At 47.1% G+C, this 129,374-nt stretch overlaps 1 protein-coding gene and 1 long non-coding RNA gene across 3 annotated transcripts; one reads left to right on the top strand and one right to left on the bottom strand.

The window, feature by feature from the left end:
- Window positions 1-13,726: 13,726 nt before the first annotated feature.
- LOC135387404 (uncharacterized) lies at window positions 13,727-78,733 on the bottom strand. 2 transcript variants are annotated; one of them, XR_010421097.1, is made up of 3 exons: window positions 78,677-78,733; window positions 78,064-78,369; window positions 13,727-13,764 (listed from the first exon to the last, which is right to left on the bottom strand). It is a non-coding gene; the product is annotated as an uncharacterized LOC135387404 (long non-coding RNA). The 2 variants fall into 2 exon arrangements; XR_010421098.1 differs by lacking the exon at window positions 13,727-13,764 and adding an exon at window positions 70,257-70,365.
- Window positions 78,734-119,024: 40,291 nt separating this feature from the next.
- On the top strand, window positions 119,025-122,375 carry LOC135389714 (serine-rich adhesin for platelets-like). The gene has a single exon (XM_064619746.1). The coding sequence runs from the start codon at window positions 119,025-119,027 to the stop codon at window positions 122,373-122,375; it is 3,351 nt and encodes a 1,116-aa protein (XP_064475816.1).
- Window positions 122,376-129,374: the final 6,999 nt, after the last annotated feature.

Here is a 129,374-nt window from a genome sequence, read left to right as displayed (position 1 = left end):
TGTGTTCCTTCTGACATGTACGCTTGTCCTAGCTCGTGTCTTTTTCTTCTTTTTTCGTGGATAGCTAAGGCTACTGAGACTTTTAGCAAAAAAAAAAAAGAACAAAAAACAAAGCAGAGGGGCACTGCTGAAGAGCCATTCACGTTGAGCGGCGTTTAAGTATCACTTCGTTGTGGAAAATCTCAACAACAAATAAAAGCCGAAATGAGTACGTATTTATATAAGTAGGGTCGGTGTCCGTTGACGCTGGCGGATTACCTTGTGAAGTAAAGGTGTCTAGTAATGCACTTATTAACCGATCATTTAATTGCAAAATTATATGTGGTGAAGAGCAGGCAGAACATCGTGGAAATCTATTCCCAATTATTATTTACAGAACATCGAGATAATTGAGAGCGCCGACGATGGAGTTTGACTTGTACACATCTCGTGACGACGCTCTGTCTACTCTTCTACCGTTGTATATGTACTATTTCTTGTATCTGTCTTCTCCGATTAAATACGAGCGGTTCTGCGCCAGTTGATGTGCATGTTTCTGACATCTCACACTTTTTGGTTAGACCCATAGAGTCGTTGCGCCATTCCGTAGCGCTCTATTCACGGAGAAGGGTAAGAAGATCACGCTCCAACATGGTACTTATTTTTATATCAGACAGGACAATACAGCCATCCCACATTAATATGGACACTTTGGTCCCCAACTAAAATCGCCCATAAAGCGAATCGTCCATATTATCTAATACCAGGGAAGTAACAAAAGCAATGCTGAAGGTTTATTGGAAAAAATTCCCTAATTAGTGCCTGGTTGAAGGTATACTTCGTTGCACATTAGCAAAACGTTTGCAATACGTATAGTCTGCTGCTCATTGTCCTCAAATGATTTAAGTGCCGTCCGTAGTGCCGCTTGAGCCATAGTAGACATAACCGTTGGCTTGATGTTGCTGAAGTCATCGACGCCAGAGCCTGACAACTTCCCTTGACAACTGTACTGCCTCTGTTCTCGCAAGCTACCCAGCGACTGCAATATGTTTAACTAAAGGCACAGCTTCTTGCACTAGGATCATTTGCCCGTGGACGTGTTTGGAGCAGTCATGACGTCATACAGGATTTTCCAGGCCTTTCATGAGCGCAAATAACCTCCTTTCCTCTTATAGTTCTTGTGGGTAGTTGCAAAGGGGAGGACTAGCTCCCTATACGCCACGGAACGTCCTACCTTATTAATGTCATAAAATTATCCCGTAGAATGTGGGGAGAGGCTTGCCCTCCACATCGGTACTGTCCATAATAACGAGACAAAAATACATAGACTACGTATGGTTTGTACAGTGCTGGACCGTCTATTGTCCGAAAAGCGAGTTTTCATATTAAAGGAGACAAAAATGCATTGAAAAAGTTTGGTCGTCACAAAAATCGTCCATAATTCGAGTTGTCCATATTAACGGGGTCCATATTAACGAGGCGCGACTGTACTTTGACATGACCGGCCCGACTGGCAACGAATCCATTTTCTAATCCCGGGGTTACGAACCCGGTCTAAGGCGTCAACAACTTGCTGCATGGTGCAAGTTGCTTAGACACACCGTCGTCCGCGAAGAACGTTAAGTACGGGACGCTCTCTGCTGAGACTTTAACATACGTTAGAGCTAGAGCTCAACATGCGTTTATGGTCATTCTTGTGTGGCGACATAGGGCCACAGATTATCGTGACTGCTGCTGGTAGAGTCTCGGCTCATCATTGCCGAACTTGCTCCCTTCCCACCTACAGTGCCGGCTGCGTGGCACAAAATGCACGACAAAACCCCTAGCGATGCCTACAAGAAGTCTGCTACCCCGCAAATATTTCTTTTGAGAGCCCATCGCGCTGTTCTTCTTTGACACTCGAGGAAGTCGCTTGATAGTCTGTGCTGACAACAATGCTTCTCCCTCCTCCCCCTGTCGTTCTCTGCACAACGAGCACGCGGTTTCTTTTCACTGCGCCCACTACCGGGCGAGGAACCGCATCAAAGCAGACACGCATTCAATATCCTTGATTTCGTTCGCAATCGGCCGTGCAGAAGTCCGTGTAGATGACGCTAAAGGTATCTGTGTCGCTTTCCTCAAACGTCTTTATCGATGCCTCGCCATTGATTCGGGAATACCTCTTCCCGAAACACGCGCTCATTCACGCTCTTTCGTGCCTGAAAAGAGGCACGAAAAATGCGTCCTTTCCTGTCCCTATTAGTCATCCTTGCATCTTATCAACTTCCGTATATGCTGGCAGAGCAGGTCGATTGTCTGCCTCTTCCCTTAGAAAAGGAAAAAAAAGAAAAACAAAAAGAAAGAAGATGGAAAAAGGCGCCCTAAAAACGCTGCCACGTGACTGAATTATATTATTTTTTCCTGATATTTCCCCTTTTCTCATCAATGACGAAAAACTGCTTGCTATCTAAGTAGCAGCACGCGTCATCCTAAGGCTATTTCCTCATTGTTTCTAATGAACTTGCTCGAAAAAAAAAATGGGAAGTAGGGGGTGGTCGATGCTTTAAATTGGTTTTGAGTTGAGGTCTTGCGGATTTTGTTCTTCTTATTGTACGTCTTTCAGGAATGAAGTACGCGTGCGATCGAATTATCGTATCGCGTCGTACGTCGCTTGGCGTTAACGTCCGTGATTTTTCTTCTGAAGGCCCCACTATTGTTCTAATCGACGTCGTCCCTGCCTAGGTTTGTGTAGCGTTTATTTGCGCGGCGTCAGGAACATCTGTCGTCTCTTATAGGCCAATGTAAACGCAGACGGAACGTGCATAATCAGCGCGGTGATTAATGGGTGTTGTGTTCTCGGTCTGCTTGGAGGAATGGGCTCGAAGCAATCGGTGGGTGGTCGATTTAGGTGTCGGCGTGCTCATTCTATTTCTTTGATGCGCTGGCGTGTAATTGTGTGATATCGAACATCTCTCGTGGTGCGTGTACTGCTTGGGAAAGTACCATGTTACATGCGAAGCAGGACGTATTTTGGGTGAGTCAGTGGTTGGAGAAATTGATTTTTCGCAGGCGGGCATCAACAGTTAGTGCGCCGAATATAATGCGAAGCACAGAGTCTGAATCAACAAAATTTGAAAAGCCTGTACAAAAAAGAAAAAGAAACTGGCAGATATGATGTACAGTGGTATCAAATCAACGACAGCGACAGAGTTGTTTATGTGCACGTGGTGTCTCCTTACAAGTAACGCCAGACGCGGATCGATAGACCCTCTTCGTCAAGGTCGACGTGCTTTAGGACGGCGGTGGCTCCGTTTACCATCCCGTCGGAGACACCAAGATTGGAGATCAACGAGAAACGAGATAACAACTGTAGCTGTAAATTAGCTCGTTTCTTCGCTTCATCTCGCTGGGTTTTCGGCGACGCGACGAGCAGGACAGGATCTTCACGGAATTGAGCCATTAACAGCTGTCGCTATAAAACAGAAACAGCTTTGTTCCGATTATAATTCTCGATGAACGGGGAATATTCTGTTCTTGTAAACCTTATCTCGTTCCCGCTTTGATAATGCCCTCACTGTGCTGTGACTCTTCTAACGTTCATAAGATCGGATTAGTGCGTTCGTTGCGCGCATCCTTAAACTTGGGAGGACTGCGCCTGTATCGTCGCCCTGCAAAACACTGGCGCGGCAGGGGAACAAGCGGAGGCACCACTGACATTTGGAGAGCGGCCGTACACACAGATTTCGTCTTATAAATCCAGACTCTGCCAAGTGGACCACTTTAAATGTAAAACTCTAAAACAACGCAATGAACAGAAGGTCGCACCCAACGCTACGGGCCGGAGGCTTTTCGAGGCAGCCGTGGTGTCTCATACCGTATTGTAGGGTATTGAGGAACCACCCAGTCTCATTCGTTCATTCCCAGAATTTATTCTCCTCTCCATGGTGCTGTGATGATCATAACTATTCGATATCACAGTGGCCAGCGTTAAAAGTTCGGGATCTATACGACGGGTCATCTATGACTCACTCGACGACCAGGTTGACAAACACTTCACAAAGACACTTGGTGAACACATGCATCCAACTTTCCAGTACCTTGGATGAGCTTCACAAACTTGAACGTTGCAAATATCACAAAGCTAAGACTAGGAAAGGAAAGATAACTCTTCCAGCGACGCTCCCTGCACCATCCGTGGCGGAATGCCGCCAATACCACGCGAGAAACAACTTTGACTTGGCCGCTCGCTGAATACTAGAGGACAACTTAAAATTGCTAGCGTTACTCCCCTGAGCCCTTCGGAAAACTGCACAGGTTCCCAAAACTACTCCAAAGACGTGTCCCATTTCCCCTTGAAGAAAGTATGCCGCCATGTACAGAACGCTTTCCAGATTTAGAGATATCTGTCTTAAAATACGAAAGAAACCCACCTTCTGACCGTGAAACGCCTACTCTGTGTACTAAAATGGACACATTTGCACCACTTGGTTTACTCGGCTATGTACATAGAACATAAAATGCACAGGTAATTGTAACCGCTGAATGCAGGAATGCTTGTCGTACTGTGACATAAAGGGAAAATATCAAAAGTGTATGTGGAGAGTTTTCAGGTCGTGCCTATCTGCAATGTTAACTGTGCCTGCTTTCTGTCGTGAGACCACAATGACCATGAACCCTAAAACCATCTTGCTGGAGTCCCCGACGACATTCGAGCCCCCAACCTCAGTCAGGAGTAGCTGAGGGACACGTCACCTACTTCGCCATTGAGGCTGCTGCCTGGGAAGATGAAATATTTGTATTGAGGTTCACGTATTCAACGTCTATGTCCTGAAGTTCGTTTCACAGGATGAGATGGTCACATCACTATAGATGTGTGAACGTCACCGCTAAGATGTCTTCAAGGAACCGCACATACTTGGGAGTTCAGGGTGATGTGAGGTAAGGTGTAGAGAAAATTATTTAGATGTTTTGCCCCTGCAACCGAGGGGCAGGCTACTCCAAGTCGCTTAGAGGGAACGAATGTGGCCATGATTGTGTGCATATGTGTTTGCGTGTGAAAGAGGGAGAGAAATGCAAAGCTATTAATATATGTAAGAAGCCACGATCTCATTGAGAAATTTCAGCAAGGCTCAGGTCGCTCGCCGCCATAGATCGAGAAGTTACCCGTCAAAAAGAACTCGTTGCGAGTTAGGTTACCATGTGAAAAATGTAACTAAGTTAATAACGAAGTTCTTCAGCCTGAAATGTAACTCACAGTTACGGAGTTACTTAAAAAAAGAACGAGTTACTCCCAAGTTACTTCGGACACAAAATAGCACTACACGGGTGCAGCGCGCGTGAGCAGTTGAGTTCGACCTTGAGTTGCTTGCGTTGAGTTTTCGCTTATGTCCAACAATTCGAACGCTTTGCATCTTGTCCCCTGCGGGCGCACAATGGTTCAGCTTCATTTCAATGGCAGCGGTTCTTACTTCCTGAATAGAATACTGTCATTGATTGAATATAACGTTTTATGGCATAAAATGCCATGAAAGCACCGGAGAGAAAGCAAGGAAATTAGTGGATGTGAGTGAAAAGCGAATTAAAAGTAACTTGGCCTGAAAAAGAAACGAGTTCCTCTGACAGTTACCACGGCGCAAACGTAGCGAGTTAAGTTACAAGTTACCAAAAAATGAACTTAGTTACAGTAATGACTTACTTGTAATAAGTTTCCTCGAACTCTGCTCGCCGCCTTAGCTCAACTGGCCATTCTCCTAACAGCTTGTTCAGATCGGATGGAAGCTGGTCCAGTCGCTGTAATGCAGCTCGAAGGTAACATCGCTAAAGAGTGTAGCGGGAGCTGTGAAGCAGGATATGTGCCCATCTGCGGGTTGAGCGTCTTCCGAAACGAAACATGTCATTACTCTCTTGTAAACGAATCACTATAGACGGGAAACGCCCAAGTTTGGCACTCATTTACGCCGCCAGCGACGGACTCACCAGGGCATGGGCACCCGCCAGGGCATCAAGCAGGACTAAAGAATGAAGGCGCTGAGAATGAGGTGAAAAACGCAGTAGAGTTTGACATGAGAAATTGATGTTCTGAGGCTGGAACACATAGAAAGGACAAATCCATACAAAGATGGAAGTCACTGAAAAGGTTCACCGAAAAGGAAGTCACTGGTAGAGCTCTGGACCGGTAATCGAGAAGATGTGGGTTCGTGTCCTACAGCTGGCTAACCTTTTCAGTGACTTCCATCTTTCAGCAGTAGAGTTTATTGCGTTTGGAAGCGGAAAAAAAAACAGAGACAACAACTACAGCAAAGTGTAAATAACAAACGAAATGCACGTAATGCAGACGTACTTGGCGAAGCACCATTGTATACCGAGAACCAAAACATGTCAGAAAGAATTAGTAGGAAACGCTGTGTATAGTGTCTCGCTTTGAATTTCGCTCGGCGAACGATACATATAATTCACTTGGAAAGTGATTTCCAAATAATAATAAACATTTCTATGTAGCTAATAGCAAGTAAGAGTTTTATTTTGCCACACACACACACGAACACACACACATACATTGGATGGTGTTGGGGTGGGCGATTCACCGCCGCTGAGGCGGAACACTGCCCTATTTCGCGTTGGGAGGGGACGAAGGGATGATGATGGGGGCTTTCAAAGAACCGTCGCCAGACCGGTGGAGTACAAGTACTCCGCCAGAAGACGAAGGCCCTGCGCCTGGTGGGCAGAGTTCGACCACGGACCGAGGATGTTCGCTAAGTTGTACGGCCGCTTGTCAAGGCGTTGCATAGAGAGTTCCATTAGGGTACGCCCGTGGTGGTATTGCCCACAAGCCAGGATGACGTGGCTGAGGTCGCCGTGTGCTCCACAAGTGGGGCAGAGGGAAGACGAGCTGGAGCCGAGACGGCGTTGAAAGGCAGGTGTAAAGGCAACGTTGGGCCTCATGCGGTGGAAGAGAGCAGTTAACGGGCGCGGTAGTCGCGGAGGAAGGACCAGAGAGAGCGTGGGGTCTACATCAGAGAGAAGGGAGTAAGCTATGTGGTGTTCCCATTGAGCCTGCATTTATTTTGCGAAACGGCCACGATCCTAATCGATGTCAAAGAGCTCAACGAGATATGGAGATATACTTGAATTCGAATCGATCATCTGCTCGCATAGAATAGAACGTTTGAAAGCAAAAGCGTTTAATTACAGAAAAGGTGTTACGATTTGCAGCTGCGGCTGTGAGTGACTTTTGCTGACGCCGACAGGGGGGGGGGGGGGACGTTTGTCATTTCTTCTAAACGTGGCAACACTTTAGGTGACGGCCTGCAAATTTGTCAAATGCTTCTGATATGTTTGCAGAAAGGTTAGGCACCTGACAGTTTTCGACACATTTCAAACTGATTTCTGTGTTTCTTCACAGCTGTGCGTGCCATCCTCATTGTAAGAAGGGGGGGGGGGGCAAAGCTATCAAAAAACGGCACAAGAATAATACACGGGCGAATCAACAACACAGCAAAACATCCTACAGAGTGCATCCAAGCAGAGCTAGGTCTGTATCCTACCCTAGACGTTGACATTGCCTTGATTTTGAGTGAAAACACGGGACGAACATAGGACATGACGACGTCTCGCACTGTGTTTTCTCTCAAACCTAAGGCAATGTTAACATCAAGTCAACCCCAGCTAGCTTGCCTGCTCCAGCTATGTTCATCCTACCCTATATTTCCTAGATAGCTCCTACCACCCTATATTTTCCGCAGTAAGGTTGATAGACGGAGCGCCGACACAGTTATCAAAACCCGTGTTGGCCGCGCCGGGTCTTTGCCTGGCTAACCTTTCTTTCTTTTTTTCTTAATAAACATATACCGCCCCCCCCCCACTTGTCGGCAACTTCTAAAATTTCCCTCTTCTGTGCGCTCTTTGTAGCTACGAAGAACAACTGTTCGTTCGAAGATCGGGATGCGCGTGCACCTGTCCACATGGGCTGGCAGATGCCCACTGGGTGTGTTTTTGAGCGAAGTCGCATGCAGTCTCAGCCGGTTGTCCAAACATCTTTCAAGAGCGCACACAGAGAGAAATTTTAGCGCTCCCTCTATCATACTTACTGCGGAAGAGATACGGTATCTACAATGGGTGGTTTGCAACTTCCTGTCAAAATGACGTTTGGGAGGTTGCTATTGACACGTGGATTTACGCTTCCGGTACGACCTTCTGCTGGAGTCGTATAGCGTCGGCGTGTTTTGAACGTAAAAATATAGTAAAAAGAAGTGGATGTTCAGCGTTTAACTTCACTAATTGTGCGGAAAAAAGAAATAAAATGTAACGGATACTGTGCCTTTGGAAAAAATGTTATCAGCGCAAACGCAAATTGAACTAAAAGGTGTAGGCAGTTGTCACCAAATGCCGTGCTGTGTACTTATGTTGAGTTGTGCGTGGCTGTGATAACATTATCAATCCATAATGTGAAAAGATTATCACTAAAGTCACAGCTTCGTCCCAAACTAAAAGGAAACGACTACATGCGTATTATCCTGCGAGTGCAGAAGATTGCTGTGTAAAATACTGCCTGTACATTTTGTTGCGTCATATCTGAAATGTTGATTGTTATCTTTGTTATCTCAAGCGTCAAATTGCACGCGTTGTAACATAACATTTCGCACAGCAAAATATCGCTATTCCAAAGCGCCCGCCAAACGAAACCGAAACGTGCACGATCTGTCACGAAATCTTACTTTGTCATAAGAAAAGTACGTGCGAAGTATTCGTTAAGGTACCTTACTTCTTTCGGGGCTAGACGAAGTCATCTTAGTTCTCGTTTACGCCAGAGTTTATAATGTTTCGCTTTGCTCCAATTGAGCGAAATTTCAGATCGGAAGTTCGAAGACCCAGCGTGCGTAGCGGCACCTCTCAACTTGAAAACCACCCATTAGCAGGATGCAGACCTACCGGTGCTTGAATGTGCCCCACTAGGGGGGGGGGGGGGCACTCTGTAGGTTGTTTACTTTCTTGCCTATCGAAAATGTGTCTAAGAGACCTCTCAAAATTTCCTGAGAGGTCTGCTAGGACCTTTCCAAGAAATCTTGAAACATCTGTCATTTCACCTTTCATTTTCAGACTTTTCAAGAAATCTTGCACGCTGGCGGCATATTGCTCGGGGGGAGGAAGAAGGGAGGGAGGGGAAGGGGAGAACAGTTACGTTAGTTGCTGCTAGGCATCACGTGTTCCTACAGTCGCCCTTGTGGGGAACAGAGCAGAAGAAAATTAACCCAAAACGGAGAATAACGCTAGGTCGAAGCAACGAGACAGGTCTAGCTGCCGGTAGACCACGCTACAATCAAAACAAAGGAGACGAGGAAGGAGCAGACAAAGAGCAGAAAACGTCCGGAAAAGGCAGGAAGGAGGGCAAACAATCGAAGACTAAGGCGGGAACAGCGAACAAAACGAGCGAGACACAAGTCAGAGCGAACGGAGCATATAATCAACGGGGGCGAGAAATCGAAGGCGACATTCATTCACCGACTCCCGTTGTATCGGAGAGTCGTTAAGCCCTCCTTTCCCTTTTACTCCCTTTCGCTTCCTTAACCCTTCGCCGTTTTCAGCCGCTTCTCAAACATTCTTGGAGTTCCGGACTCTCTTCTGGGCTCTTCTACTCTTTGTAATTTCTTTGTGCTTTCTGTTTCTTTTAGTATGAAGAGATCAAACGGCATACACCACACCGTCTACAGAGCTCTTTTGAAATTATGTTACAGTTCTGTGCACCAGCGGCATGGCCGAGTGGGTTAAGGCTCGTTGGTGGTAGCTAGGGTCGTGCTGAAGACTGGGAGGTGCTGGGTTTGAATCCTACCACCCGGCTGTGTTGTCTGAGGTTTTCCCTGGGTTTTCCGAAGACTTTCCAGACGAATGTCGACACAGTACGTCCTGAAGCCGGCCCAGGACGCATAGTAACCCACCTATCCCCCACTCCTGCCTGCTGTCCTCTCTCCATCAGTCCAGGTCCGTACGCCGCTCATAGGCACAGTAGCTTCGGGGCGCTAACACAGAAAGATAAGAAAACAGGTTTGTGTGATAGCAAAGCTGATCTGTGAAATCTTTGGTAGACAAGATAGAAAGTGATTGTGCTGAGACTGGAACATACAAAGGTACTACCACCGCAGCACAAACCTCAAGGTGCATGAGGACATGAATAGTCGAAATATGGCGGTCGTCGAAAAAGCCTGACAGCGCAGGGTTTGAGCCACGCATCTCTCGATTACTGGCCGCACGCCTTGACCAATTCCACTACGCTGGCAACCGCATTCCGGCGACCTGCATGGGGGCCTTATTTTACTAGAGGGACACGCATTCCCTCTCTCGTCCTACAGTTCTCTTCCATTCGCACATACATTCGTACGACACAAGTACGAGGAGCGTCAAATTAATGCAGATATCTAATTAATTTTTAATTCGCTTTTAATTAGGAGACGTTTAGTTCATTTCTTATTCTGTGGGTAGATAACAGCTGAATAATACTGCCCTATTCCATCAAATTCTCGCAGGACACTGTTTACGTGCACGTTTGCATTCAGGGGACGTTTACGAAGTGTCGGCGCGATTTGTAGTGCCGGGGGAGTAATTATCATTGTCAGAAGACTAAAATGGGGAGTAATTGTAGTCTAGGGGACTACACGCTGTAATTGCTCCCTAATTTACTCATTTTCTTTTTAGTGATTTGAGTGTACTAACAGCAAGTACCAGAGCCTAGATAGCAGAACGTGGATATTTCATGTATACTGCGCAAGTTTGCATCTCATCATCGTCTCTTTATGTGTGTGTGTGTGTGTTTCTTCCGTGTTAGCGCCGCGAAGCAACTGTGGCTATGAGCTGCGTACACATGTGGACAGAGGACAGCAGAAAGAGATGGGGGACAGGGGGGATTGGTGTGCGTCCTGGGCCGACTTCAGGGGGAACTGTGCCGACATGCGCCTGCAAAGTCTTCAGAAAACCCAGGGAAAACCTCAGACAGCACAGCCGATGGTAGGATTCGAACCCATCGCCTCCCAGTCTGCAGCAAGACTTTATTGGCTACCACCAATGATCGGGACGCTTGTGACCCGCCAGGCCATGCCGCTGGTGTGCCTGTGTGTTGCATCCCGTTGTCACTGCATTCATCTGTTGACAGCCACTAGGCTGGGAATAGATACGCTAGTGTTGATAGCATTTCAGATCCAATGCGGTAACAAGTTAGGACATTTTAACCGAGATGAACGGTCGGTTAACTTGAATTTAACGCTTATCTGTGCTTCACTATACGGAGTTATTGTTACTGAAACATTCATGACGTCACCAACTAACGTTTTCAAAAGAGAATTGAGTGTTAACTTCAAGTTTTAGCAACGCTTGGTCTCGGTTCCAAGTTAACCAGCGTTTGTGAAACCGGGCCTTATGCACTTACTTTCTTGCTTCGCCTCGTTTTATGTCCGCTTCCGTTCTTATTGCTGCCTGCGTATCGTCTGATATCGTAGATGCGACTGCACTACAACACCCCTAGGAGAAAATGCTGCCCGTTTACTAACTGAAGTGACACATGTTTATTTATTGATTATTTAATAAATTTGTTAGATTATTGTTATATATTATTTATTTATATTATATTATTATTTATTTACTACATAGAATGATGCCATGGAAGAAGGTGCGCGCCTTTTACGTAACATGCGCGTAAAAAACACCAGAGTGACAGTACTAGTGATAGCGATAATAGAAGGAGGCCGTATTGTGTACAGAAGGTTCATTATTTCACCAGAAGTCGACCTCAACCGAAAGGCCCTAGGGCAGATATTACAGTTGCGGTATTTTTGAATCCAATTCCACAATTTTTATTTTCTTTGTCATGTCGTGCTAAATCACCAAACTTTGTAGACAATTTCCTTTTTTGGTAAGAGCAATCGCAGGACGTGATTTCATGATTACATTTCACGCAATTACGGGGACGATAAAAACATACAGTAGTCCCTCGCGCTACAGGACATGTCACAATGAATTGGGAGAGGCCGGTATACGGACACTAGTTCGTTTACGTGCGTTTACAGTAATAAGAAAATGCGCACCATCCCATGTGATTCGTACATGCTTTAAATATCTGGCGCTTGTAGCATTTCATGTTCAGCTCATTTCATTTATTTTGATTCATTAAACCTGAAAAGCCTGAAAGACTCTTGCGCAGGAAATGAGCCCTCGTGCCTGAATTCCCGTTGGAGGAGGAGTCCTCCCGATTCGCCTACTCAGTTTTAGGGGACTACCCAGACACATGTTTGCACATGTACTAACTTCTTCAGAATATTTTATTAACATAATTATCTAATTACACAGGTAACTACCTAGATTACACTTTCCTTTTAACTAACACAATACTAACTGATGAACTAGCGAACTAAATACTAACTAATAATCTACTAACTTTGCCTGTACTGAGCTCCGTTTTGCCCATTGATACCAGAAGTGCACGGGGTGAAGAGGCAAGTATTTATTTGGCTCAGTGGAGTCACTGGGTTTTGTGACTTTCTTGGCACACTCACCACATTTACCAAACGTTCATGGGGTGTTTAAGGGACCGTTAGAGATACAAAGCAGGAATAAACATGTCAATGAAAAAGGAAAAATAGAAAAATAGAAAGATAGAAATATCGTGCGAATAGTAGCAATCATAAAGCAACAGCCAAATGAACAAGACATCATAAGAGAAGGTATACCGGTAAAGACACCATCGGTGCGGTGTTAATCGGAAGTGATATAGGCTATATCAACATACATTTATTCCTGCGCGCCTATCTACATGCGCATATGCCGTGTCCCTTCCATGAGAGAAAGAAAGATGGTATGGGAGGTCCCAACGGCAGAATAAGTTTGTAGGAGAAAAACCTTTGGTGGTGGGGTGTCTATTTCTTCTTTTGTGTCTGCATTTATGTTGGCTACTTGCGAACTACGGTAACCTTAACTTCCCAAATCATCCGCATTGAGGCCTGAAATAGAAGTTAGGTAAAACTCTAGATTAACTCTACCGCACCCGGTTGCGCAATAAAAAGGGGATTAACGCTGGGCGCACATTTTCTGTGGTATTGTGACGTACGCGCTCGAACTCGAAAACGTCACCCCTACACTCCAAACCCAGTGACAGATAGGTGCCGTCTGATCAACTGCACATTTTTTAAAAAATGTGCCAGATGACTTCAAGAGGCCCGCAGTGCCTGCGAAAGCTGCAGGTGCTCTGTGCCACTTGAAACAACTGGTACGACATCCCTGCTGACGCCAGGAGCCACAGCGTACCGGACGTATTGAAGGGTTATTGTACCCACTAATACGCAAGTACGCGAAACATATTGTGCCTCTCGAGTTCCCTAACAGAAAAATGACCTCAACGCTTCGCGAAAAAAGAAAACAGAGAAAGAAAGGAAGAAAATGCACCAAGGACATCGAACTTGAAACACCAAATTTTATTGGCGTGCACATACCTTTAAAAGTGTATCCAGTACATCATCTTTTGCGGAATGGAAAACATACACGGTTCACTAGTCCCAACACACACATATGGGCCACACGTTGCGCAGCCACACAACCCATCCGATGCATCAGGCAGTCCTCCAAACATCGAATACACAATCATCGAAACTTCGACCAGGCTGGCACTGCAAAGCCCAATCAAGGTCATCCTTAGTGACGAACACGACAGTTCCTCAAACGAAATGGCCGGCGAACAATTGTCCAAGCAAGTGGCACCAGACACGCTTCGATGTGAGGAGCAGTTGCAATTTTGCACATGTATATGTGACCGTTGAGACAGGAAGCAACCTGCAAAGAAACCGAAGTGAATATCACGCTGGTATTGTTCCAACGTGAATGCTGGAATAGTACACTATTTTGTAACTCATGTCCTTGTAATTTTTACAGTCCCACGGTCACCTATAACGAAAGAATACAATTAGCCTCGCTTGTAATGTACATGATCGCTTCACCGATGTAGCCGATCCTCTCCTGCCGCCATTTGCAATGCGTCCACCATCTGCAACAGAATGTACTTCGGTGGTTAAACACAAGTAAAACGCAGGCGTCGTACGATGCGTCACAGCTAGGTTGGCTTACTTTAAGCAAACATTAAACTTGTACTTAAAAAGCACGGTTGTCATCCTTCTCAAAGGCGAGGTTGCAGCGCAGACAACGGGCAAGAAAGCTCGGAGGAATGCACTGCGGAAGAATACGCGGTGCCATGTCACTCCTCAGCGGCGGAGCGCGGTAGTACGCTCCAACGAAGGCACACATATTCAGCCGGCACGCGCATTATTCAACAAGCACACGAGTATACGGCTCAGGAGGCACAACAACATATATATTGTGATGATGAAGTGGGGAGGTTCTCCACTCTAGGAGTGGAACGCTACCCCATAGCTAGGGGTCTAATATGAGTGGTGACAATGATCAGTGATGACGATGAAAGATGACGGGAATGATCGAAGTGGCGATGACGATGCTGGACGTGATCGTGGTGGTGGGAGTGTCCGAGGGCGCTGCTGGGGTCATAGTGAGTCATTTAGGCCTGTCGCCTCAAAGAAGTCAACCACGTGACGTAAGGCCGCCCTGGAGTCGGCCGCGGTGTCCCAAGGGCCGAGGATGGTCGACAAGTTGAAGGGGCGGCAGCCAAGGGTGGCAAGCTGCGACTGCAGTGTACGCCTCTCGTTGACATAGGTCCGGCAGCGGAGGAGTATGTGCTCAACGTTGGCAAGTACGCCACACTCGTTGCACATAGGGCTAGCCTCACAGCCTAGCTGGTATCGATAGGACGGAGTGAAGGCCACATTCAGACGTAGCCTGTGGATGAGTGACTTCAGAGGACGAGGAAGCTTTGCAGGCAGTCGGTATGACAGCGTTGGGTCTACATTTCCCAAAGAGGACATAGTTGGAATGTCGTGTTGCCACTGTAGGGTAGACCAGGAATCGGACAAATGCCTGAGGAGGGATCTTCTGTCTCCTCTCGAGAGTATAATGGGCATAGAAGGTCGTTGTTGGTGTGCAGCGGCAGCGGCAGCGTCGGCCTCGTGGTTCCCAGTTATTCCGCAATGCCCTGGAACCCACTGAAAGGCAAAGGAGGCACACATATTATTCAGCGGGCACAAAGCCGTTTCATACCGACATGACGGCTTTGTACCTGCTGAAATTTGGCGATAGGGATCGCTGTGGGGCTTGCTATTTGATAACTGTTACGGCTGTTTCCACACGGTTACGGCTATGTACCGGCTGTATTTTCTGAGGGAGCTTTTTAACCGGCACGTGTCCGTCACAGGATTTAGAGTGTACGAAAACATGAAAAAGTGCTTCGCATTTTGGAAATCAGAGATCACCTGGGCGCTACGCAGATGCACTACGATAGTATTCTTTGTCTGAGAACGGCATGTAGTGATCGACCCCACCATCATGCAGGCAGAGCGCCCGAACCCCTACGTAACCCCCCCCCCCCCCCCACACACACACACACACACTCCACCACCACTACAGTAACAAAAGGTTTCCTTAAAATCTTATATACCTGTCACACGGCAAATTAATATATTTAGTACCCCTGCCACACGTGCACGGGAAATGACATGAAGTGCGTAATGAGTTAAGTCTTAATGGCATTCGTGCCGTGCTGTACGGACATATTTAATGACATTCGTCTCATTGACAGTTTCTACGTAATGAGATCGCCACAACTCATCCGCAAACGAAATGCGTACCCCTCTCTCCCATTGCCTGAGCAGAAGAGCAATTTAAAACTTCCATAAAGACACTCTGTACTGCACACCGCCCTATTGTGTTATAAATTACACGAAAACGAGCAGTTTTTTTTTTTTTTTTTTGCAAAATGCCGGGTGTTGTTAACGATTGCTTTGTTGCATGTTTACTTTTGGCGTAGTCTGCCACCTGATAGGCAAGATGGAAACACTTTTCCGACATAGTGCACATAATCGATTATGATATAAAGCAAATTTTATCATTTTATGGGATATTATGGGTATGTTTAATCTCTTTGAACACGTCTACGCTCGTTAATTATTGCATCACTTACGCGTCTAGTGTTAGACCGGTCATCATCGTGTTTAATGACATTCCAATCTGATGTGTAGTACGACTATAGTAAGAAATGGCATTCGGGACCAGACTGACATTACACGCTAATGCCTTTTTTTTCCGCGCGAGGCACTTTGGCATGACATTCCCAGCGAATGACATTCGTACAGAACGGCATTCGTTCAGTGCCACACGGTGACACCAAAAGGGCATTTCATGGAACTGACAGTCGCTCAGCGAATGAGTTTGGGGAGCTCATTTGCTTTTCCCTCTCGCACAAAATGGGTAACCTCGACGGCAGAGAGATAGCGAAAAGCAGCAACGTTAAGCAGCAAAAAGAAAACAAACGGGACTGCAAAGTTATTGTCCGATAGGTTTTTCCGAGTTTCTTTATTTCTGAAAAGGAGTACTTGCGCAATTTTCGAAAACGACTTTTGCTCCCAGTGAGCTCGTTCACTACAAAGCTGATTCGTGCTTCCTTCGTGATTCGTGATTCCTAAGCACCATACAACCGTACTAACCGCCATCTTGCCCGTCTATTGGGATTCGGTTACGTACTTCCACGACCGTCAAAGCGAAGCAAACAGTTTAGTTGAGCAAACGACGTCCATAAGTTTAGTTTTTAAAGTAGACAATAAATTTATAAAAAAAAAATGCCCACCAATATTCACACATAACACGGTCAAACTATTTCATGGATCGTCATCGTATGTCTAACACGGAATGAATAAATAAATAAATAAATAAATCGTCTTTCTTTGCCGTGTAGCTCCGTCTCGCTCGAGCAAATGACATTGAACGTGACTGTCATTCATTGGGAGTGACATTCATCACACAGGTGACAGGGGTGCTGGTCCGTTAAGGTTTTGCAACTGGGGCTTTTCCCAAATATCGCAATGATTTTAGCTATTTTTACAAAACAAACAATTTTTTACAAATATACAAATATTTTACAAATATTTTTACAAAGAAACCAATACCGTTATCGGTCTGGACGCGAGCAATATCAGTTTTACAGACACAGTGCAAGCGAAAAAGAGGAAATTTTTTGCTTATATCCCAACCATTACCACTCTAAGAAAGAGAAGGAGTAAATTTGGGAGTAGTTGCAGCTTTCAGTCACCATTCACTCCCCATTCTAGTCCCCTCACCGTAAAATTTACTCCCTAGCTCTATAGGAACAGTCTTTAAACTCAGCATAACCTTCCGTGCATCTTGTCCCGAAAGGGAGTATTAGTCGTGGCAATATATCTATGGTCCCCAAAGAGACTAAAATTACTATTTTTTTATTTATTTTTTTGAGCGTACAACTCACGATTAAAGTTGCTCGACGGACGTAAACACCTATTTATATCTTACACGGCAAAAGTTGTCGAAACAGCTCGATACAAATGGCCAACGGTACATAGAATGGGAAGAAAAATGCGAATCGAAAAACCGTTTTCTATACACGACATCCGCGCGCGGACCGTATCAAAACATCGAAGCATTGGCCCACGAATTCTGAAATTATACCACGGTTCTGACGCAACACTGGAGTGACAATAACTTCGACGCAAAAATGTACACGCAGGAATTGAACAGACAGAGCGAACACATATTCCACTAAGACAAACAGAAAGCAAAATCTCCAAAAGCCGGGTTCGGCCAATATGAGATCCCACTTTCTCCACCATACGCTGCAAATGCAATAAACACCTCTCTCCCCCTCCCCTCCGCTCGCTTTTGACTCTTCCTTCTTTTGTTTACCACCTTCAATTTTGGCGTCCTGTCTCGGTAAAGATACAGCGGGCAAACGTTGTCGCGCGAGCCCCACGCTTATGTCGATGCCTCCCCCCAAAACCTTTTCGTTGGAAACGAAAGTGAAAGCCGAAAAAAAGGACAAAACGTCGAAAAAGACGCCGGAGTGGATAAAATTTTCAATTTCCAGCGGCAAACGATGTCGCGTTTGTGCACGCTGGCTGCGGCAGAACACGACAGAGACAATGGCTGGGTAACAAAAGCGGATGCTTGGCGAAAATTGCGAAAAAGGGTTTTTATTGCTCAGTTCTCCTGGTCGTCGTTTATGTGAACAGCGCCTCTTTTTTTTTGGTGGGGGGGGGGGGGGCGAGGGAACAGTGGATTGGGACCTAGTTACACTTGGGGGAGCTTTTGAGTCGGTATGGAACGAAGAGAGAGTAGACTGTTTTAAATTCTGCGCTAAACGTTTTAATATCAATTTCTTTAGCGTGAGGGATCAATGCGAACTGAAAATAAGCACCGCAATATTTATTATTCTTTATTCATTTCGTGGTTTGAGTTTGTTGGCGGAGTTGGGAGATCTGTCTAGCGGTCTTGTTTTAAAGGGTGCGGCTTTCTGTTCGTCGATTATTTTTAGTCGCTTTAATATTACGTTGTTGAGTTACTCAATAGTGCACTTCTCACCCCTTCCTATGTTACGCAATGTTTCTTTGGTAGGATCCTTTCTCACAGACTGCTTCCTGCACGTGTTTGTACATCGCTTAAAGCGTGGAGTGACGTTGCTTGGTAACACGAGACAACAAAGAACATACAGGATAAAAAAAAAAAAAAACAACATTCGGCGAGTATTCAATTCTGTTGGTTTCGAATTGATTGCGCACTGTTCGCTTTCGTCGATCGCATTCGTCAGGCAGCTAGTAATGTCACCCTTGCGTAAAATGGGCGACGGAAACGAATTAAACAAGTATTCTGCTGTGTTGGTTGCCTTTTCTTGCCGAGCGCTCGGCTTTCCTGATTTGGCGGCATGTTGCTCGAATCAGTCGTGCGCCCTGGACCAACTTCATAGGAAACTGTGCCGACACTGCATCACAGGAAAATCCAGGGAAAAGAACCAGACAGCACAGCTTCTGCCTGGGTTCTGGTTACTTCTGCTGCTGTCCGTGACCTTCGTGCCTCGCTTCCTGTGATTGTCGACTTGCCGGAGAAGTCAGGAATGACGCTAGGGGAGACCTCTTAATATCATGTATGTACTTCTTTCATGTTGCTGCTGCCTGACATCGTAAGGCTTGGACAATTTTGTTACCTTTTACTTGTACACAAGGCACGTCTCCGGTGCAACGTGGAAGTAGTTCGTCGAAGGTTCCTTACATGGCATTGGGACATGGCACTTCTGTCAGAGTCTGCAGAAGGTAGCTTTGTAAGGTGCAAGTCAACTTACGCCAGTCAGAAAGTCCAGGTGTAGGTGTTGCTAAGGTGCTAGTCTAACGTCAAGGGATATTTTGGAGGTCTTCTAACGGAAGGTCGAGTTCTGTGGTAACAGAGGGAAACACACAAAGACAAGGCGTGGCGTTTCAACAAGTACGTCGGAGGAAATACAAGATTTGCGCGAAAAGAAAGAAAAGTGAGGTGACGGTTCTGAAAAACTCTGAGAGTTCTCAAAACTGTACTCGCTACTCCAAAAACCCTGAAAGTACAACGGAAGACACAAGAGAAAATAGACAAACCAGTGAAACGACATACCAGAGGCACACATCAGAACACGTTCATTATAGTTTTCCCAGATCCTGGAGTGCTATGGCCCTTGGGCCTCAAGTTCCTCTTGAAAGCATTAACAACAACAAATACACGAAGTGACGATGAATCAGGAAATTTACCAGTTCATTTGTGGGTCACTACCCCAGGACGCACCGCTCAGTATTGGATATGAAATAGTGAGGTGATGGGTGATTAATTATTGACGTCCTTCGGGTGAGAAAGTTTCTCCCTCTCAAAGCGTTATGTAAGAAATAAGTCTAAAACAACAGAGCTGTTTCATGGCTATGGCGTATATACTGGTTGATTTAGCGTTCGCAGATTTAGTCTTCTTCTCGGCTCTTTCGGTACGTCAGTCCCGCTAGTAATTCTAAACTTTAAACTCTGCACATTGCCGTATACGGGACAAAGCTGCGAAACATTCCCTCACGAAAAACTGCCTCACTTGCACAATACGCGCATTGACGAGAAAGTACACGCTCATTACCGTTCAAATTAACTTTCATCCACACGTGTTCCACTCGTATGGGCTCTACGAGGCGAGAGCGCTTCCAGCCTGAGGAACAAATTTGTCCTGAACGAAACTTTGGTCAAACCATGCGAAAACAGGAGCGCTTTTTGCTAGATCTTTTTTCGTGCGCCGGCTCCGCGCAACTCGAATGTGTGTCTGCGGTAAATGGCGTGGAAGTAAGGATTTGCCAGTGGAGAAAACGCTAGCGTAGTGTATAGGATCTCGAAAGTCGAGCGCATTCTCGCGGATTAGCGAAGTTGCAATGATTTTGCGAGAACCGCGCCGCCCGCTCTGTTAAGGGGAGTTTGGAAACAGATGTACACTGGCCACTATTTAAAAGTCTGGTCTCTTGCTAATGCTAGATGGCTTTCCTTGTTCAGTGGGGAACTGCGCTTAAATAAAAGGGTGCTCTGTCGACACGGCTGTGACCGTTTAAAGGAAGTAGGTGCTGCGTTGTGTTCTGGTGTTCGACGAGTCGAATGAGTCTGTTACACTGCGTACTGTTTGCCTAAATGTGGAATTGTACAACATCATTTTGACGAGTAAATTGCGCGTATTTTCGCAGTTCCTGTTTCTCTCTCTTTCTTTTTTTTGTGTTTCCCTTTTTTTATTGTCTTTTTCTCTAGCTCTCTGTGGCAACTTGCCGCCCGTCTCGGCTGGCAGACCGCCCTCTCTTTCTTATTTTTCTTTCTTTCTTTCCATAAACAATACCCCCCCCCCCCCCGGGCAAGTTTGGTACCCTTGCACTTGAAATCTTGCATCACATTGTCACACATGTAGCTGCTGCGCTTAGCTGCGGCGTGCTACTTACTGTGGAAGTGCAACTTTACTACACAGTCTACTAGTTCCCGAACTTGAGATGAGATGATAAAGCATGACAACGTGCGCATGCCATTTCTCTACTCGTAATTTCTTTAAAGTTCCGTTACTGCAAGGCAAAGAAACAATCGCAGAAAGTTGGTGCGACATTTGTGAACATGTGCATGCTGAAGCTTAAAGGGGTGGTCTTTCCAGTCGACTTCGAAACGTGTCATTTTATTCATCGTAGACCACTGACCACGCTGTCGAAAGTCCCGTAGTAGTGTTTGTTTGTTTATTTGTAAGGGAGAAAAAGAGAGGAAGAACTGAACTCGTCTCCCGACGTGTTCTGCTACCAGTTGTGTAGTTTGACTGTTACTCGATGGAATACATGAGAAGAGCAAACGCCGGATGTCGAGCCTATGCCAATGAAGGAAGGAACGAGGAGACAACCTTCATTGGCAAAGATCAGAAGAGAACTGATTCACGTTTATTCGCGCCAGCTCGCGGCTGGCGCCAGCAGTGTGGCGATGGCACTAGGGCCGCCACAGTAGCCCCCCTCTATATGGCGGGCTAGAATACCTCTAGAATACCGCCATACCTCTAGCGAGCAGGCGAAGCGATGGAGCGGATGGTTTCGAGGACTGGTGCCCAGCGGACTTGACGGCGCAGCTTGGCAGGATCAGAGTCCGGAGAGGGAATCGACAATGGAAAGTAGGTTGTAGCGGGAAGTGTGGACGACTCCATATAGGCGGGCTTCAGCCGATCGATGGAAATCTGGTCGCGTTTGCCGTTGATGAGGAGGGTGTAAAATTTTGGTGTGCGCCTCACGACGGGGTAAGGGCCGTTGTAGGGTGGTTGGAGTGGCTTGCGTACGCTATCGACACGTACGAACACGTGTATGCAGGTACGGAGGCCGTGATGGACGAACGGCTTGGCCGAACAGCCGTGGCGGTGAGGCACGGCCACTATGGTGTCGAGGTAGGTCCAAAGACGGCTGACATAGTCTCCAGCGTCCGGCACACCCGAGGCCTTGCTGGGGGATATAAAGTCGCCGGGAAGCCGGAGCGTAGTTCCGTACACGAGTTCGGATGACGTGCACCCCAGGTCAGGCTTGCTAGCGGAGCGAAGGCCAAGAAAGACGACTGGGAGGGCCTCCGTCCAAGAGGCCGGGTCAGGTTACGCCTTGAGGGCAGTCTTCAGCTGGCGGTGGAACCTCTCCACCAAGCCATTTGCCGCCGGGTGGTATGCAGTCGTGCGGATGCGGTGCGTACCCAGTAGAGTGGTCAGGGCAGCAAAAAGCGCTGACTCAAACTGCCGTCCTCGGTCAGTGGTCACGGTGGATGGAATTCCAAAACGGGCAATCCACGTGCTCATGAAGGCAGCGGAAACGGTGGTCGCGTTTATGCCTGGGATGGGCGTTGCCTCGGGCCATCGGGTGAAACGAATGATGACCGAGAGGATGTATCGCTGGCCCTGCGAAGGTGGCAGAGGGCCAACGATGTCGAGATGGACTTTGTCGAACGGCTTACAGGCGCTGAGGTGTGACGCTGTATTTTAGCTCGCTGGCAGGGCTGGCAGCAACGCGTCCAGTGCTTGATCTGGGCTTGCATGTGTGGCCAGTCGTAGCGATCGGAGATCAGCTTCTGGGATGCCCGGACTCCAGGATGGGATAAGGCGTGAAGGTCTTCGAACACTTTGCGGCGCAGGGGCGCCGGGACAAAAGGTCGGGGGTTTCCCAACGAAATGTGCAAATGACGGGACCTGTTGCCCCTGGCAGTTGCAGGTCCTCGGAACGAAGACTCGAAGACTTCGTGTTGGAACGGAGTGTCTTAAGTTCTTTGTCGGAGCGCTGGAACTCGGCCAAGGCCTCCCAGGAGAAAAACGCGACTGGGTGTTGTGGTGATTCTGCTGAAACTGCGCTGATGCGACTGAGTGCGTCAGCGGCGATGTTGTTGAGGCCGCTGACGTGCCGGATGTCGGTGGAGAATTCCGAAATGAACGAGAGATGGCGAATCTCACGGGGCGCGTAGTTAGACCCAGAAGAAATTAAAGTACAGCAGGGGCTTGTGGTCAGTGTACATGGAGAACTTGCGGACTTCCAGGAAGTACTTCACCGCAAGATACATTGCCAGCAACTCGCGGAAGAAGGTGCTGTAGCGAGTTTCTCTGTCCTTGAGCTTCCTGGAGAAGAAGGATAGCGGCCGCCACGAGTTCGAAACCCACTGCTGCAGCACAGCTCCGACGGCAGTTGATGATTCATCTACCATGATGCTGGTGAGGGCATCGTGCTGAGGGTGGGCATGCAGCGTGGCAGCGGACATAGCGTGCTTTGCCTTCTTGAACGCGTCGAGGGCTACGGGGGACCAGGGGAGCGATGATGCACGGCTCTTCGTTGTTGCGAGTAGCGCCTCTAACGGCTTCAAAATGGAAGCGCAGCCAGGTACAAATCTTCTGTAAAAGTTGACTAATCCGAGGTACTCTGGCAGTTTGCGCGAAGATGTCGGCTGCGGAAAGTCTTGGATGGTCTGCACGCGAGCAGGTAGAGGCGTGATGCCAGAGCTTGTAATGTGGTGGCCAAGAAAATCCAGCTCCTCGACGCCGAACTCGCTCTTTGCGGCGTTGATGACGATGCCAAATTCGCTGAGCCGGGTGAAGAGCGCTCGAAGATGGTCAGTATGCTCCTGTGGCGAGGAGCTGGCAATGAGAAGGTCGTCGATGTACGCGAAGACGAACGGAAGACCTCTGATGACCGAGTCGATAAAGCGTTGGAAAGTTTGCGCCGCGTTCCGCAGGCCGAACGGCATCCGCAGGAACTCAAACAATCCAAATGGAATTGTGATGGCGGTCTTCGCGATGTCATCGGGTGCCATAGGTATCTGATGGTATGCGCGCACGAGATCAACCTTGGAAAATGTCGTAGCATCGTGAAGATGACCCGTAAAGTTCTGAATGTGGGGAATGGGGTAGCGATCCGGGACGGTGGCCGCGTTCAAAGCCCTATAATCTCCACAAGGACGCCAGTCCCCAGTCTTTTTGGGCACCATGTGCAGAGCTGATGACCAGGTGCTCGAAAAAGGCCGAATGATGCCGAGGTCTAGCATATGGGCGAATTCATCTCGAGCCACTTTCAACCTCTCTGGCGCTAAACGACGCGGGCGAGCATATGTGGGTGATCCCGTGGTTACAATATGGTGGGCTACGTCATGCTGCACAGGGCGCTTCCAATCAGGAGGCTGAGTAAGCGCTGGGAACTCGCGCAGGATGGCCTCATAGCTTGACGTCGGCTGGAGAGTGCGGAACATCGGTCCAAGAATGGGTGTTGCGGTCTGCACGCCGCGGATCACGAGGCCGGTGGTGGCGTCTACTAATCGTCTCCGGCGCATGTCGACCAGAAGCCCGAAATGAGCCAGAAAATTTACTCCAATGATAGCGTGGGGCACATTGGCGATGGTGAATAGCCACCTGGACTCGCGGCGGAGCCCCAAGCTCAGGGTCAAGAGCTTCTCGCCGAAGGTGGAAATAGGCGTGCCGTTGACTGCCTGTAGAGAGCTGGTTGGCTGGCGGCGCCCTTGGTCTTCGCGGGACGCGGGGACGATAGACATCTGCGCGCCGCTGACTATCAGAAACCGCACGCAGGAGTACCGGTCAGAGATGTAGAAAAGGCGGGGACGGTGGGAAACCTCGTCAGGTATGGCCAGTCCCCATCAGTTGCTGACGCTGACGTTTCCCTGGCGGGAGCACGGAGGCAGGCACTTGCGGGCACGGTCGCCAAAGGTCTGGTGATACCAGCAGACGTCGGGGTTAGCTGACTGGGAACGGGGAGACTGGCTGCGACGCCGACTGTAGCGGCGAAGAGAGCGGCGCCTTGGGCTAGGCGATCGGCTGAACCGGAGATTGGAAATCACCAAGTCCGAAAGGCGGGCCACTTCGTCTCGCAAAACCTGTAGCTCGGACGACGAAGGCGATGGCACAGGCGGAGGCGAGACTGCTAAAATAGCAGGCGGAGCGATATCCATCATCTCGTCAGCCATCTCCGCCAAGGCTTCAAGAGAGATGCTGCTGGAGGTGGTAAGGATGCGCACAGTGTTCAGAAGACGCGGAAGGAAGGGTATTCCCTCTCTGAAAAAAAAAAAAAAAAAAGAAAAACCGCGAAGACGTCATTCTCTGCACCACCAATCAGGGCACGGCCGTGAGAGAAGGGATGCCGCGGTCGTGCGGGAGTCTGGAGGCAACACCACCTAGACACACAAGGCCCCTCCACAGCTCCGTGACGTCACCCCATGGCGTCCGCTTGCTGTAGTTGGGTTCGGCAGAGATGCTATTCCGAAGACGAATTCACTCGTTTTCTCGGTGTGAAACAGCGAACAAGCGTGTACTTTCGAAGAATGGGATTCTACTGCAGTGTTTGTGCTCATAACTTACGGAATAATTGCGTAGACAGCGGCAAGCCGAGCCACTTACAGCTTCCTTCGTTACGAGTATACGAAATCACGACCGAGGATGAGTTGGACAGCTTTACTACTCGGTTGCACTCGTGCGGCTTTTAATACCTCGTCCAGAACAGTTGTAGAACGGACTGTCTGCAACATACTTGGAAATACGTGCAAAAGCTGTACTTTGAGCCGTATAATTACTGGTACATATGTTTTTTGACGCAACATTGACGACGTTATGAATGGCACCCGTAGAACGCCGAGATCAAGTGGCACGATTAGTATTCGCCTTCTGCAGTTTTATCTTTTGTTTCTGAGGTGTTGCTTGCTGCTTTTCCCTGTGCCGCTGATCTTCCGCAGATTGGTATTGTGTTCAACGGCATGTAGAACGTGTTGAAACAAAAGTTTCCGAATATGTCCAGAGTTGAACACCTAGTGCTCTATTCGTCCTCCGGAATGTATTGAGCAATGACGCTGAATGTCCCTTTTTGATTATTCTGGGAGAGCGCTCTCTGATTGTTCTTTTTTGCTTATGCGGAACTTCTCGAATAACGATGCATAGATAACAGTATTGACAACAAACGCATGTGATTCGGATACAAAGGGGCTGGAAATCTTAACCGCAGGCTTCACATTCTGTTGCTCAATGTTTGCTAGTTGAGAGCCTTGAATGTCCGTTCAACAGCATGCTTTTTTAGATTGTTTCACTCGAGCGCGTAGTAATTATACAGTGCACTAAATGATGCTCCTTTAACATCGATTTCCTTGTCAATGGCATTGAAGGTTGGTTAGAAGAAACACCTTACAGTGTTCTCGAGGTTGAGCCAGTTGTTGTAAGTGCATTTTAGAGGGGATGGAATGGGTCAAAAACGTAAGAGAAAAATGAGTTGGATTTCCATTTTGCCTGATAGATTTTAGAAGGTTCTAATATCATTGCCTGGATTGACTTTCTTGCATTTGCTTCAGTGCTCGCTTTATTTTTGTATATCTTCATAGGTGCCACTTGTAACGTGCTTGCGGCAGACAAATGACTGGTGCAGGCGATGAACAGATACAGAGCACACCATCAAGAGTCAGCCGTGTGACCTTCAGTGGGACTACGACTTCCTTCCCTGTCTTGCGGTCAACACAGCCTGATGTTTTTTGTGATTGGTTCTGCCTTAACATGAAGCTCGCAAACCTATGTGGAAATGTTGAATTTTCACAACTAGTGCTTTGTATGCAGTGCTGTACTTCATACATGTGAGCATCTCCTTCTTCTTCTGTATTCATTGGCAAGGTCAAATGATAGTTAAACAAAAAAGAAAATCTTAGGGACACAGTTGACAGCCTTTGTGAATACGTTGTTCAGGACGATTAAAATTCACCCGTTTTGGACACGTGTCATAATCGTTCTGGCGCCCGGGCTTGTCGATCAAGCACACTACAACGTTAAGAAGCTCGTTCACTGCAACAGCGGTATCAGTGTGCATGCATTAAAGTGTTGAAAGTAGCGCTCTGTGTGTGTGTTGTCCTGTTTCTAGTGAAATTGAAGCTCATTCATAAGCTCATTCAAGCTCATTCAAGCTCATAATCACGCACGCAGTGGTGGTGGTGATGAAAGGGCTTACCGTTGTCGGCTTCACAGAGGTGGGCAACGTCACGACTGACGCCCGGGGAGAATGTACGTTATGGGCCGACTTCTAAGGGAACTGTGTCGACATGTGTCTGAAAGCATATGAGGAAAACCCAGGAGAAACCCCAGACAGCACAGCCGGCCCCGGGATTCGAACCCGGTTGCCTCCCAGTCTCGACGTGATGTGGCCAGCACGCTAACCACTGAGCAATGCGAGCTGGTGAAACGCACGCAGTGGGACGCGGGCACCGTAGAACGCGGCCACGGGGGCAATGTAGAATCTCGCGGCGGCAAACGATGCAGCCGGACGGGATTGCGTGACGTCACGGCAAGGGAGAGGGAAGCATAGAGGCCTTGTCTATCCATAGGTGGCATTGGAGGGCGCCTTTCTCTTTGAGCGCCGCCCTCTCACTCCTTCTGTTCGGGAGTGACGTCACCCTGATGCCGCTGCTGCCGGAGCCTCCACAGCTGCGGAGTCACCGCTGAACTTTAAAATTCGTTTGATCAGTATCTAAGCACTTTTCGAAAGGACAGCTAAATAGATCTTCGGCCGATGCCGAACATAGTGGTATCCGTTTCATAGGTAGTTTCCGGGTGTGACCGTCCCTTTAAATGAACTGTGACGTCCGATCCAGACGATTTCGGAACTATGGTGACATTATATGCCTCGTGAACGACTGCCCACGGTATCCAATACCTGAATACACGGTCGACGCGAATTAGTGGCGTAGTTTGACTGTTATTCGACGGGATACATGACAAGAGCAAATGCGGGATGTCGAGAGTATTCCGGAATTCTCGGTGTATAAAAACGAGAAAACGTCACTCCCTAATAGCGAATTCGGGTGACCATTTCATGGGAACACGGTCTAGCGCTCGGAAATTGCTAGGTCGGATCACGTGACCGGTGCCGCCCGAACATGGGTGCGAGGAATATAGCGGTTTTAGTCACTTGGATCACGCTTGGGGCGTTGCGGTCGCCCGTCTTCGCGTTCCGTCGTCTGCTAAACCGCGTGAACTTCGACGTACAGGCCAGTGAGGGCACTCGCCACCGTGCGCAGTGCGGATGTGGCGACACCGGCTATAGTTGGGCAATCCGCTGCTCAGTCGTTTCGAGCCAGGCGAAAACAAGTGCGAGCTGGCAAATGCCGGGCGCTCGGAAAGCGCCACGCGAACATGCGAGACTGCTTCCCTTTGACCAAGCGAACTTGACTGTTCGTGATCTGGCAAAAAAAAAAAAGAGAGAGAAAAAGAAAATTAGGATAGGAGAAAAGAGAGAGAGAGAGAATGAATGCCGCGGACGTGCGGGTGTCTTATGGGGTGACGGGGCGTCTGGACAGCGCCTTTCCCCTCTGAGCGCCGCCTCCTCACTCTTCCGCTTAGAGAGTGACGTCACGCCGCCGGGGCCTCTGCGGCCGCGGAAGCAGCGCTGACCTTTAACGTCAGTTTATATAATATCTAAGCACGTTTCCGACGAAAAAATTAGCCAAATATAGAATGTCGGTTGCTGCCGAATATAGTGGTATCCGTTTCATAGATGGGTTTCTGGATGCGACCGTCCCTTCAAGGGTCGGCGCATTATAAACTTTCTGCGTACATAAAAATGTAAAAATAAAAAAAAACATGCATGATGCACACAGTGAATAATTATCTTTAGTATGTCGAACAGGTTGACTTACGCATTTTCGTAAGTTAAAGAATGGCCAGATTTCTTTCCACGTGCACAAGAGATGTATAGATCTTCAGGTTTGAAATTTGTTTTCCGTCAGAGGAGTCGTGACAAGTACATAGGTATTGAGTATGTTTATGTGAAGTAAAGAAATCTCTCTCTTCTTTTTTACTAAGAAAAAGAAAAGTTGCATCAAGTGAGTGAGACTCATACAAGAGAATACGAAAATCATGTAGAAGACTGCTTTACAAGGAACAGTTCCAGACATCCTATCAGGCAACCGTACATACACGAAAGCGAGAGTTACCCGCAGGTCTAGACCTTATGGTGAGACTAGCGCCCCCATTATCTACCAGCTGGTGATGGTGTCGGTGGTGATGTTGGTGAAAGGGCTCGCCGTTGTCGGCTTCACAGAGGTGTGCAACGTCACGACTGACGCCCTGGGGGAATGTACGTGCTGGGCCGACTTCTAGGGGAACTGTTCCGACATGTGTCTGAAAGCGTCTGAGGAAAACCCAGGAAGAACCTCAGATAACACAGACGGCGCCGGGATTCGAACCCGGGCACCTCTTACCGGGTACCCAGTTCTGACGCACCTGCAGGTTCTGACGCACCTGCTTGTACACCTGGAAATGGAAAACGAGAACTATACCAAGCAGATTCCCCCCCCCCCACCAACTCCGCAAACGTCCAGAACAGGAAGCACGGAATGGAAGACGTCGACGTAGGTAGCCCGCGCCACTTGTTCGCATCATTCAACAGGTCGCATTGTCTTGTCTTTCATTGAGCCTCACCTCACTTGATCGAAGTCTCTCATAAAAAATGATCGATAGCAACGTGGGGCTCTTTTTCCCTGCCCTCGCGTACATATGCATACAAGGTCTGCGTGCTGGGCTGCGCTTGCGAATGCATAAGTAATCAGGTCGCTCGACAAACAATGTGGATAGAGATGGTACACAGATATCGACGGCGGCGCTCTTCTGGGCTATGGCGTAATGGTAGGCGGAAAAGAGGCGCAGTACTACGACGCGTGAGCATTATCATGTTAGAATAGGCCTCACACTATAGGTCGAGGGCTTTTACGGGAACCTTTTAAATTTATGTATTTGTTGTTATGATACCTTCATCGTTGCAGCGGGTTTATAAATTTGGAAGAGAAATCGAAAATGACGTAGACCGAATTGGAATTGAAAAAAGAAAAAAAAGGGAAAGGAAAAGACTTGGTAGGAAAATCACATTTTACAAACGCACGACATAAGTAACACTCATAAGCGTGCACGTGTGAAAAAGGACTTGAAACTTTGCAACTGTGGTGTCAAATGATTTGTCTTGACGAACTGTAACCGTACGTGTACATAACACAAGAAAATTATTTCGCATTCGAAAATTATGCAGGAAATAGTGCGCCGAAATGTGCATTTTCTAACAATGTCGGCTTATATGACGAAAATACGATCAAAATCGAAAGTAAGCTTGTCCGGCAGGAAAGAGCACAGTGTAAGGAACGTGCTCGTTGATGTTGATGCTGATGAAGAAAAAATACTATAGGGAGAGGGAACGTGCTCGTCAAAAAGGCGTCACTCACTGTTGCACCAGTTCAAGCCTTAATGTGTTGTGTTTGAGAAAAGTTGAATATAACGTGGTATTAACACAAGTTAATAGGGAGGGGTGATGTTTTTCTCTTTTTAGCTTTTTATTTTTCTTTTCCTTTGAACGGGGTTCATCCATTTAGGAGTTCTTTATGGGAGAAGCAGAATTTCTTCCTCTTTTTGTTACATTCAAACTCAAACTCAACACCGTAATAGACAGCGAAGAAAAAGGAGTCAGCTAGCGCTAGCCGTGATATTGCATCACCAAGGCCATGGACGTTACAGCCACAAAACAAGCCAAAATGACTTTAACCATCGCGAATAGCATGTCCGTAGTTCTAGGTCGAATCCAAACTGCTATAACCCCGAGCACAACACAATTTTACAAACGAATGAATGAGTGTACACACAAAAGAAAAAAGGAAAAAAAAAGCGTACCTAATTGCCGATCGCGCAAAAGAAAGTTCTTTGAGTTTTTTTTATGCTTAAGGTCAGGAAGGATCAGGCAGCAACGTCTATTCTGAAACAACTGGTGATGGACATGATGCAAAGCAACTACTTTACGCACATAGCGGTGTTTACGAGTGAATGTACATGTCTGAACGCTGGATGGTATCCATTGTTATTCATGCGGATTCAGTGTCTCGCGTATACCCGTTGTCGCACATTATCCTCATAATGTCATCTCGTATACCAACCGATTTTCCCGGATATATACGTATAGTGAGCCGGAAAATAAGCGGAAAATTTTCGCACTCATCGTCACTACATGTATTTGTTGTTGATTTTGTTGAGTTTTCGGGTCTGTATTCTAAGCATGTCTAACTGACAACCGCAAAGTACGACTGGCTTGCCCATTGCGGATTTTATGTGGACGTCCCATTTTGGATCCCAGTGTTTCTTTAGCTATATCACGGTCCCTTGATAGCTTTCTGGTCATGCAGCTCCGTCAAAAAGTTGGCCTAGGGACAACGGGAGCCGCGTGGTGGCGCCGCGATCGGAACGCGGTAGAATAGCCCGCTCGGGCCAATCATGGGAACGGCAGATGCAGTGTTGTTTTTGCGCTTTTCCAGACATTATAGGAGAAAATTATTTGATGGTTTCCTGCTACGTTCCAGCAACTATAATCGAATAATCGTTTTCTGTTCGGCATTATTTTATGCGGAAAGCTGCTGTCGACCACTTCGAGTGGCACGGATGTATTGTCGCGAGTCTCCTATCTTCAAACCATCAACCGGATATTCTAGCGCAGTTTATGTGCATAGGGCACGGTGGTAAGGTGATCTGTACTTTACTTAGCGCGTACAGTACCTTTTACAGTTAACTGCGGACAGTTGCTACGCCCATGACGGCGTACTAATTGACGCAATTGGCCGATCGCAATCACACCAGACCTTTCACGAGGTACCAGATGAGTTACTCTCAATTGTTGCCACGAAGCTGATGAAGACAAAAGTATAGCGTCTAAAAAGATCCCGACTGACAGACATGTCACGAAATTTAACCGCTGTGTCCTTGTCCTTCATCTCTTGTTTTAGTCATCTATCGTCTGGACCTCATTTCTTTTACGAGACTCAAAGGAACCGCCATGTATCCGACATGCTTCCGTGAATCAATCTCGAGCGGCCTTTTTATCCTGCCATGCTAAACAACTTTAATAATGCGTACTTTATTTAGCGTGTAAAGGACTTTCTACCGTTAATCGCAGACAGTTACATGACCGTTTAGAGGCCGCGTTCACATGTAGCAACTCGGTAGCTCCACCCACACGCAACCTTACGGCGACCAGAGAGTGTGGGTTCAAATCCAACAGGTTGAGTCTTTTCCTTATCAACCGTTTGTCAAATTATAGTCTTTTTTGCGCGAATAGATCATTATTACCTTCTAGAATGGCAATTGACATATTTTCGTGACGTTCGTAAAAAAAGGAAACAAGTTATTTCTGAGCTGCACGTGCAGGATTTGAACCCGTGAATCCACGCCCTCGGGAGCCACGTGACAGTACTCCTCTCGCTGATTGGCCAGTGCGTGAGCAACTTTTCAAGTTTTCGTTCGAGGAGCGATTACGAGCAACTTGAGTCGCTGGAGGTTGCCGGTGTCGGCCGACTGTCAATAACTCCAAAGTTGCTCATAGTTGCCGGAAAAAGCTGCCCCGTGTGAACGCTGCCTTAGCATTTGACGCGATCGCTCGATCGCGATTACACGGTTATTACAAACGTTGACATCCCTGGGAACCAAATCAGCTCAAGTGCCCCAGTTGCATGAGCAATTTTCTTACAGATTCTATCCATAAAAGCACTGAGTTCATTGTTGGTGTCTACGGCAGACGCTTTCTTTTTACGGGGTCTGTTTCCCGGGCATCGTTGTCTGACGGAACGGCTTCGCAGTTTCGGCGAGCTCTGATATGACGGCAGCCGTCGAATATGCGCGGCGCTGCATCTTCTCGAAGCTTTGACTTTCCACGTTTGTGCAGCACTTTATCACCGTTGATGACGAGTTCATCGTGTCATACGACATCGCTGTGGTCAAAGTGCTTCTCGCAGACACTTGTGTGTGGAGAGTCAAAACTGAACTGCCCACCATCAATGCGATGGATGGCACCTTTCCACTTCTCACGCTTGTCAGAATACGCAGGAAAAGCGAACACGTACACCCCCTTGGCACCCCAGAATACCCAGAGCGACATTTGGTAACACAGCATGTCCCTGGCATGCGGCTAGCACACGGTTATAACGCGACAACAGCCGATAAACGTGTACTGCCAATGGGAGACGCAGGCGTCTGTCTCCCGCGTTCCGATGGCAGCGCCACCACGCGGGCACTCCGGTCCCTGGGCAAAGCTTCCCCATAGAGTTACGGAGAGGCTGCGTGGCCAGGAAGCTATCAAGGGACCGTGGCTATATTGTGCTTCTGTACGAGGAATGTGGCATCGATGGAAAGTAAATGTTCTGAGGCTGAAACGTACAAAGGGAAAACACTGTCTGGGGCCGCGCCTCATACTTGAGTCGTTTGAATGCCTATGTGAAAGGAGAACTGTAGCAGAGAATGTGAGAGTGTGTCAGTCAAACTGAGGCCCCCAGGCAAGTTGTCGGAAAGCGGATGCCAGCGTGGTCGAATTGGTAAAGGCGCTCGGCCGGTAATCGAGATATGCGTTGTCCATATCCCGCCGCTATCTGGCTCGTGTGCTCATTACTCTGCTGTCTCTGCCGAGTGGAACCCGGAGGTTGCGTGTCACAAACTGGGGGCAGTTCGCAGCCATGGCGGAGTCTCAAACTTCTACTTAAGACGTTGCTAATCTGGATGACTTCACTTCGATTATAAGAGGGTACCAAGACTTGACAACAACTACGATTCCAGTGCCTACCAGACGATCTGTCATCGATGCGGAGTATCAACGGCTGCGAGCAATTTGCCGCAAGGCCGAACCCTGTCTCTCGAGGACTGGCCATCTCAGAGATTACAAAGAAGCTTGTCGTACCAGGGATCTTGTCCGGCGTCATTTAAATCGGTTGGCTCGTATAGAGCATGAAGATCGTTCTGTTCATCGCTGTCACCCAACACTCCGATGACCCGAATATGGCAAGTTGTGAAATCCTTGAGCTCCCCAGTGATGCAAACGTCCCCCTTTAAAGCCATATAGAGATGCACCTCAATGTAGACGAGCCTCTTCTTTGCAACGATTTCTGCAGAGTGATCCTAAGGCCGTCAACAGCTTCATCGTTTCTTCAGCATATGATCTCTCATGAGAGAGTTAATCGGGACAGTCACCAGGACTTTGGTCGAAGAAGGAACAAATAACTTAAAAAAAAGAATAATAATTCTCGGCTGGACGTGGACTTCACGGTGTTGGAGCTACGAGCGGCGTTGCGCGGCTTCTCGTCTGAGTACTTCTCCTGGCCCCGACGGAATATCGAATCGAGCGATTTCAAACCTGCGTCCTACAGCCTTACATGAACTGCGTTTACATGGACTGATAAATCGATTGAAAGCCCCAGTCGACTAATCGTCAAGGTCGGATGGCGAGGGTGTACATGTCAATCGGCTGGGACTCCCAAGGTCGCACAGCGCTCGACTGAAGCTTAGGGGATCCTACTGGATAAGTTGCATGACCGGTTTCAGTCGACAGCTGTCGTCTGAACCACCCCATCGTAGCGACTTCCTTCCTCTGTGTCGACTTCCCTTTTAAGTCGATGTACGCCGGTTTATATGCAGAGGGGCAATCGACTTGCCTCGTCCAGTCGACTTTTACCGCCTTCATGTAAACGCGCCTATGGACTCCCAGGGTTTATGAACGAGACTTGGAGGGAGGGCAGAATCCCGGACTGCTGGAAGGTGTCGCAAGTAGTGCCTGTGCTGAAGCCAGGAAGTCGACCTTTGCTCTTGACTCTTTTCGACCCGCCAGCCTGAAAAGCTGCCTGTGTAAGCTCATGGAGCGTATGATCCTCAACCGTGTAGAGTGGCACCGAGAGGCAAACGCAGTTCTGCCTCAGGCTATGGCCACTTTTAGGAGATCCGGCTGCACGATGGATTGCGTCCTTGGCCTGGTATCGAGCATTGAGCACGAGCGTGGATGTGGCTGGTTAACTGCCGCTGTCTTTCTGGACAAAAAGAGAGCTTATGACACTATTAACCACGCCCATGTGTTGCATGCATTGTACACCTTGAGTGTTGTCGGACGGCCTCTTCGGTGGATTGCTTCGTACCTGGAGTGGCGGACGATCTTTCTGCACACCGACAGTGGAGTGAGCCACCACCACCTGCATCAGGCGATCCGCAAGGGGGAGTTCTGAGCCCCATGCTCTTCAACGTAGTACTGCCTTCACTCCCGAGCTTGCTTCCCCGTCGCGTGAATATCAGCATGTGCGCAGACGACATCTGCTTGAGACCGCCAGGCACGCGATGGCCTTTGATACAGTGTCAGCTTCGGGAATCTTTAGAGATAGTGGCCAACTTTTTGTCTCAGTGTGGGATGGATGCGTCTCAGGACAAAACAGTCGCTCTGACATTTAGTAGAAAGAAGCTTGCAGGCCTCCAACTGACTATGGGTGGGAACCCAGTGCGCAGAGTGACTTCACATCGGTTTCTGGGTGTTGTGCTGGACAGATGCCTCTCCGGTTCAGCAGAGGTCTCAAGCCTTCGTGAAAAGGCTGCTTCACGCATTAACGTCCTGAGGTTTTTGGCAAGCCAACGGTGGTGATCATCTTGTGCTTCGATTCGTGGGCTCCATTCTGCCTCGATTCACCAGATGCTAGGATATTACTTGCCGGAACTCCATGGCTTGTGTCCGACATCTGAGCAAGTTTTGCACGGCATATTGGCTAGAAGCGTGAAGGTCTGCCTTGGTCTTCCACGTGCAACTCTGAACGACGGAGCCATAGCGGAGGCTTGGGAGCCCTCCTTGCATGCGCTACGAGCAATAGATTCTTTTCAGCACTACGTTCTTCTCTCTAGGCGTCTTTTCAAGCATCCGTTAATTTCCGCCATTCATAGACGGCGTTTTTCAAGCATTTATAACGCACTAATGCCATATAAGGATCTCATCCCAGCGCACAAGCCACCGTCCCAACAGCGTAGTCAACTATGAACTGAACAAGCAACTGTTGTTAGCACGGTGGTCCCCGGACTTTCTGACAAGAACGCTGTGTCAAGCCGTCAGTACAGCCTGCACCTTATGGCCCTGTACAGCGACCGAATGGCTGACTTCATAGAGGCTTTTAGCACGGCAACGGGGTCTGCTTGTCCTTACGTGATCCCGGAGCTCCCCGTTCAAGGGTCTCTTAAGTTATCGCACCGTATGTCCTCGACTGCTGCGGAGCTCTCTGCAATGGCTCTGGCAGTCAACTACATCGAGTCTTACTCCAGTGCCAATTTATAGATTATTTATAGCGACTCAAAGAGTGGTCTACAAGCGTTGCAGAATGTGTTTGTGTCTGACTCCATTTCTGCCGCCCTAGAGGAGATAATCGCGTCTTACAACTCCTGCGCTTCGGCTGGCCACGACGCGATATTGCAGTGGGTACCTGATCACTGTGGAAGCAGGCACTGTGATAGCATTAACCGAGAGCCGGAGCAAGTGAAGCACAGCGGACGCGGCACTGGTATATGCAGGTGGCGCTGCGGCATCCGCTGCTTCGCTCCCGGGTATGCCGGAATGACCCGGGATTCATTGCAGGATAATGTCACGACCATGCTCAGCACAGGAATGGTAAATTCTAATAGCATCATCTATCAGAAGGGCGAGACCTGCGGAACCCTCCTCTGCGTGCAATGCCCTTAGCCCACTCACTGTATAGGGTAACTGAGTTACACCAAGTTACATTTCATTGAAAACATAATTTTGATGCCCAACTTCATTCTTCTTCCCCGAGGAATACAGTACAAACTTTGAAATATTTATTAGAAGGACAAATGGAATGACTAGTGGGGTACGAAGGCTAGAAATACGTGCTGAGTAGAGACATAACAACATGCATAAACTGAAGCTGCAAATACGTCAGAGTAATTTGGTGAATGACTCAAACATGCTCCAGTAAAACGATGAAAAGCGGTCCCAGTATCCCGATCCTAAGTAATCACAAAATATATCAATGTGCACTACAAATTGCTTGCAAAAGTTATGAAGTTACGTACATCACTTACAATTATATATTATCGACAGTAACCCCTCAGGTAATCAAATACTGGGAATGTAATTAACCAAAGTAATTGGGTTAATTATTTCCCATCATGTAATTGGGTTACTTCTAATTAATTGCTTGACATAAGTGGATGGCTATTTTGCGCAGGAGACATTTGAAAGGCCGGTTTTCAAATAAACCCACCCATCACGACGTTTGCTTCCACCTGAACCAATATTATTCGCGTCTGACGTGACACGCGATTTACTATTTCCGTTTTGCATCTGCTGGTCTGCCGGCAGTGCTCGACCGATGAAACACTAAAATTCATTATACTGTGCGTGTTTCATTTTAATGTTCACGCAATAAGGCCCGTTATTTTGGAGCGATGCGTCATCGATTTTTGCTTGTGCTTGCATCGAATCTACGTTTGCATTCCATTCGAAATCGTTATTCCTAGTGTTTGCTTATTTCCGCGAGCGTCAGGTGCGATCTTCCTTTTCGTTTGTTTACAGCACTGAAGTGTTTGCTGTGAGAAGCTTTTTCAAATACCCAACGTTTTCTCTCTTTGCAGACAGTGCGTCCGTGTTCCAATCCATCTCACAGAACTCCAGTATGTTTCTCGCGTTCACTCTTTTCCCGTTGATTTTCCTTCAGAGCTGCTCACACATGTCAAAGGAGAGGTTCGCGTGTTGGAAGGAATACAATGAATTACAAATGTATGGTACAGTCCACTGCAGCAAGGAAACGGTATGCGCTCCCGAATAGGCTACTAGAAATCCGCGCGACATCCTTGTTTGCGGATAGAAATATAGTGGTGTGTAACCGCGCCTCTGTGCTGCGCGAGGATATCCGCATTTGATCCACAAGACAAACATTACTGTGTCTGCCGACGTCCCACAGGGGAAGCGATAATGGACGATTTCCTGAAGTCCCTGAATTGGGAAAAGTACCGCCATACCTTCATATTGCCGCCTCGACCTTGGACCATTCATGGCGGTCGTACCACGCAAACCTATGCTGCGCCCGCCATGAAAGGTCCAAGGTCACGGCGCAATTTTCCCAATTCATGGACTTTACCATTTCCATAGTCACGTCGCCCCTTGACGGCGGAATGCCGAACGTCGTATCTAGAGTCTGTACATAAGCCTCGCTTCAGAGTATCGACACTGATGTCCAAGGGAGAGCAGGAGCGCCATCTTGTTTCCGCACCACAACGGTACCATCCCGAATTGAGGATCAAAGAAGGCTAACATAATGCTCGCTGCGGGGTAGAGAATCGTGTTTGATTGTTGTGCGATAATCCAAGTATTGTCAACCAGAGCGTCCCGAGGATGTCAAGGTGAGCCAAGGCCGTCAACTGCTGCTTGTAAACGAAAGGAACCTTTCCCCCGCGCACGATAGATGGCATCGTGCACTCATGTGCGCAGTGCGCGTGCGTAGCGCAGCGCGGAAACAAGATGGCGCATGCTCGCTTGGAACTCAGTGTCGATACTCTGAAGCGAAGCTTATTTAGTGACTCTAGTCGTATATCCCCCCCCCCCAACAAACATGGGGACGCTTTTCGCTGGTGGTACTGGTAAAAGGGCTCGCCGTTGTCGGCCTCACAGAGGGGCGCTTTTCGGACTGACATATTGCGTGGGAAAGTAGCAAGAGAAGATTGTAAGAAGAATGCGGAAAAAGGAGAAAGCGTATTGTACTGATTACGAGTACAAAGCGTCGTCGAATCTCGGCCTCCGCGTAACCTTGAAACCGGTTATCTCCCCCCCTCCCAATGAACATGGCAGTCGACCCCGGGTGGCTGCGCATGCGCATACGCTTACCCGGAAAAGGTCCATTGAGAGAACGCAGTGAAATTCAAAATTGTATCGTAGTGTGCCATCACTTGCGTTCAACCGCATCAATAGACGAGGTTAGAAAATCCAGTGCTCTTTGCGCACGCATTGCATCCCGGGTGCTTGCTGAGCGGGGGAACGAAGAATAATCCTTCACATTTTGCTTTCGCTGACCTTGACGCGTCGTGGACAATGGACCGGTAGGGGAGAATCCGGAACAGTTTGGAGGCCACCCGTTCCTTTGGTATTAGTAAACTCCCACAGTTCAAAGCGGCGCTAAGCACTCTGGGATTTTCTGAACTCGTCTATTGCACCAACTGCTGCTTCATTTGCTTATTAACTGCTGTGCCTTTAACTATCGAACACCTGTGGAAGACATAACGTCCCAGAGAAGGTTACGCCCGTTTGTATTCATTTACGCGTCAAACATAAACCTTAAACCCACCATAAACCCTATGGTCCATACTCGGGGGTCGGCATGGTGTACAACAAAGGAGGCTAGTTCCAGTGCATAATGTAAAATCTCGAGACTACGGAACACGAAGGGCCAGACACAACACGACGTCTCAAAAGACTTTGAGACTTCGTGTTGTGTCTGTCCATTCGTGTTCCCTAGTCTTAGGGTTTTACATTATGCATCATCTTCACCAGCTCGCTTGCTTCCTAGCCACTTTTTCATTTTTCATTGTCTAGCTCTAGTGTTCTACCAAGATCATCACCATCATCTTCTACCAAGATCGGCCTGTGCCCTTGTTGCGTGTATTTCATGAATCGAGAGGGCAGTGGCCTTCAAGAAGACACGAATCACTGTCTCCACTTTCGTTCAAGCTGCTTGGGGGATGACGGCAGGAATGTAAGTCTACTCGAATCTGGACGCGCCCCCGTTACGCCTTGTTCGTGCATTGACAGGGTGGTGCCGGTACTGTCGGCCCTTCGTCAAAACCGGCGTATGGAGGAAATACAAGGGAAAAACTGTCATGAGATAAGCAGCAGAGCGCACGTGAGAAAAAAAAAATCGCCATAAGCCGCGGCTAATACGTGTGAAATTACGGCGATACTTACTGCAACTTCGCTGTTTTCTATTTACACAGGAGGGGATAAAGTTTTACCCCCCAGGCAGAGCGCTAGCGCCTGACCATCACGCCTGACCACCGGAGATTCAGTGCACGCCCAACCATTGCACAGGATGGTACAGTGCTGGACAAAAGTTTATAAAAACTTAACAAAGCTGGACAAAACTTTTGTCCAGCACTGTCCATGTCATTATCACTCATGACTTGCGGAAAGCGCGGGGCGTACGCCTTTTTGTGGGCGCCAAGCCTGCCTATTCGTTCCCTCATCTTCTTGTCATCGTCCTCTCATCATCACCTTCAGCTACAGTCGTAACGATGCCCACAGCTATCAGGCCAACAACGGCAAGCTGCTACCATCATCACCAACACCACCCTGTGGACGCCGTCTGTGCTGTCTGGGCGACTTCCTTGGGGTTTCCTCAGACGGCTGTATGACAAATGTCGGCGCTATTCCCCGTGAAGTCGGCCCAGGACGTGCGAACCCCGCTACTGTAGTGGTGACGTTGCCCACCTGAGCGAGGCCGACTACGGAGAGCAGTTCCATCACTGTCGAGACCACCGCGACCAACCTTGTTTTGAGAGTGCGGGGACAAGATAAGGATCTCAGCTCGGAACTCGTCTTCACATATTGTCCACAAAAACTGAAATCAAAACCAAAGGAACGGGAACAACAAAATGCGTACAAGGCGAGCAAAAGGAATCTTATTCTCGCATAATTTACTGAAAATTCCTTCAGAGCACGTGAATATCGGAACTCTCTTCAAAATGCAGTTCATCGTTTGCATTGTTCGGTTCGATGCGCTGTGCGCGACGCGTGCCTTGAATGGATAGCGATTGGACAGCAGTGAAAAAAAGTTCTGGAAATCCATCACCATGCAAGGAACGTACGTTCGAAGATTGCGCACGTAAATTTTCCTAGTCAGCCCCTTTTTGTCTTTATGGCTAGGTCATTTTGCATTGCCCCCCCCCCCCATGGATTCTTTTCAGTATTTATTCACCTACTTCTTGTTTGTAACTGCTCTTTAGAAGAGTTTTTAACTGCTTTTTCAAGAAGTTTTGAAAATTCGTCCCAAGTAATGCCGATGTAAATGTAGAAGACAGCTACTTGGATTGACGTCAGACTTCGACGCCGAAGGGTTTGTATGTGGCCGACTATCACGGCATATATAAATGATTGCCTTTTCCAAATACTCTCAATGAATGCATGATGTATTGAACTACGTATACATACAGGGTGTTTATTTTTATCCTTTACAGATTTTTTAATAAGAAATCTACGAGAACAGCATAGATGTCGTGTTTGCAGTTATGCTATATCCTGGCGAAGCAAGAATCCAACTACAAGATGACTAATTACGTATACTCTTTAAGTAGGAAATTTCGGGCAAAAGCGAGATAGCAGAACGAGAGGCTATCCTCGTTGAAAGGAATTCTACGTTTTAAAAAATCCTGAAACTCGCACGCGGGTCAAAATATAAATACCCAAATTTTGTCATGCAAATGAGCCGAAACCGACAAAGCGCGCTTCAGGAGCACTGAGGACTGTGCTCCCTAGCGTTCCCGGTTTCGGTTTAGCCTCATTTGTACGAGGGGTGTTCAAGTCAAACCGGGACTTTTCATGTTTCGCACGAGTAAAATGAACTTACAGGCGAAAAATTAGTTTTATTTTTCAACGTAATTTCCAGCTGCACTAATGCACTTGTCCCAGCGTTTCACCAGGGGTTGGATGCCAGCAGCGTAGAAATCCTTACCGGCAGCCATGATCAGACCGCATTCTTGACCTCGTCATCGCAGCTGAAGTGGCGGCTCCCAAGGAAAGCCTTCAGTGGCCCGAAGAGATGGAAATCGCTGGGGGCGATGTATGGACTGTAAGGCGGATATGGCAGCAATTCTCAGCCAAGTTCCTGTAAGGTGCGTGTCGTGAGATGCGCGGAATGTGAGCGTGCATTGTCCCATAGGAGGAGGACTCCTTTGGCGATGAGGCCCAGCCGCTTTTGCTTCAGCGCCTTATTCACATCCCTGAGAACCTGGCAGTAATATGCGCTATTGATGGTGGTACCACTGGGCAGAAAATCAAGATGAACAATGCCAGCCTTGTGCCAGAAAACCGTGGCGCTCCACAAGTTGGATGTTCTTAGGAACTCTGACTCTGACTGGGCTCTGAGCCGCCCCGGCCGGGATCGTCCTGCACTGATGTACGGCCGTCTCGGAACCGTTTGCACCACTCAAACGCTTTGGAGCGGCAAAGTGTATCGTGACCATACTGAGTCTGAAGTCTTCTGTGAATTTCAGATGACTTTACGCCTTCATTCACGAGAAACTTCATGACAATTCGCTGTTCGATGTGCGCGCTCACCTCGTTGTCGGCCATCTTGTCCAGCACGTGTCTTCTGTTTTGCACAAACTTTGGACAGCCACGTGGTGAACGCGGAGGCCTGTCGCGTGTGAAAACGACGAAAAAGGAGTAGCGCAAGCCAGTTGTACACTCAGGAGAGAGAAAGACCCGGTTTGACTTGAACACCCCTCGTATATCGAAGTTCGGGATAGGTATTTTAACGCACGTGCATGTTTCAGGATTTTTAAAATGTGGAATAGCTTTCGACGAGGATAGTCTCGCATTCTACTATCTCACATTCGCACGAAATCTCATAATTGAAAGAGTTAATTAATCAATTTTTCGTAATTAATCGGTTTTTAGTTGCGTACTTTCTTCGGGAGGATATCTGCCTGGCCGTATAACTCAACTGCAAAAACGACATCTATGATGTTCTCGTAGCTTTTTATAAAAAAAATTGTAAAGGATTAAAATAAACGGCCTTAATCAACCACCATACATGTATACCAAACATGTAATAGAACCGTGCATGCATGCCCAAGAGTCATAACCCCTTTGAGGAAGGAATTAATCTAATAAAATTCTGGTTGTTGACGCTGCTTTTGTATTGGAGAGATATGTACGAAGAAGCGATAATTCACAAGAATAAGAGACGGCGGTGAAGTATGGTCCTTACTTTATAGGCGTCCCTAGACGTTCACAAAGAGGGCCGTGTAATTCACGACTTAGCGGAGCAATACATGACAATCATGGCGGCTGAGGACGTCCAGGCTAAGTCCTTCGATGTGCGTGTCACTATTGGGAACGTGTTTCCGGTAACGGATGCTACCCTAACACCACAACAGTGGTACGGACACGCACACCACACACCCCCTGAGTTACATTTGGAGGGCCTCAAGTACAAGGTGGACGGACAACCAGCCAGCCACGCTATTCGCATTCTCTCTTACATCTTTATCACTCACATACTCATTCGCACACCAGGCAGGGCGACACCTTGTAAGAGACAACGCGATGAGCGTGGCTGGATGTCCGTCCCTCTTGTACTTGAGGCACTCCAAAAGTAACTCAGAGAGGAGTCCCCAGTCAGACTCAGGAGTCCTCCGGGAGTGGGTCAGGGAGGAGCCAGGATCGATTACTGGCGTCAGTAACTTTATCCTGAGTTATTTGATTTCAAAGAAAACATGTTACGTGCGCTGCAGCGCAGTTCGTGAACGCGGTACCACATGGAAGCAGAAAACACAAGACGAGTACCCTCAATCGGTTGAAGTTGACCGACAATCGAAAATTAAGCAAGTACATTATATCTGTCGGCAATCGGTATTTTCTTCTAGCATAACGTACGCTGTCTTTTGCTTTACGCTGACTCCTTTGCGTACGATACACTAAAACTCACTACTATCTTGTACGTACGTAAGACCGTTGTCGACGTCCCCCGACGGCCCTCGCACTCTCCCTTCCTCCTAACCACTTCATCTTGTTGAGGGACCAGCCCTCCAGACCCGTTCTTTTCCTCCTTCCGACGATTACACCACCAATTATCATTCCCATCAACCTCTGCAGTCCTCATCTCGACTCCCCCCTCTTTCCTTCGCATCATCTTTCCCCATTTTATCTCTTTCTCTATACTCTACCTCCTATTGTTTCTTGCGCGCCGCTTGATCTATAGACGGACATATAAGAGAGCTGACCCTATACCCAGAAATACAGACAGACGCCACGATCGAGGGCTGCAATTTGTCTGGAGGACCAAAAATCATTTTCTGGGAGGGGGGGGGGGGGGGGGGGTTCTTCACGACAACCCGTTGAGTGATTGTTCGCGACGAGTCGTTTGCTTCCAAGCCTGTTATTTGAAGGAAGCGTTCCGAACCCGTGGCTTGCAACCCCAAATTCCGGTTCGAGCACCATCGACGGGGCACATAGTGTTGCCGTTCCTGATCGGACTTTGCCGTCACTATACATTCTTCTGTTCCAGAGGTTGACCTGGATGTCATTTGTTTCTATTGGAGACCGAAAGGCAGTAAGGGGTGTTAGCGGTCCGCGTTCCCCTCTGCCAGACGTGAAATGATTAGATGTCGATTTTTCGAACGGCAGTAATTTTGATAAGTGCGCTGGAAGAAGTACCTCAAATGAAATAAGAGGATCAGGTTTCTGGGGATGGTTTTGAATGTTATCGAAGGGTATGGGCGATTCTTTCAAAACGACAAAAGGGAGTTTTATTCGATTTCCTAAGAAGGCTGTTACTGAACCGAAAGTTGTTAGGCTGCAACGTGTGCATATTTTTAAAAAATAAACCCACACGCACATTTAGGAATCCGTCAATTTTTATGTATCAATTACGTTTGAGTTTTTGGAATACTAGTACTTTCAACAGGCTCGTGTTTTTTCTATTGATGAATGTGTGCTGTTTACTATACATGTTCGCAACAGGGTATGCTATACAGTTTAACAATGAACAACTACGGACACAGATTATATTTGCTTAATTTAATGTTACCTATAAATCAACTTCGTTCATACACTCTTAAAACGGGCACTTCTAGTACAGGTAAAAAATGTATATGCGTTTTTACCACTAAAAGTAAAATGTACACTCTTATAATGCTCACTTCTCACGTTAACTCTGAAAACGGATAACTCCTGCTGTAGAGGACACATAATTGGTAGCAAGCTTAGACGAAACTCTATGGTGGTCAGGGGTTACAGGCAGCGTCATGATCACCTGCAGGAATTACACAATCACAATGCGCTCGATGTAACCCGTAAAAAAACTGTTACTCGTAAACAGGTAAAGCTTATGACGGTTCTGTGTGCAGTGTGTCAGCGGAATACTTTCACGTTTCTGCCGCGAGACAAGTCGACAGGCGGTCATCCTTGCTTCATCAGATTGACCCGGAGCTGAAACCTGTCATTTCCCAAGGAAGTAGACGACGGGATTCCAAGAACCAGTCCACACGATTCAGCGTACGTCTCTCCATGATGTTGCACAGGAAACTCGTGAGGCTGATGGGCCAAAATGATGCAAGCTCTCGAGGCGGTTTCTCTGGTTTCAGTACTGGTACAACCTGTGACGTCTTCCATGACTCAGGGACAACGCCGTTTCTCCAAGGATCGTTGATAAGACAAGGAGTACAGAGCGCGACGAGGAACCTAAAGACGCTATAGCCTTGTATGAGACCCCGTCAGGCCCAGGAGCTGATTGTTTCGCGGAAACGCGGATGACAGTTTCCAGCTCTTGAACACTGAAATCTTTGTCCATGTGTGGGTCTTCGTCTCCACTATCAAAGACTATTGCGCCATACATGTGATCTGCTGAAGATCTGTTGGTGACAGTGGAGGACGCCTTCGAGGGCTTGCATAGGAGCCTGCAAAAGTCTTCCCCAAGCAATACCTCCGATGTGGCTTGATGAACTCGGAGAGCTCGGAAGGTCTAAACTGTATAGCATGCCCTGTTGAGAAACGCAGTTTCCACTGGGGGACTTAAGAACATGCCATATATGTCCTGTTGGCGTGTACGGCGATAATGATGAACAGAACGACCTCCATTTCGGTGTCTCCGGATTAGCGATTGTACCCTGCAGACTTCGTCATAGTCCCTAAGACACCCAGACATCCGAAATCTTCTCTCTTCCCGACGCCGTATAGCCCGTAACCTTTCAAGCTCTGCATCCAGATTACTGTACTTGACAGAGCACGAGACCCTTTCACTCGCTACAGGCATGCCCGCTGACAGCGCGTTGTTAAAATCTTGTAATTTTGTGGCATTTTGTACAGCACCGTTCCGAAATGGCTTCCTATCCGTATGGCAGCGTACGTTTACTACAGCTCACTTAAATATACCGGGCTCACTTTGCCCGATTCTTCAGAAGAGTGTCGTCGATAGTAGGTTTGCCAGTGCTATACGAAAGAGCGTCGAGGACAGTAGCGTCTGCTCGAAGCACTGCTTCTGAGGACAGGCAGGCCCTGATCCATAGAGCCCTACCAGTGGACTTTTGATATGGGTATAGCACTCCGGATAAGGAAATACACATTCACCGGTGCTCCAAAGTTCGCTCTCAAACCCCTTTGGAGTTGAGCAGGCCGAATCGGGAACTTAATCTCTTACAACCACGTGACCCTACGTCGTAAAGCGATCCGAAAACACCTTTTATTGGTCATCCCCAACAGCGGGATCTCGCCCAGCCGATCGCTGAGACCGATTACAAATGTACCGGGAAAAAATCCTTCCTCGATGCACTACTGAAGTTACTGGCTGAAAAGAAGTAGGGAAAGAAGAACAAAATGTCAGAAAAAAGACCGAAATAGAAGATAGCAGAGGACGAAAATCACTTGGCTCTTTCTTGCGGATATAGAACTGTATGCGGAATACAGTTGTCTCGTCTTTTTACGATGTGCCTCGTAAAACGAAATACTCGGGTTGCCTCTTTCGTTTTACGATATCTAATTTCTAAGAACTTGTCGCAGAAAATAAAGCCTAAAACAGAGAGAGAGCACGCGCTGATAAAACGTACAGAAGTCTCCCGACTTGCCCATCTCTACTCTGATCTCTCCCGCTTCTGCTCGCATCCGCTTTATTCACTTTTTTACGAGGGGTATTAGCGTGGTTATTGGTGTTTGTCAGTTCGTCTCAAAGGGAGCCCCGGAACAGCGAGAAGCATAAGCCCTCGCGAAAGTGCACAAACTGGAACGGTAATCGTCACCGAATGTTGAAAAACTGTTGAACCGCTGTGTCCGCCGTTGCTTTCAAGAGTGTGCACAAGCGAAGATGTCACGAAAGGCTGTCGGCGACGAATGTTTCTCACTGCAAGTTTGCACCGGTCGTCGTGGTCCGGTTGTATATGTAGTTTCAATAAGCGCAATTAGTCTTATAGGGCAAGTCTACTAAGGAGGGTTTGTAGACGCGAAGAAGTGGTGACATTAGAGCTGTATTGCTTTCATGTGATGTTTTATTTATGCGCTTGCCGTACATGTTTCTCAGAATTATCTACCCTATATAATGTACCACACGAGCGGGCTTTACGCTTCTGTTCCTGCAACAGATGAAAACAAAATCAGTCTCTACTAAAGGAGCTTGACTTCAGGAGCTTCAGGTAATTTATTTCCAAGTGCCCATGAGCAACTTGAGCCTGGGTAATGATGCATAGACACACACAAAAGACAGAGAGAGAGAGAGGGGGGGGGGAGAGAGATGGGAAAAGCAACTGCAACCAGCTACACATTCGAGACAGCAGATTCCAAGTACTTGAAAGTACTTCGCAGTGCAGTGGATCCCAAACTCTGCGGCCCACAAGGGGCTCACAAATTTAAAAGAAACGCCACGCCGTGCCCACTATTCTGCATTACGAGGATACTCGTGGTAGCGGAACCGGAGGTTTCTCATAAATGCGCTTGCATGCGGGGTACGCGACGCTTTCGACGCATCATACAGCCTTGCTTTCACGCCTGATTTTACTTGTGTGCGAGGATCACAATCTATATCGTGAGAACAACACTCACTCCCACTAAAGGCCACAGCGTCGGCGTGTATCGCGGCATACACGAACGTCCTGCCCTCACGGCGCACCGCGCAGTCGTGACGCATGGTGCAGAGTCGTGTGACGCAGCTGAAGTCCTCGGTTATATTAAACGACATATCTCGGCTCGCAAGCTTCAGTTTGAGAAGTACTTCCCGCAGAGCCAGTTCAAGAGACATGACTGGATCAGGGATCCATTTGGCACGATTTCTGTTTCCGAGGGCTATAGTACAGCAGACGAAGAGCAGTTCATGGACCTAGCTCAGAATGAAGCTTGAGGTTGCGGTTTGCACGATAACCACTTCCGGAATTTTGGACAGGTTTTGCCACGGAATACCCGCCACTGACGAGAAAGGACACGAAAATATTGCTTCCGTTTGCGACAACGTACTTATGTTAGCTTCGCTTCTCCGGTGTGTCGACGCTCAAAACGGAGTACAGCAGGTCACAGTTGAAGATCGAGCCTGGCTGCGGTGTCAAACACCGTCCTCGTTTCGAGAAACTATGCCAAACAAGAAAAAAGCAGTCTCACTCCAACCACTAGCTAGAGAAAAGTAGCCATGCTTTCATAGCCGTGCGCTCCTGCCGTTGTGCAACACTTTTTAACCCAGAGAACTCGCTCTCAATGTAGCTCCAATAAAAGTGTGTGTGTGTGTAGGAAAGGGGGGGGGGGTCGCGACAAAGTCGTCTGTACTTTTATAACTGTATATATATCTTTGTCTATCTCTACACCCTCTACCTACTTTCCTTTTTTCTCTTACATCTATTTTTTATCTCTCTTTCCACTGGAATACCTTTGGTGGCACAGGGTATAAGAGAGTTTCATCTTTTCTCCTACACTTTACTATCATTCATTTTATTTCATTCAAATGTCGTTTTATGGGCCCCGGGGTGGCGAAGTTTGGTAACCACAGTCGTAGTACATTTGCTGGCACTATAATTTCGTGGGCTCCTTCGCAAACTGCACTATGTTTGCCTCACCTACAAATGTTCGTGTGCTTCCCTGGGTTTTAGTCGGAAACTTTGGGCAAATGTCGACACAGTTCCCAGTGAACTCGGCATGACCCCTGGCTCGGCCCTGGACGCATGATTCGCACCAAGCAAACTCGCCACCACACCGGCAGGCCGTGGTGGTGGTGGTGGCGGTGACGAAAAACCGGGTTGCCGTTTTTGGCCTCATTTATGTGGCCAGCGTCACGACTGTCACAGGGCAAGTTGCTTCTTGTTCGTCGTTGTCTTCTCTAAAACTGGGGGGGGGGGGGATATGTTTATTAAGAAAAAGAAAGGAAAGGTCAGCCAGACGAAGGTCGGCTTGCTATTCCAAACAAAAAAAGGCAAGGGGAAGGAAAGAAAAGAGAACGAAAAGAAAAATAAGAAAAGAAAAGGGGTAGAAAGAAGGAGAAAAGGGGAAGAAAAGAAAAATAAGAAAAGAAAAGGGAAGAAAAGGAGAAGAAGAAAGCAAATGAAAAGGAAAGGAGAAGAAATGAAAAGAAAAGGAAAAGAAGAAAGAAAAAGAAGAGAAGACAAGGAAAAGAAGAAAGAAAAAGAAGAAAAGGAAAAGAAAAACTAAACTAAAACACAAAACTAAAACTGAAAAGTCACACAATCACAAGGCGTTGACAAGGTTCGAAGGAGGAGCGCTGTGGTGACTGCCCACTGGGCCGAGAGAGAAACACAGGGCTCACAGGGAGCCCAGGAGACCCGTGTTACGCAGAAAGCGGAGCACCGCTTTTGTGACTCTCCACTGGTTAGCTCGCTGCACAGGGCCAAGGAGTGTTGCGAGAGAAACGTCTGTCCGTCCGTCCGTGCACCCAACTCTGAGAGATGTTGCCAGAGCACGGCCCGATGATGGTGGTGACGCTGACAGTGGAGAAGCTGATGAGAAACATCGTCTTCTACACCGCAGCAGGGGCAAGTGGGAGATGAGACGCGGCCCATTTTGAACAGGAGTGAACGGGTGAGGGCAACGTTCAGCCGGAGACGATGTAGAAGGGTCTCCTCCTTGCGGGTACAGCGGCAGCCGATGACAAACTCCAGTGAGGGGTCGATGGACTGCAGGAACGCATTAGGTCGGATAGCGTCTACAAGAAACTGGCTCGGGTGCCGTCGCCGCAGAGACGCCGTATAAGCAGGCGGCACGCAGACACCGGGAGCGGTAGTAGGGGCACCGGCGTGGCCGCATCAAGCGCGGCGCGTCTCGCAGCCGCGTCAGCACATGTGTTTCCGTGTAGCCCTGTATGCCCGGGTACCCCACTGAAGGCAGATACGGTGGCCGACCGAGGAGAGTTGGGCGTACTCCTGAAGTACCATTGTACGCAGATCGCTCACGACACTCGGGTGGTATGTGGACAGGAGCGCCAAAGACGCCTTGCTGTCTGTGAGGACGACCCACGCATCAGGCACAGATTCAGCGATATACCGCTAAAACTGGGGAATTTTCATCACCTCCACATTATTACCAGATCGCTTGCATCCTGCTTTTATGTTCAACTGGAAAGGTATCACAACTGTTTACGTTGCTGCAACGGTGCTGGTAAGAAACAGGGAAAGGTAAAAACAAGGGCACAAACTTCACAGCGACATCGCTCCTCGCACTTTCGGAAAGTGGAAGGACAAAAAAATGAGACTGAAATGCTCTGAATTTCCAGAAGAAAAAAAAAAGTATCCGAAAGCACCCAATCCCAAAATTCGCGGTCACCCCCCCGCCGGCGCACTCCGTCACTATACTCAGCCGCTATGCGGGAAGCGGCCTTACAGGATGTGAATTCAATGGGAGACAGCGTTTATGCCAATTAACAGCAAAACAGAATAAAATGTTTAAGATGTCATCGTCTAATAGAGAAGAACACCATGTAAAGAACCCCTGGAGACATGAAAGGCGCCAGCAGAATATAAGCCTAGTGCACCTTGGCCAAATGAATTTTCATGCATTGCGCCTATGGGGATTCCGTCGATTTTTGCACATCGCCCATGTTTAGACTACAATTTTTCGACAAAGGCAGTCAAATTCTGGAAATGTCATCGCCTATTTTCGTTCAGCACGTCCTCCAGGCCACATACCAACCACGGCACGATGTGTGAGTGTTAATCCTGATGCACCCAGGGCCTTCAAAGTTGCGACTCAGACAGGGTTCCCCTCCTAGGCGCTCGACGGACTAAGTCCCAGTATTATCGTAATACGGATGCGCTGAGACTGTACGGCCGGTCTCAAGGAGTTCGAAACGAGAACGGTCATTTTTTCCAGAACTCGAAGGGACTGACAGAACAGACAACTTTATTTTGAGTGAGTAATATACAAATGATGCCGTTTTGTATTTTATATCGCTTTTATATTAAACTATACAACTTGATAAAACTGTCCATTTCGAGTGCCGTTTTGGAAGCGATTTTGTCAAACGCGACCTCTCAGGGTGCAACAGGGGAACAAGGTACGGGGTTCAAACCCCGTGATGTTACTTTCACATATACATATTACAAAATTAGCTTATGACATCTTTAATATTATTTTTATATCAAATGATATTAAGCTCCAAAGTTGACGAAATTGGCCACTTGGCCATTTCGAGTGCCGTTTTGGAAGCGATTTTGTCAAACGCGACCTCTCAGGGTGCAACAGGGGAACAAGGTACGGGGTTCAAACCCCGTGATCTTACTTTCACATATACATATTACAAAATTAGCTTAGGACATCTTTAATATTATTTTTATATCAAATGATATTAAGCCCCGACGTTGATGAAATTGGCAATTTGGCCATTTCGAGTGCTGGTTTGGAAGCCATTTTTTTCAAACGCGACCTCTCAGGGTGCAAGAGGGGAACAAGATACGGGGTTCAAACCCCGTGATCTTACTTTCACATATACATACTACAAAATCAGCTTAGGACATCTTTAATATTATTTTTATATCAAATGATATTAAGCCTCGAAGTTGACGAAATTGGCCACTTGGCCATTTCGAGTGCCGCTTTGGAAACGATTTTGTCAAATGCGACCTCTCAGGGTGCAACAGGGGAACAACGTACGGGGTTTAAACACCGTGATCTTACTTTCACATATACATATTAGAAAATTAGTTTAGGACATCTCTAATATTATTTTTCTATCAAATGATATTAAGCCCCGAAGTTGACGAAATGGGCCATTTTGCCAGTTCGAGTGCCGGTTTGGAAGCCATTTTGTCAAACCCGACCTCTCAGGGTGCATCAGGGGAACAAGATACGGGGTTCAAACCCCGTGATCTTACTTTCACATATACATACTACAAAATCAGCTTAGGACATCTTTAATATTATTTTTATATCAAATGATATTAAGCCCCAAAGTTGACGAAATTGGCCACTTGGCCATTTCGAGTGCCGTTTTGGAAGCGATTTTGTCAAACGCGACCTCTCAGGGTGCAACAGGGGAACAAGGTACAGGGTTCAAACCCCGTGATCTTACTTTCACATATACATATTACAAAATTAGCTTAGGACATCTTTAATATTATTTTTATATCAAATGATATTAAGCCCCGAAGTTGATGAAATTGGCAATTTGGCCATTTCGAGTGCTGGTTTGGAAGCCATTTTGTCAAACGCGACCTCTCAGGGTGCAAGAGGGGAACAAGATACGGGGTTCAAACCCCGTGATCTTACTTTCACATATACATACTACAAAATCAGCTTAGGACATCTTTAATATTATTTTTATATCAAATGATATTAAGCCCCGAAGTTGACGAAATTGGCCACTTGGCCATTTCGAGTGCCGCTTTGGAAACGATTTTGTCAAATGCGACCTCTCAGGGTGCAACAGGGGAACAACGTACGGGGTTTAAACACCGTGATCTTACTTTCACATATACATATTAGAAAATTAGTTTAGGACATCTCTAATATTATTTTTCTATCAAATGATATAAAGCCCCGAAGTTGACGAAATGGGCCATTTGGCCATTTCGAGTGCCGGTTTGGAAGCCATTTTGTCAAACCCGACCTTTCAGGGTGCATCAGGGGAACAAGATACGGGGTTCAAACCCCGTGATCTTACTTTCACATATACATACTACAAAATTAGCTTAGGACATCTTTAATATTATTTTTATATCAAATGATATTAAGCCCCAAAGTTGACGAAATTGGCCACTTGGCCATTTCGAGTGCCGTTTTGGAAGCGATTTTGTCAAACGCGACCTCTCAGGGTGCAACAGGGGAACAAGGTACAGGGTTCAAACCCCGTGATCTTACTTTCACATATACATATTACAAAATTAGCTTAGGACATCTTTAATATTATTTTTATATCAAATGATATTAAGCCCTGAAGTTGACGAAATTCGCCACTTGGCCATTTCGAGTGCCGTTTTGGAAGCGATTTTGTCAAACGCGACCTCTCAGGGTGCAACAGGGGAACAAGGTACGGGGTTCAAATCCCGTGATCTTACTTTCACAAATACATACTACAAAATCAGCTTAGGACATCTTTAATATTATTGTTATATCAAATGATATTAAGTCCCGAATTTGATGAAATTGGCCATGTGGCCATTTCGAGTGCCGTTGTGGAAGCGATTTTGTCAAACTCGACCTGTCATAGATCAACAGGGGAACAATGTACGGGGTTCAAACCCCATGATCTTAGTTTCAGATATACACATTAGAAAATCAGCTTTGGACGCTTTTTGCTTAGCGAGTGTCGTTTTGGAAGCAGTTTCTTCCAACGCGACCTTTCCATGTACGCCCTGGCACCAGGATTAAAGGGGCTTCGCACGTTTTAAAGGGCTCGATCTGCTGCCGAACGTTGCGGTAGCCTCTGTTACAATCCCAGTACAAGCCGTTCATAGTATCTTTTTGGCACCATGATACATATCATTTGAGTCATTGTAAAGGGCCCTGCTGCCGCCTTTTCCAAATTTTGCGGTGGTTTCCGATGCAATCACAGGAGAGGGGCATAACATAAGCCGTCGCGTCTTTATATGTGTGTAAAATGTCTGCCACCGTGATTAAAGGGGTTTTTGTCCGTTTTGAAGGGCTCTGCTGTAGCCTTTTATGGAGTTTGCGGCCGCATCCGTTATAATTCCAGTAGAATGGCAATAGCATAAGCCGTTGCGTATACTTATATGACTTTGGAACTATGATACAAGGGGTATCGACCGTTTTAAAGGGCTCTGCTGCCGCATTTTCCGTATTTTGCGGTTGTCTCTGTTACAATCCCAGTAGAAGGGCATAGCACAAGCCATTGATGACATGTCATCGGCAGCATGATACAAGCGGTCTCGCCCGTTCTGAAGGGCTATGCTGCATCCTTTTCCGATATTAGCGGTCGCCTGTGTTATGATCTCGGTAGAATGACATAGTATAAGTTGTTGATAATATGTCTTTGGCAGCATGACACAAGGGGTTTTGCTCGTTTAAGAGGGCTCTGCTTCCACGTTTTCCGAATTTGGCGATCGCCTGTGTTATAACTCCAGCAGAATAGCATTGCACAAGCCACTGATAACTTTCTTTCTTTCGCTCCATGATACAGGGAGTATCGCCCGTTTTAAAAGGCCTTGCTGCCGCCGTATCCAAATTTTGCGGTCCCCTCTTGCGCAATTCCGGTAGAAAGGCATAGCATAAGCCGTCATGAATATGCCTTTTGGTACCATGATACAAGGGGTTTCGTACGTTTTAAAGGACTCTGCTGCTGCCTTTTCCGAATTTTGTGGTCGCTTCTGTTGCGATCCCTGTAGAAGAGCATCATAAGCCTTTAATAATATCTCTTTGGAACCATGATTAAAGAGGTTTCGCCCGTTCTAAAGGGGCTCTGCTGCGGTCTTTTACGGATTTTGCGGTCGCCTCCGTTACAATCCCAGTGGGAAGGGCAATAGCATAAGCCGTCTCGAATATGCATTTGGCAGCATGATACAAATGGTTTTGCCCGTTTTAGAGGGCTCTGCCGGCGCCTTTTCCAAATTTTGCGGTCACCACTGTTAAAATCCCAGTACAAGGGCCTAGTATAAGTCGTTGATAATGGCTTCGCTATGCAGAATACACCAGTGACTCTTTGTGGTGTATTCCTTGGTTGCCCCTGCCATCATCGGGGTTGCAGAAAGGTTACTTTATACTTTTCTCAAAGATGTTGGCAAGTGATGCAATGTTTCAGAAGGAGACTATGGGTCATTTCTTGCAGGTAGACGTGTAAGCGAATCATGGACTTCTTTATGCGTGCTGCACTTCGAGAAAAATTGGTTGATTACCATGAACAGTGAAATTCAAACGGCTTCGTAACGGATATGTATTTTCATCTATGATGTCTTTTCCTCAGACTTTAGCACCAGTGCTCGTAGGTGTCTGTTGCCGTGTAAATGTTCGGACTGCCGGCGATTTGCCGTGCAAGTTCACTTTTGAGCCCCGTATCTTGGCAAGTTTTTTTCCTTGCCATATCGTCGCGGCTCTCTCATGCTGAATTCAAACGGAAGGTATCAGCTTTTAGTCCGTTGCGCAACTCGTATCAGCAGCGAAGAGGAACGACAATTTCTTCTTTGTCATTGTTGTTGCGGCTGGCACTATCATCAATGCGCATAGAAGCCAAGATGCGGTACCCGGCGTGATAAGATGTCTGCGTGATTTCGAGTGGAGCGAACCATAGGGTGGTATATCTATATGGATACATATCTATGGGTATATGCATTGGTGGCCAAGCTGTATCGGGAAATCTCATGAATTACAGGGGAGTGGTTGGAAAAATTCAGGGGGAGTGTACACCTCCCTGGGGGGTGGGGGTAATGACCCTGGAAAGGACCGCAATTATAGCAAAGTACCTTAGCGTAAACAGCTGAGCGGTATAGTTATTAGGCATTCGCATATACAATTCGTCAATGAAAAACTTCACTTGACACACCAACAGAAATAAATGAGCTTCTTTTCCAAATGAGACATTGAAAATTTGAAAGGCGTTGCAAGTTCTTCGTACATAGTTCTTCACGAACGATTATCCCAACGTTCAGGAGCACTGAAATTGTCGGTTTACACACTGTATTGTTGATTTTGCTTGCATTTTCAACGTGAAAAAGAAAACAAAATCAGGGAAAGAGAAATATTTAAAAATTTTCACACAATGACCCTCGTACATAACTACCGTATTTTCACGCGTATTAGCCGCGGCTTATGCGCGATTTTTTTTTCTCACGGGCGCCCTGCGGCTTATCCACCGGTGCGGATTATCTGATGACTATTTTTTCCTGGTATTTTCCCCATACGCCGATTTTAACGAAAGGGCCGACAGTGCCTCTGAAACAGCACTGCCCTGCAGATGCACGAACCGTGCGTAACAGGGACGGGTCCACATTCGAGTAGATTGATCTTCCTGGTGCATTCCCCCAAGCAGCTTTAAGGAAAGTGGTGACAGTGATTCAGGTCTTCTGGAAGATCGGAACGAAAAACTCCCCACAAGGGCACAATTCGATCTTGGTAGAACTCCAGAACTGTCCTCCTCTGTTGTACACTGTGCCGATCCCGGAGTATGGACCACAGGGTTTATGGCCTTCTCTATGGTCTCCTTTGTCGCACAAATCAGTCGCCTGGTATTGCCCGCGGCTTATCTGCGGGTGCGGCTTATCTGCCAGAAAATTTTCAAAACGTCCCAAAAAACGCGTCCTGCGGCTTATCTGCGGTGCGGCTTATACGCGTGAAATTACGGTACTCCATCTATTTTTTTTCTTTTTTTTTCTCTGCGCCTCTCTGTGCTCCGTATATAGTTTTTCGCGCATGATATCCGGAGAGGCTGCTGCTATGCTGTAAGCCCATAAACTTAGTGTAATAATTAAGATGATGTCATTCTCTGCACTTGTCTCCACTATTACTTCTCAATTATCATATTACTTTCAGTGTAGTTTATCAAAATGCACGTTCAGACCAGATCGCTATAACTACTTGTTGAGGTTCATGAGTCACAAGAACTGCTCGAATGTGAATGTACTTCCTAACGTCGACAGGAGCAGCACTACATCGAGCAAGGGTAAAAACAATGCTGGAAAACCTGGTTTCATTCCGAATTCTTCATTTTTGGTGTGTGCGTGTGTGTGTGTGGGGGTAGGCAGCTTTATTCTATTTATTGGTCAAGAGCCCTCGGGACACAGAATAGCTGACTGCAAGGCATGCACATGCCGCCCGCGTGTGTGAGAGCCCTGATTGCCCTGATCTAAGCATTGCTTCATCTTAAGCGAGAAATAAATAATGTACTTGAGGGCGCGTAGCACTTGTTTAGCGTTATCTCCAAATCTGGTATGTAGTTCTACTCCAAAATCTCTGGTCCAAAGAAGTCGCGTTTGATCAAATCATTGCCACTCGCAGACGCCACCACTCGCATCGCCAAATTGTCCATATCTTCCATTTCATTTAGTAATAACTCTGGATATAAACGTGATATCGAAGATGTCATCACTTAATTACGTAGTCTGTATATCCATGCTATCCATAGCTATGAGTCCGCGGCCCATACCTGTTTCCCTTGCTAGAGCCTGCGAAGTAGCGTTTGGTCAAATCATTCATTTTCAAGCGACCAAAGAACAAACAGGAGACAAGATCACACACAAGTCGCTCTGTTGTTGTTTCGTGTTTGTTCTTTGGTCGCTTGTGGATTTACACCAACCAGCCCAATCTATATACTTCAAACATTTTGCTAAATCGTCGCCCAAGTGGCACTCACTGGCGCCAATTTGTCAGTTTCCTCTATTTTAGCTCGTAATAACTCTTGATACCAATTTGATACTGACGGTATCATCATAAAATTACGTAGTCTGTGTATCGTCTGCGGACCGTAGCTGCTGTCCTTGCTGCACTCTTAGAACTCGCATTTAGTCAATTTGTCGTCCAGAAGGCTATCACAGGCGCCAACCTGCCAATTTCATCCGGCAATCTCCCGATATCTGGAAAGTCTCATGCTCGTTCCCACAGTTATACATCACGTCTTATTCTTTATCTTACGCGAATGCTCCCGGGCGTGTTATCGGTGTTGTTATCAGGTCGGGGCGCGAAAAGGGAATTGTTCGCCTCAGATATGTCCTGCTCTCCCTGCCCAGATCTGTTCCTCCTCACGTACTCACGCACCACCCTGTAAACTTAGCTTCCTTGCGTAGTCCTCTGCTATCAGGTCAAGCCGGGTTTCAGAGGGGGTGTCCCTGAATGCTGCTCTTGACCGGCATATGCAAAAAAAAAAAATCTAAAATAAGAAAGCTCGGAACCCGACACCTTTGTCAAGCTCGCTTATATTTATGACTAAAAATACTGCTTTACAGTATCAAACAACCACATTTCACGCACTTCCGATCCGACGAGAATACACCGCGATCCCCTCCGAGCAGCTGAGAAAGAATGTAACCAAACCGCCTTGTAGCATACGGAATAATTCTAGAAATATCACCCAATATCAGTGGTGGAAGCAGAACAACAACTTCCCCGTTGTTTGTCATTTCCTCTCGCTTCTACTGCGACATACCACGCCGTACTTTCCCGACACGTTCCGAAAGGAAAACGAATGTTAACCCCTTCTTGCCCTCTACATCCTTCCTCGTCCCTTCACCTCACCCCCAATCAATAAGCACACAGACCGCATTCCACATAGCACGAATACCGAAGGGCCAACACGTCTTCGCCTTCCCTCCTCCCTTCCATACCTACTATTTCTGGTACGCTGGTCAGCAGCTACTGTATTAAGTTGACTTGTTTCGACAGCGCTCGGAATGGAAGGCCACTGATTTGGTTCCTCAGGGCGATAATTGGCGAGCATTCCACATCTATGGGTGTTCCTGCTTTTGTTATGATTCTTTATGGTTCCTTCCTGGTGCCTTATTTTTTTTCTGTCTCTCTTTTCCCCGTTTCCTTGATTTCTGAGGAAATTCGGGGAGGTCTCCCCCCATCTCCGTATATACTCCGTGTTGCTCGGAATGTTGTCGTGGCTGCCTTTCTGAGCACTTCGGAATCCAATTGCTGACGGAACGTGCGGGTTGACGTGAAGTTTTTGTTGAGCTACATATTTATTTTTTTCTTTTACAGCGCGGGTAAATGTCGGTCGGGTAGGCAGGGCTGGGATGCTGGTTCCGGAACAGTATTTTCGTTGTCTTGAGGGTGTTACTTTGATCAACGTCGCTTTCTCTCTCTCTCTCTCTTGAGAATAAGAAAGTGTGAATGCAGCTCTGGCTAAGAAACCTGCTATCTGTGCGACAGTCAGCCTTCTCCATGTCTCTCCCTTTTGTGTGAGTTGCTGCTTTGCGTCTTCAGAGTTAAAGGAGCAATAAACAGGGATACGAGGCGCACTCCTTATAATGCATTGTGATACGTTGCCGATGACGAACGTTTTCAAAAAACTGTTGTCGCAAAAAAGTAAATAATGGCTCCTAACCGACTGAATATTCACTGAACTTTTTCGTCCTCATGCGCCGCCCAGCGATGTCTTGGCAACGATAGCGACACGTCATTTTGACGTCGCGCGTCATCAGCCATTTAGAATGCGGGACGCTTATGCACTAATTTTGTTGTAATATCGAGAAGTGAGGTCTGTTCTAAACATATTCCGACTTGTCCAATCGAAGATAGCCAGTTCAAACCGTACAAAAAACCCTCAATATTCTATTTCACGTGCGCACTATGATTTCAGTGCTGTATTGCTACACGAGGTCACCGCGATGTTCCTGCAACGGGTTCCCTCGCGAGCTGCAGCTTCTCTCACTAGGGTGTGTCATTGGCTAGGAGAGCGAAATCTCCCCCACCTCCAGCGCCTAGAATTCGGTGTTTCTATACGCTGGAACATCGTGACGTGACCCGGTTCCAAGGATTCGCGCAGATTACGCTCTTTGAATGGCATTGTTTCGTGTTAAAGACCCTTGCTAGAACAAATTCATCTTTGGATGTCGTGAGCTACGTTCTTTCATTGGGCATAATAATTGGAGAAGCTTCTTCCACCTGTTTTGTGCCCCTTTAACATGTTAACAAGTACAAAGATGGAAGAATGACAAAATACTCTCGGTGCAAGAGACCGTGAATATAGACATTGTACTCCACATGAGCATAGTAATCCGCGACCAGCTACATGGCAGCTATTTTACTTATTTTCGTTTCCTCCTTTATTGCCCTTTTGTTATTTCATTACGTGTGGGACACCTTTTTTTTTTAAGTTGCAGTGTTGGGACCTTCAATGTAGCAGTAAGTGTACTGGGGTAGTTAATTCGACCTCGTCGAAACTCACATCCCCATTTTTGTGCTTTATCGCATCACATCACAAGTGCATGAAGTCACGGACGAAGAAAACCCACTCGCCTCCTTCATTGTTTTCTATAGTCGACATCTAGCGTATGGACGTAAATATATCGAGGCAGAAATGTCTCTGTGAAGGCGTTTATGAAGAGATTCCCAAAAAATCTGAGTTCTCTGTGAGGACGGCTCGCAAGGAGGTCTATTATCTGATGTATATCCTATTTTTGCCATATCGCATTCAACGCGGGCGCGGGCGCGGTTCATACGCAAGAAAAAGCGTCCAGTGGTCGCCCGACACATCCCCTGCAAGCGGTCTGTACGTCACTTACATCCTTTGCTCACTCCAAGGTTGCACCAAGCTGGTCCGCCAGCGGCCATGGTCGCCTGCTTTTGACGTCACAGCCATTTTCTCCGTCGTGCCGGCAGCGGTGGCGTTGAAGCAGTCACATTTTTGCCCGTGGCTTTTAGTTTATATCTCCATTATTCTAACCAATGTTGGGTCATAGTGCACACGCTGAATGGATTAGCGGCAAGGAATGCGATACATTTGCTTGCAGAGGTTTTGGGGACCTCTTCATGGTTCTTTTAAAATTAAAAAACAAATGAAAAAGGAACAAAGAAGATTACTGTCATAAGAACAACTACAATAATTATATTGTGACGATGAAGTGGGGAGGTTTTCCACTCTAGCTGTGGAATGTTACCCCATAGCTAGACGGGGGGGGGGGGGGGTATCGCTTATTGAAAAAAAAGAAAGAGAGGGCGGTCTGCCTGCGCGGCGACGGGCGGCAAGTTGCCACAGAGAGATAGAGAAAAACAAACGACAAGAAAAAAAACAAAAAAATGGTCTAATACAAGTGATGACGGTGATGAGTGATGACGATGATGAGAGATGACAGTGATGATCGGAGTGGCGATGGCGATCCTGATCGTGATGGTGGGAATGTCCCAGGGAACTGTCGCGGTCACAATGAGTCTTTTAGGCCAGTCGCCTAAAAAAAAACTACATGACGTAAGCCCGCCCTGGAGCAGGATAGCATAAAGCTAAGCGGATGTCGATGAGGTGCGGTGAGACAGACGCCATCCACGTGTAACGGACTCTGACGGAATGGCAAAGGCTGAAGATGAAGTGTACCTGGACGACGATCCATCAGTGTGTACAGCGGTACCGTTGCAGTATTGAGCCTCGATGAAGTCAAGGGTAAGTTGTCTAACGAGAACATCAGGTTGGCTCCTTTTGTTGCTCCTGCGGGGTGTCATAAGAAACAGACAGTTGTGCCAACCCAACAGCTACATTCTAAAAAAAATATATGTGTGTGTGTGTGGGGGGGGGGGTAATCTGTAATCTTTATTGTGGTTTGTGCTTACCCACAGTTCGAGCCTTAGACAGTGGTATACAGGTACAGTTTGCACAAATACCCCTACACAGCCAAATTATATAACGTTTCGTCCCTGAACCACCTCACGCAAATATGAACAAGCGCTCTGAACTATTAAAAGTAGTCATAATAAAATTATACCGCATACATTGCCACAACCACTTAGTTGCCTTTCGAGATTAAATGCACGGCGACTATTTACACTGCTGAGGAGTAAATTTCTTATTTTTTTTCTTCTTCTTACAGTGTAGATGTATCAACTCAATATGCTTTAATGAAAGAAGCAAGAGGCAAGCCAGCTAATGGACGTGTAGGTAACATTCCCTGGAGCAGTCATGGAACAGTTGCCGTCTAAAAGTAACTATGCTACAGTTACAGTTCTTTTTCGATAAAAGTAAGTTGGTTGCAGCCGAGGTTACTTGTTTCAGAAAGTAACTAGCTACAGCTAAGGTTAAGTAACTCGGTTACGATACAGTTACTTTGCGTACAAGTCAGGAAGGACAACCGTATGCGCACATGCAAACGGTACTTTATTTTCAAACACGCACGACATCCTTAACTGTCATCTGAACGAGTTGCCTTTGAGCAACAACTGTTTTTCGAAGTTTTTATCACTAATCTTCCGAATGTCTTTGCCAACGCTGCAGAGCGTTTTGACCGGTGCACTTGATGCAATTCTGGTGTTGAACAACACGAAGAGCATCGGCCTTAAAGCATCCAGACACAACAAGGGGCTGCGGTTGATTTCACAAGATGTCGAAAGATTTCGCACTCTCACGTAGTAACTGAATTACAGTAACTATTTACCGAACAGTGGTAACGAGTTGCAGTTAAGTGTTACATTTTCAAGAAAAGTAACAGTAGGGACAGTAAAAGTGACAGTACCTAGTTACCGAACCTAGTAACTAGTTACTTGTAACTGAGTAACTCCCCACGACAGCCCGGGAGTGTGAGGAAAGGACACGAAGGCATGATCCCCTGACCCCCACTCTCTCCTGCTGTCCTCTCTGCATCTGTCCACGTCTGTACACCGCTCATAGCCACAGTTGCTTCGTGGCGCTAACACGGAATTAAAAAAAAAACGAAGACAAGAGAACCGTTAGTGTTTCTTATCGTGTCTCCCCCTCGTACACAGGGAAATGTTACCTACAAAACCAATATCCGTGCTACTGACAGTTTCTACTCATAAGGGGAAATACTGTTTGCTTTGCGAGAAATCAGTTCAAATAATTTGCAAGTAATTTGTGTCAGCATCCCTTCACTCGTTTTGTGGACTACCGTTCCGTGATTTCCAGGTTTCGGCACTTTCAAAATAAATAGTATTTTTCTTTCGTTCTTTTTCTTTTTTTCGCGTGCTAGCAACGTAGCTGCGAAGGGCTGTATTAGGCAGATACCTAATTCCCTCCACTACGTTCCCCGTTCTCAATCCCGAACGCGGGTGCCCCTTCCCTCCTTTCCCTGATGCGAAGTTGGCTGTGTCGCCAGCTATCCTCCCACCACGCGCAGCTGCTTCTCTATTTCTCGCCGAGACCACTGAAGCGAATCGAGCACGAGTTCGGGGAAGCAAAAGAGAGATGGGGGGAGGGGGGGGGAGAAGAAAGCTACCCCACCCTCAATCTGTTACTTTCGTATAGCAATTTCCTCCCGATGCAGTTCCGAATGCTTTCTGCTAGAGAGACACCGCGATGAAGACGTGGTATCTATACTATACGAATCCAAGACATATACGTATATATACATATACGTGATGGCATCGTAATCATTTCTTTCGTAATTTTTCTTTTAAAATCAATCAATCGTAATCATTGGTATAAAGCGTGCATGATAGTTTTGACTCGCGCTTTGCAGAACGAACCTTAGGAGTGAATTTTGTGCAATAACAGAGTCGTTAAAATATGTCTTCCTCGTCTTTGCAGCCCTGGTGCTTTTGCCATGAGGCAAACCATCTACGGGGTCAGCCAAGATACTCCATAATGTACAAGCCTGAGCTCGGCCACACAGAGGGACGACACGAACACGCGACTTTTGAGTCGTGTCCTGACGTGCTCCAGCTCCACTCACCAGACTTGTGGCCGTTACAAAAAAGAAAAAAGGAACTCAATACCATTACTTCAGGAAAAAGTAACTAAATACGTTACTCGTTACCAACATACAAAGTAACGAGTTCTCGTTACTCACAGGTAACGAGTTATTTTTACGTTACCGCCGCATAGTTAAAGGATCCAACAAACATGCCGTCACTTGCTTTCAAGTCTTTATTAATGAGGAATTGCTCGTCAGAAGAAGCTGATCGCCACACGTGGCAACGTGATTAGTGATCCTTCGTTTTGTTTTGTTCCCCCTCTGCGTCGCGCCTTGGGTATATAGTCTGAGTCATTGTAATAAACATTTTGCTGAGTCTGAGAATTTGTCGTCCGTGTTTCGTGTTCCGTGTTTCTCGGCCCCTTATCATGAGTCTATATCAGCTTGCTCGGACCTTCTCCCTTCTTTCCGAAGTGGGGGTGATCGGAGATTATTAAAACACAAGTAAAGACACCCGTTTCGTGCCACCGATCACCAACGGTTGCCAAAAACAGACGAGGGGCTGCGTCATAATTTAGGGCGCTCAGAAGCTTAGCAAAGACAAGAAAAGGCTAGAAGTCGAAACGCGTTTTCTGTAGCCATGGTACAATTGGTGCCCATTCTTGGGAAGGAGTGATGGTCGGAGACTACGAAAACAAGAGAAAAGACAAGGGCATTCGTTTAAGACAATTCAGCACGTCAACAACACATCCAGCGAGGGACTGCAATAATACTTTGAGTCACACGTGGTGGGTCATGGGTCACGCAGGTCAAATCTGCACTCATTGCGCCACATGGAGTGCCAAAATGTGCTCCCCCGCGCTGAACAGAAGGAACCAGTAACGCCAGTAACGAGTTACCAATTTTTGTAACTGATTCCGTTACTATTACCATTTTTTAAAAAGTAACTGAATCGTTACTTCGTTACCAAAAAAAGTAACTGTTGCCAAGTAACGAGTTACTTGTAACGAGTTAGGCACAACTCTGCCACTGACCTGCATATACGCCATCTTGTCAGCCTGCCAAGATACACTCCTAAAAAAAAAGGTGTACTTTAACTCCTTTTCCTTGCCACATATATCATTCCCTTTTGGAGAAGGCTTACTCTCGAAAAGGAGCTTCCTCATTCCCCGAAGGAGGTGAGGAGAGCCTTTAACTCCTTACTGGAGAATAATAGTACACCCCAAAGGGAGTGATATATGTGGCAAGGGTGTACTCCCCAAAAGGGGGTTACCATGCACTCTTTTTTTTAAGAGAGTAGAGTAGGATATTTCTTTCGCTCCGTGACAAATATCACTGGCACGGCAAGCGTCGAAGCTTTCTTCAAGCATATATAGTCGTGTAAACGTGTCGTGTGAAGGACATGCAGCCTCCAGATTTCTTTACGTAAATTACATTAATTAAAGACCGCGGTAAGATAGATGTGATGTGATGTGATAAAGAAAAAAAAGATGGGGATATTAGTTGTCGAAGTTAGTTAGTTAGCTAGTCGAACTGGCTACCCCAGTACACTTACACATAGAAAGTACAAACAGATGATGAGATGATGAAAAAACAAAAAGATGGTGCACAGAGAAGAACAGAGATGATAATGGAGTTCAACATGTAGTTCAAAAGTTTGGACCAAGTGAGAGTAAAATGTCGGAATCGCTGGGGGCACACACAGCACACATTCAGCGAGTCATAGAATGTCCATAAGCCCTGCTGTATACAGAAAGCCTTCAAGTGCCCTTAGCGTCTTGTCGGACGACGGAGGACCTAACAGTTTCGCGATGTCGAAGGCTCGGGAGTCCACATGAGAGAGGCTCGTCTCCTTCGAGCATCAACCTATTTCTGACACGTGAAAAGGATGTGTTCCACATCCTCTACAACGAAAGAAAGAGAGGACTCCGACTTAACGTAACAAATAACAACTTTAAGCAGACGTTTCGCCTGTCATACGACGGGCATCATCAGTGCAAGACTGAGCGGGAGAGCCAACAACCAGTCGCTACTTAAGGAGATGACAGTATTGTTCGGGAAGGGGGCCACGGTTTTTGTTACAATGCAAGGGATCAGCGCGTATGTGCCACGTTTCCAGGAGCTTCCTCGGTCCCCATCTTTGCTCGCGTACCAAGGTCACCGCGTTATCGTATCCTCTACAACATCACACTCACTACAGTTCGGAGAGTCTCGCTTTCCAAGAAGAGGAGACGTGCGCTGTACGGTACATTCAGGCGTAGCCTATGTAGGAGCGGTAAGATAGAGTTCGTCGTGGGCGCGTAGAGGGAACAAATAAAAAGGGGGATATATCTTCGACTTGATTTTGTCTCCGTTCCTTTCGTGATAGGGGACACAGCACGCGATGGACTGGTTGGGTGTTTTCGTCGAAGATGATCCGATGCCTCGCAATATGTGCGGGTTTTACGCTTTTTAGACGAAGCAAAACTTCGGTTTAAATAAAGTCAGTCTTATGTCGATATCGGGGGTGTAGCCTTCTGCCACGCTCGGGCTTGTGTGTTTAGGAGGCAGACACACCTCTGTGACAAGTCGCATATTCCGGTGCAACTCAGTAATGGGTATCTCTACATTCTCTTGTCTCGCAGCTGCAAAAGTTGTTTCGATGCCGATACAACGACCAAGTAGAATTTCAAGGCCCCCTTCGGCTTGCAAGCATCCATCCGAGAGAGTGTTACACGTGGTTGTCATTAATGCCGAGGACAACGCGGGCAGGTCGATACGTTGCCAGAACGGACGCCACAGGCGTTTCCGGATTGTGAGACGAAGACGAAGATTTGCAAACAACTTTCCTTTTCAGGTGCCTAGGAAGAGATTAGGCCGTTTGTGAACTACACAACGTGTCTCATATAAAACTAGCGTCCTTGCTGATCGATTCAGTTCCAGACGAATGAGGCTAGTAGGTCGCATTTCATCTCAAATTTAGAATATCTATTGACCATATCTATATATAGTTGTAGCCAGAAGTCGGACGCCCCAGCATCAACCCCACTCAAAGTTCCGTCGATCTTATTTATAAGATTTAACTTAGTAGTCAGTACTATCCATCTTGTGTGTGTTAGAGAAGTGAAGTGAAGTGCCCATCTGTGTTCAACGATCAAGACTTCGTCCACAAGCATCACCACTCACCCGAAGGAACCTCCGAAGACGACCACTGCACATCACCTAACAGACAAGACTTTGATTTGTTGTCCGCCGCTCGCAACTTTGGACATTTCATTAGAATCGTTTCATTAGTCACCCTGTTGTTATTGATTGCTTATCGATACTGGGAACCTATGTGCAGAGTAAACTTGTTATTGTTACCGACACCTCGACTCTCCTCGTAGTTACTGTGGTGTCGCTCCCGAGCGCGTGTCTTTTGACCCCGGGGACAGTCCGCCCACTTCTACTGTGTTTGCCGAAACGGTGATACATCGGACCCTGACTGCATTTAGCTTTTGCCAGTAGAAGTAAGCCTAGCCCTCCCGATCTAGCGACGGAGGTGAAAGCCCACTTGGTGCGATCGCGAAGCAGACCCAGTGAGATTGTGAGGTCATTATACGGCACACCTGGTTGCCGTGACAATAGTTCATGCGTACAACGACCTCTCAACCCACATGCCACCAACAACTGACATGTACACATATTCCACTAAGGTAGTGTGAGACTGCTTCAGCTGCGTGACGACGTTCAATAAACCATAGCTCTAGGCAGCGGAACGCAAGAGAGGGTTGAACAGGTTCAGCAACAAATGCGCAACAACAACAACAACAATTAAATTATGAATGATGCCACGTGGGTTATGAGGTGAGAAAAATTACGCAACAGCAGGAAAAGGTGCCTCGCAGTTTCACGGGCTTCAGAAATCTGCGCCCCCCACTTGCGAGGGCGACCCTTCAAGTTAGTCGCAAACCCTCATTCGCTCTGTTCGCAAGCTGATATGGAAATGTTATGACCCCTTGGGATCATCAGCGCGTTCGAGCTTTCGACTGCTGGATGAATGCATGGATAGTTGGATGGACGAAAACTACAAATGGTAATTTCAACTGCAGGAGTCTGACATCACATCATATACAACACTACACCCACTATCATCAGGGGAGAGTTATTGAGAATTCTGTCTTGTCAAGAGGGCGCGCTGAAATTGCAGTCATAGTCAAGCTGATGATTCCTTACAGCAAGCTGATATAGATGACAATGACACAAATGTGGGCGGACTCGCCTTAAGTGTAAATCTACTCCCAGTTATTATTATGACGATGAAACACGTGCTACGTGCATCAACTGCTGTCCGTTAGTTAGACTTCGCATAGAGTCGAATAAACACTTTCCGTTGACCTCTTGGCTCACATTTACAGTACGCTCACCGAGTGGTCACCGCCTAGGTCTTTCAACGTCTTGCCGGTTGTGCTGTAAGGGTGTGCTCCCTAGGTTTACCACAGACACCTTAAGACAAATGTCGGCACAATTACCCGCGAAGTCGGCCCAGGACGTACAATCTCCGCCCTCTCACCTGCGATAGGCGTGACGTTGCCGAGTTCACACGCGCCAACTTTCTCCACCAACTATGATCAACTTTGGAGTTGGTCGGAGACTGCCCACACCGCCAACCAACTCGAGTTGCTTCGGATCGGTGGCCGATCAAAATAAAAAAAGATAAGAGGAAGTTGGTGGTGTTCGAGCCAATCAACGTGAGGAGCACTGCCACGTGACACCCGAGGGCGTGAAGTATGAAGCGATTTCGTTAGTGCCGATCGTACAACCTGACATGGGTTCAAATCTTGCAGATGTAGCTGAGAAATATTTTATTTTACTAACGCCACACAAACATATGCATAGGCATTTTTTTTAGATACTGATGACCTTCCGGCGAAATAAACTGACTTAGGTTTGAATAGTGGCAGTTGGAGAAAAAAAAAAGCACGAGCAGTTGAATTTCAACCCATGCACTCCGATTGTCGTAAGATTTTTTAAATACTGATTTTGATACAGATTTGTAAAAGAAAAATGGAGATGTTAGTCCCAAGCCACTCGGGATTGGCTACTCTAGGACGCGTTATTCAGAAAAGAAGAAAGGAAAACTACACAAAACTATACACTTTAAAATGGAATAGATGAAAACATCACCACAAAACTTGGCAGCAAAGGCGAGAGTGTAGGAGAGATCACGTGTGAAAATCTCAATGCACAAAAAACAAAGAGCGTCAGAGAGTGTCAAAGACGTCCATCGAGACGAGGAATTGCACAAGGGCGCGTATGGCAGGTAGAGCCCTGCACGGGCCGACTTTTCCGGGCCCGACCCGGCCCGGGCGCATCGAAAAATGGCCCGGCCCGACCCGGGCCCGGAACTTCATATTTTTATGCGGCCCGGCCCGGCCCGGCCCGGCCCGGTGACCCGGCGAGTAGATCCCGGCCTAGTATTTCCAGCCGCGACGTACGCGTTTCTGGCGATTATCAAACACATTTATAAGTAAATTTATAAGGAGAGAAGACAAACATACAAGTGATGGCGGTTTAACACCGTAACCGCACGAGACCAAATTAAATCAAGAATGCACGCGGGCATGGGCGTTATCGTTACACTGTCAAGATTTTGCGGAGGTAGAGCATGCTGTCGACAAACTGCTTCTCCCAGTCCCTACCCCTCTCACCAAGCTTTGCCAAAGTGATTGTGAAATACGTGAGGAGTGAGGAGCAATATAAAGTGCTTTGAGAATGTTCTAGAGAGTAGAATCATATGCATAATTCAGTATCCTTTGCTTGTCTTTGCAAAATATGCACAGGAATGACGCAAGCGCATGATGATATGAACTAATGCATCTCCATTGTGTGGAATTAGCTGCGTGGCCCGGCCGGGCCTGACTCTCGGGAACATATTTGTCGGCCCGGGCCCGGCCCGGCCCGGCCCGCGGTGGTGGCGTATTTTAACGGCCCGGGCAGGGCCCGGCCCGCGGTGCTGGCGTATTTTGTCGGCACGGGCTCGGCCCGGTCCGAAGCACACAGCCAATAACAAGCCCGGCCCGGCCAGCGGGCCGGGTCGGGCCCGTGCCCGTGCAGGGCTCTAATGGCAGGTATGAGCTGATTTCCGGGCCAGCACCAAAGAACCTTTCTGGTGGAGTATGGGCGATTATCCAGGCGGGCCAGCGATGACACAAGGGTACAAAGGAGTACCTCGTGCAGTCTTGGAGTATATGGTCCACGTCTTCAACTACATCACACAGACCGCAGTCGGGGGATGAAACCTTGCGGAGCCACTGTATTGTATCTTGAGGCGGGGCCTGTAGATGAGCGACGTGATGGGCCAAGGGAGCGCCGACGGCATATAAAAACGGAGATCTGGGTTCACCTTGCGCAGGAATGACGTAGAAGGGACACTTCTTCACCAGTGCTCACTGCACAGACGTCTCGTAAGGGTACCAATTGCTTGCTTCGCGTCCGCTTGGGTAAAATACGTAGGGTGCGTCGGTACACCATGTGCCACATGAGCCCGTCCCGCAAGTAGGTCGGCAGCTTCATTCCCAGGGACGCCACAGTGACCTGGGATCCACTGCAAGGTGTTATTGTGTCCCTGTGTGGCAGCAGACGAATACTCCCTGAGGATGTCACAAGAGCGAGGGAGCTCCAGCCCATGGTGGAGTGCAGAGCTTGGAGGGCGGTTTTGGAGCCACTGTATATGGTCCAGTGAATCGGTGGTTGACGGGACACACTGAAGGAAAGCGCGATAAGAATGGAATGCAGCTCGGTCACAGCAGCCGACGTCGGGTGCGACAGCGTTGCACTTCTTTCAATCGACAGCTCAGGAATTACGAATGCACAGGCACAGCACGTCTGTGTCGATGAGCCGTCAGTAAAGATTTTAATTCTGCTTCATCGCAATAAAGCATGCTCAGACTGAGTTGGCGAAGAACAATTGCTGTAGCTGATGTTTTTGAAGGCAAGCCAGGGACATTGACATGCAGAGGTGGTGCCTGAAGGGCCCATGGTGGGACTGCGGGTAGAGTCAGTCTTTTATGCTCGGGAATGAGGATGCGGTGAGCTAAACCAGCTTGACAGTAGTTGGATGCTGGTCGCAGAAGAATGTCGCGCACTAATATGTGGTGGTAATGGCGAGTGGAGAGCCACCAGTTCTCCAGGAGTCATTAAGAAAGCACAGCAGTTTTTCACGCGACGCAGCCCCTAAGCAGGCTATGGGCTGATACGCAATGCCGTTGGCCCCAGGTGAGGATCCTTTCCTAGAGTGGGAGATTGCTGAACTGATTTTAATGAGCCAATGGTATATACAAGATGTTGTGTAGAATATATATGTACAGTATGTAAATTAGTTTGCAGTGACACTCCACGAACACGACGCATCTAACATACGACAACACCCAAAAGGGCGTGAGGGATGGAACAGTACAAAGGGAGAGACAACACAAAGAAAATTGGTTGAGGCAGACCACACTTACGGACGAAACATCGATTCGCTTTCCGCATGCCTCGACATACCTCTCGTCAAGATGCAGCATTAGTTCACCGAATGCACCTCGATGTGGCTTTTACAGCGCAGTGGCGTTACCGCTTGAGACAAGTTGCAGTGCAGTCACTGTGCAGTCACTGCGGTGCTGTAGAAGATCTAGAGCACGTTCTTCTCCATTACCCACACTACCAACCTTCCCGAACCGTACACTGCGGATCCCTTAACGAGCTATGCTCTCGCCCCCCCCTCTCTCACAAAATTACTTGATCCCCGGCTACATCCAGCCCACGAACGCTCTGCCCTCAAAGCTCTCTTCACGTTTCTGGATACCATAGGACTTCGATCCTTATTGTGAAGGGGCTCATTATTTCATTCCCCGCATCACCACCGACCACGGCAAGCAGATGTCCCAGTTATCGCGGCCCGGAGACTGCCGGAAGAAGCGCTCCGCGAAGGTGGCGTGATACGACGTTGGGCATCACGTGAGGTGTGGTGATGCAGGTGGCGGGAGTTGAAAGCACAAGACGCGAGGCCTTTCGCCAGGATGGCTCCGCCGAGGAAGATTCTTTGTCAAGGTTCTTGTCCTGTGTACTTGCAATACGAACTCGTTCAATTGTGAAGGTTCCTAAACATCCGAACAGGATTCGAGTTGCAATGCATTTGTTTGAGATAATTTCAAAATTTTGACATAATATATGTTCAGAACTCTGAAACACACAGAAAGAATCGTGTGACAATCTGCCCACAATGCGTAGCGACACGGCGCTCGCTTTTTTTTTCTTGTATCTTGGACATCTTGTGTTGCACTAGTTTTTCTTTGTCGCCAAATCCAGACCATCAACGCTCTGCCCTCAATGCTCTTTTGACCTTTTTGCACACCATAGCACTTCGATCCTTCTTGTGAAGGGGCTAATTATTTCATTCCCCACCTCACCACCAGCAATGGGGTAGAGTATCGACCCTGACGATGAATCTCCCCATTCATCATCATAAAATAGGGTTATTGTTTGTTCTTTGTGACTGGGGTTTTTGCGCTATTCTATTTTCTCTTCTATTGTCTGTACAAAAGTAGCCTGTCCCCACTTTGTCGGGGCTCATATCTTAGATTAAAAAAAAAAAAATCCGTGTTTGCGCCCTGGAGCAACTTTGGCTATGAGCGGCGTACAGATGTGGACAGATGGAGAGAGGACAGGAGGGAGTGAGGGACAGGGGGTTAGTGTGCGTCCTGGGCCGACTTCAGGGGGAACTGTGCCGATATTCGTCTGGAAAGTCTACCGGAAAGCCGGTGGTGGGATTCGATCCCACTATATCGCAGTCTTCAGCAGGACGTTGGCTACGGCCAACGAGGGGATGCTATTACCCATTCGGCCATGCCGCTGGTCATACCTTAGTGTTTTTTTTTTGTTTTGTTTAATTATATCAGTCAACGTGTTCTCCAAGGAACCGCCGTGGCAGTAGAGCCATTTTAGGCGCAAAACTTCCCTGCGGGACATTTATTGGTAGAAAAAAAAGGAAAAGGAAAAACAAAAGGGGAGGGGTCAGCCATGCAGCACACCGGCTTGCTATTCCCTAAACAAAACAAAAAGAAATGAAACATAAAAAGACATAAATACATAAATAAAAAAACAAGAAAAATAAAATGAAAAAGAAACCCGGCTCACAGGGAGCAAAGGAGGCCTGTATCACGCAGAAAGCGGAGCACCGCTTTTGTGACACTCCACTGGCTAGCTCGCTGCACGGGGCCAAGGAGTGTCGCAAGGGAAACGTCCGTCCGTCCGTCCGTCCGTCCGTCCGTCCGTGCACCCAAGCCCTGGGAGGTGTTGCCAGAGCACGGCCCGATGTGCTCTAGGGCGTGGCCCTATAGGGTGTGCTCAATGGCCTGACGACAGTGCTTCCAATTTGCGTCGTCCACAGAGGCGGTTTTGTGGAGTAGAGAGAGTTGGTTAACGCTGAACCCGGCTTGCAACATGTTAATATTGGAATGTAACAAACTTATCCCACCGCTACTGAACAGTCTCCACGGTAAACTGCATTGCCATTGTACGCGTTTCAAAAAGCACGCTTGTTTTATTCAGACACACGCGTTATCGTGCCGCTCTTTTCCTCCACTCACAGTGGGGGTAAAACGGTTTTTGTCACCTTCATAAAAATGTTCTTCACTATTCCTTTCGTCTTCAAAAAGCTTTTTCCCGGGATAACTCAAGCACCTCTCGTGCACGAAATATTCAAAACGATTTAAGCGCCGCGACAGCGTATAAAAACGCATCTTTATACGCTCGAGCATGAATATCTCTCGCTGAATATGCTACAAAGCAGGCCGTATTCATTCGTAATCCGAGGGGAGGGAAAATTGCGCGAAATGTTATACAGGCATCCGGACAAAAAAAGCTCTGAATGCGAGGTGTGAAAAGAGAAGGGAGCGGCAAAAAATAAAAAAATAAAAAAGGAACCAGCGGTGGACTGTGCCATGTAGTGTCCCTCTAGTTTTCTTTCTCGCTTTCTTGTTCTTTCTATTTTAATTTTTATTTTTCGAGCAGGGTTCCTAATGAACGGTCTGAGCCGGTGAAACATTACAGGAAGCGTGTAGCAAGGTGTTGCCAGGTATCGTCGTTAGCATTGCAGATAGCCAGAATGGAGCGCGAATAATGTATGCATGAGAATACGAGTGCGTGACCAAGTGTATGACAAAAGAAAGGCGCTGAAGTGAAATAGCGTAAAAGAGACCGGAGGTTTTGAGAGGAGGAAAGAGAAAGAGCAACGGTGCAAAATGGCCGCATCGCGTGCAGTGCCTTACTCTGTGAGACAGCTGTTGATTTTCTCAGCGTTTGCTTGCTTCGTGTCCCCACTACCGCGTTGCCTGTGTTCATGTATTCTCTTCAAAACGTTTTTTTTTTTAGTTACGGGAATATCGCGTAGATTACAGGAAAAAAGAAGAAGAAAAGAACAAGAAACAACGACTGTATACTAGGGAGGAACCGTTGGAGATTCCAGGATAGTTGGAATGCGCTCGTCCCTTTTCTTTACCTGATACGATACTTCAGACTGCTGGTAGAGATGCTCAACTTTGGCTGCGCCGCGGAGACTGGCTCATGTTCGTCTTGTACATGTTGGGGGCGCTCATGCTGTTCATGGTGTTCATGTTGGTGGCGTGATTCAAGTGTTTATTGCTTGTGAACCCGGCGCTTACACGTGACAGGTCACTCTTAATGTTTTTAATTTTTTTCTAGCAGTATTGCGGCAACCATACAGCAAAAGGGCCTGAGGCGATGTCCGGTGGGAAATAATCCTCAATTCGTCAAGCAACAATGGCCTACGCTCCCAAGAATGATCTGCTGCTCCTGACGAGCCGACTACGTATAGGGACTGTGCGACAAACTGGTGGCGCCGCGATGCGGCCTCCGGAGAAAGTACCTTGCGTGATAGCCGCCGCGTAGCCAGCTTTGTTTGCATGTGAAGTGCGGGCATCTTTTTTTGCCACAGTATCGCTAACTGTGCCAGTACCTAAAAGAACTCCTCATTAGGGACCAGATGCTTCATTTCTCATGGTTTTTACGCTTCCAATACCACCGAGGTCACTAGACTGGCAGCGAATAGCGTTTGTGACGCGCGTTCGGCCGTCGCATGATGTGTGCACAACATGAGCGAATGTATTCTATTTCTTTTGTTCTAGTTTCAATGAAACTGAATGAGGACCTGCAAAATGATCAATGATTTACAGTTGCCACTTTCGTGACGGTGAAACGCCGCTGGATACTGTATCACCGTCAAATACACCGACCAAACGGCAACCTATTTCGAGATAATGATTGAGGTGTTTCATCGCCAGTGCCCAGAGCCGATATTGCTCCCGGTATGACGAGTCTCACAGTGAGAACAGAAGTTCTACGTTGTCCAAAAGGTTTAGTATTTACGCACCGACCATTTCACAGCTGTCGTGGCGCAAGCCTACGGCGGTAGCCGAGGTAAAAACTCATATACTTTCTTCTTTGAGGATCTCTGTAGCGTTATTGTATCTGAAGATACTGGAAAAACTGCAGTACAAGTTCAGGCAATAAGTTGTGACCCCACGTGTTTATTTGTATGGATAAAACGGACGCACGATGTAAATTTCAGTGACGAAGCTAAGTGTGTGCAAAGACGACGAAATGAATACAAGACTCAGTCAAAAACATGATATTGCAAATGGCTGGAGTCAGAGGAATACACGTATATAGCCTTCGCTAGCAAGCCAGGATTTTATGAGGGGTCAAATAACCATCCTCTCGACGTATCACTTACAGGTGTTTTGACCGGACAGACGCGAGTGGCCGTTCTCCTTCCGTACTGTTAGATGCATTATAAATACGGTGGTTGCTTCTGTGCAGTTTGTCTCTATTCTCTTCGTTCGCGCCCCAGAAAGGTTCCACATTATTTGCACTTCGAAAATTAGCCCTTCTAATTACGGTGGTCGCCACGCAAGCTACGGTTCCACTTGAGAATGCATAGAACGGGCGGCGTGGTATCACGTCGGATACGTCCAAGACCGCCACTGGCGGCGCTGTCGCGACGGAGCAGCGCGCCCCCTTTAGGTGTCGCACGGTCCCTATAGTCGACACGTAGCCGACTTTTTTCGTTTTACGACCCAGTGTAATGCGCATGCAATGTAGTTTTGCCGCCGTACTTGACGAGCAGTGCGAAGTTCCTGAGAAGTTCGACATACAGTGTTGCCCATAGTTTTCAGTTTGCCCATAGTTTTCATCTAAAAAACTACGAGTGTAATTGGGAAGAAAATTGTGACGTAAGAGCACAGGGGGCGTCAAAGGCGTCAAGAGCACAGGGGTCGTTGCTATCAACGTCGATAAATTTTCTTATATTGTATGTCTCATGCTTCATGATATGACGTCCCCTGCTTCTCCTGCACCACAAGTGCATTTCAACGACTTTATTTTATGATTATTAAGGTAAAGGGGGGCTACTTGAAGACGGGGGCAAGTTGAGGACAGTTTAGGTTTTTCGCGTGGTATTTTCTTAGCAATATTTTTTTTCTCGTCTGTGACACCAGGGTGAGCACAATCGTTGTCTGGGCTTTGGAGTAACGTGTTGACGTTCAGCACGTGACTTTTTAGAAAGACGTGAGACGCTGTTTTGCAGATGTGGTCGAGGTAAGGGGAGCCCTTTTTTGTCCCATCTGTAACTTTCGCTCATTTCAATTTGCTCATTTCTGCTCATCGGCTAATAAAATATGACCTAACCGTTATGATGCTGTGTCATTGCCCTCTGTTTCCATGTGCACTTACTCGTGGCTGACCGTTTCGGCTGGCCCAAACAAAAGACAAAATTTAAACCCGGCAGTAATTTTTTGATGTCGGGAGTTACATGCATTTCAAATTCTATTAGGTGCAATTCCTTATTGCATTGCCTTATTGTGAAGGGGCTCAGTGCTTCATTCCCCACATCACCACCGGCACGCCAGCAACGAGGTAGAGTATCGCCCCTGGCGATGAAACTCCCCATTCATCAGCTCACAATAAAGTTGTTGTTGTTTCAAAGTACATTAGAGGGTATGTTTACTTCGTAGTGAACGTTATAACTCAGAATTTTCATTCAGTTACGAAGTTACAATCGAAATCGTGCGGAACTTTTCGCAGCGAATCGAACGAATCGCACCGCAGGCGACCGTGGCTTCACTTCCCGCATTGGGAAGTCGCGCTGTCGGATGTCCATACCCCACTGCGGAGTGGATTCACTTTAATAAAATAGCGCTACCTATGAAGCGATATTGTGTCGGTCACCGACAGCTGCTGGAGAGATTTACGAAGAATTTGCTGCATCGGAGCATTTCTAATTAATGTTACAGATGACAAATAAGTCAGTCATCTTGAAACGCCCTGTGATGGCCATGATGCGGCGTACGTAAGGAAGACCAGAAACGGACTAAGTTTGAAACGCACGGTTATCAAACCGGCTCGGGAGCGCAAGTTCTGTTGCCCGATTGACTGCCGTCATTTCTTGAGGAGTCAACTGGCCGCTTGAGGAGTCAATGAGGAGGGCGCTTGAGGAGTCAATTGGCCGCCGCCAATATGGCGTTTTTCGTGGCTTTTTCGATAACGGTTTCCTGATAAACGGTAGCGCTGAGTTAAATAATAGAGAGTGTTAATAGATCGTTGATGACGTGGCTTCAGGCGTGCTGTGTCTTCCGCACCCAATCAACGAATAAGATTCTGCGCCATCCCCGCTGCCGTTGGTTCCGGTAAGTGAACGATGATACGCGAAGTCTGAAAGAAACCAGCTCGGGTGGCCTACTGGTTAGCGTGCTGACCATGTCACGTCGAGACTGGGAGGTACCAGGGTTCGAATCCTGCTGGCGGCTGTGCTGTCTAGCGTTTTTCCTTGATTTTCTTTAGACGCTGTCACACATGTGTCGGCACGGTTCCCTTAGAAGTTGTCCCAAGACGCAAATTCCCCCGGTGCGTTAGTAGTGACGTTGGCCACCTCTATGAGGCCGACAACGGCGAGCTCTTCTATAAGCGCCAAAACCATATCTTTTAGGAATACATGTTTGGCGCATAAGCAAGCGCACACGCCCGCATGTGTAGACATCCAAGCAAAACATTCTAGCGGTATTCCACGCTTTGAGTTCCATGCCTGTGTTCGCCAAACCGACGTGAAAGGGGCGAATCGCGTAACGGTACAAGACGTCGGCAAAATCAACCTCGTTCACAAATAATTTGCTTGTGTTTGTGAGGATTTACTAATGAGAGACAGAGTGCACATATTTTATGTTATCACGGAGGTGTACATGTGAGACTTAATGCGTTTAGAATTTGGGGGAACTGCCTGTCCTGTATACGCCAATGAAAATGTAAGGCGGCGGAGCAGTCGAGGGGAGAAAGTGGAAGCAGGAGTAAAATGGCCGCGTTACCACTTCTCCGGGAGGTTCGTGCACACCCTATACGCGTTCCTCTCAAATAAATGGGAAAAGGACCATCTTTTCTCCTTTCGTGAGGAGTAAATCTAACGTGAAACGAGTATAAGTGGAAAAATCTACCTTTTTCACCCTTGTAAAACATGTGTTCGGCTAACAGTATGGTGCGGACACCCAGTCTACATGTGTAGACCTGATACACTCAGGTCTTGGAGGCCTTGTCCAGTGGAACGCGAGGTTGGGGTGAGTGTCCCATGTCTGCACATGTAGCTTGGGTGTCCGTAAGAAGAAGGACGCCAACATGGTCCACAACAAGTCCTGGTGAAGCTTACCAGTATGTTCTCAAGGCATGGGATACCGTTAGAACTATCTACCGACAGTGTTTCACAGTTTGTTTCGCTAGATTTCCGTCGCTTCGGCATGCGTTACGATTTCACCAACACTTCATCCAATCCACGGTTCCCTAGCTCGAATGGCTGGGCTGAGAAAGGGGCTCAAGTCGTCAAGAGAATTTTGAAGGAAACATGCACAAACGGGGATGAATTCTGGCTGGGGCTTCTCACTTACCGCTCATCACACATCGAAGGTGGACGATCCCCCAGTTAGCTCCCCATGGGCCGTAGGCTGCGTTCACGGGTACAGGACGTCTCGCAGGTCATGTCACCGGCAGTGTGGAAGCGCCAAGAGAAAGACAAAGCATGTCGGCAGCTACAGTGTCTTGACGATTGTGGTTCGAGTGAGGCACGCCTGAGGTTGGTCCCAGAAAGGCAGAGTTCAGGTCAAGATGGCTCCTCCATCGTACAGAATGCTGTCTGTGGACCATCAGGTACTTCGGCGAACCGCAGGCACTCGCTTAAAACGCAAGAACCTTATCTGCCCAGGGAGAGGAGAGAGATGGGGAGTGGTTACTGAGTCGTCAGGTGAAGATGAAGAAACTTCGCACTCAACTACGGCATCCCAGTACAAGCCCAGCTACAAGCCTTGCTGTCAGGTCTCCCAGTTCATCCCTCCCGAGACATCGACCAGTACGCCACAGGCGGCCGCCAGTAAGACTGTCTTCTGACGCGAACTATAATCAGTGTTCCTAGTTGGTTGTGTTGTATTTGTTTTCCCTTCAGTGAGAAAGTTGTAACAGTCTTGTCATGACGGGCGACTATAGCGCAAGGACTGGTGTGCTTACCGGCCTATCCAATGCATGGGAACGCTTGGTCGCGGAAATGGCACCCGGTGACGTAAGATTGTTTACATGGACGCGCTCACGCTCGCTGCGCGCCTTGCGGAACGATTTTTGTGGGGCTCCGAGAAGCTCTTCTGCTTCGAGTCACGTGCCTTCCCGTGAAACGCAGAACCTTGCACCGTGCCGACTAAGAAACCAAACAGCGTCGGTGGATGGCCCATCGCGGCATCACGAGTCGCGAGCTCTCGCGCAGTTTAACTTCGTTTTCGTTTGCTTTCGCTGTTTCGTGCTCTTTGCATGATGTTTCTAACGTAACATTATGAATACAAAGGCATCATGACAGCTTCCAATGCCTAGTGAAACTCTCCATTCCTAATCTTAAAATTAAAGTTGTTGGTGTATGGATGCGTTTCATTGCGTGATTCAGAGTAGTGGTGCAGGCAGCGATGCTGCCACACGCCAAAGCTACACTTGCAATAATAACCCCTCTAGAGGTGGGTAGGAAACAAAAGGTGCGAGTGTCACAAAACGTTTGGCGGCTGTAAAGGGGGGGCTCGATCCTTATTGTATGGTACGGGTACTTGGAGGAATCATTTGTTTCAAGCTCGCTTCGTTGTCAGCAGTTTATTTATTTATTTCAAGTATCCTGCAATTCCACGTGAGTGGCACTACGTAGGGGAGAGGAGAACATAACAGTGCATACAAATGAACATCATTTCAAGTTACAAGACTACAATAACGTTTAACGCAACAGAAATTCGTGCACTCTTTTCAAGAACATGTCCCTGGAGGCAGAATGAATTAAGTCACGAGGGAGGCTGTTCCAATCGGGGATCGTTCTAACAAAAAAGAAAAAAAGAGTTTTGAAAAATTGTTGATCTAAAACGGTAAGGCTCAATCTTGTGTACGTGATCTAGGCGTCTAGAAATAAAATGAGAAGGGAACAAGTAGTTACGAGAAGGAATACCAGAAAGATCGAAATAAATATCACGGAGAAGAAACGATGAAAGATGAAAGTCACTGAAAAGGAATCATCTTTCATCGTTGATTTCTTAGGCAATTTGGAGGCTTTGTTTGTATCTGTCCCTTCTATGTTGTTCCAGCCTCAGAACATCAGTTTATCTCTGGATCACGGAGAAATTTCAACCGAGCTTGCGTTCTCCGAGACTCCAAAGACACCCATCCCAGTATGGATTTTAAATGCGCAGATCGTACGTGAGGTGACTATGAAATGCCGTTTTTCGACAGGGTTACAGTTGGCATGGGCTCCGCAATGTGTACGTTCTACTCAGGGTGTGAAGCTACACCAGGGGAGCGAAACACAGCCTGAAAATAGTTGCTTGAGGTGCAAGCTTTAGCGAGACCGTTATCAATAAGACCGTGAGGCGTTTTAATTCAAGGAATGCCCATGGGCGCCTTGTTCATAGATTTTATGTACTTCCACAATAGCTTTGAACTGCCCACCAAGTTCAACTTAAGTCTTGTAAAATATGACCGTCTTTCTTTGGAATTGCGTTACGAATACATTTAGATAACGTTTTTATCTGATATCATCCGAGATAAAAGATGTTTGATCGCACAAATTTCTCAAACATTCTTCGCCTGCGCTTGGCGGACGGTAAAAAGAACACAATGCAATAGATTTCCCTTTCGACAAGAGACGACACCATACAGACTCACAGTTGTCAAAATTAATCTGAATTTCTTCAGCGTGCATAGAACTGCGTACACAAATGAATACTCCACCATCATGGCTATTTCTATCCTCTCGAAATGCCGTATAGTTCGGGGGAAACACTTCGGAATCAATCACGTAATCATCAAGCCACGATTCACATCCCATAATTATATCAGGATTTATCGTAGACAAAAGCGCACAGAAATCATCAACTTTATTTTTTACGCTTCTGGCATTCAGACACAAAAACGACAAATCACACGTCTTTCCAGTGACATTCTGATAAAGCTATGTTGAGGGCTTATTAAGCTTAAGTTTATCAGTTTATCAAGTTTACGATGTGTGCTCAGCGTGATGCACCAGCACGCGCACATCTTTCTTTTCCTCGAATTTGCGGCGTACTGCTTCAATTTCGCCTGTCGCAGGTACTCCCGGGTTCTCCGCGGTGCTCTTTGCACATGAGGCCACGTGACCACGAGGGCGTGCGCCGCGACAGCGAGCCGAGCCCTTCGTAGCCACCTGTCGGCAGGCCCGTCGGCGCGACCCGTTTGCAACCGCCGTTCAACACACCAGTCCTTCTAGCTCACCATACCAAGGTTGTTGTTAAAAGGGACGTGCTCGTGCTAATCTTCTCTTCTTCGCTTGGCATTCTAATACAGCTTAAGGATAGTGAAGAAATGGGTACTTCGATCACCAAGGGCGATTACTGCTCTGTTGCGATGGGGGTCAGTGTTGGGGGTGATTATGAATTGAACAGATGATTACACTGCGCTAAGGGTCCTACAAGAGACCAGCTCGTATACGGAAGTCTAGCACTGACAGGTGAAAACTCCGAAACAGGTTTACGGGTCTCAACAACGAGTGATGATTTTTCCAATGCGAATACACGCTGATTAATAGGTTGCGTCCTATTCTGAAGAACACACGATTACTTGCAACGACTGTCAGGAAGTGGTGTAAGTTCTGCATTGCAAAGCGCAGTTTACTACACTGATGTCAGCACTTTAGGCTAGAGTAATATCCTCCAGGTATCCCACGTTGAAGATATACTGTATCGTAAGAAGGTAATGCCCTTTAATTGAATTGGAATAATGATTCAACACACTGCGTCGTTCCGGTGGTGGTGGTGGAGGATGGACTCGTTGTCGGCCTCACAGAGGTGTGCAACGTCACGACTGACGCCCTAGGGGATTTTGCGTCCTGGGGGCTTAATCGCTTCATCGTCGTTACGGTCGTTACAAGCTAACGAGTGGCGGCAAATTCAAAAAGGCGGGCGGGAAATTTAAAAAGGTGGACACGTGATAAAAGACGTGCACGGCGCTCTTCGCGCGATACGTGAAGGCCGTGGTATACGTCACGCGCAATGTGTCACGTGCCCACCTTTTTGAATTTCCCGCCACTCGTTAGCTTGTAACGACCGTAACGACGATGAAGCGATTAAGCCCCCTGGACCGACTTCTAAGGGAACCGTGCCGACATATGTCTGAAAGCGTCTGAGGAAAACCCATGAAAAACCCTTCCGTCGTTCCATTACCTTATGCGCTATGCAAGTAGGTCAGTCCTTCGAGCAGCCCCGCAGCTTGTTCCAAGACGCCGTCAGGACGAACTCTTTTCTGCGCTCGGTTGGCCCGACGACGGCCCACACTCTGGAAGGCAGCTACCCCAGGGAGGAATAGTCCTTGTGCCACAGGCTTCGACTGAACGTGGTGCGGACTCCACTGCTCCTCTTTAAGATGGGCCGCCTTTCATCGCCCACCTGCCCCACCTGTCATGCTGAAGGAGACATTCCGCGCCTGCTGCTCCACTGCACCCTTTACCGCCAACACCATCTTCTCCTGCGGTCGCGCATCGCTCGCCTCAGGATTTCGGACTTTTCCATAGCTACGCTGCTAGGCCCTACACAGCATGGTGAGGTGGCCGAGACACTTCTTCAGTTCCTGTGGGTCTGTGGCCTTCTGGGTGAACTGTGAACTGTGACCAATTCCGTGTTTCTTTCTTGTTTCTTCTTTGTTTCTTTTCATTCCTTTTTCTCTATGCTGGGAATAGCAAGCCGCCGTAGCGCATGCTAACCTTTCCCTCCTTTTATTTTCATAATATATATATATATTTCCCCTCTCCCCTCGTGAACGTAGTATGGTCTCATTGGATCGCTGACAAATAAGCACGTGAGGACCACGTTGCTTCATCTTTTTCAGCATGTTATTGTGGTCCGTCTACGAATGCCCCCTTATTGTAGCTTTCTGAGTGGACAGACGCTTTGTCACGTGCTTTCGCTAACCTTTTCTGTCTCTCATGCGCAGAGACGCATCTGTCGTATCGTATAGAGGTGTGATTCGTGGGAGCGATCGTTGAGCAGCAGCTGAGCTACTTAGGCTCTCTTTCACCTATGCCAGTTCGCTTTGACCGAGATTAGATTTCCCTAAACTTGGTGTTAGTTGTCAACCCTGTGCCACCAAACCAGCGGCTTTATGTTACCCTCTTTAACAGGAAATCTCGCTATCACGCGTTTGCGAAATAGCAATGACAATTAACACCAAGTTTAGCGAAGTCTGATCTCGGCTCAAGCGTTAACTCGTGTTGATGAAGCAGTACTTAAAAGAGCCTTGGTCGCACACCGGACCAAGCTGGTTACTTTTCCGAACGTACAAAACCGCCCACTGAGCTTCTAACGCACGTTTCTTCTTCCTTCCTTTCTTTAACGCTAACCGGAACACGTTACCAGGACACGTGATCTGCCGTCGCTTCATCCTTTTACAGCTTCCGCTTTCATCCTGCGTATACTTATGCGTGTCTCATACAGAGGAACCACAGCGCCCCCTGGAAGTTTAACGCGTATCCTCTTTCTTTCAAAGCAAGAGGCTAAGAGGTCGCGGCTCGTAAAAGCTAGACCCTTCCTAAGAGGTCTAGCCATACACCGGCGAGCTCCTTCTATCTTACGGTATGGTGTTGCCATCCGTGCTCTTACTTTTACTTTGCTTAGTAGACCATAGCCACCCTTTCATACGTTTTATTTCCCCTATCACCTTTTCTGGCTTCTTTTAGCTTCTGGATTGGCTTCTTTTTCCTGGTGCCAGACGTGACTCCGTGAACTTGCGTTTTCACTTTTTTTTTTTTTTGCAAAATCTACAAATATCATCACATCAATAAAAAGCTGGCCACATCTTTTGTGGAACGTATATAAATGCAGTAGCTCTGCGGCGAGATCTTTCCAATTCTGATTGTTCTTCCTTCGACTCTTGTTTCCGCTCTTCTTCTTCTTCTCTCTCGGCATCTGTTACGGACGGACATAGTATAGACGCGAACCTAGTTCGTTTTCTGTACACACACGAGGGTACGCCGTCTTTCTTCTTATTCTGCTTCTTTGTCTAAGTCCGCAAACCACGACAACTCTTCAAACTTCTTTTTGCCGTGAGTTCCCTGCAAAGGATTCTGTTTTCGTTTCCGTCTTTCCTTTACGACCGCAATGTGGCGTTCCATCTCTGTTGGCGTCTATTTCTGTTTTACCCAGCGTCCGCTCTGAGCGTCTTAATCTGCTGGGTATATGGCCTAAGCCGATCTTTTCGCTCAACGCACTGACACGTATCTGAGCACCGACACAAGGAACAACATGCCGCGAAATCTCGGAGCTAGCAGCTTAAGAGGCGGCCGTTTCGCTATTAAATGAATCATTTCTTCTTGTACATGGTATTCTTTCTGTCCTTCTATGCTGCTATTTTTTTTTTCTTTTTGAGGCTTGTCCGTGTTTACATGGCTACAGATTTGAAGGCTTCTCTCTATCTCCAATGTCGCTTTTGTGAGCCTGCCGCAAAGAAAAGGAAGTGCTGCTAATCCTCCTAACCGCACGTCTCTTTTATGAACGGCGGCTATCTGTCTGCCTGCAGGCACTTGGAATAAGACATTGCGGGGATTGCTGCAGTTCCCATTTCTTCGTACGAAGGCAAAATGCATAATGTTCAACTTAGATAGGCGGCTTTCTATTAGGTGGTATTAGATGGCAGCTGGCATTAGATGCGTGGTACATGTACCCTGTAGCTGATTCGTAACACATCCGATTTATGGTGTACAGCTAACAGAAACATTGCAGGCGGGAAGCTGAATTAGCCCTATTGATAGGAGTAAGTAACCGCGAGTAGCTAAAGGAGTAGCCGCTGGCGTGATCCTTTTCGCAGCAGGAAAAAGGGGCTATCGGTGTCTCGCAGACACTCATGGCTATGCCACGTGGAAAAATGACAATGAGCAAGCAAGCATAAGAAGAGCTTGTTTGCATTGGTTTCACACAGAGGCTTAATGCGATGTTCTGTCGTAATACATCCACAAAACGTCGCGCGAGTTCTGGCGAAAGGAGATAATTTATTCTTATTCTTAGCCTGACTTTGGATTTATTCCTCCGTACGCGCAATGTAAGGTAGAGCTCTGCACCGTCCGCGGGTGGAAGCGGTTATCCGCAAGCTACTTGCGGATTCGGATGAAACTTTAGTACTTTCTGCGGTGTGCATATCGGATGCGGATGGTGCGAGATCGGATGCGGTCCACGCGTTCCAGAAGCCTCTCCATATCGCGTTTGTTGAAAGGTTTACCTCTGCTTGTCGTCGTTACTCCTTCCGTGACAGCATGGAGGCATCCGAAATATGGACCATTTCGATATTCTCGTCGCCCCTAGCGGCGGATAGCCAAAGTACCCGTGGTTTTCATCCAAAAATGGCGACGTTCATCCCGTGTGGTGAAGGAGAACAAGCAGGCACGCGGGCAGACCGAAGGCGCATGCGCGATGTTCGAAAGTTGGCGGAGGACAGCCTCCTCCTTTCCTGTTTTTCTCCGGGCATTCCACGTGCGTCGTTGAGAGTTCTGAAGAAAACCTTCTTTTTTTAAAGTTTTTATCGCGTGTGGCAATCTACGTTCGTTTCGTCGGATGTCTGCAAGCTGCGGCGGCTTTAGGGATGTTTTAAAGTCCAATGGATGGTCGAAAGACTTGCATGGTGTTGCTATATTTGATGCTGCAATGGTTTCGGAATACTTCGAAACGGCCCAGATTTTTTATAGACAGCTGGCACGGGGCTGGAACTTTAAAGAGGAAAAATACGTGAGGCAAGTCGAATACCTGAAAGGTGAAGAAGCGACATGTTTCCTGAGAAGCAGTTGTGTTCCGTCAATGAAAAGCGGAATATACAGGCAGCTCGTGATGTTGGACACGGCCAACAAGGAGATTCTTCACGCATATTGTGAATGTACAGCAGGGTGAGTTGTGTAAACTAAGTCTGTCAGCATATCATTGAAAGCATTCACCTTTGCTACTGTTTTCAGTTGCACCATCCCTGGTGGAAAAATCTGCAATCCCAGGTGGTTTATTAAACCATTTCCACTTTAAGCCACTTACGTACAAAGTGGTTCAAAGTGGTATCAACTGGAAATGGTTTCATAAACCACAAGGGATCGCAGACCTTTTCCACCTGAGAAACGTTGTCTAAACCATAGGTCCTGTCACCATGTGAATCTAAGTGCCATAAAAACTCAACGTGCAAATTAGAGTGCTTGCCTCCCTCTTCAAACTAGCAGTTCGTTTGTGCACTTCCTCGTCCGTGTCCCTGGCTGCGTTCCGTTTATCATTATGTACAGTTACCAACTACCCCGCATTTCTACGCTCGTTCTTCAAACTAGATTGATTTAGGCCAGAAACGTAGATGTATGAGGTAGAAAACACTTAAAACGAGACATGAACGTAGCCGTAAAACCTGTCCCAGGTGAAAAATGTCTGCAATCCCAAGTGGTTTATGAAAGGATATCTACTTGAGACCACTTACGTACAAAGTGATTTCAAGTGGCAACCCTTTCATAAACCACTTGAGATTGCACACATTTTTAACTGGGGTAGCTACATCAAAAAAGGAAAGGATAAAATGAATAATGGGACGCACCTAATAGAATATCAAGTCGTGTTATTTCATTTAGACATCTCGTCACAAATACTTGTCTTTAATATGTACGTTCAGCAACAACATGGCCACTAAGTACGACTACTCACTGCCTTTTCTATTTAAAGCCTGAGTGAAACCTGTCAGCATGTTGCTGCACTTTTACGTGCCATGGTGGACCTGTCAAAGCCATCCTGTACTGACACTCCCTGCAAATGAGTGGTGCCATACCAAGGTAAGTTATAAGCTTTAGTACAGTCAACAGAGCTGTCCCACACAACCACTGCCAGTGAAGTTGCAGAAGCAATGATGTTTCCGAAAAGGATAGTAAAATGGGTCATTGACATGACTGTTCAATTTACAGGACGTCAGAGGGCTCCACCAAAACCCCTCAGTGAGATTCACTTCTGGAAGGTGCAGAACGGATGAAATGTCCCTTCATCGCCCAAGAAACGAAAGAGTACAGCAATGTACAATATGACCCACCAACAACTGAGGATGTCGGGAATTCGCGGACAGCACAGTCATAAAGAAGCAGGTGCTGAACCTGCTGGTACTTGCAAGGACTTACGGGACTCAGACTTTCTCAAGCAGTGCAGTGACTACATGTCTTCATTAAAGCCCCTTAGTCCTGAGGCCAGAGAGGGGATAAGACTGCGTACAATTGGCCAGGCCGAAAACAAGGAGTGGTTTAATGCAAGAGCTGGGCGCCTCACAGCTTCCAGGTTCAAGGCAATAGTCCATTGCCGAAAACCTGATGGCTACGTGCGAAGCACCTTGTATGGTGTGGAGGCAAGACACATGGAAGAGAATGACCCAAGAATTTACGGCCATGTCATGGAGCGTATTGCTCTGTCACAGTATGTTGAACTGATGGCCCTGTATGACAGAGACATCAAAGTTGCGAGCAGTGGCCTGCACGTCCATACAACGTACCCCTTCATCGCGGGGTCACCTGATGGAATTGTGGTAGTTGGGGATGAGACTGGAATTATTGAAATAAAGTGTCCTGCATCAAAACAGGGAATGACCGCAAAGGAAGCTTGCACAGACAAGAAATTTTGCTGCACAATTGAAGGTGCTGAAGTGACTTTGAAGAAAACGCATGAGTACTACTACCAAGTACAGGTACTGCTAGCTGTAACAGGTGCAGCGTGGTGCGATTTTTTGGTGTTCACAAACAATGGTGATCCTGTGCGCAGTGTAGCTATTTAAAGGATTTATTTCAATGCTACATTTTGGAACGAGTATGTGCTCCCAGGACTTCTGTACTTCTACAAGACTGCCGTGGTGCCAGAGATTCTCACTCGAAGTGTTCGCAGTGGTAACCCACTCTACGACTGTAGCCCAGGCTACATACCCTATTTACAGTATAGGGATGGTTATTACACATGTCAGCTACAATGTGGGCCATCCTTCAAAGCTACAGTTGAAGAAAGTGCATGTCAAATTATAATGCATATATAATCATAGGTCGGCGCGATCATGATCGCGGCAGCGTTGCCAGTGCTTCGTGATCGCACTCATGATCGCGATCATCAAGGCATTGCGATCATGATTGCGCCGACCTATGCATATAATGCACGAATTATGCATTTCATCACTATGTACAGTGTATTTTAAGAACAATCTTTTTGTTTGTATGTCCTGTGTTAGCAACTTACGTTAGTTTGTCTCAGTGTTTAGTAGTTCGTATGTTTGTGTTAGCTCTGAAGCAGCTGCAACTATGAGCAGTGTAGAGATGGAGAGAGGACAGCAGAAAGAAGAGAGGGACAGGGGGTTTAGTATGCATCCTGGGATGACTTTATGAGGGAACTATGCCGACATTCGTCCAGAAAGTCTTTGGTAAACCCAGGGAAACCTTAGACAGCACAACCGGTAGTAGGATTCGAACCCCCCCCCCAATCTCCCAGCTAGTCTTCAGCATGACCTTGGCTACCACCAACAAGCGGAACGCCTTAAATCGTTTGGTCATGCTGCTAGTCACACGAATATTGCATATATATACCGGCCTCGGTGGCTCAGTCGGTAGCGTGTTCGCCTTCTGATCCTGAGATCGCGGGTTCGAACCCGGCCGAGGACGCCAGCAACTGCAGGGTGCAACTGGTGGCAGGGTACAGGTTGCTTAGACACGCCGTCATCCGCGAGTGTGATGAGCTTTCATCGCACGATAAAGAACCCTCATGTGGGCAAAAGCAATCCACAGACCGACCGCTGTGGCGTCGCTCATGATCTCAGTTGTCTCGCGACGTAAACACCTAATTATTAATATTGCATATAGTATGAAATGCTTATGAAATGTTCATTTGTGTGGCACTAATTTCGTTAGTTGTGCAGACACTTTTCTTGTAAGACACGGAGAGAAATTTGACCATCACACTGTAGTCCTCAAGTCACTGCCAACAGAGGCAAATACAGTGCAATGAAGGTGTGGCCCATGGTTTAAGAAACATTTCACATCAGTGGTGCGAAACCATAGAAAATGTCCGACTTTGTAGTAAAAGCACGAAGAATAATCACAAGATCAAGGTTATTGCAAATTAAAATCATAATGTATGTGCACGAAATCTACAGGGTTGTCAAAGATAAAATACTATACATGACACAAGTCGCTAACTAGGCTCAAGAAACAGTAGGCTACGTGCAGCTGATTACGAAAAAGGAGAATACATTTAACTTGACACACTTCATAAATTCGTACAGATGACCTAAAAATGGGTCCAAGTGTTTTAAGATACCCCTGTAAAACCCAAAAAACTAACTTGGTAAAGTGCAAACCCGGCCATGGATATCGGAAATAGAGCATGCTATATTCTGCATCTTACATTCGCACAAAATGTGATAAGTGCACTATTTTTTTTTTTCACACAAGACTGCCAGATTTCACTGTTTTATACTTCCCTGGCCTATAAAAAACGTAAAACCCGAACTCAGGGCTGTTATAGAGGTGATAACAAAACTAAAGTACACCACCAGATGCATAACATAGTTCACAAATGCCCACACCGTATAATCACAGTAGGTGCCTGAAGTTGCTGAGGTAATCATATGTTTCTACGACAGAGTCTGCCGCATCAGCCATATTTACTTTGTATCCATTGTCCAATATATGAAACTCCTTAATACGGCGAATTACCCGCTCAATGTTCACCCTCGCACTTGCTATTTTTCTAGTATCCGCGATATTATTTTTGGACATCTGGTACATGTTAGCACCCTTAAAAGGAGGAATGTGGACTGTAACACCTGCTGGAATAATTTCGTCTATTTTAAACCCTTTATCGACCATGACTGCGTCACCCGGTACGAGGTGCTCCAATATTCCGCTCTCGGCCAACATCTGTCTATCACTTGCTGCTCCACTCCAAGATGCTGAAATATGGGTTACATAACGGTCTGGCGTGGCACATATCAAAACTTTGAGAGTGTTGCCATATTTATAACTTGAAAATGTATGTCTGTGCATCATGTGATGATGGCCTCTGCATGCGAATCTCAGTTGCGTCAATAACAACACGGGTGTTTGGAAAGTGTATGAAATGATGAGGCATTCGCCTTTGGATCTGCCGGAGGGTAGGAAATTTAGTTAAGTCCTTGAGGACACTATGCAGAAAAACAATCCATTTTGAAAAACTACGGCTGCATGACGAAATGGAAATTCCGAAATTCCTAGACATTTCTTTCACTGGCATTCCAGTGCGTAGTCGTACAAGAACCATAAAAAATGCATCTTCATGCGACATGGCCGAGAAACGGCCCTTGCATGTTTTGTTCGTCTGACTTTCAATATGTCGCATTAAACGGTCAAAGACTGCCCGGGAGGGCAGCCCAGTGTATTGCTGAAAATCATATCCGCCTACAGTGTCCAGGCGCAACAAACAACTCCTCAGTCTGACGCACTCAGAATTCCAGTATTCGATCTGCCTCCTGAGCTCCACCTCTAGTTCTTTTGCTGCAGACGGCTTCTCCTTGGGGTTTGACAGTTGGTCATCAGTGCTATGAATGGATACCCCTACAGGAAGCAGGAAATTTAGCTGCACAGCATGTTTGTACAAGGCGCAATACGTCGTCTTTTAATGCCTCAAAATGAGCACTCACAGAATGCAATACTCACTTAACCTGGATGTATCAAGTGCGAAGACAAGACAAGGACGTGGCAGTAGGATACAAGTACGGCACTCACTACCAACATTTTATCTGGAAATGAAACCACCTCACTAATACAAAAAATCCCTCCACAGTCCCCCAAGGTGCGCCTGCAGAACCGATCCCACAGAGGTTATCACCTGACGACATCCTTCAGTAGCTCCAACTCTTTCGTACGAGGAAGATTGAATGACATTTTTGTTGTTGTTCAAGAACAACTGGAATCGAACAGATGTTTTTCTATTTATCAGACAAGATCATGTGCAGCTGCCACTTCGTGAAATATTTCAGGCGGAATGCTTGCTTGAAACAGCCAATCCTGTGCTAACTGTAACTGTAAAGTTAAGTGTCAGTATAAATGTAACTGTAACTATGTTGCTTAGGTGACAAAAAGATGGCAACGTAAGTTGCAATCTGTGCTCAGTCAATGGACGAAAAATTAGGTTCACCGAACGGGGTCGTACTAAGTCAGACCATGACTCTGCTACAGTCCACATCCCTCCTTTTAAGGGCAGTAGCGTGTCCCAGATGCCCAAAAAACATCATGGATCCTAGGTGACTCAGTGAGGCCGACAACGGTGAGCCTTTCACCACCACCGCAACTATCTTGAACTGGCTCAAGTGCTAACTATTTCGGCTCTGAGGCCGAACAAAAACGCACCTAAAAAAATAACGAGAAGCCAGAAATAGGATAAAATAACTGCTCCAGCGTTCGCTAAATACAGGCAGTGCTACAAAAACATCATCTGTTCCACAGGGGTGTCCGCTCCAAATGACACGATTGTCATCGAGTGGGAAGTATGGTCCCTTAGCGATCGATAAAACACCATACACGCAGACAAGCTCCGATATGGTCTTGTCCTGTCGCTTTCAGTATTTGGCAGATGCTCAGGCCTTTTTACTAAGAAGATTGTACGTCAGTGACCTTGTCTATTCGGTTGGAGTGGAGTTTCCTAATCAGAAAGAGTATTGAGTGACCATGGTATTTGCACTGAATGTTAGTAGTGAATGCCGTGTGACCATCTGCTGTGTCCTTGCCTTGCCTTCACACTTGATCCGTCCAAAATGTCATACCAACAAGCCGAAAAGTTTGAATTACACATATTATGGCTAGAGGTGCACAATGAAAGGTACAAAGTAAAGAACTTTGGCATTTAGTATGTATCACTTTAACTTGATCACATACATCCTCCCGCGACAACATCAATGACGCAAAAATGGAACGCTTGGAAAGCAGCCCAGATGGGGTATGTGGAGTGGATGTGACCATATCTGGAATATGCTTATATAGTGAACAAGAATATGTATTCATCAGAAACATTTATTAGAAGACATGAACTGTGGGAAAAAAATGGGTAATCGATATGTACGACACACTTTACCTTGATCGCATACGTCTTCCTTCGACAACGCTGAAGACTCAAAAATGGAACGCGTGGAAAGCAGCCCAGATGAGGTATGTGGAGTGGATGTGACCATATCTGGAATATGTGTATGCAGTGAACAAGAATATGTATTCATCAGAAACGACTTCGTCATTTACGACACGATTTTCGAAGTCGCAGGACGATGTTTGGGGAACTCCGAACACATTTGGGACGTAGTCAGGGTCGGACGGTACAGCCGATGGTTCGCCTGAAGCATGTCGAAGTAGCTTTTAAAGCCAGCACATGGCTCACCTTTACGCATATGCCTACCTTTCTGAAAGTGTTCTCTGCACACGCGAGAGCTTTTCGTCGGTTCCCAGACCGTGCCGTTCTTCTTCGTGCGCCCAATAGCGGCAATCCACAAATCGCGCTTCTTTCGGTGAAACTTTTCCAGGGGGAAGCAAAAAAATCGTACACCAACACTTGTTCCTTTCATGTTTCGGCACTGGATGACACAACACTTCTCAGGCATCGTGTGTCACACGTATGCCATCAAGAAGCACGCAAGCGCCGGCAGTAAACAATACCGATGTTTTCCACTCAAAGATGGCGGACGTAAGGCTGAGCATGCGCATTCACGTTGTTGGAAATGGTCCATTATACCAACACGCTTCCGACGGCCTTTACGCGTTCTTCGAAACGTGCGGATTTTGCGGATCGGATGCAGGTGGTGCGTTTTGCTCAGCGGATCGGATGCGGTAACGTGTGCGCGGATGCGGGTCGGTGGCCAAAAATCGCATCCGCGCAGTGCTCTAACTGTCAGCGCAATCCACCCGTTGTGTGGACAACTATGATTGTGACGTCATTCATGGCATCTGGTGACGTCACGCAGTTGTGACGCCAGTTCACGTACTTCCGTTTGCCCTCAGATGCACCAAGGAGCGGTAAAAGCAAGATATGCATTAGCATTAACCGCTTTTTCCGGTCCCTACTTGACTTCTGGGTATCCACTTCCGATTTAAACCCAACTTCCGGTTTTCCACTTCCAGTCTAAACCCGACTTCCGGTTGTCCACATCCCGTGTATACTTGAGTTCCGGTATGCATTTCAGGTCCAACTCGACATCAGGTTCTCCACTTCCGGTCTAACCTGACTTCCGGCTGTCTACCTCCAGTCAACGCTTGATTTCCGGATTCACACTTTCAGTTACTACGAGGGGTGTTCAAGTCAAACCGGGAGTTTCTGTCTCCTGAGTGTACAAATGACTCGCGCTACTTCTTTTTCGTCATTTTCACACACGACAGGCCTCCGCGTTCAGCACGAGGTGGTCCAAAGTTTATGCATAACAGAAGGTACGTGCTGGACAAGATGGCCGAAAACAAGGTGAGTGCGCACATCGAACAGCGAATTGTCATGAAGTTTCTCGTGAATGAAGGCGTAAAGTCATCTGAAATCCACAGAAGACTTCAGGCTTGGTATGGCTACGATACACTTAGCCGCAGCAAAGCGTTTGAGTGGTGGAAACGGTTCCGAGACGGCCGTACATCAGTGCAGGACAATCCGGGTCGAGGCGGCTCAGAGCCCAGTGTCAGGGTTTCTGAGAACATCCAACTTGTGGAGCGCCTGATCCTCAAGGACCGACGGATAACATGTCTCGAACTGGCTCGAAAGACGAATCTTTCTGTGGGAACGTTGAACCCTATCATTCATGAACATCTCCAGTTTCGGAAAGTTAGTGCCCGTTAGTCCCGAGGCAGCTCTCCGTGTTTCACCGGCAGAGAAGACTGGAAATCTCCCAAGAGCTAAGGTGCCGTTTCGACAATGAAGGACAGCCGTTCCTTGATCGGATCATCACGTGCGATGAAATGTGTGTGCACCATTTCACTCCTGAGTCTAAACGCGCATCAAAACAGTGGAAGCATCCGGGCTCGCCAGCTCCCAAGAAGTTCCGAAGCACCCCGTCTGCGGGTAAGGTCATGACCACGGTTTTCTGGGACAAGGCTGCCGTTGTTCATATTGATTTTCTGTCCAGTGCCACCACCGATAGTGCATATTACTGCCAGGTTCTCAGGGATGTGCATAAGGCGCTGAAGCAAAAGCCGCCGGGGCTCATCACCGAAGGAGTCCTCCTACAGAACAATGCACGCCCGCATACCGCGCATTTCACGACACGCACCTTACAGGAAGTTGGCTGGGGTTGCTGCCACATCCCCCTTACAGTCGAGACCACGCTCACAGCAATTTCCATCTCTTCGTGCCACTGAAGGCGTTCCTTGGGGGCCGCCACTTCAGCTGCGACGACGAGGTCAAGAATGCGATCCGATCATGGCTGCTGCGCGCCGGTAAGGATTTCTACGCTGCTGGAGTCCAAGCCCTTGTGAAAAGCTGGGACAAGTGCATTAGTGCCAGCTGGAGATTACGTTGAAAAATTAAACTAATTTCTCGGCTGTAAGTTCACTTTACTTTTGCGAAAAATGAAAAGTCTCGGTTTGACTTGAACACCCCTCGTATGTGTATGCTCATTTCATTAACCTTTAATTAGCCTCAATTGCTTTCAATTACCCTGTACCTACCCCTTAATTACCTTTAATTACGTTTACTTGCCTGAATTAATCTCAATTACCGTTTAATTGACGTTAAAGGGACCATGAAAGGATATTTGACAAGCCCACAATCCTTTTTAATCTGTTCCCCTGTACTAAAGCATTCACTCTGTGAAATATGAAGTTGAAAATCGTTCAAATAGCGAAGATATTCTATATTAACCACGGGCGTGAACGGCAGCTGCTACGGCCTGCCTCCGAGACGAACTGGCCGTGACATCATACACAGAACATGTTGCCGATTCGTGGACGGGCTTTTGCGAGCAAACTGCAAAATTTGCAAACAAGCTTGCATACTTCGCCATGAAATATGTTTTAATTTGACCTGGATACAGGATTGTATCTAACCGTTCACACAGAATCCTACGAAAAATGTAATATAGGCGTTGACTGTCAGCACGGTTATCGGAGCACGCTTTCCTCTTTGAACTTCTTCTTCGCTAGAACATACCTCCGTCGGTGACATTTTAGGAGCTGCTGAGTACTCAACGATCCATAGACGCTGTGTGTGTCGCATATTCTCTTCCTCCATTGCTGACAATTTGCCTTTCGCCATATTTCAAGTGATTTCGACGGTAGATATACGACGTCCTTGTTCTCCAAACCGAATCCATGCACCCACATGGTCCCGCGGGGTGTGTCCTCCTCGTCGTTCACAGTTGGCTGAGAGAATTGGATGACAATGACGTAAGCCCGCTTAGAAGGCATATATCCAGCGGTCACGCCCCGCTATTTTTGTCTGATAACTGCGCCCCCGTTGTGCTGAATACGGTTAAAAGTCGATGTGTGTACGATAGTGATGGATCATGAGAACGATTTCCTGAAGAGCACTCGGAATTCGCGAAAATCATTTCATGGTCCCTTTAATTAACTTGAATTGCATTAAATTACCGGCGGTATAACCTGCAGTCACCTTCGGTATTCCTTAATGTCATTTAATATTTCGCTTAATTACATGTATCATACATTCATTACCTTTAAACTAAACTTTCTTGTTTTAATTGCCTTCAATTACTCTAAACTCTTACTCTTGATGGTGGTTGTGGATGGTGGAAGGTGAAAGGACTCGCCGTTGTCGGCCTCACAGAGGCGGGCAACGTCAGGACTGACGCCCTGGGGGAATGTGCGTCCTTTGCCGACTTCTAAGGAAACTGTGCCGACCTGATTGCAGGTGCGATTAGTGCCATCGTTGTGCCCAATCGCCTCTGGCCTACGTTTTGCTTCCATTTACATTTACCCTCTTTTATCCCCTGTTGCATATCCACTTATACCGCTGTCTTGGTGAGGCTTCACCATCTCACACAGGGACTCAAACACACACACACACACACGCACACGCACACGCACACACACACACACACACACACACACACACACACACACACACACACACACACACACACACACAAATACATACAACTTTTTCCATTTTGACACTCCTAATGCTAACGCATTAAAAATGGATACCGTCGTTTCCGAAACCAAGAAAAAATGAGGACACCGGCCATAAATGCTATACAGCAACACCACAACTACAACAACAAGAAATAAATAATGACTATGACCTGGGGTGATTCACCACTGGAGAGCAGTACACTACCCCATTACAAGCGAAATATTAGATGTGAGATATGAGAATGGAAGTTAAAGTTATGTGCAAGTACATCAACTGAGCTCTCCTCCATTGCCTGTGCTGCGCTACGTCACTAAAAAAAAAGGGAGGTGAAGAAAAAAAAACGTGAAAGAGACACCAACGGTCATTGAGATACAGAGTAGGACTCTACAGCGCCTGGAGCAAACCGGTAGACAAGAGGAACTTCAAGAACATCAGAAGACATCGACCCTGTTGCTCGTGGCTCTGACATAGGCCAAGAACTGCAGCCAGGTTGAACGTCTGTCGGCTAGCTGTATTCAACTGAGCACAGAGTTGCCGCCTCTCCGTTTCGTAGAGCTCACATTCTGTTAGGACGTGCTCAATTTTCGCTACGACGCCACATTTGGAGCATAGGCTGCTGTCACAGTGTCCGATCCGGGACTTGAATTGGGGAGTGAAGGCTACATTGAGACGAAGTCTGTGCAGGAGGGACGTAAAATAGCGTGCTAAACGGTCTGAAACTCAGAAAGATCCACCGAATACAATAGAGACCTGTCAGTGATGTCCCGAATCCACTGCTGGAGAGCTAGTGGCTGGATGAGCTCAATCAGAAGTGATCTTCTGTCTCCTCTTGACAACACTATTGGTACAAACACACGAGACTGTTGGGCAGCCGATGCCGCTTTGTCAGCCTCTTCGTTTCCACTCAAACCACAGTGACCCGGGACCCACTGCAGGGATGTATGGCGACCGTGATCGCTTAGACGCTGAACCTGATGGGGTATATCAGTGACCACTGGGGTGAGCGATCCACGTATCCCAGTGTTGGCTATACATTGAAGAGCAGCCTTTGAATCTGAGTAAATGACCCAGGTCCGCCGATCGTCACATGATCTGTTACGCAGAAACAATAGGACAGCCTGTAGCTCAGCCAACGTTGATGATGTGCGGTGTGAGAGACGGTATCCATGCGACACATCATCCGTTGGGATAACAAACGCAGACGATGAACATTCATGACTGGTGGATCCGTTAGTGAAAACTGCAGTGTGGTCAGTATATCGACTATGCATCATATCCGCTGCTAGCTGTTTGAGAACTGGTGTAGGCACTTCGTTTCTTTTGCCGTTAAGACCAGGAATGGACAGTGAGATCGATGGTGTGGAAGCAATCACGGAGGCGCCGTGAACACCGCTGATTTTGCAGAAAACGGGGGGACCATAGGTTTCACTTCCATGAAATAATTCTATACATTACTTTGCTTCCGGGGACAGACTTTTGCTATCAGTGGATTGCGGCGGTGGTGGGCTCTGAGGCGCAAGTAATGGCCAATGGTCTCCCTGTTCCGTAAGACTTCAATGTGTATTTCGCGGGCCTCTGCTTCTGCTAACACTACATCATGCTGTGTAATAGCTGTTCATGTTCACACATGTCAACCATGGAATTTACGATGAACATAGCAGGGTTTATATATGTTTATATTTTTATATATTGTACTGTTTCTGTTACCAATATTTTTACTTTTTATCGTCCTTTTTGCAATCTGTACTGCTTTGGAATATATTTCCATTCTTTGCAAGCAGACACGTTCCCTTGTGCAGTTATCGATGCTACCAGCGACCGTCAAGAGGTTCGTATTACGCGCCTCATATTCACCTACGTTGAGACGCCGGAGTGTACTCTCTCTTTTTACCCTGTCCCCCTTGCACATTTGTGTATTAAAGCTTCATTGCTGGTTCGTGAGTCTATCTGTTCATCTCGTCCTCTGTTCGTCCTGTGTTTTTCCCCTCAAACTCAAGGCAATGTTAATATCAATGGAATTTACATTGCATGCACCATACCATGCTACATGGTATGGCGCATGCAGGATGTCACTGCGGCTGATTGCAGTGGTGACAGTGCCCTCCAGCACCGGAGGTGGAAGTTGAGACGCGGAGGACAAATTTTCCGGCAGTGCTAGGATGTCTGCAGAATCATTCAACAAATAAGGTACAGTGCTGGACAAAAGTTCACGGAACACGCTGTGGCGCATTCCTTCCTTAGAGTGGCACGCTATCAACGAAAGGAACAATACCATAGGAGAGAACGACATAGAAAGAACCACAGAAGGAACCATACGACATCCAGACATGTGTCTAGGTAACCCAGTCACCTGTTTGCGGGTCCGTACGGTACCATTCGCTGCTAGCGTGTCACTATATGAGGACGGAATGCGCTGGAGGATGTTCCGTAAACTTTTGCCCAACACTGTACATTCCAAATCAGTACTGAAACAAAAAAAAAAAAAAAACATGAAAAAATACCCGTTGGGGTAAAAAGTGACTTTCTTCCCGCAACAGAGGCATATCAGCTTCACTTCACTGTAACGATTCAACAAATGGGTGACCACTACTTCGTTAATCGATATGAGACTATAAGATGAAACGGTAACTGACATATTTCTTCTTTTCTTTCAACGTGATGGCATTTGCACGGCACGACTGCTATGTTATACTTCTTGATACTACTACTTGATATACAGCTGCTCATGGAAAAGTTCTGGAGAAGTGGCCTGGGGGGGGGGGGGGGAGGTGATGTGGGACGAGCGGTCTGCCTGCCTAGGTTGGCGGCACGTTGTTCCCGGAAGGGATGAAAGGGGGTAGGGGAAGGGGAAGGCTCACACGTCTGGTTCTACAGTTTCCTGCACTACAACCGACCGTGAGGGTCCACTGTCTACAGAAAGTTCAGCAGGGCTCTCTGTACGGTTTTGCGGCGCTGGAGGTTGCCGCGCGGATGAACGATCTCCTCAATCTGTACCTCTGATGTTCCAGGGTGCTGCACTGCTTTCTGGAGTTCCCGTCTGGCGTCGGTTGTAGCCGGACACCCCATTATAATGTGTTCCTCCGTCTCTGGCCGATTTGGTCCAGTGTCATGGCCTGCCAGGTCTCCTGACTTAACGCCGATGGACTTTTACCTTTGGGGTCGCATCAAAGACGAAGTATACAAAAGCGAACCACGATCGCCGGCTGACCAGCAGGGGAAAATCACTGTTCTCAACTCGTCGCTTTCCAGATCCGAAATAAAAAGGGTGGCTAAAGGTACAATTCGGAGAGCCCACCTGTGCATTGCAGCAGATGGCGAACACTACAAACAGTTTTACCCATACCTGGTGCATGGTGATGTTTTGTTTTCACGCCTTTCGTTTTGCTTTCAACTTTCGTTTTTTTTTTCTTTCTTAAGTTCGTTTGTCTTCTGTTGTTCAGGGAAACGTATCCTGTTCTGCATTGAAAGTGTCGCTAATGATAACCAAGTAAAAGTACGCAGGAAGTGTGTTGAATGTGAAGAAATTCGTAGCATGGTTGAAACAAATGAATTGAAAGAAGAGAGCTGACAGGCATTCGTGCATACAACTCTCTCTCTCTCTCTCTCTCACACACACACACAGGTCCATGACAATAAGGTGGTGCAGAAAATCTGCGAGACCGCTATCAGCGATCATAGTGAAAACTGCGGCGTACGCACCCAAAAGCAAACAAACACATTGAGCAAAACACGAATAAAGGAAAAAGAGCGCGAAGCCCTGTCTTCGCTTTCAGTTCCCTTTCTAGGTAGCACCCACCCTGCTCTGGAGTTTCCCGATAAGCCGGACAACGACCCACGGATGATGACATCACTCCTCGGAGAAAACTCCTGATGCTGACGACCGCCACGTGGCGCACCTCTGCCAACCGTAAACTACTTAACCTCCAAGAACCTACTTAAGCCTTGTGCTACATTCCTAACATTTTAGTCTTGACGAAAACTGTCGAAACGTCGCCTATTTTGTTAAAATACCATGTTGCAGTTTTCGTGTTAAATTCTCCACCAAATAAACTTGTTTTTGTTAACTTTTCTGCAATCAGTTGCCTACGTCTTATTTTTTTACTTATTTATATAATTTTGTATATGTACCTCGATCTATTCGTGTGTCTCGGTAAATGTACTTGCTGGCTTGCACTGCGACCTCCACAGGTGACGCCGTCACAGTATAGCACACTGATGTCTCACCGAGACACACTGTTAGCGCCGACCCAAGATCGTGTCACTTCCCTGCACCGGGCTGACGAGCTCCAAGTAGAGCGAAACGGCTGTCCTCGGCTGGGAGTGCACGATCAAATTATAAACACATGCTCAACGTGCAGCCACAGAGCTCCAGCTATTTTTCCTTTGTATATGTACTTGCTGGCTTGCACTGCGACCTCCATAGGTGGCGCCGTCACTGTGGAACACTGACATCTCGCCGGGACATACTGTTAGCGCCAACCCAAGATCGTGTCACTTTCCTGCGCCGGACTGACAAGCTCCAAGTAGAGCGAAACAGCTGTGCTCAGCTGGGAGTGCACGATAAAATTATAAATCAATATACCTGGAAGAAAAGTGGCCGATGCTCTTTGGCTGCACGCCAGAGCAAGTTCGCGCGGCCATGTGCGTGCAGTCAAAGAGCTTAGCCTGCTTTTCTTCCCTTATGCACGTATATGTATACATATAAATAAATAGATAATCATGGAACGATGCGACAGCACCAGAGGACACGTGTTTCGCCGGTTTGCCACCCCTGGTTTGCCTGTGCAAACCATTTTCCTAAGATGTGGCGCCCTCTCGAATGTCGTCTGCTACTGGCTGAAAACAAATGCACCTGAGGAGCGCTGCGGTTTCTGTGTCTTTCGTTCCAGCATACTTCGTGCATTCACTTTTTGACTATCCATCTTAGGCTTCGAGGCCTATTCCTGCTGCTTCTCCCTGTACAAAGTGTAAGTGTCCGTTTAATGTATGCAACATGACCCTGGAGCAAACCGTGTCCGTGTCATTCTATGCCAGACCAATAAACTGTGCACAACTGTTTTGAAGAAGAGGAAGAAGAGAATTGTTGCGCTTGTTGAGTGCAGTGCAGTCATCCAGCACTAAGCTATTCGTTATCGTTCCTGGGTCCTTTCATACATTTCCGGTACCGAGAAGCGTAGCCTCGCTCACTGACGGAAGCAATCCATGAACGGGAAATGGTGTATAGCAGCGTTAACGTAGCAATGGCTACGGCTGTTTTCAGCAGTGGTTTCAGCTATGGTTCCATTGTTTTCAACCAGAAGAGCAGATCACGCATGAAGATGCGCGACGCATGAAGATGCGCATGCGCATCCCGCGTCGTCTGCGCAGCTACCGATGCGCAGCTACCCAGAGCTGACGAGCCGCAAACTCGGCGAAACACGTGTCCTCTGGTGCTGTCGCGTCGTTCCATGAGTATCTGTTTCTCTGCGTGCAGCCATAGAAGCCATCTTAATCTGTAATTTTCAATTTCAAACACGTCTAATGTAATTTACTTCTTTCTTTAATGGCTTTTTCCCTCATATAAATAAATATATATATATAAAAGTAAGACGTGGACGACAGATTACAGGAAAGTTAACAAGAACTAGTTGATTTAGAGTATAATCTAACACAAAGATTATGATATACTATGAAACGTTTAAAAGAACGGTCGACGTTTCGACATACGTATAACGTGGGTTTCTAAGTGCTCAAACGTCGCCATGCCGGTACTGAACAGCTGTCCAATACTGTACCAGTACCAGTATCTTTGAGCACTTAGAAACATATGTTATACGTGTAGCCAAAGAGCGAAGAGCGCCAGCTAATTTTCTTCTTGTACATATTCTCTAAAGGTGTCCATGTACTTCCAAAGCGCTAGATTAGGGGTACATTGAAAAAATGGTGTCATTATGTAACCTGCTTGTTTAGTAGATTGCGAGAAATAAAATATTTAGGGTTTTCACCTTACCGACCTTCGTAAAATAATACATATAGAAATATAAGGCCTTAGACACATAACTGTGGTGTACGCGGTGGTATACAATTGGTGTTGTAAAGTGTCCCAGACGCTGTAAAACAGGAGGCTCCAGTGGTGCTGCCAATTTATTAACGCAACAATTAGAATAGTAGAATAGAATCGTATACGTTATGAGTATGTCACACTCTTCACCGTGCACGGCCTCAGCTCTCGGAAGCTTATGGTTACTCACACATTTTTACAGCCTAACCTGCCGACAGATTTTTAAACTGCAGCTACGAAGAGCGTCTTTCCTTCACAACCTACTCCGGACTCGCTCATCACGGAAGCAATATTTCCTCTCGAGTGCTTCGCGACACCCGAGCTAAATCGGCGGAAAAGAATCTTTTTTTTCTTTCTTTTCTTCTTCCGTTTCTATTTTACTCCACTCTCGTTTTCGCCCCCACTCTTTTTCGGACATTGCGGATTTAAAGAGCGAGCGAAAATAGGAAGAGAGAGAGAGAAAAAAAAATATATTGCCGCTGAACCGGCGCGAGAAACTGCGAGATCGGTAGCGACGGAAAAATCTCGATGAGATCTTTGGAGCAGAACCGGCGGAAAATTATCTTCCACCCAGTTCTGCGCCGGGCCGCGTTTGCGAGATAGCACAGGAGCCGAGCGTAATCTCCCTTCTTGCTCCGCTGTTTTCTCGCTTTTGCGTTTAGTGGGAGAAAGCTCGAATAAGAGAAACAAACGGTGTTAGATACAAGATAAGAAAAGAAAAAATAATAACACGGAACTAATACCAAAAATATTACCTCGCGAGAAATAGCGTTAGTTAGAATTCAAAGAAATAAAAGAGAGCGGAAGACTGCATTGACACGGCGAAGAAGATGGTTATGGAAGTATAGACGAAGAAGAAGAAAAAGTACAGAAGGAAAGAAAATTCTACTGGACAGTAATTAGAAGCGTTACAGTTCCAAGAAATTTCGACAAACCAGAGAGGTGGATTATGTGTGCAGACTGCGCGGTAATGCGCAGGCCGTGCCGTCAAAGCGAAGCAGATGGCTTACTCGAGTGGAAGTTCTGTCTGTTTAAGCCGCTTAGACGTGCTTAGCACGCGTCCAACTGCTCTGCCCCTGTGGCCTTGCGGTTCCTCTGAATACGGTGGGTGAGAGCTGTGGTCGGGGTGACCTGTGGGGTTAGATCTTTGACCGGTGAACTAGACGAGAGAAAAGTGGGAGTCCTCATGTTGCACGGACCTGTCTTGCGCGCGCTGTGCAGGTAGCTCAGCTATCTGCGCAGCTCTCCAGTTTCCCTCTCTCTCCAAAAGCCCGTGGAGCGATCTCATTTGTCCCTCTCCCAAATAAGGGGGTAACATTTCAAGGTGAGGCGCATGTGGTTTCTTCTGTGCACTCATGCCGGTCATCGGATGCCCCCTTATTGGCGCCTTATGAGTGGGCGGGCCCTTTATCGCTCGGTTTCTCCATGCTTTCGCAGTTCCACGGCAAGCAGTTTCTTGTTTTTTCTATCTGTAACATACATTGTACACAACTTAGTAAGGTTGGTACGACGAAGTGGAAAAAAGTTGTATTAAGACAGCTTGACAAGTCCCTTCCCGAGTACCCCCCCCCCCCCCCCAACCAGGGAATCCAACGACATTCACTGAATCAAAACAATAAAAAACCAAAGGATGGTTATTGAGCACCTCAAAACAGTACTCACGATTTATCAACAGTTACCGTAACTTTTATGTGTTGTTTGCATGTATGAACATACATCGCGCAACTTTTTTTTTTCGAGAGAAGCTGTATATGCTGCTCAGTTCTTTGAAACTTATTTAATGTATGCGCTAATGTGCTTTGCAGCATCTGGAGCCCGTAATTTGTTCGGTGTCTAGGAAGGGCCCAGTTTCCAACCTGCCTTGTAGGACGATGTGAAATGTTCTGGTGCAGTCTCGCAAACTTGCTCAACGTTACCTTGTTCTGTGAATTTCGGATTTAACGTGAAATAGAAGGGTATACTCGTACAGCGAAGAAAAATTTATAATGCGGTTGTGTAATGCAAGTTTCATCACAACCACCACCCCAACCATGCTTTAGCAGCTGCCCCTGCAGAGAGACTAAATGTAGTAGCGATGTACAAGAGCCAACCACAGGCACTAATAGAAATTGAAAGTATACATGGCAAGCAAGACGGTTTTGGAAGGTTGTATCCCACTACATCGTCATCACTTATTTGTTGTTGTTGTTCCAGGGTTGTGCGACGTGACGTCACCCGATCCGACGTCCGTCATTCGACGACGGGCTGTCGTCACGATAATGCCAAATACTATATGACGGGAAAATCGTCACCGCAATCGTCATAGCCTTTCAAGGCCGTGCAGCGGAAAACTATCAATGGATGCAGGCGTCCGCCATGGTGGTGTTTCCCCGCGGGTGATGAAGTGAACGGAAGTCATGTGACTGACCGAACAAGTGTGCAACTCGGCAAGCAACTGGTCGTTATTTGGGTACGTTATTTTGTAAACTAAGACCCCTGTTGTCGCCGATGCTGAGAAAATACTGGAACGCACATGTACCACCTCAAGCATGTCTCTTAACCTTATTTAAAGCCCAAATAGGTGTAATCAAATAAATCAAATGAAGATGTTGTTGTTGTTGTTGTTGTATCCTTATTTGAAGCCCAACCAATGGGGGCGCGACCTTCACAAACTGAGATAGGAGGAAGCTCGATGGATGCCTAGGCTATGAAGCATTTCTGCGCGTCCATCGAGCTTGGCCACTATTGCTTGGTGACAGGGAATGATAACGGACGTGTTTTCGTTACCGTTTCCATTTTCGTTACTGCTATATTTTCGTTTCCGTTATCCGTTTCAGGTACCTGCCTTTCAATTTCGTTTCCGTTTCGTTTCCGTTAATGTTTCCGGTAATGGAACAGCTGTTAGAGAGCTGAGGGAAGACAGCCCGTCCAGCTCTGCCAGCACCCCGTTTTGTCCAAGCGCTGCTACGGCGTCACGCGTACACACGACACACGTAATTTTACGTCGTTGGGATGCGCACAGCTTGCAAGATAAAAAAAAAAGTAAGAACATGTCTTCACTCTTCATTCACTCCGAGTCCAGCACAACCAACAGCCAACACGCACAGTCCAACACAAGATGGTTGCGACCTTCATCCAATGTCTCATTCATAGGCGGATGCTCTCGGTGGTAAATAATACTCCTACAACCACGGTGAAATGAACAAAAACTAAAAAGTGAATAAATAAAAATTGCACGCTTTCATTCTCGTGCTATGGCGGAGTAGAGTGCGTGTAGTACATGTTTTATAAGTCTCACGTGTTGAGGACTGGGAGGAGTAGGAAAGCGAGGGACGCACCTCGAGATCCAATATTGCGCTTTGCTTCCACGCTCTCGTGTAGTTAGAGCATTATAAGGAATAGAGTCATCAAAATGCAAAAAATAAAATGAAAAGTCACTCAAATGTCATCTCACAACAGGAATAGCCATTAGCCAAATTCAATACCGTACGATAATATTCGTTTCCGTTTCTGTTTCCGGTAATGAAGGACCGTGGTATGCGTTTCCGTTATGGTTACCATCTCCAATTTCGGTAATACGTATACCGTTTCTGTTTCCGTTACCATTACCTTTACCCTCTCCTGCATGGTGATGTGGCGTCCGATTGTCGATTCCTTATGTATCTCCCGTACTGTATTCAGACATTATGGCAGCGAGAAACCTCTCTGTTATTCATACTTTGTTATTATCTGAAAGAGGTGAGTGTCAGCGAATGTGAGAACGACGTCGGGGTTGTTGCAAGGTGGCACTTCCAAAGATCGAGAATTCTACGGTCATAGGCATACCTCTTTTGGACTCATATCTTATTAAAATTCATTGTATGTGATAACAACTATATCAGTGACAAACAAAGAACAAATTACAATGTTGACAGATGGCCATGTTCCTAATATAGCCATCGGGTGCTTAAGAACACAAAGAATATGATATTGCGTGCCAGCATTTTGTGGAGGTAGCAGTTTGAGCCCAGCTTATACTGTAAGTAGAAACGTCGCGAAAATAGATATAATGCACGACATCACAACCAACTTTTGAATTAGTAAATACAGCCGGAGTCAAATTTCACGGCAGACCGCGTCCGTCACAATCACCACAAATCAAGGCAAATCGAAGCTCGTCGGGCCGTCGTCGCCCTCCCATTCATTCTTTTCATCGAAATTCTGAAGGCGAAACAATAGCGTCCAGCCGCAATTGCCGAGATCCCACATTTGTCAAAGTTGAGGAAGCGTTTATCTGCTTTGTTCCCCCAATGTCTTCTCGACTACGAGAAAGTGAAAACAACGAGAGAGAGAGAGACAAAAGGAAGTCAAAGAAAAATAACGGAAAGCCACGGGCGAAGCGAAAAAAAAAAAAAAAAAAAGAAGTGGCCGCGCGAAACGGTCAGAGGAATTCCCCGGGCAGCGCACTTCGGTGATCTGTTTCGCGTCGCGAAGAAAAGAGAGTTCATTTATATCCATATGTGCCGAATCATTCTGCGGCCACTCACACACTTCTTGTAATGCTTTGTTGAGGAAGTGTCTGTCTTCTCGCTGTCAGTGGTTTGGCGTTGTTTGCTTTTTCGGGCCTGCACTGGGCAAACATTCAGTCGTGGTGGCTGCGGTGGGGATTGGCGTGAAACAGTATGATGTTTGTTTTAGCGAGTTTGAAGGGAGCGTTTAGTATAGAGCTATTACTCACGCAGTTTCAGGAGACCGAAAAATCAGCTTGCTTCCTGGTGGACTCTTGAGAAAGTGTCCCGAAACACGTTTGAGAAGTTGAGAAAAATCATGAAAATGAGAGGTTTTTGGGAAAAAATCTTCCCGGAAACACAGGTTTGTGATGTTTCAGTGTAAATGTTTTCTGCTGCTTTTTCATTAAAAAAAGAAAGAGGTTGATGAGCTTCAGATGCTGCGAGTTCGCTGCCCTACCACCTTAGAAATATATACAGGGTGTTTGCTCTAACGTGTCCAGAAATTATAGCGATAAAAGAAAAGCAAGTAGCACTTTTCTGCTACTTGAGTAAGAAGCATGTACTGCTTCACTAATAGCACCTGTGTTAGTGTCAAGTAGCTGAAAAGTAGTGCTCGTTTCTCTTTTATTGCTCGCTTTAAATACAATTTCTGGACACGTTAGAGCAAACACCCTGTATATATTGGCACGAAGCGAAATGGGTCGGCGAGTCGTCGAATAAACAGCGAACGGTTTATTAGACTACTTGGTAGCAAAACACAAGAGTGATAGCTCTCTCAACACAACTGAGTCCAAAGAATGAATGCTCCAGCTTGGAGCGCACAAGCATTTAAGCGTCGCGCCGAAAAGTCTAGAAACAGCACGTGCGTTTGCCAGAGAGCAGGCGATGTGTCTGGAAGCTTCTTGCTTCTTCTTCAGCTTGCGCCGGGATGAGATGTACCGTTTCGTGCCTGCCCTGCAAGTTTCGCGGTGATGATTCGTGGCAATATAAGAACAAAAAATTGCTGGAGCAGAACAACGAATTTACGTTATACGTGCAGCCAAAGAGCGCTCTTCGGCTGCACGTATAACGTAATTTCATTGTTTTGCTTCGATATACAAGACTCCCTTTCCTACTTCTGTCGCGTACAACACAAAAGACGCGGTCACCGCGTTTGCCTTGTAGTTCAAGAGAGGAAGACAAAAGTTTTGAATTTAATATTTTCCAAACTTGTGTCCCTTACTTTGCTGTAAGCTTCCTCTACTTGCAAACTGTCTATACGGGGTAGGCTTTATGAAAAGTTGTAATTGACTGCCACACTCCCCATTCCGTTTTTCCTTCCACCAAATCAAGCAAGAGTTGTAATATGACCAGAGCCAATAGACGGATGTTTGCTTTTAGAAGACCGAAGACGACATAAAACGAAGTTTTCTTTTGGCTGTGCGAAGTGGTCGTTTCTACGGAAGAGATGCGACTGACACATGCCTCCGGAACGCGCACAAGTTTCGTGTGAAGGCGCGTGAAGTGAGCTTTCCTTCGGCGTAGGGGGGAACGTCACAAGTCACGTGTGCGTACGTCAGGATACGACGAAGTAGGTGAGAACAATAGAAAGCGCGCGCTCGGACAACCCACGTCATTAGTTGAGAGCAAGGCAGAACCGTTTATAGAGAGAGCTTGGTCATTAGGAGTAGCCTAACTCATACTGCGTCATGCGATGTCACTGCTGGACGACCTCCCTCGACACGCTCTATTGTTGTCCAGTCGTCAACCGGTCGCCGACGCCATGTTGATGCAAGGGGGAAGACACTTGCGTATCGCGTCCTTCGAGAACCCTTCGTCCTTGAATCCTTTCAGTTTGGTAACAAAGCATCCCTTACCGCAGGCGCCTGTGGGTCATAAGCCGGCGATAATGGTAGATTACATTGAGTGCGACAAAAGCACCTGTCGACTAGCCGGTGGACCGCATCAAAAAGGCGCCTAGTTGCTGGCTGATAAGCGGATTTCGCTTGGATTCAGGCTTTCTTTGGCGGTGCAACTGCGACTCTGACGTCAAAACAGGCTCCTCCCGCGAAGCTGCAAGAGATCAAAAGATGGCCAAACTCTCTCTATATGCGGCTCTGGAGCAAGGTAACCTGCGACACCATCTAGAAAGAAAGCCTGCTCACTTAAAGGTGTTGGGATACTCTCCTAGATGTGGTTCGTTACATCATGGACGCAATGTAGTGCACGGCAGACTACCTAGGAAAAAAGAATGATTCCTCTAAGTGTCCTATACTTAGCGAGATACATGCCCTCGAACACACTCCCGAGCAAACCGCAGACGTCAAAGAGCTCAGAGTTGCGTCCATTCCCATTGGCAGCCGTAAGCACGTGACTTCTCGTGCGCTGCCTCACTGGCGGCGGCGAGGGCTGTGATGTCAGAGTCACATGAGTTTCGGTATTCGCGGTGCCCGTTTTCTCCGCTTCTACTACCCTCTCCGCTGTGAAACTTTCAATGCGGGTTCACATCGATGCAAAGAACCATCTTTTACGCTTATCTGGGATAACCTGAGATGACTTGTCGCAACCCCTTTAAACGATGTGACGTAACAACTTAGGTTCCGCCAATCACGAACACGCTTTTGGCGGCGGCTGTTGCTATGGAGACGAGCCGCCACGAACCGTGTGGGCAGCCACTTGTAGCCACAGAAATCACGTGTTTCTTTTTTTCTTTTTGAACTCTTTTCAGATCTATTCCCTTGATAATGAATCGTTCCAAAGGTTTGTGGACACGTGCTCGCCAGGGCACAGATTGATGGGGGAATCCGGTGAAAGAAAGTGATTCAAAGGACGGCGACGCGACACTTTCAGCGGTGGATTCTGGTACAGGCTCCAATTCTTCATCTGACGATTGCGTTACCGCAAAGTACGGCTGCTTTGCAAGTCGAACGAAGCAATCCTCCCTTTGATCTAGCATGGGCGCATATCACAAAGACCATTTTGTGCTTTCTCCGACTGCGGTTGGATACTTTTCTATGCACCAGACATGAAGCGAACGGTCTGCCCATTCATCTACACACATTTATGCGTGTACTTCTTCTTGTTGTCCGCCTCATCAGGTCTCAGCGCACGTGCGTGAGGTTCGCGCCGGTACACACAAAGGAACGACGACAAACTTCAAGATGAATGAAACCGTGTAATCACACGCGCAGTGCTAACCGTAAGGAATATCCTGCGGCGCAGCCACAAGATATTCCGTAGCAGACGGCAGGAAAGACGCAGATGCAGATGTCGTCTGCAAAGTGCACTGTGCGCCACTGCTGATCCTCCCGATATTCCAGCACCGCAGCGTGCGAATGCTCAACATAATACGCGTCGTAACTTCTGGTCCGAGAGCTGTCGTCCTTCTTTCTTCCAGTAGAATATTACGGGAGGATGTCGCCTGTGTGAATACATGTATACTGCAGTTTCCCCTCTGCCGTTTCACTTAGGCCTGGGAAACTTGACACCTTCATTAAAAATGAGTCTGGCTCCTGGCAGATAGCTCGACAAAAGTGGTGGTGGTGCTGATGAAAGAATTCGCCGTGGGCGGCCTCACAGATGTGAGCAACGTCACGACTAACGCTCTGGGGGAATGTGCGTCTTGGGCCGACTTCTAAGTCAACTGTGCCGACATATACGTGATAGCGTCTGAGGAAAACTCAGGAAAAACCCCAGACAGCACACCCGGCACCGGGATCCGAACCCAGGTAACTCCCAGTCTCGACCTGATATGTCCGGCGCGCTAACCACTGAGCGCTCGACAGAAGTACACCGCAGCCAATCAAGCAATCATCCAATCCGCGTATTTGCGCGCCATTGGCGTCATTCGGTTATTGAGAACCCGATGTGTCTTTACGTAAACCGGAACATAAAAAATCGGGGAACTGGTTTAAATCATAAAAAGATAGAGGTGACCTTAATCACGATTAAAATCGCTGGTCTAAATCAGAGTGGTTTAAATCGCGCAATCCTGATTTAGACAAACGCGTACAGTGACAACTAGAAATCTGAAATTTTAATGGTTATTGGAGGAATGTATAGCGCGTCATCTGTCGTTCATGACTGTTCCTTTTGTTGTGACCTCCGGTACGCCACAGAGCGTGTGGATTCTACATAAAGCTTTTTCTATTCCGTGCTAGCGCCGCGAAACAACTGTGGCTTTGAGCGGCGTACAGATGGGACAACAGGAAGTATAGTTGGAGAGAGATGGTTTGAGTGCGTCCGGGGCCGACTCCAGGAGGAACTGCGCCGATATCAGATTGGAAAGTCTGCTGGAAGACCAAGCGAGAACCTGACGTAGCACAGCCCGTGGCTAGGAGTGTATACACCTGACCCTGCCGCCTGCCTGCCTTCAACATGACTTTAGGGCTACCGCCAACGAGCGCCCCGTCTTTCTCACATTGTCCTTGCGCTGCACTCGTCCCACGTTATTCCCTGTCAGCTTTTTCACGATGCTATACCTGCGTATTTATTCATGGATTGTCATCGTACTTAATTGTTATGAGGGAGAGGGTCAAATACGTGAGGGTTATTTAAATACAAAAATCGATTTAAATCAGAGAAACCTGATTTTTTTAATATTGCCATTTTTTTTACAACCCTGGTCGCACTACAAGAATACTCGCTGAAAGATGCTTTTAGGGATGCTTTGAGGATTCCGTTGGGGAGTCCTCATTGAGCAATTTTGCTAGTCAACCTGGTATTTAGTCTTACTGACAAGTCCCGATTAGCGCTGTGGTAACGACGGTATCCTTGTTGTTGTCATCGGTCTGCTTGCGATCGACGTCATTTGTCTTACAGCGCCTAAAAGGACCTATAGGTACTTAAAGTGCCTAGAGCTGTTTCCACAGTTGTTCCCGGAAGACGAACCGGGGACAAGTATCTGTAGTCAAGTAGCTGGTGTTATTGCGACGATGCAGCGATCTCTTTCCCTCTTTCTCCCTCTCTTGTCTCTTTCGGTTTCATGTATTTGTACCTGATCTACGAAGTCTCCTTGCTGGTTTTGAGTTCGTCTCGTCCCCCGTTTCTTCATTGAAATTGCCCTTGCCCCGAACTATACTCAAACTCAAGGAGGTACTACCGTCGAAACCATATCATTTACGTTCCAACGCCAAAACAATGCGGCAACCGACACCAATATAGGGACCGTGCAGTAAAGTTTCGGAGCGGAGAAAGAAGGCGTTAGGCGGTCGTGTAGCTTTCGCGAACGCACGCTCACGAACGTGCTGCGGCCGTGTATTGTTCCCAAGAGTAGTCCACACAGACTTGTGCCCGTTACCAAAAAAAAAGGAACTAAATATCGTTACCCGTTACTTCAGAAAAAAGTAACTAAATACGTTACTCGTTACCAACATACAAAAGTAACGAGTTCTCGTTACTCACAGGTAACGAGTTACTTTTACGTTACCGCCGCATAGTTAAAGGAGCCAACAAACATGCCGTCATTTGCCTTCAACCCTTTATTAATGAGGAATTACACTTCAGAAGAAGCTGATACTCGAAATTTGTCGTCCGTGCTTCGTGTTCCGTGTCTCTCGGCCCCTTACCATGACTCTATATCAGCTTGCCTGGACCTTCTCCCTCCTTTCCGAAGTCGGGGTGATTGGAGATTATGAAAACACAAGAAAAAACACTTTTCGTGCCACCAATCACCAGCGGTTCCCAAAAACAGACGAGGGGCTGCGTCATAATTTAGGGCGCTCAGAAGCTTAGCAAAGACAAGAAAAGTCTAGAAGTCGAAACGCGTTTTTTGTTGCCATAGCACAATAGGTGTCCATTCTTATGAAGGAGTGATGGTCGGAGATTACGGAAACAAGAGAAAAGACAACAACACATTCAGCGAGGGACTTTGAGTCACACGTTGTCGTGGGTCACGCAGGTCAAATCTGCACGCATTGCGCCACGCGGAGTGCCGAAATGTGCTCCCCCGCGCTGAAGAAAAAGAACGAGTAACGTCAGTAACGAGTTACCAATTTTTGTAACTGATTCCGTTACTATTACAATTTTTAAAAAAGTAACTGAATCGTTACTTCGTTACCAAAAAAAGTAACCGTTACCACTTAACGAGTTACTTGTAACGAGTTAGGCACAACTCTGAGTCCACATTTCGTTTGATTCTCTTATCTGTTGTTTTTTTCTCAATGCCAGTGAAGTTGGTAGGTAGTGATGAAAAGGCGATGCAGGGAGCGACCGGAGAGTTAAAATTCTACCACTTTGGCGCTGTCCCCACAGTGTTCGGCGCGCCACCAGGAGAAGAGTACGTCCCCTATAACGCAATATGCATCCACGCTGCAATCTTTAAGTGCGACCAAAAACTGCATTAAAGAGGAACTAAATCGCGATTTTGTTCGCTCGTATATCATGAACGACGCAACGGATGAATGCCGTTCCTTTTGTGTTAATGTCAAGGTAACGGCATCACGTATTTCAACAGGATAATTGTTTGCACTTTAAGTGTTGCAACAATTGAGGTGGTCGAGTGGATTCAATATCAGTGCTTTGGTGACAGTTCCAAGGTAATGGCAAGCAGTGGAAAGTGATCACCTGACTCAGCTTTATAACCAGCGTTTGGGGGTAGACTTTCCAGGTGGATGTTAGCACACTTCCCTCCGCTACTAACACCCCTGTTTTTCTCTCTCTCTCTCTTCCATCTGTCTGCGTCTGTACACCGCGAAGCAATTATGACTGTGAGCGGTGTACACCGCACACATCCATAATTGCTTTGCGGCGTTAACACGGAATTTAATTAATAAATAAATACTGCGTCCCCCGCCCCCCATGTAATGCTCTTGGGGTGTGTTTCAAACTTTAGTAAATGACTGCATCTTCTGGCATTGTGCCCAACGCGTTTAAATGATGTAGCTTCTCAGGGATATCATTGGCTGCAAGTTATTGGTAATGTGATCATTTTTATTTATACATACGCGTGCAAAGGTAAATAGGTTTATATTTTTTTTAGGTGTTAAGTGTATGTCCTGCTTCGTCACTCTTTATACCTTGAGAAGTAATCGCAACTGAACAGAAGAGGGCGAGAGGGGAAAAAATCAATAAATAGATATAGGCTTTCCACTTTCTCGCTTCGTTTCATTCACATCGTCGACAGAACTCGACGTGAACACTTGGCTAATGAATCCTCGATCGTCCAGCCGAGCAGAATAAAATATCGCGCCAAGTTTTCGCAGGACTTGTACGAGTACGTAAAAAATACGTTAAAATTGGCAAAGGAAAAAAAAAAAAGCTAGCGGGAAGGGGATAAAGGTCTCGTCACATTCCAGGCTGGGAGACGTGTTCGAAAGACATTCGCTGCGCCAGCCAGATGTTTTAGTCGATAAAGGACGAAAGTCAGGGTTGTCAGACAAGCAAATTCCGTTCGTAGATAGAGCCGCTAATGTCTCAGCTTACTTTTGAAAGGATAAACGCATGGAAGAAGATCAGGAGAGGAACGAAAGTGCTTCTCCTGGCGATTTTCGTTTCGTTTCTTTCTCTCTCTCTCTTTCCCTTTCGTTTTTGATGCTTGATTTATTTATTTCAAAATACTGTTAGCCCAACACATGTGGACCGTTACAAGTATGGTAGACATACAAAACAGACTCTAAATTTTTACAAAATTGAAAAACATTTTCGGCTGAAAACACTGCAGGTGGGAGACGGTTCCAGTTATGCACTGTTCTGGGGAGGAAGGAAAATTTGAACGTATCTGTTCGAGATTGGAATTCAACTACGTATATCAAATTTCTGCTTGTGTCGGGAGGGCCGGGCACGAAAAGGTATACCGGCAGATAAGCACACTGAGTTATTTCAAGGTTGGTGCAGGAGCATGTGTAGTCGCGCAACCTGGAAAAGCGAATGGAGGGTAAGGAAGGCTGAGGCCAGTTCTCACATACAGCGCTTCGCTTTATAGTGCTAGAAAATAGCGCTGGGGAATAGCGATGTTTTTCTGCTTGCCGTTCTCACATACAGCAGAGCTCATAGCCCTATCCTGCTCGGGTGACGGGAAAACTCGTTAAAACGTGATGCACCGGTACTACCGTGATTGTTTACTGTCCGGATCGGACATCCCCAGCTCCATGGCGGGTAACACTTTTGATGCTGTGATTGCCATGCATTGGCAGATGGAACTCGTGGCCATTTTCACGTCGTCGCCTTTCCCACTCTAGCTGCTTCGAGTGGCTAGAAGCAAAACAAACCCCAACTTCCGCGAAGTCACTGCTGGAAAAAGCTCCCAATTGGCTAACGCGGACTCAGCGCTCAAAATAGCGCTAGAAAAGCTGACGGGGACACCACTTCGACAAGCGCTCCTTGAGCGGTTCGCAGCACTGTGGGGAGGAAAATATAGCGCTATTTTCTAGCTCTATATAGCAAATTGCTATATGTGGAAACTGGCCTTTAGCCTTGTGACAAACAAATTCAGCCGATGTAGCAGATCGCAAACCTCTAAAAATAAATCTGGCAGCACGCTTTTGAATACTTTCAAAATTCTTTGTGTTAGTGTACGTGTGCGGGTCCCAAACTGTAGATCCGTATTGCAAGATAGGAGTAGATAGTGCCAGAGGTTTCTTCGTAGCTGGAACAGTCTCTGCAGTGCCTTGTTAACAACAAAGTTAACATGAGCATTCCGAGACAAGTTTGACAGCACATACACTGAGAAGTATTTGTAGCGTTTTACCGGACACAAGGGGAGGTCCCTTATACTGTATGTGAATGGGAGCAGATTAGTCTTCTTAGTGACGTGCATAATAAAAGATTTTGTAGTATTTATGTTTAGCTACCACATTGCACACCATTCTACAAAACTCTGAATGGCTCTGGGGGGGGGAATATAGGTTTATTGCAAAACAAAAAAAAAAAAACACGAAAGAGGGGAAAGGTTAGCCTGGCTCCAGCAGCCGACTTGCTATTCCCACTTACAAAAAGGAAAAGGGAGAAAAGGAAAAATAAAGAGAAAGAAGAAAAAATAAAGACGAATCGGAAAGAGCGAAAGAAGAGGCGCAGTCACAGGCTCAGCGCGAGCCCTGTGTCGGTAAGGAAGCGTACGAGTTCCCTTCCGACGCGCCACTGAATGGGGCGTTGCAGGGGGCCCAGTAGCGTTGCCAGCGTGACCTCCCTGAGCCCTAGGGGAATGGCTCTGTTTAATCTACGGTACATGCGATTTGCCTATATAGCACGGTATCGTCAGCATATAATCGTAAAACAATTCACCCAGTGTGGTCACGTCGGGGATATCGTTGATGTATAAGATAAACAGTAGTGGTCCTAGGGCAGGGAACTGGGGGACTCACGGGGTAACGTCTAGGAGATTCGAATAAAGAGAGTTTACTTCAACATTACCTGCTGTGAGGTAAGATTCAATCCATAATACCAGTATGCCATTTTTTAGTAGCTGTCTGAGTTTGAGAAGTAGTTTTTGATGCGATACAGGGTGGAAGGCTTTAAGGAAATCAATAAATCCAAGTTATAAAGTTATGAATAAGTTGTGTGACTTTCTTCAAGCAAATTCAAACAACTCCGGGAAACAATTCTGGCCGTTTGAGGCTTACGTGTCTGTGTCGTCCCTAATTGCGGTCTGTCTCGGCCAATTCTCGTTGTTTACGTGTAACTCTAGATGAGCCGCGCCTGAAACCATGTTGATGGTCTCCACGTACGCGGTTCACTTCCAGATAATTAATATTATGATTGTGGAGAATGTGTACAATGATTTTGCAGCATGTGGTAATAAGTGAAACTGGACGATAATTAAGCGCAACTAAGGGTCTTGTGGGCCTTGTGTACAGGTACAAGTTTACTGAGTTTCCAATCTGTTGGCACGATGCATGATGCAAGTAACCTTTGGAATATTATCTGGACATGGTAAACACACTCGTTGGTATATGTCCGAAGGAAGTCGTTTGGGATTCCATCAAGACCGGGACTCTTCTTTATACTCATATTTAATAAATGACCGTCACGTGACACGCGCTACTGCCCTCAATGCTACTTGTGCTTAGAGCACTGGCAAAGCTACTGTTGGCACTGAGGAAGTTCCTCAATGTTCGCACAAGCTGGCATAGGTCTGAGGGGGGGGGGGGGAATATATATTTATTGAAAGGAAAGGCTGAGGCTGAGAAGTGTATGTTTCACGTTAAGTAAATGTTTTTCATAACCAGCGTTCCTCCATGTCCCAAGAGGCGCACAAGGACTTTTCTTACAACGTGCCTTCGAATTGCAAAGGAAATGTGCCTGAGACACGTGAAACCCTACAGCAACACCACGAAATAACGACAAAGTATGCCTGGACAGCTAAGCAAAGCGTGCTGTTGAGACGCCGCCTGCAGTCCAGATTGATCCTTGCAGCTGCCAACAAAAGTGAGAAAACGACGTTGAGGCTGCCATGTTACGTAGTAGAAGGGTCCGGAGTCAAGCGGTCATTCTTATTCAAATTTGCGCAATCGAGTCACTCTCCCCCCTCCCCCTATTTGCCCTAAGTCACATTCGAAGAAGGGCCAAAGGAAGAGAAAAAGAAAGCAAATCACAGCCAACAGAAAATGCATCAGACAAAAGAAGAAAGAAAAAAAGAAGATAAAAAAAAGACGTCTCGAATTGGGTAAACGGGGTGAGACCTAATCCACTTAAGCATTGGAGCTCTCCCTCCCTCCCTTCAAAGCTGTGAGGGGAGCCTAACTCAATTCCTCAAACACAACCGTCGATATCGCCGCATTGCACGAGAGTTTTACCCCTGTCTACGATTTTATTCTTTGGTCTTGCTAAAACGCGTAATACAGTTCTCCTCTCCCTTCTCCCATTTTCCCGAAGTCCTTACTAATACGTTTCCCTTTACCCTAGGCAATCACTTTTCCCGTGCTTCCCCTCGTGGTACACTTTGGTTTGTACACCGGGGACCACGCCTTTGTGCACGTACAATCGGTTCAGCATGCCCTATGGATTTTGAATACTTATCGGACGGGCTCCCTCCTTATATGTAATTTAATATCGCTTACTTACACTACGAGTTATTCACTGAACGTTCTTCGCTCGGAGTTTTCCTCAGCGTTCCCTCAAGATCTTAATTGCGTCTGAAGTCTACTGGGAACGGGTTTGTGAATGTGAAGCCGTAGTGCTGGAATAAATTAGGGCTTTAATAGTTTATACTTTCTTTTGCTCTCTTAACCAGGCCGTTCTGGAAAGATTTCGGAGCACCACTCATTATCTCTCGATGAAAGCTCGTAGTAATACGGCGACGAATGAAGTTCCTGACGCAATACAACTGGAGCCGCCATAAAGTTAGAGTAGTTTTGGTGACATTAGAGAGGGCACTTCCAACGCCACCTAGGTACAGAACGTCTGCTTATTGCCTCCTCTCCCTCCTTCGTTAGGTGGACATATAAAGTCAGAATTCGTCCGCTACTGCAAATTCAAGAACACGCAAATGATTTCCACCTAACTTAGGACGACCCGTTGACATGGATCTGGAGACAAAAAGTGCAACACGCTTTCCAGAAAACCTGTCTTGAGCGAGATATGGGACCGTTTTGCGCTTTAGTTTAAAGTTGTGCCATTTAATACGCGGCGACGTTCAATCACTACTCGCAGACGACGGTGGTTCTTCTCCATGGCTACGACCGCTAAAAGCACGTTCGTGATTGACTACGGGCATTGAAAACACGATTTCGATTGGCTGAGTCTTCGTTGCAACGTCACGACGACGACTAAGCAGGCTTTCTATATCTAGGTGGTGTTGGCACTTACGACTAAAAAACACTACTTCACGACTAAAGAACACTACTTCACGACTAAAAAAGTGATGTTCATCTTATTTCGCTTTATAAATCAGCCTAGCTCAAAGATTCGGCATACGTAATGGAAATGTCGTCTGTGAAGATTACGCGCTGTAGCAGATCTTCGAAGAAACCGGCAAAAACTTCATAGTTCCGGATTCTCCAGGAGTAAATGACAACATCATGTCATCCGTCTTCCAGCAAGTGCACACGAACCCTCCCGTTCTCCAGATAGATTGTCATATTGCGCACGTTCTGACGTCACGCTTCTTAAAACTAGAATTCATAATTTTATTATACATTCCCGTAACACGAGGAAAAAATATATTTCTGCAGAATACAATGAGAAACACATAGATTGTAATAGCGTAAATTACGTAAGACTCCGATATATCCTCCCCCCCCCCCCCCCCGAGAAACCCAGCTCCCCGTGCTTTCGCTTATTGTGTCCACGAGTAACCTTTTCTGGCGCGCATATTTTCTGTAACTCAGCAGAGTGCACTCTATGGCGTCTTTTTTTTATGTCAGCGCTGCCGGAAGCTAGTGGTGGTGGTGGTAGTGGTGTGTTATATCCGAGCGATCTGCCAACTGGTACGGCGGCATGTTGCTCGGGGGGCGGGGTGGGGGGAGACAGTGCGTCCTGGGCGCACTGTGCCGACATTTGTCTTACAGCGTCTGAAGAAAACGCAGGGAGAACATCCAGACAGCAGAGCTGGCGCCCGGATTCGAACCCGGAAGCTGGTGATGGTGGTTGTGATGGAACTGCTTGCCGTAGCCAGCCACGCTCAGGCGGAAGCTAAATTCCGCAAGGACAATGGCACTGACGTATACGCGCTGACAAATGTCCGAAGAAGAAGAAGATGTTTTCCCACGCGCCGCTCTGCACGGCCCGTTCACAGCGTGGGTGTGAGGCTGGTTCCGTCGCGCATAAACTCTCCTAAAATCCCAATGCGTCCAGCAGTTCCCCATCCTCAGCGCCGAGCCGGACACGGTATGACTCCGGACCAGCCTCGGCACTTCACGGCCCTTGCCGCCTACATGTCAGATCCTTTTCAGCCACACCAAGTGAACTCTCCGGAGCACATGTTCAACATGGACCGCTACTCAAGCCTTACCGACGCCGCAGCCATGCTATCTCCGCTTACCTCAAGGGACGACCTCGACAGATACAAGGCCCTCCCATCACCGTCGCAGGTAGAGCGCATTCTAGAACTACAAAGGAGGCCCAATTTGGACCGTTACGCCAGTTACAGTGAACTTGAGTTTGGTAAACCGTACGTCACACGGCTTCCGACTGTGGAAGAGGGCGTGGAGCCTCCGCTCGGACCTGCATCTGGGTTCCTGGGGACGCCGAAGCTGGCAAAGTCTGCAACGTTCAAATCGAAACCTGACGAAAAGGGGGAGCAGTGCAGGACGAGCACGGGGTCGTCGTCTTCATCTAGTTCAGAAGAAACGGAACTCGAAAGTGTGGATACAGTGCCAGAGTTGAAACCGATTCGGAAAGATATCTACTCGATGAGTCTTGTGGAGACAGCTGAGCAGGTGGGAAGCTCAATCCAGGAAAAGATACGACGGTTTGAGCAAGAAGCGGCGGAAAAATTGCTTCGCCGTCCAGTGGACCCGTTTGTTAGTGAACTGAAGAGAAGCAAGGCGTACTTGGAGCGAGCTAGGGTCCACACTACGAACGACAACGGTGATCAAGTCGAGAGGAACGAGGAGAGCTCAACAGCGAGCACTGCAAGCACTGCTCCTCCAGGAGAACATGACCTTCAGCGAGGTTTTGTATCAGAATCGAAGTACGCCAATATCGCCGCTAGGTTTGGGGGCAAGGTTGTGCTCCCAACTTTTGGAAACACTATGCCAATCTATTCAAACAACGATGACACACAGACGACCGCCAGAGCCATGGAAGCTGCCACGATGGATACACGCGTGGCATCGCCTGCTTTGACACCACCAGCGATGTCACTGCGGACACTGTCTAGGGCTGGTTCAACGTTCAAGGATGAATCGTCCCACGTTTCCGTAAAAGACAGCATTGTCCCCTCGTTCTCAGCGAAGGAGAACACTTCTTACACTCTATCGGTGAAAGAGGGAGTCATGCCACCTTTCTCTGGAAAGGACGATCTTCAATGTCGCTTTCTGGCTCACGAACTCGCCGGGTATTCTATCCCAGGACTGAAGACTACAGTGTACTCATCTACAGCCGATGGTTGTGACTACTCAGGCGTGTCTATGAAAGATAGCATAGTCGAATCCCAGCTTTCTAATGTTGACTACTTCAACAATTCTGTAAAAGGAGGCGCAGTTCATTCTGTGCCATCTAGGCATGACGATGAATATTTTGGAGCTGCTGGTGTCGTTAACTACCCCACCCTTGCAAGTCGTTCAAACATTTCTAGTCACGGTATGCAACCTATCAATACATCCAAGCGCAGCAGCACAACCTACTCGCAACCTTCAACGGAAACGGACGGTATGCAACGTCCTGCTCCGTTTACACAGGAAGAGGCAGTTCATTCTGTACCATCAGCGCATGAAGTCGGCTACCTTCGCGCCCCAACCGAAAACACAGTATACGTCGAACAGACAAAGCACGATCCCCGTTTTTCTGTTGCGTCGACGAGAACTAGCATTACTCATTCTAAGACCTCCAGCCATCGGGTGGAACTCTCCGGAGCTCTCAGTGGAGATCATCTTTCTCAGCTGCTGTCATCCCTGACTGATGCACAAGCGGGGACGAATGTTGGTCCTTCATCTAGAGAAGTCAACCAGCACTTCAAAGCGTCGACACATGATGTGCTACCAGTGGACCTGGCTGCCCGCAGAGAGTTTTCGCAGTATGCAGCACATAACGATGAACTACTTGGTGATCCCATGAAAGAAGATACAGCCCAACCTCAATTTGCTGCTTATGCAGCCGAGCTGATGACTCCCCCCTTGCAAGACGGCTCTGCCTACTCTCATGTGTCTTATAATCCCGAACAGACATTCTTTTCGAACGTATCGTCCAAGAACACTGACCTGTCGAAGTTGATTGAAGGCCCTTGTGAAGGACAGATAGCAGATGTTGAAAGGGGAGATGTTCCGCCTTTGACAACGCTTCCCGAATCAGCTTGCTCTGATGTGAGCAAGGCAGCTTCGCGACACTCGCGAGTGTCTAATGACTTATCGTCACGACAGCGAACGACCGAGCATGACTCATTCTGTAGAACGTCGAAGCCTTCGTACTCAGACAACGAGATGCTCGCTCAGCCTGGAACATCTAAGCAGACCGATTTTCGAGGTTATTCTCCAGGAAAGTCGAGGACAATAAGAGGGAGCGACAAACGGCAACGCCGAAGCGTTACGACGATATCAAGTCCATTTCCTCGTAGCTCCACAACCGTCATGACAGATGGTTCGACTCTGTCCAGTTCGACAACGAGTGATTCGTCCTCGAAGTCCAGCTCGAAGTCTTCGTCGTCTACCATGTCGAGGCAACATGGCACAACGTCCACTTCTACAGCGTTCTCACCGCATGACTATTACTCCTCGTCCCAGGTTCCTACTATGGGCAAGCTGAACAGCGTTCTCAACATATCTGGACACAGCACCAAGCTCACTTCAGACACCTGCTCTTCAAGACAGTGGTTACTTAAGAGCCAACATAATCTTACAGCACCGGTTCCTTCGCGGTCGGTAAATTTACCGGCCTCTACGAACTATTTCCAACCTAATTTACAAGAAATGGAGACGTACGCCGGTTCCACCTCTCGACGCCATGTTCCACTGACACCTCCTCCAGCGCCGCCACCGTCACCACCAGATTTTCCGCAGTCCATGTTGCGTGTGCCTAGCGTCCTACAGCAGCTCGCGAAGCAAGAGCTTTCAGCATCAAGGCTTCCTTCAACGTTTAAAGTTCAAGCAGCTAACAAGGAGTCGGCCATTTTGTCAGCCTCTGGAGAACCCAAGCCTGGTGCCGATAAGTCAGTTGATGCTTGCCAGACTGAAGGCTCTAAGCGGTCCAACGTCTGCATACCAGCAGAGGGAGCAGATTCGAAACGTTCTGCTGATTCGAAAAGCTCCAAACAATCTAAGAAGTCAGCTCCTTCGAAGAAGTCCATCTTGTCCAAGCAAAGCTTTGGTCTCTATGATTCAATGCAACATCTACCCTCGACTTTCAAGCAACTACCGATGAAACATCAAGCAAAGCATCATGGGCAGCGTGATAATCCTATGATGATGCACTTTTGTGTTGCTGTCAATCTTATCTTGATTAGTGCATTGATTGGAATAGTTGTTGCGTACTTTTTAGGATTGAATCACGTGGAACACGTAGAAAGGCCTAACGTGCGCTTCTGAAATGACAGCGCGAAAAGCACGATGTAAATGTTATGTGTATTTGTGAACCCAGTGGTACCTTTTCTTTGCGGAGTGGGCTTGCCATGGCAGTGTGAACGTCCAAGTGTGCGAAAAAAGAATTGCGGTGATTGGCGATTTAATAAAAAGTATGAAAACCGTGTCCAAGACGTGTTCAACGTGACTAAGATGCAGTGTGTACTCTGCGCTAATGGTGTTGTCGTCCTCAATGTCAAAATGCCGAATGTTTGTAGCTTTTCATAGCTGCAAACATAGCTATAACTCGTAATAATGTTGTCGTATGTGCTTTTCGGTAACTTACTTTAGCTAGAAAAGAGTTCATTGGAGCGCTGAGGCAACGCTTGAACAACGAACACTTCTTTTACTATCGACTGCGTGTTTTCGTCTCGCCTGGATAATATAGCCAAGTATGGTACATCAAACCAGGCATCAACCAATTGCTGGCTAGAACGTGCACGCGATGGCTTCAGTTGCCCGCGCATTTCTTGGTGCGCGCTGTGATCGGCATTCATCTCACATTATCAGGGACACGGGGCTGCTGTTTTCAGCATGGCTGCAAATAAATCGCGGCTTCTGGGCTCTGACAACACCTCCTAGATAGCAGAAGGCCTGCGCCTACGTGACACGGCGCCACACAGGGAGGCCTTCTGTGGATGCTGCTGGATAAAATCAATGGTTGCGTTAAGTAGGCGCCCCGGAGCGTGAGTGATTCGGACTCCACTCACTTAACGCGACACAAGCTCCACTCGGGCACCCGGGAGTGCGAATCTCCGCTCCACGCGCACCCGTTTTGAAATAGTGGCTTTGAAGCAGACGACAAGCGCCCGTGTGCTGGAGATTTTCCGTGACGTACCTTATGTTGAGCGCCGGCAGGATGACCTTCGAAATGTGGCCTCGGAAGAGAAATACGAAGTTTCTATGTTACCCAATGCTCCGATTTCACAAAACTATTTATATAACTGTTATCATGCTTTTGCATTAGTGGACAACTTCCACACGGATACCGGCGGTTATTCGCGGGAAACGCGGTGCTTCAAAGTAGACGTCTTCACGCATTGCTGTCGTCTTCACAGAAAACAGCTCCTATGACGTCTGTTACAAATTATAATCTCTTCCATTCGCTGTTACAAGGAGAAGTCTTCGCAACCGTAGGTAGGCTCTTCCAACGTTACTATCGGTTCAATCTATGCCAACATGTCCCCAACAACACACTGTCATCCCAGGGATATCTTAAGAGCATCATGCATGGAAGAGGGTGACATACCGAGGAGGGTGAATCTGATCCTCAAATCATCCTCGACGTGTCATTTTGGCACTATATAGCGTCCTCACGGTATCCTCACAGCATCCACAGATGCTACGTGGGGACAACTTTAGAACAGTGCTAGAGCACTTCTAGGATGAACCATTTTTTATATTGATATCCCTTTTTCAGTGTGCACACTTATAAAATAGCCCCCAACTAGCCAGAGTTCACACATTGAACCCATATCAATGTTTTTTTATTGCACAGAATACAGTTGCCCACTGATTCCATACGTCTTAGTTAACTGCCTCAATATAGTCATGCTGTTCTTTTCTAGTACATTCCATAACGGGCAATAAGCACAGCGGTTTAAAAAGAAAGCAGAGAGAAATAATAATAATAATAATAATTTTTATTAGTGCCCAAGAACGGCCGCTAAGGCCATGGTGTTGGCGCACACAATACACATAACTCACAGTGGATACAATACAGACATAAACGCACAAATAATTATGTACAGACATATATATAATACATATACAGTGGGATACTAACAGAGGTACATTACAAACATAACAGGCATACGTACTTACATATTTACAGACAAATATACCACGCAGTACACGCGATGAAACATCAAGAACAAAACTACATAACACGCATACGTACTTACATATTTACAGACAAATATACCACGCAGTACACGCAATGAAACATCAGCAACAAAACTACAATACATAGATTACGCGCAGCACATAAGTTATAAGATGGAATGAGACGATATACGCTACAAAGCAAAAGAAAGAATCACGATTGAAAATTCACTGATGAAGGAAAGAAATAACGTCGCGTTTAAGGGATGCGCTGGAGGCGTGGAAAATATCACATGTGGGGGGAAGCGAGTTCAGAAGCATTTGGCATCGGGTAATTGGATCACTGGGGCAGAAGCGTTTAACGTAGAAGACTGGTGGATTACGAAAAGCCGCGCGAGGAATACACAAGTTTAGGAGGCTCAGCAGGAGTGGCGAATCAACACGGGCATGGACACATTTGTACAGAAATAGGGCGTCGGCGATAGGGCGACGTGTGGCCAGTGGGTGAAGGTGAAAATATTGCAATAGTGTGTCATAGACATAGAATAACTTTTTCCGTAAAAAGCCATTGTGTATGATATGGAGCGCTCGTTTTTGTACAGCCTCGAGACGCTTTGTATCAGTACCTGAAAGTGCGTTCTAAGCAACAGAGGCATATTCAAGCCTGGGAAGAACATAGGACTTGTAAAGTTTAACGAAGACAGCAGGAGTCTGAAACTCCTCGCATGTATATGACAGGAGGCACAGCGTGCGAAGACCGGAAGAACGAACCGCTGTGACATGTTCATGGAAGAGCAGCTTGGCATCAAAAATAACTCCTAAATTTCGGATACTGTCAACACGACATATTTCAATGTCGGAGATATTTGAGATAATTGTCGGAGATATACAGAGATATTTGTCTTGCGTGTGAACGAGACAACCTTCGTCTTTGCGTTGCTAATTTTCAGACCGTTAGCCCTGCACCATGACAGTATATTGGATACATCTGCCTGTAGCTGTAAGCAGTCGGAAACCGAAGAGATCACCTTCATTAATTTGAAATCATCCGCATACTGAAGTAGAGTAGAATGTTTGAGGCAGGATGACATGTCATTCACAAATGTATTAGAAAGTATGGGACCTAGGTTGGATCCCTGAGGGACCACAGATGTGGGAACATATGCATCTGAGTACGTGCCGGAGACAAAAACAGAACAGGAACGCTGACTTAAGTATGGCTCGAAGAATGCAACAAGCGGGTTAGAAACACCGGATGTACGAAGCTTATCTAGTAGGAGGCCGTGACTCATTTAATCGAAAGCTTTTGATACATCGAAGTAGACAACATCAATCTGACCGCGAGCACTGACGAGAGGGGCAACGGAAGACATGAAGGATACCAAATTTGTTACCGTAGATCCGCCTGTCATTAAGCCATGTTGAGAGTCAACGAGCTTGCGTTTGAAAAACGACGACAAGTGCGTATATATGATGTGCTCAAACGCCTTAGAAGGCGCGCATAGAATACTGATCAATCTGTAGTTGGTCGCAATGTTCCGGTCTCCTGATTTGTGGACAGGAATCACAACGGATGACTTCCAGTGACTAGGGAAATTATTGCATCTCAGTGACAAATTATAAATAAACGATAGTACAGGTGTAACAACATCAGAGTAGGCTTTCAGAAAAATAGCTGGAATTCCATCAGGGCCAGGTGTTGTTGTGGGTTTCAACCTGCGGATCACGTCGCTTACATCACTCTCAGTAATAACAAATGTAGGCAAATCATCAGTGTTCGGTGCGGTCTTGAAATCAGCGGAAGCAGTAGTGTTACTGGTACCATCTTACACCGAACTAAACATCAACGAAACATCTTTGCAACGGTTGGGGGGTCAGAGTACAAAGCGTGATCGTCACTGAGAGAAGGCGACATGACCGGACCGCGTTTCTGAAGTTTGTGCCACTTCCAGAAGTTACGAGGATTATCATTTACATTCGCTTTAGACGTTCAGGTAGGACTTTTGAAAGTCAAAAGCAGTGCGACGGAATCGCGCGTTTCTGTCGTTTAAATCAGAAATGCTCCACGTATCGTAGACAGTCATCCTTTTCGAAGACTGAGAATTTTATGCTGGACCACCTTTTATTTCAGAAAAATGTCAATCGGGTCCAAGGATCGGCCCAAAAAACAAAACAAATGTGTTTAGGGAGTCTGAGCAGGTAAACTAAACAAAGTAATAGTTCTCGTCCCGCTAGCTACCCACAGGGACGGGAACAGGACGTACCTGAATGACTCTTCACGGACAGTCCGCGAGTGTCATCCTCAGGACGTTCTGGGGGATACACCTCGAAGGACGAGGACACGATGACACTGTGGGGACAGCCTGAGGACCGTGTGTGTTCTTGGGGGTCTTCCGTCTGTGCACTGCAGGAGCAGACAACAGGAAGCGGCATCCGGGAGCGAGCAGTGTAGCACTCCAAAGTTACTTTTCGCTGTTTAGTGGCCGATCCGATTTGAATGCGCCAAAAGAGGGGCGCCTACTTAACGCAACCAATGAAGGAGCGAACAAAAAGAAAGCTCGAAGCACCTTCCAAAGCCAGGCAGACCTCCGTGGGTGACGTAAGCGCGCAGGCATGATGCTATCTAGGAGGTGTTGGCTCTGAGCACCTGTTCTGATAATGGAATGACTGACCCACTCTGTGATACTGGCTTTTGCAGATCTACGGGATAGCATGATACCCTCAAGCCGTTCAACCCCGATAAAATGCCTGCCACTTCTTTACTGCTACACCATCGTGCGCGATATTTCGGTGCGATGCTCTGTCAACGAGAAATTTATCAATGTTAGTGAAAATACGCTAGATACCAAGAATGCGGATATCATCAGTATTATGGGTACACTTCTGTCCTTTTGTGAAACAAAGGTGACCAATAAGGCGCTTAAAATTCATTCCTATAGCTTATCGTGAATCGCTTATTGTGTATTGTTTAACGAAAAGTACAAACACACCTCTCGATAGCTTGCGTCACCAATATTCTTTAAGTTCCATTTGCCATACAAATCCCGCATGGGAGACGCTGGCGCAGTTAAGCTTCCCTCTCAGCGCGAAGTTTAGTGAGGCGAGACTTGTCGAAGCGTACGCTGCACATTAAAAGTGGACCGACGAGAGACCTCTTCGTACACATAGAAGGACGTTTACTGCCTCGTGCCACAATAAAAGCATGCGCCCCTAATCTCTGCCTAATATGAAGCTGATTGGGACGCCCCGATCCTGCTGGGAAGGGAGGGCGAGTCGTAAATTTTGTAGCTCCAAGAGAGCCTGCGCTTCGAGTTACGAGCCATTGCATCAAATGACGCAATCCCTGTGGTGAGAGAGCGTGAAGGGTAGAAATCAAACTTACTAGACATAACAGACGAAGAATTACAGGGTGATGGATTATTTAATAGACCCCTCCCTGTTTGCAAACAAATGACGTCGTAGTGTGCGACAGCGCCACCAATTTGGTAGAGTTGAACTACGCTCGAGGCTAGTGGCGAACGAGGTCGCGCCCGAAAGCCACGGTCTTGAGGGGATTACGATGGTGCCCGAAACGGACGTGATCTTCGGTCCTACTTTTCTTTCAATCGGAGGCAACGAACAAGTGACCATTCGTGGAACCCAGCCCTCCCCTTCCGATTTGTTTCGGTTTCAGACTATCTGCCAACTTCATGATGGTGTTTCTCGGGTACAGGTCTACTGAACGCTCAACGGGTTCTGTAGGCGCAAAGGGAATGGCAGCGGTGACCGTGACGTATGACTGATAAGGTTCTTTGTGGGTTTTCTCATTAGCACGGGGTACCAATCTTCAGCAGGTCAGAGATATGAGAATGACCCCCGAATTCAAAGATGAGGCCTTGATCTCGACTTGACTTGCAGCTGCCTTCGAAGACTGAGGGTGTAAAATATATTTCTGCAGCTATACGACATTGGATTGGATCGAATGGAATCTCACTGCGGCAACTAGTACTTGAATTGGTGCCATGAAACTAAAGCATCATGTAGCGAAGAGAAAGGATGACGGATAGACACAAAGCTAAGCCAATGAACTGCACAGGTTCAGATTATTCACAGGTTGAGATTATTACAAGTAATTGCCGGATTTACTTCTCAGTGTCGCTCCTCGCTCGCATTGGGGAGGTCAAATGTACGTCTCTTGGGTCACATGCGCTGGAAATGGGAAACAAATGAACAACTAAGGGATGACAAATGCGAAATATTATACGATATTAGGCCGATTTGTGCATGTTCTGCTCTTGAGACATTTTTGAGACATCGAGACGAAACCAGGGGGATGACATCCCACTGTCGTGTGGTAAACTTTGCATACAGGACAAACGGGTAGATGTGCCAACAGGAGATTACAGGAACATGCATTAAAATCTTCTACCCCATCTGAACATCTTCAAGTGCGTTGCAGGCAGTGGGAGAGTGTACCTGTGTCTGAAGATACGAGCTCTGCCACATTCCAGAGCCAGGTTGCTATAGGAAGATGTATGAATGAATAAATAGAGAAGGGGGGATAAATGCGTAAGCACCCCTTTCATGGAGCTGAGGGAAGAAGAGATATCGCTCTTAAGCGATGATAACTAAAGCTAAGTTTCAGCAAAGATGATTGCATGTAGTACGGGAACTAATAATAGTATTCATGATGAGGAAGTGTTTCCAGCTGGTTTTACGGTTTATCGAAGGGATCGTCATGCTCATGGTGGAGGGTTTTTTATTTTGGTTAGAAGTTCAATTAAAAGCTTCCGCCTTGACATTGATACTGCCGGCTGTGAATCAGTTTGGTGTGTAGTGGAAGGTATCAATGCTTCTCAAGTTGCTGTATGTGCATACTACCGACCACCCAATTCCGATTGCTCTTCATTAACTTCTTTATTCAATCAACTGTTGTCGGTACGAACAAACTATATGGTACTTACGGGAGATTATAATTTGCCTAATATTGAATGGAAAAGCGATCCTGTGTTTTTGTGCAATGTTGGAGTCTATTGTGAATTCCAACACATTCTTAAGGTTTTTGACTTATCGCAACACGTTAAGTCACCTACTAGAGGGGACGCCTTTCTTGACTTAGTCTTGTGTAATACCGACTCGATCATCAAAGACACTATTGTTGTC

Source organism: Ornithodoros turicata, chromosome 3 (genome assembly GCF_037126465.1).
Source record: "Ornithodoros turicata isolate Travis chromosome 3, ASM3712646v1, whole genome shotgun sequence".
NCBI classification, from domain to species: domain Eukaryota; kingdom Metazoa; phylum Arthropoda; class Arachnida; order Ixodida; family Argasidae; genus Ornithodoros; species Ornithodoros turicata.
The sequence above is the reverse complement of the archived record's forward strand: the minus strand, read 5'-3'. Positions and strand labels throughout refer to the sequence as shown.

What these genes read in the sequence shown, in the direction of transcription:
- LOC135389714 (XM_064619746.1), top strand. Translation starts at nt 119,025, where the DNA reads ATGACTCCGGACCAGCCTCGGCACTTCACGGCCCTTGCCGCCTACATG.